The sequence below is a fragment of the Python bivittatus genome, unplaced genomic scaffold (assembly GCF_059951505.1).
Source record: "Python bivittatus isolate LINGU-HERP-01145 unplaced genomic scaffold, Pbiv_v1 ctg000080_np1212, whole genome shotgun sequence".
Classification (NCBI taxonomy): domain Eukaryota; kingdom Metazoa; phylum Chordata; class Lepidosauria; order Squamata; family Pythonidae; genus Python; species Python bivittatus.
This window is the reverse complement of record NW_028277035.1, coordinates 78640028-78784206: the sequence shown is the minus strand read 5'-3', so window position 1 is coordinate 78784206 and position 144179 is coordinate 78640028. Positions and strand designations below refer to the sequence as shown.

Here is a 144179-nt window from a genome sequence, read left to right as displayed (position 1 = left end):
TGATGATTGCTGGTGATGATTGCTGGCGATTGTTTGCTGGTGAGGCGATCTTTTGGTCTTTTGTCTCTTTTGAATAGTATGTACTGTAGATGTTGTTAATCTCTATGTGTCTGTTAACTGCTGCCTTGTCTGAATACCAATCTTCCAAGAATTCTCTTGCATATTTGGATTTGGCTTGGTCTAAAATGCTGACAGTTTCCCAGTTAAAACTGTGGTTGAGTCTGTCCATGTGTTGAGAGATTAAGGAGTTTTCATCCTGTCTTCTGACTGCTAGTTGGTGCTCGTGGATGCACTCTGCTAGTCTTCTCCCTGTCTGTCCTACGTAGTGTTTGTTACAGTCTTGAATTGGACCCGGAAGCAAACTGGCAACCAATGCAGCTCGCGTAACAGCGGTGTTATATGTACCCCCCTGGGGGCATTCAGAACTATCCGTGCCACTGCATATGATATAATATGATATAAAGGAGGTATCTATTCCTCAAGACTAATCTTATCATTGGAATAACAGCTTCCCTATGCCTCCTGAGCTGCTCTTTGGTCATGAGGTACTGTGGAGAGGAAGCTCCTGTCCTGCTGATGTCCACATCCAGAAGGAAAGGGGATATCTCCACCTTTGCCATGGGCAGAAAATAGCTTGGCTGTGCTAAAACCCACTGGGAGCGTGCAATCCTGCTTCACAGAATTAAGCAAGCAAAATAATCTTGGCCTGCAATGTCAGCAGTTTGCCCTCTTGTTTCCCAGAGCAAGATATTAGCTGTGTCTTGCTTTTTTGCTCCTATCAATCCCAGAAATGTATTCTGGCACCTTATCTCAAGGGAAACATCAAGTTATTTGTTATTACTCAAATAACAAAGTAGATTTAGAACTGAAAGTTATAGTGGTGGTAATAATAATGCAGTGTTGCACAAATAGATGAACTCTCTCTTCTTGCTGTAGCAGATTTGGGAGGCCACAAGGGCCTGCAGAGGGAAGAGTGAATCCTTTCCGCCAGTTGTGGCCATTACATTGGTGATTAGATTCCATTAAATTTCATGTTCTGATGATACTTGCCATGCAACAATTGGAAAGGGAATAATCAAGAGATGTGCCTGAGATTAATAAAGCAATGTGAAAATCATGAAAATAATTCTCATACGAGAGAGAGAGAGAGAGAGGGAGATCCCCTTGAACTATCAACAGCATTGTTCTAGAGAGAAAACCATTATTTTGAAAAAGCACACAATTCAAGTTTTGTGAAGATTCTGTTTCAACAGGAAGACCTTTAATCAGGTCATGGTAGCAAACAAAAAAGAAATCAGTAATTTCTCAAAAAAAGAAAGTGTGAGGACAGATTAGGGTGGTTTTTTTCCTCCCTCTGGGACAAAAGACTGATAATGCACATGTGGGATATCTCACCAAGATTTGTTTCTGAGAATCTTGTGCCTATCTTATTACTGAAGTTCATATTTACCCACACTAGTTATCACTTCTTTCCCAGCCCATGGGTAATAGGTATTGTCTAAAACACTTTAAAGTTATCCAGATGTTTCTTGAAAACAACACAGAGAGAGAAGAGAAGAGAAAAAAGAAAAAAGAAAAAAGGGAGAGGGAACTCTTCTCTCAGTTATCTAAAAAAATGTTGGAGAAGATCTTGACTTTTAAAAATCAGATATTTTTAAAATATGCATTCCATCATGATTCATGAAAATGATTACTTCAAAAGTAAAGAAATTATCATAAGTTAGTAATGGAAATCAACTTTTAAAGGAGTGTATGCATGGACATTCTAGATGGGCCCAATTTTTAGAAGACTATTTCCAGAAAATGAAAGTTCAGCAACTAAAGTAAATTTATTCAAATTACCCCATATGTTTATTTATATTTACCAGATATTTTATTTCATCATATAAGCCATTTTCAGTTGTTGATTCATGTAAAATGGACCCATGGCATTGGATTGGGGTCTTGTGGCATGTGACTGCATTTCCTAGCATACATGTTTTTGTTACCTCTGTACAAAATACAAGTAAAAGAAAAACCCTCTATTATTCAATGTAACTTCTTTGTTATTCAGCCCCTAAAATAGATGTAGGTTGCATATCTCTAAAATAGGCCTGAAGGGATCATGCAGGAGAGAAAATTGATGGTGGGTGATCTAGATGCCAAGACATCTGGTGGAAAAGGAAATGGGCACCCTCCAGCTGCAAGAATGAGGAAGTGCTACTTTTAGCTCATAATTCTACCTATATTTTCCTGGGAGTAAATCCCATGGGGCCTTTCTCCTAAGGAGTCCTGCACAAGTCAGAATTATCATTTGGAGATGATCGTTGCCTAACCAGTTCCTGGATCAGGAACCCTCTGTACCTAAAAGGACTGACATTCTGATTTCAGACCGCTGGGATCTCCATGTTTATTTACTTATTTGTATTTGTTATACAAGTGAGATGGGCAGCATATATGTTCATAGTGAGTAGATCCACTGAAACTAGGTTTCTGCCTATATAATCTTGTGTCAAAGTTTTCAGTTCTGAAATTAATAGTCTCAATCCTATCAATCATCTGATTGGTAGATGTGCTGTACAATAAATATTTACAAATAATATGCCTAATCTTAATGCCTTTCAAAATGCCTTTCTCCAAGGAATCTATTCTGCTCTATATATTAAGTATTCTTGATATCAGAAGGGCATTTTGATGTTATTAATTTACTGGATTTGTTTGTTAAAACTGTATTGATTTTTTGATCCCTCATCCAACCCAGTAATTAATTCTGGCACATAGGATTGGGCCTTTGGCTTCTAGATCATGTTTTTAACTGCTGTTGATGTTTATGACATGCTTGTCTCCTCCATATAACATTCAAAGGGCACACCTGAGCAGTAATTTCAATGCATGCTGTACCAGAGTACTTTTAAAAAAATGTTTTCATTATCCATAAAGCTACTGCCAAACCATATTTTTTGTTAACACTTGATAGACCTGGCATGATCTCTGAACTTGACTCCTTAATGTTGAGGTCAGGGAGTTCCTACTTAAGACCCCTTTTAGCCATTTAGGACATTACCCTTAGATTGTGAAAAAGTTGAAACACTACACACTTCTACAGCTAAGCTACCTTGTCATAGTTTATACTTGAAACTAAAGATGAACACCAGCATGGTGTGATGGTTAAGGGGCTGGATAGGGCCACTCTTAGGCTATGGAAACTCACAGGGATTTTGGGCCAGTCCTTCTGAGCCCAATTCAGTTCACAGGATTACTGTTGTGAGGATAAAATGAAGGGAGATCCCATGTAAGGCCTTGTGAGGTCTTGAATGAAATGTGGAAAATATATCAGGGAGGGAGAAAAAGAAAGAAAGAAAGAAAGAAAGAAAGAAAGAAAGAAAGAAAGAAAGAAAGAAAGAAAGAAAGAAAGAAAGAAAGAAAGAAAGAAAGAAAACCAGCCAGCCAGCCAGCCAGCCACCCACCCCTTGAAGGGGGCTGCTTCCAAACTGTGTGGCACCTTTCTCAGCCACGAATCTGTGGGGAAGCAGAAATGTTGTAGAAACCCTCATATTTCAGCTCCTTTTCCCCCAAGCTCCAGACCTTGTTCTGCAATACAGACCACTTTGATTCTGACATCTTGTTAAGAATGCTGGATAATGGAGAGGCTTATCACATATCCTATCTTAACCAGGATTGTCCTGGTTTTGTGCTCCAGTTTGGGTATCCTGGTTGCTTTCCAAACAGCCCCAGAAAGGAGGACTGTAGAGATCCACAAAGGGGTGTGTGTGTGTGTGTGTGTGTGTGTGCAAGGTTAGCAAAGCTCTCCCTGCTGGTTTCTCCTTTGCCTATGCAAATTTAAATGGCTAAGTTCCTGCTCCCCCTTTGGCTGGGATGGTGTCGATTCAGTGATCTGACAAAACCCATTTTCCCTTTGAGGTGAGTTTTGAACAAGAGCTAAAGCCTGTTTTCCCACGCAAGCCTGATGATCATCACCTTTGTCCCTGTTTAATTGCTTGAAAACCTGGAAAACCCAATTATGGACAGTTGGTTTTTTACTGCTGAGCTTTGTTACCAACCCTGTCTATGCTTGCTTGAGGCTTTCTGACAGTGAAATAAATTTGAAGCTCTCTTTGCACTACAAACTGCTTGTTTGGCAACTCTGACCAACCTCACATTGCACTTTTATTTTTAAACCTTTGGCATTAAGGGAGACAGGCTGCCATCCTGTAGCCCAGAATGGCTGCATCAGCTGCGAAGGGCCCATTCCTAATGTAGAAAAATAAACAGAGCAAAATGCCTGGGTTTTGTACTGTAGTTGTAATATGGAGATCTCTGAAATGGTCTCTGTTTAATGACTCTAAGAGACCACTTAAAACAGTCTCCCAATATATTTAGATACTTCCCATTTTTAACTGTACCCATGGTTTACTAAGCCCAAATGGTTCTCTTTGGTGTTGGTATGAAATGCCACCCTTCCATAGGATGGTGGAGATCTAGCACTCAAAAGCTGTTTCAAAACAAGGTCTTTTGCTGGATAACCAGGCTCAAAGTCTTCCATAGCATATGTAATAACCACCCCTGGGGCCTTGAGTCTGGAGCCATTGCATACCAGTAGATGTAATTCCCCATCTCTTCCTCTCCCACTGCATTTGCAGACAAACATTTGAACAGCCCTGTTAAGAAGGAGATGAAATTCATTAAAAATACACTTCCAGCAATGACTGTGGGAATGGATGAGTCGTCTCAGCCCTGTCATATGTGATGGTTAACTATATACTTTGTATGGAGCTCAAACAACAAGATTGACTCAGGATAGGAATGAGAAAAACATTTGTTTGATTTTCATTTTAAGGGGCATTTACCCCATTCTAACCCTATATGAACTAGAAAGAGTTGTGTAGGTATAATATGGGAAAGTATTCACAAAATTGTAGGAAATGTGCACCTCAAAATGTGTACAGTAGAAGAAATGTACATAGACTTTCATTCAAATTTTCATGCAAATTTTGTTTACTTATTTGCAAGACAGAGAATTGAGTAAACTCAGCTAGAAAGCTTTCCCACTGAAGTTCAGCATTTTAGACATAATGTAATAGAAGGATGCTATGCTCATTCACTATGTTTTGGTTTATATTATTCTGCCTTTTTCATATCCCTCGCTGAAAAAATGTGATATGTCCAAGTGAATCACAACTTTCACTTGTGCTTTGCAGAAATTCTTAGAAATGTTCCTATCCACATTCTTACAAATGAAACATCTTCTCCTAACAGTATCTATATCTAGGAACTGGGAGGACAACAAAGTTTCATACTCCTGACTGGAAATAAATTATTTATTGAAACAAGGCTGAGTTTTTGCCTCATTTTAGGGACTCTTTCTTTAGGTATAAATATGACAGCCACCATAAAGGGTGCTTTTATCTCCATTCTGCTAATCTTTTTTTTTTTTTTAATCACTCTGTGGTGCCAAAGAACAAACTAGTTCGCTCTGAGGAAGATTTGATCTATTTAAGCTTCTCTTAAACTTTATTTTAAGCTTTAGCTTTTTTCAGTGGAGTAGAAAAGCTGTTTATTAGTCCTAAATATTACTCTTTATTACTCTTTACTACTTTCTTTATAAAGAAGCATGTGACAACCCTTCACGTTGAAAGTTATGGAACAGTAACTTCCTCTTATTTGAAAATTCTCTTCATGGTTAAAATCACCCATAAAAATCCATGCTATTCATTAGTTTCTTAATGTCTTGGGTTTATAAATTAGTTTTGGAATGTGGTGTTATGGAACTGGCTATCATTCTATTCTAAAGCCATTTTGTAGTTTTGGTTCGGTTTGGCCTCTTAACAACAAATGCCTGCTTAATGGGCATTGATGTTGCTCAGACTTGGAAGAGACTTACTTGCCCACCAGTGTGGGGACTAAAATTTGTATGTCAAGAAGGCAAAGGGAATAAGATTTTTTTTTTTTGACTCTTTGAAAACATTGATGGGATTCCTTAAATATCAGGGGCAAATAGCTCTGTGGAAGGAGAGGTGGAAGAAGGGCATTTCTGGCTCTTTGGCTGTGAGTGAGTTCACACCTGGTGCAAAACCAAAATGACAAAATTGTTCTTTTGTGAACCATGGATGATGACTAGTTAATGCAAACAGAGCCAGTTGTGATTTATTCAATAAACAGTAATGAAACAAATTAAGGTATGAATACAGCCTATGCTTCTACATAAAAATAAATTAGCATTCCTTAGCCAGGTTTATTGTAATTAAGGAGTTGTTTATTGTAATTTACTGTAATGAAGTAGCAGGCTGGTCATGCAGTTTGCTTGCTCGCTTCCTGTGTTGTTCACCTTGCAGAGATAGATAGGGGTGTACAAACCAAACTGGAAATTGGCACAACAGCCAAACCCAGCCTTCTGTTTTTTGTTTTTTGTTTATCAAGTCAGGATCAATAAACTGACAATAGTGTGGTATAATGGACTAGGAATGGGAAGATCTAGGTTAAGCCAGCCTAGCCATGAAAATTAATTTGGTGATGTTCTGCTTAGCCTCATCTACTTTACAGGACAATTGCTGCAGAAGTAAAATGAAGGCTGTAAGCTGTCTTGAACTTTTTGGATAAAATGAGGCATAGAAATCCGACAAACTACAGTAATGCATTAATAGCACTGTTTTATTTCTGGTTTATGAGACTAAATCTTGCAGTTCCCACAATACACTCTTGCTAGGCACCAGGTTCTCCATACAGTTTTATCTCACAACCTTCTAAGGTCCACAACTGGGAGTTCCTTTGAAATGTCAGCCCTGCTCAACATCATCTGCCATGTGAAAAGTCTCTTCCAACTGGCATGGGCAACACTCTGGTAGTGGTGCTGCATTTCTTGTCTTTTTTCTTTCCTTTTGTTCTGTTGACCAATTGAATTTGTACAAATGCCTTGAAATGATGGGGTGACGTAATGACTGTTTGGCTTACTGACCACCAAGGGACAGCAAAGACTTTGAGGTTCTTTGTATCTCTTGGCTCCCATCTAGTAATCCTCTGAGTTTGTGCAGCCGATAAAGCTACTGAAGAACTGAGTTTGAGAAGGGGGGTTAGCTGTGGGGATCAGTGTTGGAGTGGTAAACTACTGTACCTTAGGAATATTACGTGAGGAGAGGAAGTGTGGAACCAGAGTTCCTGGAAACACTGGGAAAGGAGTTCCTTGCCAGGCAGGACAGAGAAGTACAAGAGCCAAGGCCTTTTAATTACTTTTTCAATTAAGCCAGGGAGAGGCTAGTCAATTGCAGAGCTTCACACTCTCTTGGTTGAACAGTTAGTTGGACTAACCATTTTAAAAAAAAAATGGGGGTGGGGGAAGGAGTGGCTACAGAATCCAGATATAGAGAGCAAGGAAGATAATTTTGATGGAAATTTGCAAGAACAGTTACCTAAGCAAAAGGGGCTGAAACATGTTTTAAATCCAGAACAATGAGCATACATTTGGAAGCAGTTCAGGCAGATGCTTCCCTAATTTGCTGAAGTATAAAAAGGAGGAAGAGGTACAGCACAATCAACTCACAAGATTCTGGTATTATAGACAATCTCAATAAAAGTAGTGTTATCCTTCCTGTGGAGTTGATTTCCTGGTCTGGTCTACCTAGTGGGGTTGACATCAGGATTCTGATCTGAACTGGATGGAAAGGAATGGAAGCAATTGAAGCCACAAGTCTGCTGATACAGAACATGTTATTTAGGTTGCCTCCCCCAATGTGCCCTTTATTGCTAGCATTCAGCACCCAGAGATGGGATAGGTGGGAAAACACCACTTTCAAAGTGTTGTCCTTGCATTGCTTTAACTTTGGGTGAACAGTGAGATGCAGGCTGTAGCTTGTGGGCACATCCTCTGGAAGCAGCTAGTGGGCTGTTTGGATTGCCCCAAAACGCCTCAAAATATAGTGGGGTTCTAGTCTTGGTAGACTCCAATTATCCACTTCTTGATGCGGAAAGGCATGCTTTGGAAAGAAATGAAATACTCTTTTCTTAGAGGGCTGTACTCTTTGATTGCTAAGAATTCAGAGAACAATCCTGTAGAGATTTATGGAGGGCGGCTAGTCTCCTCAAGAGAAGCCCATGTTCATTTTGAAAGTACCAATTTTTTCCTTTGTCTGGCTGAGCACAGATGTTTTTGTCTTGGATTGTTAGCTCACTGCTGATTGACAAGACCAGGACGGAAAAACAGGAGGTCAGCAGCTGGAAAAATGAAAGTTGGTGTGGCATGACGTCATAGTGTCATAGTGTCCTGTTTTCTTTTTCCCAAGGAAATTCTTGGGGTTTGTGCATATATATATGGCTTGTGAATGGCCTTGTCTGTGCTCACAATGACTTCCACAAAATAAAAATTAAAATAAAAATAAAAATCCTGCTTATTGTTGATTTTATGTAACGTTTGTTGTAAGATTTCAAAATAAATGAATCAATTAAGGATGTATAATTTCAGCCTCTTCAGAACAAATCTAAACAGTCTGCTTTGTGTGTGTGTGCTTATTTCTTTGTTTACTTATTGCGTATTTAAGTTTATAATACACTTTCCCTTTCAGTTCTCTTTCAATTTAGTTGTGAGGGATTCTTGGTGGATGTATGTATTTTTACATGATTTAAAAAATACACAATGTTTATAGCATTCTTTATGGATAAATCCATTACCTCTTCACTGAGTGCTCTAGAGTTGGAACTTATGAACAATCCCTTACAAGCCTCCTGGCTGTAACCTGAGGCAGAAGAAGAGAAGGGCTACACTAGGAGTAGGGAAGAAGAAATTTAGACCAGTTCTTTAGCTGATGTAAACAGTGCAGATGTTTGTGGGTGTGGCAAAGAATTGGGAGCTTTGAGATTCCAAAAAATCCTTAATTCCATCCTGATCCTGACACACTTCTTTTAGGGCTTTCTGAATGGGGATGTCCTGACTTCCGAAAAAACAAATGGGGGGATCCAAAATAGGTTTACTTTTTCTGAAATTGAAAGTCTTCCTCTAACTTTGGAAAGGAAAATCCTGTCCATTCTATGGCCTCCATGCCACTGTCTTAGTAACTATGGGATTGTTTGTATACAAAGTTCACTATCATCATCATCATCATCATCATCATCATCATCATCATCATCATCATCATCATTTTTTCTAACCCTGAGGGCAATATACATGCAAAAGAACTAAAGGTAATTATAATTATGGTATCACTTTCCCTGGACCAAGACTTGGAAGACATGTCTTTCTGCATTTAGAGGAGCTACATGTACTGGTAATCCCTTTCTTTGGGTTCTTTCTGGAAAGCCCCCACAATGTCTCTACCTAGGGGCTTACCCTTGAAAGAGAATCTGCACAAGTAACAACTGGCTAGAACCCTACACAGGACTGCAACATTTTGTTGCATTTCCTACTTGAAACATTAATAACCTAGAATTCATAGCTTTGGTTGCTCTCATTGACCAAATAGAAATAGTAATCATTTTCTGCATATCTAAGTCACTGCAGTACTTCAGGACTTTGAGTGTATTGAAACTTTTGCCTTCCTTTTAAAATGGAAATAGAGTTCCCTTCTCCAAACTATTTTTCAAGTACCTTATTTATATAAGTGTGAAAGGGAGATAAATGACAAAACAGAGATGTGTGGTAAATGTCATTGGGTTGAAGAAGCAGGCACATCTGAGCAAATCTGCTATGGAATTGCTCTCCTCTGGATATACAGCAGCACTTAAAGTGTAGAATTTGTGATACATTTTCAAATGAAACACAACACAGACACTTGCAGTAGGGATTTCATCCAAGGGACACTGGAGTGGATGTGGTCAAACTGTAAAACAGAATGAAGAAGCAACCATCAGGCACAGAAATGTTCTGACCACCATGCAAGTGACAGTATTATAGAAGTGGAAAGGATACAGGGTGAGCCATAAAATCATCTGAAGAAAAATTTCCCTTCTATTGTTTTATGAGCAGTAATTTTTACTCTGCATCAAGTGGAGAGTTTCCATAGAGTGCAGTGCCAAGGTTAAATCCAAATGTGTATGCAGATCTTGATTAAGAGTATTATTTCTTGTGATGGAAAAAGATCCTCCCTATTAGCTTTCAACTTTGAACCCATCCTTGCTATATAAAGAGTAACACAACGCCTAAAGAGTAACAGAATAATTAAAGAGTAATTAATCTGGGAACTCTAAAACATAAAACACTTGAATTTATGTGTCAAAAAGTTTCCTTTTTCATTTAGACGAGCCGTCTCCAACTTGGGGCCCACCAATTGCATTAAAGTATCGTTCGTATCATCTATAGCTAGCCAATTGTTGGTCCAGCTGTCTATGCATGATGGAAATTGTAGTCTAGTGCAGGTTCTGTTATGCTGCCTAGGCATGGCAAGGGGGTGTTTGTGGGAAGGATGAGCAAAGAACATGGGGAGTGTATGCCAAGAGTATATACCCCCAGCAGGACCTCCCATGGTGTGAAGGCCAATCCAGCTGCCCAGTTAAAGCAAGCAGGCATTCAGGAAGATGCTGGAGGTGAATGATGATGAGTGACAGTAGTAAAGGCATCATTTCATACTGTGCAGGAGAAGGAAATGGTAAACCACTCTGTATTTTTCCAAGAAAAGCAATGGATAGGCAAGAAAGTAACTGATAATATAGTGCTGGATGATGAACTATAGGTCAGATGGCATTCAACATGATATCAAGAAACAGCTGAGGTCTTCTGAAGTATTAATGATATTTATGATGTGGCTAGATTAAAACTTTCGGATCTTCTAGCTGCTGATATTGCCATGCAGGAAAAGAAGATCTAACCAAATGATGGCAGCAAATATGGAGAAGGAGCAGTAGAATCTGGAAGAGTCTACATATCCATACCAAGGAAAGGAGGCTTATCAGAGTGTGCAACTATTGTACAATATCCTTAATTTCAGATGCTAGCAAATTATTGTTTAGGATCATCCAATGCAGATTAGAGCCCTACATGGAAAGGGAGATGCCAGATGTTCAAACTGGCTCTAGAAAAGGCCAAGGAATAAGAGACATTATTGCTGATGCATGCTGGATAATTCAGAAACCAAATAAATAAATAAATAAATCAACATGTGCTTCACTGATTATAGAAAGATCTTTTATTGTGCCGACCATGACAAGCTGTGGAATGTGCTTAGAAAAATGGGAAACTCAGAACATCTCACTCTCCTTATAAGAAACCTATACACAAGACAGGAAGCCACAGTCTGGACAGAACATGATGAAACAGATGGGCTTCAGGTTGGCAAGGGAATGAAACAAGGCTGTATATTTTTTTCCTTAATTATACAGCTATATGCTGAATATATTTATTGAGGTTGGCTGGATTGGAAGATGAGTAGAGTTTTAAAACTTAAGGAAGAAACGTCAATAACTTGTGTAATGTGTCTATACTTACAAAGATCAGAATCATGCAGACAATAATTTTCCCTGTGAGACTCTATGGATGTGAAAGTTGGACTTTGAAGAAGGAGGATAGAAAGATGTTGATGTTTTTGAAGTTCAAAACATCAGTATCGAGTATTGGAGAAGATTCCTCAGAATACCATAACAAGAAAACAAACCAATGAATCACAGAACACTTCAATCTAGAGTTCTTACCTGAGGCACAAATGACCAGGCTCAAATTATCATATTTTGAATACTTTATGCAAAGACCTTATTCTCTGGAGAAGTCATAATCCTGGGAAAAGTGGACTGAAAAAGAAGATGAAAATCAGCAGCAAGGTGGATAGACTAAATTAACATGGGTGTAGGTGCATTTTTGGAAGACTTGAAGGACTAGGTAGATCATCCTTGAGAATATCTGTGCTGGAGGAGGGAAGAAAAGACCTCTAGCAACAGACTGATTTGATGCAAACACAAGTCTTATTGCAATTAATGGGAGTTAAACATGTATAAATGTAATTTTGTTCACACATTGTAATAAGCCAATTGGGGGGGGGGTAACCTGCAGTTCATGACATCCTACTTCTATCTATCCAGGACCCTGAGACTGTGCCACCGAAACTTGTTGGTAATAAAACCAAATGTCAGTGCTACAGTTTGGGTGTGTCTGTATGTGTGTACAAATTAAGGAGCCAATTGGGAGCCATTTTTCTCCTAGAGGTCTCCCATTCCTATCGCTGCTCTAAATTGGAAAAAGGTAGGCTGAAAAATGTCACTCCTCTTGCAGCCCTTTGGAGGACTGGGAGCTTGAACTGCAGCTCCGAACTTCTCACTTGCCTACCCTGCATGAAGCCATGGTTTGTTTAACCCATTTTTAAGTAAGCTACAATCAGTTGAGGTCACAGAATTCACTAAGCCATAAATCAAGGCTTATAAAAATTTCACGAGTTAGGTTTGCAGACTATATGAAGCCAAAGCTAAACAAACGTTATTGCTAGCATGATCTAAATCTGGTCTGCAAGACTGTGGCTTAAGAAACTCATTACAAGGCCTGAAAATGGCTTGTAGCATGAGATTGGAAGGATCATCTGAAATGTGCCGAATTCCCAGTGAAGAGGGCAGCAGACCAGTCACCCTGACTTTGCTCATTGTTTGCAAAGGACTATGGATAAAGGATCCCTTTCTTCCCAGTTACATTACATCTGAAATCCCAATCTGGTCTTGGGTAACAGGATATTAGAAGCTCCCTTGCCTCTGAAATAGAGGAATGCCCTGCAAGAGTAGCTGTGACTGCTAATCCCATGTATGGCGATCAGTTGCAATGCAGGTGTCTGATTTTCATTAAAATTGCAAATGGGGCTGAATGCTTGATCTAATAACAAAGACATCATTGAAGCCATGTGTCATCCTTCAGAAAGGGTGGAGGGACAAGACAAAGAATCCTCTAGTACACATCCACTTGTGCCTGTACATGGCTTAATATTTTGGTCATGGGTGAATAAATAGCTTCTAAGGAATGCAAGGCCCCCTACAAGCCTTGGAAACAGGGCTGGAGAGGAAAAAGACCCTTGCTGTGTTTCCAGGCACAGGGGCCCGAGAAGGCGAAACTGAAAAGAAGAGGAGAACACTCTCGGGGGCAACCCCACTCCACAGCCAAATGCTTAACTATCTATCGGGATACTCCTGGGCCTCTTTGAGACCATGCGATGCAAAGTAGCCCTTAACGCATAGGGCGGTTTGAACCGAGGGCTGCGGCACTTGAAAAGACAAGGGCCCTATTCCCTCTCTGCTGTCTTTCTAATGGAAATTGACACTTTTGGAAAATGGTTACTTGGTCAATAAGGCAAAATGTTCAGCTATGTTGTGGCAGCCTTCCTTTGCCTGCTGCTCTTCAGATGTGCTGGGACTACATAGGTTTATCCATGTGGGTTGGATGGGGCAAGGGACATCATGCGCAGTATGCCATCACCCCGTCTTCTGTCAGATGCCTATGGTTAGCTGGGAATTCCCAGAGTTGCACGTAAGGAAGGTGCAGTATGGCCTGTAGCCTGTCATGCAAATATGATATGCAGAGCATAGTAAGAATAGAGGATAAAAACCAATTTTTATTCCCACCATGCTGTAGTGCCAGCCCAATCTGGGTTTCCTCTTGCTGATTTTGAAGTCTAGTTTTTTTTAAATGACAATGTATTGTGCCTTATTTGTTCAGATTTCACTGTGCAGCATGAGAAGATATTCCCTGCTCAGCTTCATTTCATATTGCCTCCATCAGATAAGCAGCTCTTGGAATTGCACAAGCATTGCCAAGAGTTTGATTCTTTCTCCCAAAATATTACCAAACTTGGGGGAAAGACAATAACTTCAAAATTATAAGATGAATGATTGAACTGGTAATAATACGTAAGGGGTAAGGAGTTTGTTTGGTTTCATGATAATCATAATCATTTCCCAGAATGCTGGAGGCTGCAGTCATCTATCAGTGATAAATTAGGGGAGATTGGGATCAGGTAAAAGAAGATACGTCTTTCTTAAGAGGTAATGGTACCCTCCAACTTAAGCAACACTAAAGGAGAATTAGTTATCAGTGAGTAATAATGTCATTAGATATACATAGCTGCCACTAAAGGAAGGAGTAGTCTTCTTGCTACAAATTGCTGGGAAACATTAGCGGTGCTCATGCACTGCTCATGCACTGCTTATGGGTTTTCCTTAGGTACCCAGTTGGCCACGTGAGAACAGGAGGTTGGACTAGGTGGCCCTTGGACCTGACTTAGAATAGCGGCTCATACTTCATGGGTTTCTGGGCATGGCAGGCTCTTATTCAAACTTAGTGATGGAGCTTCTGGATGTTACATTCGGGCATTGATCCAAAAAAGTGCATTCTTGGATGTAAAGTTTAATCCATATGTTTACGTTTCCTTTTTTCATATTATGTAATTTACGGATTCTGCTAGTACTGTATTGTGTACTATAAAAAGATGCAGCTGAATATTATGGAAACAGTAGGAGAGGATATGGCTGTGCAGCTATGAAAGCACTGTGTTATCACAGTTTTCATCTTTTTTTCCCCTGCTTCTACAGTACACCTAACGTATCCTACACATTATCTCCCACTGCACACATAGATACATACATAAGGCTTACTGTGCTGTGTTCTTATTCTCCAGTACCACAGTAAGGAAGGACTTTGCAATGGGAACTCATTTTCTTGCCACTACCTGAGTGGACCTCTGTAGTTTGATTTACGTGGATTACGAGTGATTCAAAGATCACTCAGAAACTGCAGATTGTATAAAATGCAGCAATCTGCTTATTAACTAGTTCAAATCACCAAGAGCACATTAGACTTCTGTTGCAGCAACACTGTCTGTAGGGAAGGGAATTTAAAAAAAACAACCCAAGATGGCAGCTATGACCATATGATTGAACATGATATGATTGATGCCCACATGCAATGTATGTGAAAAAGGAGCAGGGCCTTGATTATTTGGTTGCAGTGACTATCTTGACTTTTGACATCCCCCTCACCCCTCATGTTCGCCTCTGATGAGTTCCCATTGCAAAGTCCTTCCTTACTGTGGTACTGGAGAATAAGAACACAGCACAGTAAGCCTTATGTATGTATCTATGTGTGCAGTGGGAGATAATGTGTAGGATACGGTAGGTGTACTGTAGAAGCAGGGGGAAAAAAGATGAAAACTGTGATAACCCAGTGCTTTCATAGCTGCACAGCCATATCGCCTCACAGGTGGGCCCTGTGTTGACAGGAGGTATCTAGGTGCACTTCAAAGCATCGGTTGTAAGCTAAAAAGCCCTGTGTGACTTTACACTGAGATATCTTCTGACCAGCTTCTTCCACTGGAATTAATACATGCATCCCAGCAAACCTTGCATGTGGTTCCTCACTTCTGTGAAGTCAGAGAAACTGAGGCCAGGAAGAGAAGTTTTTCTGTCATAAAACTGATACTATGAAGCAACTTTCCTCTGGAAGTTAGATTTGACTATCAGTGATGACCTTCCAGAAGCTGGTTAAGACAGCGTTCTGGAAGTCTTTTAAAGCTTAACTTAATTGTTTAGTTGTTGGGATTTTTTGTGGTATGCCACTCTGTATTTAATTTTGATGTGTTTATATTTTAATTAGTATTAATTTATTATACTGTAGATGTTTTATGGTTTTGTCCTGTGAATGTTTTATGTGTACAGTACTTCTTCATGTACTGCTGAGATTCTTATGACCATGGTGGTACAGAAATAAAATAAAATAAAATAAAATAAAATAAAATAAAATAAAATAAATAAATAAGAATCCCTGAATTGTAGAGTTGAAAGGGGCTATTTGGGACATTGAGCTCCACCCCTTTCTCAGTGCAGGAATCCAGATTAAAGTATCTTAGCTGTCCAACTTCTGCTTGAAGATAACCAGGGAAGGAAGCACCAAACCTCTGGGTAATTAATTCCACAAATGGCTTTTATTGTTAGGAAGTTTTATCTAATGTTCAGTTGTAACACTTTGTAACTTAAAGTCATTATTCTTTGTCCTTCATACCAGAAAGACAGAAATTGAGTCTTGACCTCCTTCTGTATAACATCATGTTAGATATTTAAAGAGAGCTGTCCTACCCTTCACCCTAGTTTTCTCTTCTCAAGATTGAACATGTCCAGCTCTTTCCATCTCTCTTCATCGGTCTAAGGTTCCAATCCCTTTGATCACTGCTATTCTCTGAATTCTTTCCAGTTTCTCTGATGCCTTCATAAGTGTTGAGCCCAGAACTGGACACAATATTTGAAGTAAGTGGAACTGTTAATTCCTAATATCTGAAAACTGTAGTCCTCTTGATGCAGCCTAAGATTCTATTTGCCATTTCTGTGGTCTTATCACACTGCTGACTCATATTCAATTTGCTGTCTGCTACTGTTCCAATTTCTTTTCAGAAGCCAGGTACCCTATACCTGCTCATATGACTTTTGTTCCCTAAGTGAAGATTTTTATATTTGCCTCTCTTAAGTCCCTTATTTTCAACTGTTTCTTTAACTTACCAAGATACCTTTGAATTTTATTTGTCTCTTAGTTCTCCCAACAATGGAAGCAGGTGTGGGTGGTATATTTGTGAATGCACAAATGATATAATATTGACAGTGATACAACACTGATATTCAACTTGTTGACTGGACTACTGGAATTCACTCTACATGGGGCCCTTGGAGACCACTTGGAAGCTACAGCTGGTCTGAAATGCAGCTGCTTGAGTAGTTAAGGGCACCTCCTGGTTTGCCTGAGTCATACCACTACCACAGGAGCTGTGCCAGTTGCCAATTGGCTTCCAGGTGCAATTCAAAGTGCTGGTTTTCATCTTACATGGCTCAGGACCTGGATACCAACAGAACTGCTTCCTCCCAGCAGTTTCTGTCCATCCAATGAGCTCTACTAGTGTCAGTCTTTCAAGGTAGATCAGACTAGGAATCCAATGTCATGTAGGTCAGCACTACTTTTATTATAAAGCTATAGTAACAGAATCTTGCAAGTCTGAATGTGCTTCCCACCCCTCTGCTCTCTTTATCCTCATAAGAATTTGGGAAGGGCTTCTGAGGCATTTATTCATGTTACATTCCTGTCCCGGACTCAGGCCCCTTTTATCTGATGGTTGTCTTCATAGCAGCTCTTTCTTCTGTCCCTCAAGGCCATTCCCTATTTCTTCTACAAGTAGGAGGACACCCTTCTGGTCTTGTCCTGTAGGGACTGTAGTCATCAAAGAGTATGCCTTTCTGTGGCTATTCCTCTGTTCCACCTGAGCTGAAATACTCTGTTGGTATTCAAAAAAGCTGCCAAGACCTCGCTGCTCTGGAAAACCTTTTGGGTTTGATAGTATGGCAGATCCTCTTGTAGCCAGTGATTAATGCTGTAATGACTATTTCCCATGGTGTGAAAATGGACAAATAGGTTTGTTTTTATTACTCGGTTTGGGGTGTTGTAATGGTTCTCCTTCAACCCTGATTGCTCATTGGAAGGATCGATAATGAAGCTCAAGCTCAGATATTTTGGTCACCTAATGCGAAGAGAGATCTCTTTGGAGAAGACCCTGATGCTGGGAAAGATTGAAGGCAAAAGGAGAAGAGGACGGCAGAGGATGAGATGGTTAGATAGCATCACTGAAGCAATGAGCATGAAACTGAGCAAACTCAGGGAGGCAGTGAAGGACAGGAAGGCCTGGCGCAATATGGTTCATGGGGTCACGAAGAGTCGGACACGACTTAACGACTAAACAACAAAATGGTTCTCCTGTATTTTACTTTATTTTTATTTTATTATTTGCAATTACTTTATTTGTTATTTTACTTCACTATTTTATTTCTGTGCTATCTGGAAGCTGCTAGTGCCTGTTTAGAATTGAGTGGCATATAAAGTGCAGGAATGACTGAAAGAATGAATAAATGTTACCTTCAGTATTGATACTCAGATTGCCTGCATTAAATCACAGGCCACTTTATAAAATCAACCAGCTACAAAAGTAATTTGGCAGCCAAGAGCTCCTGTAGCAAAAAGCAGAGTGAAACTTGAACCCCGCCTGCATCTGGCAGACGTTCTCAGTGGAGACGATGGCCATCTTGTGGAAAGAAGGAAAAAAGGTTTCAACTACAATTGTTTCGAAGTAAGAGTAGCCTAGGCTAGACCGGGAGAAGGGTAAAGAAAACATGGGCACTTCTCTACTGTTGTCAAGAAAACTTTGTGGAAATGTGAAGTTACCAGGACTCTGACTTGATCCAAGGGAAACATTTTGTTTTAGTACAATTGGAGAAATAGGGATAATTGGTTACTGAATCAAGAGGGAGAAATATATCATCTGATCTGCATCTTAAGCTGCACTTCATATTCTTCCTTGTCAACCAAATGAAATAAGTTAAATATGTTATAATATTTTTTGAACTCTGTTTTTACTGAATTATAATTTAGTTGGAAAACCAACCCATTCCCCCTTGTCATCCCATATTCTGGTAAGCCATATTTGTTTTAACCATGGTTTGGTTTGAACATGTTACAGTGTTTTGATCTGCACATAATTCTAAACTGTAGATCATAGTTCACAAATTATAAAGGTAATAGGTTAGGATCTGAATAAGCAGATGTTGGTTCATACATCATGCTAAACCATAATACAGTTTAGTTGATTTTGGCTTAGTAAGTTGCATGAATCCAGTTCATTGTGGTTCTTCAGGGAAACATGGTTAAATAAGCCATGTGTAAATTCAGTCAAAATATTTGTACATCGTAACATCCATAAGATTGTCATAAGAAAATGCCATAAATGGTGCTCTTCTCTGCAAAAATCAGTCAAATCAACTTTAATAATACATAAGACCGCCTTATTTTGTTGCAGATCTTATAGGGTCAATGCTGAATTAGTGGAGGCTGAATTTCTATTTTTTAAAATTGTGTTTTATTTACAGGCTTCTGGTTTGCTCACAAAACTGCAGCGGTTGTCCCTGAAGGCCAGATTCCATGTGTTCCATAGACCCCTAGGGTCTGGGAGAACATGATCGAGTTCCATGACAAAGTGCAAACAAAGCAGAACAAAACAATCCAAGAAATTCCTTTGACCACAGTGAATTTTCTGTCATTACAGCTTTGTCTCTTGGTCAGGGATTCCAGGAATTATGTTTTTAAACTAATAGGTTCCATGGCCTGAAAAGGTTTGAAAACTTTGATTTTAAATGATATATTTTGGCTCCATTTGCACATAGCTTTTCAACATTCTGATTCAACTTCCAAGTAAACTTCAGTATTAAGCTACTTTTTTGCATGTATAAAACTTTCATGGAGAAATTGTCAAGGAAGCATTCAATATCCTGATATTATTGAAGTTCAGTGGGTACCGAATGTATTAATACCTGATAAGAACCCAACTCAAGGAAGAGTCAGATAGAGACATGATCAGTTAGTCAGTTGATCTTTATTTATGGTTGGGTCTCTTGTTCATTATGGTTAACCGACAGATCACATGGCTCTCTGAAATAGACAAGAGTCACTTGGAATGATCTTGATGCAGATGGACTAACTCATCGTCTCAAATTCCCTGTTGTGGTTTGATGATATTTTCACTCTGTAGAGCAGTAATCTTCAAATGCTACCTGCTTAAACAAATTTATCTCCAGGCTAGATTGTATACATATAATCTGGAGGAGATCAGGCTCTGTTCTTCGATATCCAATCCAGGTAAACAAATCACACTGCTTTTAAAAAAGAGGTGCTCCATGAGAGGTCAGCAACATCTTCAAGCAGCAGAGACACCATGGTGTCATTTCAATCTCACGGGGATCCAATTTTTTTTTGTTTAAATTCAAACTCTGACTTTAATTCTTCTATTCTTAAATAGAATGGCCAAAATCTGGTAAGATCTCTGACAAGTGCGGCATGAGCACAGAGATCTTTTAAGATTTGATTCCCATGAGTTTGAGGTCATTTCAAACATGATTATTAGTAGTAGTAATAGCAGTAGAAGAGCCAGCCTGGTGTAGTGGTTAAGGCGCCAGGCTAGAAATTGGGAGACCGTGAGTTCTAGTCCCACCTTAGTCATGAAGCCAGCTGGGTGAACCTGGGCCAGTCCCTCTCTCTCAGCCCTAGGAAGAAGGCAAGGGCAAACCACTTCTGAAATCTTACCGAGAAAACTGCAGAGACTAGTCCAGGCAGCTTCCACGAGTCAACACTGACTTGAAAGCACCCAAAAAAAAAAAAAAAGCTGTAGAGTTCACAAGGCATCATCTAGGAACAGTGCAGCTGCTATGGGGCCCAGGGGTGTCATGTTGCTGATCACTAGAATAAACACTGACCCCTTTCTTCTGCCTCAGCTTTTTTTCTTGTAAATGCCCAAGAAGAGCTATGGTGGACCAGGCCCAAAGTATTCTATTCCTGCAGTGACTAAATCAAAGCAGAACTTGATTGCAAGAGCTCCCTTTTGCTTGCATTCCCCAGCTACCTATTGAGAAAGACAGCTATGGATGACTGAACTGCTCATGAATTTGCCTAATCACTTTTAAAACTATACGTCTTGCCACTGTAATTTTCATATGTTCACTGTATGCAGGGTATTTCCAGTAGTCCATCTTGAAGTTCCCCTATTCACTTTTCACACATTTTACATCTCCCCATTATGTTTCTTGTGGTTTTACCTAAAAGTTGAAAATCTTTTAATTTCTGGGAAAGCACTTCCAGCCTCTTGATTGTTCTGGTTGCTGTTTTTTGTATCATCTCTCTTTCAGCAATATCGTTTTTGAACTAGAGTAGCCAGAAATATAACAACATTCCAAATGTGGCTGGAACAGATTTTTTTTTAAAAAAAGGGTTACAGAGTTGGCTATGCAGCTCATCTTTTTTAGCATTTGTCTTGTTTTAAGTATCCTGAGGGAAGTGACAGATCTAGATTTTAGCACTCCATTTGTACACACATACACACACACACACACACACACAGAGTTTATATAACATGCTTTGACTAGATTTGTAGTGAGTCAGATGATCAGGCTGAAGCATGTGCTGAAGGGCTGTTGAATATTCATATTTACTGTAAGGTGCAAAAGAGAGAAGTTAGAAGCTCTAATGCAGTGTTTCTCAACCTTGGGAACTTTAGGATGTGTGGGCTTTAGTTCTCAGAATTCCCCAGCCAGCTGGCTGGGGAATTCTGAGAACTAAAGTCCACACATCTTAAAGTTCCCAAGGTTGAGAAACACTGCTCTAATGTTTGTCTTGCTGAAGGGAGCAGGTGAACCTCTACATTTGCTGGGACTCCATTCCTGAACAAAAGCCATGGTGGTCTACAGGCTATACGGCCTCCCCAGCGTCCTATTTGAAGTCCTAAAATGTTCAGGTCTGATTTTTCTTTCATTTGTGGGTGATTCTGGAATTTAAAGGGGGAATGGATTGTGTAAGCTCAAAAAAGGTTCTTGTAGCACCCTTTAAAAGCAAACAAAAGTTAAGATATCTTTTCTCTCTTGAAAAGCCACTGTATCTTACCCAAAAGATTTGATTATGGAATCACAGCATCACTGGACATACCCTTTATGTATTACAGGCTTACCTGGGACTTTATCTCATAGACTGTTATGAGCTTTAGTATCAATGCGTTACATGCCTACAACATATTCCTTTGCTTTTGCCCATCTCACCCTGAAAGTGATCCTCACATATGGAGATGGGGGTGCAGGCAGTGAAAGAAACAGCTGTGCTTGGCCATTGTGAGTAAAATTTCACACCTGACTGCTTTAAGAAACCAAAACAAAGCAAACAGGGATTGGGGAAGAATTTAAACACAATGCTGGCTGCACTATTTGGAAACACAACAATTGCATAATGCTGAGAAGGGGCAAGGGAAATTCCATAGAACTCTGTACCATTCATGGACATGTTAACAGCAACATCTTGCTTCTACTTCTTACAAAAAGGTATTTTAAACCTTCTTATTTTCTGGAAACAATCTGGCTTTTGAAGTGTCCTTTCTCCAAGTCAAATTCACTAGTTATCTAACCTGCCCGCTCTCACAAGTGCCCTACAAATGCACACTTAACCCTTTTTCTAAGTCATGCCTCCTGATTTATGGGCAGTATTTATTAAATGTAATCTAAAAATTAACCTGCCAGGATCACTCTATCTGCATTGCACATCTCTCTCCCTCCCACTCGTGAGAACCATGCATAGCATGAAAATCTGATTTAGACCGTGATTACAGCAACACCATCTCGTTAACGATGACAAGCACAACGGCCCTTTCTCCTTCTCTAGAGCCATCACTTTTCTGGCTCCGTGGAAGCTGCCTCAAAATCATGGTGGTGATAAACTGCAAATTACAGCCATTCTAGTCTGTAATAACCACCTGCAGCTTTGAGACAGGTTTGGGGATGGTTCCACAAGAGTCCGAGCAGGTGGAAAATTTCAGGAGATTGATGCAAGTGAATTGCTGAAGGAGGCTCTCCAGCTTCTTCCCAAAAAAGAGGAGAGAAGAATGCAAGAAATGATGAAAGCAGCCTGTCTTTGTAATATCCCGGGATGGCTAAGTATAAATACGAGTTTGCTCTTTTCAGATCCTGGATCCTTTCTGAAACTTGGGCCTCATATCTATCTACTCTAGGTACCAGCTTCCATCATGTTAAAGATGTACTTCTTCATTTCATGGCTGCCTTCCTTTCCAGATTTTCAAAACTCAGGTAGAGAACACTGGATATAATCGTAATGTGATTGTACAAATTGGGTTCAGATTGGGTTGATGTGATAATCTCTGAACCAACTGCACAGGTGATGAAGGCTACTGACTCATTTTCATACTCATGTGCTCATCCACATCTAAAGGAGGCCAATCATGTTTCTGAGTTAATTTATATAGCCCAACCTCTCTGTAGCGATAGAAATGAAGTCCAAGGTTGACTTCTGACTTAACACAAGTTAATCTCTATAGTTCATTATAGCATTAGGCAAAACACATCAAAGCAGGAGTCAATAATGCCAGCTCTGTTCCCAGTTTAAAGTTAGCAGAATGCCAGTCAATATTAACATAGTGATAAATGCAGTACTGTGGCCAAATTCATCCCCCCTTTTTTGAAATGGAAAAAAAAAAAAAAACACCTCCATCTCCATCTCCATCTCCATCAATCTATTATCTCCCACTTTAAAATGTGGGGGAATTGTTTAAGGATAGAATTCCTAATGAAATATAAAGTGCAGCTCCCTCCTTCAGATTATAAAATACTTAATTTAAAAACTACAAATCCACAAGTAAGTCCTAATTTTTTGTTCTACTTTAATTTTGTTTCAGGTCCATCAATTTAATTTGTTTGAGTCACTCTGCAAAGGCATCCTTGCAGATTGTAAGGAAAAACTATTGCAACTAAACCTTTTCATTGAATACATTTAAAAATATGCACTTCGGGAAAAGCAAAGTTAGGGGCCCAATCCAGATCAGGACTTGGCAAGGAAAAGTTCACTGTTTCAACAAATTATATTTTTCAAAGCCTACAAAAGCTTCAGTGGGAAAACTATTTTTGCCAGGGGAAAAGGGGCAAGAGAGTTCTAGCTGCTTTCTCCACCAAACACTTTACATGTTTGTAGTCTTCAAATAAGAGAGAAAGAGTGGTGCATTTTGACCTTTAGCAGCCACTGAGTGTATCCAGAATTTTTCCAAGACTGCCAATGTGTTCCAGTGAAAACATTTTAAATATTTCTAAATAAAAACACAAGTCATTTACACCTGACTTCATCAAGCAGGCACTCTTCAGATGTTTCAAGATGGCAAGTCTCAAAATTCCTGGCTGGATTAAAACTAGACCTGTTATGGAACTTCTGGTTGCATGAGACCTGGATTTGGGGAAAGGGATCCATTAGTGGAATGAGACAGGAGATCTTAGCTATGCACTTTGACTTACCATGCCTAGAAGAAATACACTCTTTAAATTATGCAGTGTCAGAGAGCTACGCAGTGCATCAGGTTCAAAAGCAAAAAGATGCTCCAAACCATGCATGGGTATGAACGTAGTACCTGCTTGCAACTCCTTAAAGCAGCTGTGTCTTTTCCCTGAATCACATGATTATCTGCCACAGCTCCAAGTTGATCCTAAGGAAAGACATGTTTGGTTTTAGAGGTTGCAGATAGGCCTGAAGGGTGTCCTCCCCATGTACTTAGAAGTACCTTTTTGCTTTCAAATCTTAGTAACAGCCCAGCCCTACAACATACAGCATGGTAGTATCATACTGTGGCTGTTAGAGTTCTTGTACTGTTGCCTTTATCAGTGGGATCCAGAGATCTTACCTTGTCAACCCCAGGGGTGGCTTGTTAGAGGTCGGCTCTTACACTTCCACCCCACACCTTAGATCATTATCAACTCAGGAGAGATCAGATGACCTCTTACAGTTATCACTGTTCCGATAGAGATGGTTTTGATCTAGTTTCTTTGAACAAGTTGTTATTAGGCATTGCTTGCGTGTTCTTAAGCTATTGCTTCCCCCAGGTTTATTGATATAACCACTTGCCCTGACATCCTGTGTGTATTTAAAGCTGGAACATTGACATTTCTAGGAGCAAAGTAAAAAATGGAGACCTGTCTAACCTCTTGATTTATATATAGAACATTTCTGCCTCTCTGGAACCAGCTGTCATTGTGTGAACATGGCTAACTCATGTGGTCTGCTCTCTATCGCACACACCCACAGACACACACACTGTGGCGAATGAAGCAAATATATGCATGTTATCCCCCCTTCAGACCTACACAGAAAAGCACATATGCAGAAACCAGATTCCAGTTAATACCACCTTGACCATAGTAACTCCTCCATCAAGATTTATTGCCTGATCATCTCCATTCACTTAGCATAGTTCTTGTTTTGGGAGCCCATTCCTAGATGACTTGTTCAGTCCAGTTCAGCACCTGTTTTATATAACATGAGAGGCAGGGCAATCCTTCAAATCTCCCACTGATTGGAATCCATGGAGAAAAGGCAAGTTAAGTAGCAATCTGGGCCTCGGGTTGCTTGGTGATGATTTCAATCCTAGAGATTTTCCAGTACACTTATTCAGTGAGAGGTCCTGGCTGTGAGTTGCATTCTGGAGTACAAGATGCCCATCACAGCAGATCTGGGAGTTATGCTCAGCTTTGTGGACACAGCTCTTTAAAACATGCTCCATTTAAAATGTCTCCTTGTGGTGTGTTGGTCAGATGTATTTGGGTACCCAGATAGAAAGAACGTCCCAAGCCCTCACACAAAAAAGCCCAGCGTGAAGTCCCATTCACATATAGTTCCCTAAACTGTTACTGAAATTAAATAATTGGTTTTTCATTTCCTTTCTGAGAAATGTATCCATTGTACGTTGCACACCCATATGCAGTAGTAATACTTGGGGGGAAGCTGTCTAAAATCTTGCTCAATGTGCTGGTGCCACCTCCTGGAAAGCAGACGCTTTGCCAGAATACTATGCCGCACCTTTCCCAGTTATTAAAGAAGTTATCTGAGTAGTGTGAAGAAATGCTGAAAAATATATAGAGCGCCTTCTTGGGATATATTTTGCAGGAAACACCAAGTACACGCATTGCAACTTAAGAATTACTTTGGCCAAAGAGTATATTTGCTGCAGAGGAGCAATGGAATGGTTGCATGCCTCTCACATTTCCAGGGTTTTATGTGAATTTAGCAGCGGAGCAATGTTTAAAATGGCACACATTTTAGTGATTAATTTTATGAGAAGCATTTATTCATTGTTCTTCAGCCATGACTATCTAAAAAAATGTAAAAGCCAATAATAAAAAGAAAATTACAAATGCTTGGAGCATGCAGATTTAAAATCCAGGATGGAGTTCAATTCCTGCTGACCACACAGGTACATTCATGGTGTTTTCTCTAGAACAATATGGAGATAATTTCCCAGTGCCTTCTTCCAAGGTGGTGGTGGTGTTTTTTTCCCCCCACTTTCCAGTCTAAGCTATAGGCTGAGATTTCCTAGTGCTTTCCCATCCAGTATAACAATCCAATATAAATTATACCTCATCCCATTTCAGATATGCATAATGTTAAAAGCCTTGAGCAAGTGGAAAGTTTTCAGCCGGCACTAAGATGGCATTACCAGTCTTTATAGAAGGAAGACTTCTATAAATGGGGCGCTATAGATGACAACAGACGTGCAAGAAAACTGCTGACCTCAATTTAATAAACAGGTTGATACAGCAGAAAACAATCCTTTAGATGCTTTGGCACCAAATTCTAAAGCTGAGCACCTTCTGTCCAATCACCAAAAAAGACAATTTCCCATAATCTGGGACCCAATGGGCTCCCCTAAAAAGCCATCTCTTTACCAATTTTCATAATGATATCAGGGCAGGGCCATTGTCACCACTGGGGCAAGGTCTTCTAAAGCAGGGTTTCTCTGCTTGGCAACATTAAGGTGTGAGGATTTCAACCCCCAGAAGTCCCCAGCCAGTATCCACAGACTCAAACTCTCAGAATTCTCCAGCCAGCCACATCTTAAAGTCTCCAAGGTTGAGAAAAACTGTTCTAAATGAGGGGAGCCATGATGGAGAAAGCTTCTCTGCCAGATTATAAGAATTCAATGGTGTGTTGCAAAATCCTTATCTTGAAAAGGAAACGGCAGGCAAGGAAGAGTGTAAAGGGATCTGACTATGCAGAACTATTGATCCCACACTAAATCTTCATCATAAGGCAGTTCTCCACCATCTGGAGAATGATCCAGATGTGGAAGTGATGGGAATTGTCCACTAGCACATCTGGAGGGTCCTGCTGGGAAGAGCTGTCACAGAGAAAGCTCAACTGATGAACTGTTCTTTCTTAATTTCTGAATTTCCACAGAGATTGTAAAACTCAGTACTTCTTGCATCTGCAGTTTCCCAAGCCTGAAATTACTGCCTGGTTCCCACCAACCCTTGAGAAAGAAGCAGAAAAACACAATATCCATATGCAACTTGAGGCTATTCACTGTAGGATCAGAAATCTGATAAGGAACCGTGTAAGTTGACTAGCAAACAAACAAATAGATGTTATGGTGTATCCTCAAATGTTAGCTCATGGTGGCATGTTAATTTTGTTCAAGGTTATCCCAGTTAATGCATGTATAAGAACCATTTCAGCCTTTCCATTCCTCAGCTAACAATGGCAATTTAGTTGTCAGAGCAGAACCTGGTTCAGTAAAATCTCTCAAGGAACAATGAACTAATAAGTAAAATGTACAGAAGATTTAAATAATAAACATTAAATCCTTCTTCAATCTGGTTCTTTTCCAAATGAGTTGGGACTACAGTTCCTGTGACTCCCTGCCAGCCTGCTGAGTGGGAATTCCAGGAGTTGCAATCCTATCACATCTGGCATACATGGACTAGGGAAGGCTGCAATAGAAGGCCAAGTTGCTGATTCTACAGACACCACCTATCAAACATTTGGTCTTCTCATGACAGCAGATCCACAGCTCTTAAAGAGTACAGTATATGCTTACTAATATCCTTTTTCCCTACAATGAAAGACAGAGTTGTGGGATTTCCCTTAATTTACTGAGATAATGTAGAAACTCAGCAAGCTTAGTCAACCTTATGTGTAAGCCTCAGAACAGGAAATGGCAACCAGGGGCCCAAACATTTGTATACAACCTCCAATTCCCATTTTCATGGCCATGAGAGCTGCAAACATCACGGTAAGTCAGAGGTGAACAACCAGAGTGCCAGCGGTCAAAGATTTGGGTATGGGCCCTCCTCACTTCTCCATAAGTTGCTGCTAAATTGTAATTTTTTAATAGCTTAAAGTACATCAAATTTGGTTTGGGGAGTGGAATCCCTAGGATGTCACTTAAAAATAATGTAGTTCTCAGACTTCAATTTTTGCAGCCTTGGTGCAAGCCCTAAAATAGACTACATACATTGAAAAAAAGAGCAAAAACAAATACCTGTTTCCTCCACAAAAAAAGCCTGAACCCCACACCTCGCCATTCATATCATCCCTATGAGACAGACCAGGTCAAAAAACCATAGGAAATACTAAAACACTATTTTATTGATATAGGCTATAATAACAGCATCCTGAAAGCCTGACAACATTTCCTTTCCCTTCCTTGGATACCAAAGAGACTCAAGGTGTGACAATCTTGAGCTTCTTTCTCATGCTTTCCTGTTTTCCCAGGGTAAGCTCATGTTTTGTTAATGGTTGCTGCATATTTTTTCCAAGGCCATCTCCATATTCTTTTACATACATCCCAGAATCCTTTATAATGCTGGTGAGTTGATTTGGGAAAGGATACATTTTATAAATATTTGGTAGATAATGTTTTCTTCTGTAGTGATTACATGGTCAGATCCGGGTTATTTTCTTGGCCACAATACAAGAGTGGTTTGCCATTGCCTCCTTCTGAGGGTTAAGGTTTTTTTTGAGGGGGCGGGTGATGTCTCAATCTAGCTAAAGTCCTGAGATTTTCTGGTGGTCTTTCATCCAAGTACTAATAAATCTGACCTGCCCTATTTAGCTTTTCTGACATCAGCCAAATTCAGGTAGGTGCTACCACCTGCTGTAAATACTGGTGTGGATTATTTTAAGAAATAGATTGTTATAAGAAGTGTGCATGCAAATAACCAAGAGAGCTAGGTGAAGATATATTATTTCCTAAAAAGTTGAAAAAAAACTTAGAAGAAAGCAATACAAACCACTTTCTTATTATTGCCAAGAAACTGGCATGGTTGCATCCATAAATCACTGGAGGTGAATGTGAGATGAAGAAAATGTTACCTTTTTTTAAGGCAGAGAAGCAATTTGTACTCCTTCCCCTGCTTTCTAGAAGCAAAGCATCCATGAGTTTAATACCCAAGATTAAACTCTCACAACCCCCTTTCCCCCTCCTAGGTAGTAAAACTAAGAATACATTAAAAAAATAAGAATACATTAAAGCACCATGTGCTACTCATGACATCCCAAATAATTCTCCCTTGAGCCTTTTTTTAAAACTTCAGAACAAACAATTCTGATATCCTTGCCCTTTTAAAATCAGCTGCTATAATTGTACAGACAATTGTACAGACAGTACTTTTGTAGCTGTGCAATGGCACGTTAAACAGCCACAAACAGAGGGCAACCCTCCAGCAGTACAGCCATTCACATTGGCCAAATAGTCGTGGTCATCATCTTCATCATCATCGTAACAAAACATCAGCATGTTTGCTCATCTAGCCAGAAAAAAAAAAAAAAGGTAAATATATTGGCTGGCTAGAGGGGAGGGGAGGATCAATCTGCTTAGCTTGCCTTCTAGGAAATACTTATTTTGTATTTGAGAGTGCTATGACAGGTTTCCAAATTCCCAGTGTGCCTTCTTGCTAGAAAAGGTTGGGAACCCCAGTGTAGTTAAGCTATCCTTTCACCTCAATGTAATAATCTCCTTATCTGAATTCTGTTCTTTCACATCTTAGGACAACACACTGACCTAATAAACAGCCATCTCCCAATGAACTAAAAAGAAAAGTCTGTTCCCCTTGAATGCCAGGAAGAGGCACAAGGCAAGGGATGCTAGTTAAGGGTCGCGCACGCTCACAATCTCTCTCTCTCTCTCTCTCTCTGTCTGCTCGCTTCCTGCCGTACTACAGCTGTAAGTATTCTCAGAGCCAAATGACAACCAGGTCCCAGGGGCTGCGATTCTGAGGCCTCCAGAAAGAAGATAGTTTTAAACAATTTGTTCCTAATTGAAAAAGGTCACATAAGGCAGGCTTTACATAAGTTTACATAACAAAGCACAATTCTGTTCAATAAAATGATTAATTCCCATCATTACACATCAAACAAAACCTCTTACAAAACATTATTGTCTCTGCTCACATTGCATGGCTAGAATGCTTCCCCGGTCCCATTTTTAATCACTGACTCCTCTGACAGAGACTTAATTCTCTGGCATGAATTCAGGCCCAAGGAATTTGTGAATGGGAACCAAGTAGGTTGGCTTCTAAAGTGCGAGATGTGTTGCACTAGTGTTGTGGCAGGAAAAAGACAACAGCTCTTTAGATGGCATTGGGGCTTTATCAGGACTGTTGCTTGACTGAGAAAAATGGCTAGGGTAGACAAAAAGCTCTTGTTCGCCCTTGCAGGAAACACCAGGGCATTGAGAATAATCACCATGTGAAAATAATGGATGGTTGCTTCAGCAGGGTTAAAGCCCTTCTGCGCCCTGCTGCAACTAGAGTAGCACATTGTGTACCTACCCAACAGAACTTCCTGTGTGATCACGGGATAAATCATCCCAACCTTTGCCTAGGTTTGAGACAGCAGAATGGAATGAGCAAGGGGTGGTTTTCCATGCCCTAAGCTGCAACGGGCTGGGTAGCAGGAAATATGAATTAGGAAAGGCAGAAAATCATCCCTTACCATCTTTAAAAGAACTAGCTGGCCCTGCCATCTACACAGCATGTGCAGCTCTTCAACCATGCGTACTACAGAATTTGGACGCGCATATCCAATCTTCTAAATTAGAATGGCCATGGCTGCCCATATATTTTTTTTTCATTAGCAATATTATCATTGGTGAGCAACTTTTTCTTCCTACAAACCCGAATCAGTGCTTGTGGCCACAAAGCAATGAAATTATCAAAAGTCATTGTCACAGCATCGGCTGAAGAAAAACTTCACACACAAACAGCCTCTCTGCCTTTCTCTTTTGGTTTTTTCTGGTGAAAAAAGAATTTGTTCTTCCCGTCAAACCTGGAAAGTCTGCTTCTTCTATTTTTCATAATAACTTATGAATTTTAATTTGTAGTAATTAATTTAAATTGCTAATTTAAATTTAATTCAATTTTAGTAATTAAAAATTAATTACATTTTATAACAGTAAAAACCAAAAGAAACTAAAAAAACAAAAAGAATAAAAAGAAAAAGTAGAAGGTGCAGAAAAGAAAGAAAACAAGGAAGAAATAGAAGGAGAAATAGAAAAGAAAAAAAGATTATAGGAAAGAAAAGGAAAGAAATATATAAAGAAGTGACTTCCCACCTTCATCACAAGTATAAACAATTGTAGTAATTTATTACCTTCTCTTAAAATACAACAAATTATTTCTTCTTCCTATATCTCCAAATCCCTAAAACCTCATCATATTGGTCCTCAAGTCAGCAAAAGTCCATTAAGGGTTACCAGAAATAACAACATATCTATTTTAGCCTTGATCAAATAAACCAACTTTATATTCCTTCTTTTACTTTCAACAATCTTAATCTTTAGTCCATTCAAATAATGTTGTAGAACTTGATTTCTTTTCATTTTTTCTTTGTCCCTTCTTACAAAATTCTTAAAAACTTTAACAAACCTCTTTTGTAATTCAATATAGGAAAATTATCCAGGTCATTCTCTTAATTTGTTGTTTGTATATCCTTTTTAATTATTAAGACCTCAGCTGTTTTTCATGTATATCCTGGGTAACATCTTTTTCCATGTCATTCTTATAGCCTGTCATTTTAAAATCCACTTTCAACTCAGTCTCAATCATGTCAAGTAGAACTTGTTCCTCTTCCATAACTTCTTTTAGACACGGTCCATCTACAGAGGAAGACACTTTTAAAATTAACTTCTGGGTCCATTGTTCAAAAACATCCTTCAGTATGTCCAATGTTAAAATGTTCTGCTTAATTCTGTAATTGTAAGTCAAGTTTCAGTTTTCTTCTCCTTTAGTTGTAATCTTTAGCTCCTTCTAGCTCCCTCTAGTGTCTAATTTCTAAACTCTTTTTTTTTAATTCAAAACAAAAGCATATTCCCACAGGGATTCTTTATAATTAATTCCAAAATCTTATTTCAAATTTATGTGGACCCTTAGTCCATTTGTAAATTTCAAAAATCAAAATTTTAATCACCCTGTTTATTATTAATCTGTTTATTCCAGAATTTTTTTTTTTTTTTTAAAGTTTTTAAACTTGTAGTTAAAACTTCTTTTGCTAAAGAGTGAAGGAAACTCACCTGGTGCTTTAAAACATATTGATCCAAAGATTCCTAATAGCTGAAAAGCAGTTAAAAAGCAATTTCTGAAAGTGATTAGAAAGGAAGTATGTGAACTTAGTGTCCTTTCAAAGGCACTGACCATGGTTTGAACAAGATGGCTATTCCCTCATCTCCCAGAGCTGGTCTCCTCTTGAGGAGCAACTATCTGGAGCACTTGCAGATGATCTCAAGTCTTCTCCTTGTCTGGAGAGGTATTATCAAAGAGCTGGTCTATTCACTGACTCTTCACTCCGCCACGGTCATTGGCTCTGCTTTTCATGGAGCTGCCGTCAGTCTGCCATTTCTTCCCTGGAAACTGAAAGTCTGCTTCTTCTAGTGCAAAGAGAGCAATGCATTTGGTACACTAAGCAAGGTGAAGAAAGGGTGAAGAATCTTTCCTGGCCAATACCACTCAAAATATAGAGATCTATGTCTAGATCTAAAACTAGATCTACATATAGTTAAACATAGTTATATATTATGCTTTCTTTTGAGAAACATTTTTTTTTAGAGAAAGTACTAGATTTGATCATCCTGATATGCCCATTTCATGTATACATGAAATATTTAAAAAGGTGATATTTGCCTGCATGTTAAGATAATACAATTCAGGAAGGACTTTTTTCTAATCCTGGAGCTTGGCTTTCAGTGTCTGTATTTTTAGTTAGTCTCCTGGCACAAAAATTATTTGTATTATTCAACCCTTGCATAAAATTATCACTGGCTTCAAGAATAGCAAAGAATAAATTTGGACTGAAAAAAACTGGTCATTGATTAGAGAGTTGGAAGCAGATTAAACAGCAGGCACATCACAAGCATGTACAAGTCTGCACTCACAAAGGTGAGTCAGGATGCCAGCCTGGTTATTTGTACTGTATTGTGCTTTTAATTTTTCTTTTTGATATTGTGAGCTGCCCAGAGTTGTTTTGGGGTTGGGTGGTGCCTATATTTGATGAAATAAATCTACAGTCATGATCATTGCTTTTATAAAACATTTATCCCTCTCTTTCCACTCAAAAATTGTATTCATTTTCTATTCAGAGTTTTACAGCTATTTATTGCCATTTCTTCCTCGAAGGGATTGGCTGGATCAGACAAAACAACTCATTGAATTGTCAGATTTAATGTCAACATTGCAGCAATGATTGCATCTGAAAGTTGAATAATCCGACTGTTTATATGTCTATGTGTGTGCGCCTGTGTGTGTGTGGTGAGAGAGAGAGAAAAAGATAATAAAAAGTACACAAACCTCTTTTTTCTGAACTCTTCTACTCTCTCAGAACTGGCAACATCACATCTTTTGCTTCATTAACGCAAACTGCCTTGGAAGTCTTCAAAGAGCAGCTGTGATCAGAGTAGACAACTCCTCATTCAGGCAGCTGTTTTGAACACCGGGTGCTCATCTACAAAGGCTAAGAAATCTAACCTTTCACTAAGGCAAAAGTCTCCTAAAGACATGCTGATGACTTTATAGACACATCCATGTAGTTGCTTGGTAGCAGTAATTTATTGCTTATTGCTTCACCTTGCTTAGTGTACCAAATGCATTGCTCTCTTTGCACTAGAAGAAGCAGACTTTCAGTTTCCAGGGAAGAAATGGCAGACTGACGGCAGCTCCATGAAAAGCAGAGCCAATGACCGTGGCGGAGTGAAGAGTCAGTGAATTTATTACTGCTTCCTCCCAAGTTTTTTTTTTTTTAAACTTCCCAATCGTCCTGAAATTCCCTGGAGGTCTTCCATCTAAGGATTAAGCAGGCCCAAACTTGCTTAGCTTTGGAGCCCAATCAAGTACACGCCAACACAGGGTTGAAAAGGGACCTTGGAGGTCTTTTAGTTCAGCCTCCTGCCCAGGGCAGGAATCCTCAGCTCATCCCCAATAGACAGCTGTCCAATCTTCTCTTGAAAACCGCCAGTGATGGAGCACCCATAACTTCAGGAGGCAAGATGTTCCTCTTCTCAAAGTCAGGAAATTTCTCCTTAGTTCAAGTTTGGATCTCTCACTGTCCAGCTTCCACCCATGGATTCTTGTCTTATCTTCAGGTGCTCTGGAAAATAAATCCATACCCTCTTCCCTGTGATATCCCTTCAAATATTGGAAGACAGCTATCGTGTCTCCCCTCAGCTTTCTTTTCTTTAGGCTCAACTCACTCAGTTCCTTTAAATGTTTCTTATAGGACTTAGCCACCATGCCCCTCAATGTCTTGGTTGTTCTTCTCTGCATTCTTTTCAGTTCCTCAGCATCTTTTGTGTGATTTGGCAACCCAAACTGGACACAGTATTCGAGGTGTGGTCTGACCAGTGCAGCTTAAAATAGAACTATCACTTCCTGTGATCTGAACATTGTATCTCTGTTGATGAAGCTCAAGACTGTATTGGCTCTTTTGGCAGCTATAGCACATTTCTGGCTCATGCTTAATCGGTGGCTAGCTGGGTGCTCTGCTTTTCACTAAGGAACTTTAAATCACATACAGACATCAGACTTCCACCTACTTACATGCTTACCTTTCTATTTCATCCAAGGCCAAGAGTCCTTCAGGTGGATAGAAATACTTATGCAATCTGTTAAAGGGGACCATTCTAATCTATCATTATTAAACAGTTTGAGGAAAAATAAAATGTATGTGCCGCTATATATCCTTCTGTGCATGGCAAGAGATGGAAAAATCACACTGAAATGGCTAGAAGTAAATGATCTTGTTTTCCTAACTGCATAGATCAGGTTGTGATACAAGAAAATATAAATGGCGATAAAACCATTTCTTAATAGAGGTGTGGAAGTTGGCAAAGAAATTTTGTGAATATTGGGCAGTTAACAACTCTGCTGAAGAATAACATAGCCAACTTTCATTGCATTGATGACTTTTAATTCTTCACTGTAGTGTTATTCATTTATTTATGTTCTTAAATTTAGATACCTGTGAGGGAGTGAAGTTGGAGGTGCTGCCTATGCTTTGGAAAGGCAAGCTGCAGCTGGGCAGAAACACTTCCCACCCCGTTTCCTTTGCTTCCCTGACGACTCACAAGCATCCAGGCCAGCTTTCCAGCTGCCTGTGATAATGAGCCACACCCTGGTGTTCTCAAGGTCATGCTGACATCCAGAAGCAGCCCCACCCCCCAGGATCTTAGCTTAGAAAAGCAAACATTAAGACAGGGTGGAGGAGGGTGTGTAAGAAACGTGACAAGCAAACAGCTTAGAGATGGGGAAGGGAGGTGACATCTAAAGCAGGCAAGAGGGCTAGGATTCAGCTACCAAGTTCACAGCTTGTGGTGAGCAGCATATCTTGGTGGGAGTCCTGCCTAGAGCTTGAAGCTTTGCTGGGAGAGACAGGGAAGCGGAGACGTCTAAACACTGGCGGCTATTACAAGCAGGCAAGAAGACTAGGATTCAACTACCAAGACCACAGGTTGTGGTGAGCATCTTAGCTTGCTGGGAGCCCTGCTTGGAGTTTTGCTGGGAGCAGGAACAAGCACACTGAAACAGCACCTTATCTCAACTAGTGCAAGAATATTTGGAAAAGGCTTAAAGGTTGTATGCCACTCCACCAACTTTACAAACATCATATATTTATGCAGACTTTGTGCATTTTATCGACTTTTGCTTGAATGAAATATTAAAGGACTGAGTATTAAAAACATATGTGCATGACACCATCACCTTGCAAGTCCTAAATGGGTGAAGAGCAATAGTCTGTTATTGGGAGAAGGTGTGTGCTGCAATAAAGCATTTTATACAGATCATCTACGCTGTGGTGTTATCCCAGGATAACGAACCCTCACAATACCACTGGACTCCAAAGCAACTTTGGGTGGCCTACAATTTAAAGCTAGAGGAAGCAGCTGTATATATATAGAATTTGGACTTAATCCTGGGTGCCTTAGAAAGCTAAAACTGCTCCTCTGAATCCCAGCTGCTCCATACTGGAATTATTTCTTAGGCCTCAACTGCAGTGCCAGGTTGCCTGACACTAGGACAGGCCAGGAACCATTTTTGGAGAGCAGGAACAGAAGTGACAGTACTCATCCCCCCTCCCTGCCCCCCACTGCAAATGCAACCTTCTGCTTCTCAACTCAGTGGAAGCTCTCTGGGTTTCCTTCTGCTCCTTCCAGTCTTCTAGGCCAATCCCTGCATTATGATTGGTCAGTTTGCAGAGGCAGGGAATGCCCGCCTCAACAGAGTTAACAGTTGCCACCCTGAAGGTCTCTAATGTCTTCTGCTGCTACTAAAGACCAAATGAACTAAGTATTTGAATGTTGGGGTGAATCCTTTGCTTCCCGTTGTCTGAAAAAAAATAATGAAACCCTGTACTATCAGATTTATTTGTAAAGACCCTGTGAAAAATATAGTTTACTTAGGGAAATTTTGTTTAATTTTGTTACTGTAGTGTATTTTAATATTCTGCTTAAATTTTATATTCTTCAAAAATAAAAATTAATTAAAAAAAAAGGATACAGAACCAGAAACATTAGTTTCTCAGTGGGGCAGGGCAGTGCTGTGGGTTAAGTTCTGAAAAAGTGCTTTGGAGTGCATGGAAATACACCTGTCCACAACCTTTTAAGGTAGCCATGTCTCTCCCTGGGATGGGTTGCCCTGAATAGCTACCCTGAAATCTGTATTTCAGGGTAGCTGAAAATGCAGATGTTTTATGCCTTGCAGACAGTTTTTGGTTTTGAAGGCTGAAGTTTGTCAGTTAAATGCATTATTAAACTTAAAAAAGGTTAGGGGAAAAAACACCAGCAAGGATTCAAACCAGCCATTTCCTAAATGTTAGGCAAATATTATAAGCTCCGTGCTATTGTAACAGCACAGTTACTGATAGCAGCAGAAAAGATGAGAAACCTACAAGGTGGCAAGAGAAGAATTCTTATTTTAAAACTGTTTGTGGTGTCTGCATACAGTTTCATTTTGAAGTTTTAACTTTGTTTAAATAATAAACAGAGTCAAAAGTCATGCAAAGCTCATGTTGGGAGGATGGATGGATGGATAGATGAGAGAGAGAGAGATGATAGATGATAGATAGATATGTGTGTGTGTGTGAGAGAGAGAGAGAGAGAGAGAGAGATGCACGATTTGTGGTGCTTGAGGAACAACCATGTGATGATGCAGCTTTTGATGTGGTCTTTTCCCTTCAGATACTGGCAACTTCTCTCTGAGGCCATTTTGGCTTCAGCAGCTGAAACGATCAGACACCAAACTTTTGCCCCTGTAATGCCTGAGGGCTTTGCAAAGTGCCAGTCAGACAGTAAGATAGGCTCCTTATTTGCATTTCCAGGAACACACTCTGAACATTACAACTTGGGGTCTTGGAAAGCATTCAGTTAAATTCAAGAGCTCCAAAAATAGCTCATATGGAGTTGAGATATGCAAAGTTCTGGATAACTGAGATGAAAATAAATAACAGGAATGAAACTCCCTATTTTAAGGGAAAGAAGAAGCCACACAATCTTATTTATTCAATTCCAAAAATCCAAATCATTTAACTTGAAATAAATGTATATATGGGTTGTTGCTGGGCTGTAAATGTCATGTCCTATTAGCATCTGCCCAGTGAATAGAAGATTTTAAAGAAATGTGACATAAAGAAAAAATTGTGGGATCCTCTCTCCTTAAGAATTCTCATATTAATTAGAAAAGGGATCACATTTCTGAACACAGTAATTTCACCATGGCTTTACCTAACCAATTTGTCTGAAAAATAGAGCTGCATCACTTATGTGAATTGTTATCAATGTGTCTATATTTATTAACTGTTTAGCCATCTGTGAGAAGTGAAAAATAACAGTTTCCTTAAGATCATTATAAAGAACTGATTCTCCTTCCTAAAAATGGCCCCAAAATGTGCAATAAATGAAAGAATTTGCTAATTGGCATTCAGTAGGCTATCTGCTGTTGTAATCAAAGGAAATCATAGACCACTTCTGAAGGTCTTTTTATTTTGAATTACAATGCATTATCAAAAGTATGGACCCAATGCATATTTGAAATGTGCTATAATATGGAATAATCCTTCAGAGTCTGTTGCTGTAAAAAAAATAGCCCAAAGAAAGACTTTGTGGAAAAATCCCCCACTTCCTGGGAAAGTTGGATGGATTATTTTCAGCACACTTTTTTTTTTTTTTTTTTGGCAAGATTCCCAATTATGTGCAAAAAGTGTTTCTCTTAACTACTTGTATAAGCTCCATATCTATAGCCAAAGTCAATATATAGGAGTGGAACTATGATATAAATTTTTCTGTTCTCTCCACCATACTTGGTTGAAAGACCATTTGAACTGAGGTTCAAACTCATCCATCAGACTTCCATTCACTGACAACATGTTCATGGCAACAATAGCAGTAATAATGTGGTAGGAATGGACAAATATTCCAAATCTGATTTATCTTAGTTCTGCATTTTTGCCAATGTGCTCAGTTTGTTTGTTTTTTTCACTTTCTCTCTCTCTTTTTTTTCCAAAAGAGCCAAGTCTAGTTTGTAAACCCTGAGGACTTTTTTTCAAGTCTCCACAGAAATGTGTAAACATTTTGGTGCACAGTTCTCCAAATATATGCATGTTTGTTTGACATTTTGGCTAACATACACAGTTTTTACAAACAATTTCCCCCAATATTGTGAATTTATGTATAGCTTTCCCCTAATTAAACACACACACACACACAAACACACACACACACACACACACACACACACTAAAGAGCATGTAGTTTGGAAATGAAATACTGCCATATCTTAACTGTCCTCTTTCCTGGTATTCTCCAGAATCACATCCACTCTCATAGTGTTGAACAACTGAGCAGCATCTCAACCTTCCTAATTTATTCAGACTAGCAGTCTGGGAATGATTGAGTTCTATGAAACAATTATACAAGTTCCATAAGTTCCCACAAGTTCCAACAGGGTAGACATGCCCAATAATGAGGCCTAAAAGGGATGCCTTGAATGTCACACCATCTGCCCTCTGGAATAGTGCTTCCCGCTCCCCTCCCACCCCTAAGGTTTGAATGAGCCTTGAAGACCTGGCGTTTCCTTCAAGCTTTGGGTAAGTATCAAACCTTGGATGAGCCAATGTTTGAATGAGCTCTGAATGCGCCTTGAAGACCTGGTGTTTCCTTCAAGCTTTGGGTTAGTATCAACCCTTGGATGAGCCAATGTTTGAATGAGCTCTGAATGAGCCTTGAAGACTCGGTATTTCCTTTAAGCTCTGGATTAAGCTGTGGTATGTGTCCAACTAAATGGGGTTCTGCTTAGTATATTTGTAGTATGTTTGTTCCCCCCTGGTTATGGCCATATTTTATTTCCTTGCTTTGTTTCCTGATTTGGATATTTGGGTTTTGTTTTTAATTTGTATGCTGCTCAAATATGTCTTACATATTTAAATCATAAATAAATATAGATGATGCAGACAATTTGGATGATTCTGTCTGGCTAGAAAGCCATGTCTGTTTTGATCTTCTCAGGACACAGGGAGGCATATATACATAGCAAATCTCCATTAAGTGGATTTGGGAATTAATACTAATTTTTAAAAAGCTTTAAAAATGTACATATTCATTTGAGAAATTATTATTAGCAAGATCCAGATGTCAATTGTATATTGATTTATAATACTAGAAGTTATTCTTTGGTTGGTATATATTTTTAAAAAAATCAGTATGAAATTGAAAACTATGGCATCTAGTACAAGAAGCAAGTAAGTTTAGTTTTGCATATTGCTTTTTTTTTTTTAAATTTGTGCTGCTGCTTATCTGGAAAAAAAGTGCATTTCCAACATGCAACTTGCATAAACATTCATTATAGCAAAGCCCAAGAACTGTGAACTAAATTTTTTGCACAACTGTTTGGGCTCTTCCAGAATTGCAGAAAAAATCCTGGGCTTTTGATTCCAGTGTAAGGGTTAAAAAAGATTGATGGACCATCAAACCAAGAAATGGAGAAAAGGAACTGAAAGCTGCACGAGACATACCAGTTCCAGAGATAAGGAACGTGTAGTTTGGAGACAGGAAGTCAAGGTGGAAAATAAGATGGAGTGGATCTGGAAAGCAATCAGAATGGCCCAAAGTGGCCCTTGGACCAAAAGGTTGCACTGGTAGAGTGCTGAGGAGAAAGTAATTTAAGCTGGGTGACCTTAGGCCAATCACTTTATTCAGGGTTATAAAGAGGATAAAACAGGGAGAGAAGGAACTGTGAACACCACCTTGAGCAGAGGGGAAATACAGGTATCTTAACATAATAATCTGATGTTGAGATAGACTGCCTATAGGGAGAAAAAAGGGCCCTAGATCTTATTGTGAAAAAATAAGGAATGCATCTTTTATTCTACTGGGAAGGTTGGAATTGTCTGGTTTCATGGAACTGGAATATTTTCAAGCCATGTCTTATTTATTCACCTCAGTGGATGCTAGGATTGTGAAGAATGGAGACTAGACCTTGCTGGCTGTATTTTCTTAACATCCAGACAGCTGATTTGTTCACAAGTCTAGATTTACAAAGCACTGCTTCCAAACTGGCATCAGCCTTGAACTGTTTTGTGACTTTCAATTGCCCTTGTTCAGGTTGGTTGGGAGCTGTGACTAAAAAAAAAATGAAATTAAGTTTCTGCAGCAGACTAATCACATTCATTCAATTGTAGGATTATGGCTTAGAAGAAGAATGTGCTCCAGTGCAGTAATGTATTGAAACAGATGAGCAAATCTATTGTAGGCAAACTGTAAGAAGCCTCATAATAGTAGCCTGCAATGTTTGCCTATTTTCCTCTACTGGATCTCTGCAATGGAGTTTCCCTGATTTGCCTGCTTTCAGAAGCAGGCTGTGTGATGGGACTGGATCTTGTTCTCCATCTTTTGCACTTGTCACAATAAAAGAATATAATGCCGAAGCAGCTATTAGCTTTTTTATTGAAACACCAGTGTTTCTGGAAAATGGATAAGTTCTAAGACCAGTGAAACCATCTCATCCAGACCTTGCCCACAATCATTTTGTGAGCCACTCATACAGATCATCCTGAAATATCTCGACCTAACTGTGCCACAAGTGGAGAATAGAGTACTACAGCCATTGAACGTTTTCTAGTTCAAATATATAAGGAGTCTGTGGCCCTCCAGAAGTTGCCAGACTACAGCTCTCAGAATTCCCAAACATCATAAGTCATGGTGAGAGATGTTACAAGTTGAAGTTCAATGACAAGTGGACGACAACAGATTCCCGTGTGTATTAAATTTGAGCTCAGAGCAAAATTGTTTCCAAATTGTTTAAGATGGGGATATCTTCCAGAAGAAGCAGGTGATGATATTGGGACTATCGCAAAAGCACTTTACCCAATAATCTATCTGCACAATACTTGATACTCAGGAAGAAGGAGAAGAAGAGGGAATGAGTTTAAGAGGTGAAAGAGGGATTAAGTTATAGGAAGTCAAATTCCATTTTGAATGTTAAGAAAAATATTCTAACGGTAAGAACAAATTTAAGGTGAAACCAGATACTGAATTAAGAAGATAAATGCCCATCATGGGATGTGTAAAAGAAGAGTCTCGACAACATTCTGTCAGGGTTACTTTAATTTGGATTCCTGTAAGGAGTAGGAGCTGACTTCATGGCCTAAATGGACCTTTCCAGTTTGATGAATCTATAGTTATTCACCATCTACACTGGCTGTCAGTCCATTTCTGGACCCAATTCAAAGCGGTCAGTCCAAAATTTGCATACAAAGTTCACTTTTGATGGAGTATTTTTAACAGAAGGTCAGTATAGGGATTAAGTTGTTGGATTAGGAGCAATGAGACTTGGGTTTTAGTTTACCTTCAGAAGCTGTTTGGTGATTTTCAGCCAATCACTGTTTCTCAGCACTCACTACTACACAGGTTGTTACTGGTGGGTGAGTGGGGAGAATAGATACTGTGCTTGCTTGCTTATGTGCCATCAAGTTGTTTTCAACTCCTAGTGACCACATAGATATTCTCCATGATGATCTATCCCTAACCTGTTCTTTCAAGTCTCCCAACAGTGCACTCATCACCACTGTAACTGAGTCCATCCATCTTGCTGCTGGTTGCCCTCTTCTTCTCTTTCCTTCCACCTTTCCCATCATAAGAACTTTTTCTAGAGAGCTAGGTCTTTGCATAATGTGTCCGAAGTAGGATAATTTGAGCCTGGTCATTAGTGCCTCAGGTGAGAACTCTGGGTTGATTTGTTCAAACATCCATTATTTGTTTTCTTGGCTGTCCACGGTATTCTCAGGAGTCTTCTCCAAATATCAAAGTTCAAAGGTATCAATATGCTTCCTATCTTGCTTCTTTACAGTCCAACTTTTGCTTCCATAGAGTGTCAGAGGGAATACCATAGCTTGCATGATTCAGATCAGAATTGTGCTGTGCTTACATACCTATAAGCAGTCACCATGTTAAAAATAGTAAAAGCATTTGGTTTAGCAGTGTTATTTTCTTTCCTATATTCAGTTTAAATCAAAATGAATCTCATCTTCATACCACATATCTAAACTGAAGTAGCTTTCTCCAGTCTGTTAATTTCCAAATGCAATAGAATCCACTATTTTCATCCACAATGGTGTTTGCCAACAGAAGAAATACCTAAATAACTCTAGAAGAAGTTACTCCTAGACCTTGGTTCTTATAGGATGTCCCTGTCAGATGTTTAACGTTACATGGTTTGGGGGTTTTCTTTGGTTTATTGTTTGTTTTTTTTAATGCTGTACCCTGCCTAGAGTCATACTGTTTGAGTTGGGCAGCCTTATAAATTTAGGCATTTTATTGAAAAATTTAAGGTCACTGATGTTGCTCCAACTGCTGCACAAATTCAGCAAAAGTATTGCCAACTTATGGGACCAGAAAATTCATAATTAAGCGGTGCAGTTGTTAAGTGAGGCATCATGTGACTGCACTCGATTTTATGACCCTTTTTGCCATGGTTATTAAGTGAATCACCATGGTCATTAAGCAAGACCTCACATGACTGCGACTTACAACCTTCCCTGCTGGCTTCCCCATTGACTTTGCTCGTCGGAAGCTGGCAGGGAAGGTCGCAAATAGTGATCGTGTGACTGTGGGACACTGAGACTGTTGTAAATGTGTGACGGTTGCCAAGTGCCTGAATCACAATCCCATGACCGCAGGGATGCTGCGACAGTCGTAAGCATGAGGGCTGGTCATAAGTCACTTTTTTGAGTGCCATTGTAGCTTCAAACAGTCGCTAAACGAATGGTCATAAGTTGAGGACTACCTGTAATGTGCAATCATGTACCTTCCTTGGGAGCCAGTTCCATTGAACTAAGTGGCCCTTCTCTCTAGCTGCGTAAATGATTGTGCAGTTTCTGTTTTATATTTCAGTTGCTAGAAACCCAAAGCCTATCGTCCTCCAGATGTTACAACTCTCAGCAGCCAGAAACAATGTGGACAATGGTGTGGGATGGGTTCATGGGTTATTTCTGTGTTGTAAGAAGTCAGTGCATAAGATTGGAACTAGGATATTTGAAACAGCAGCATTTTTTATGGAGGTAATTAATGGCATTTTCTCTGTTGTTTAGACCAGCTTCTCACGTAAAATCCAGGAAATGATAGGGGCCGTGGATTCTTGTTATGTGTATAAATCATGACAAGAACAAGGATATCTAATGCCTGAGGTACTTTCCTTTCCTGACTGGGCCTAGAGTTATGTAAATAAATGTCCCTGTTTGTCAACTGATGCTACATATAATATCTGGGAATCCAGAAGAACAATATATCCTGTGAGAAAAAAAAAGTATGAAACATCTAATTAAGATGTTGGAAATGAATTAGGAAGAAGCAGGTTCAAGTGTCTTTTGACCATGAAGTTCACTAAGGAACATTGGCCCCATTAGGTTCTTTTAACCTCACCTACTTCACAGGCATTTTATTTGGTGACGATAATATGAGGGGAGGCCTCCTGTGGTATAAATTTGAGTTCCTAGAAAGAAGGCAGGATAAAAATATAATAAATAAATAAACAAACAAAATAAATAAATACATACGTATTTTAAATACATAAGGATAGGTAGTTTTGAAGCTCATAAGCATATGGCATTTCAGGGGAGTAGAGAGATATTTTTGATCTTTCAGGAATATAAATGAACCCAGCAATCCACAATAACTCTGTTTTGAGTAGACCTAGGTTTTGTTAATGGTGGTACATCCGTTTTAGGCCAAATTTATTTAGAGGCAAACGGTGTAAGAAGGCACTAGGAAAGAGTAATACTGTACATTCTGTAGCTATGGATTTATGAAAAATGCAAGATTAATTGAAACAAACAGAGTCTGTTTAATGAAATTGTTGTAATGGAATTATTTGACATTTTCACTGTAATAACTTTCCCCAAATGATTTGATTGGCCACCATTCATTTGTTCAAATGTGGACACCACTGTAGTCAGTAGTCTTTTCCGTTCTGCTCTTTGTTGTCCAACCAAACATATACATCTGACTTTTAAGACATGGTGATCCTTCATTTCTCCCAGTTCTTTTGCATCTTCAAAACTATTCAGATTAAATATTTGCTGTAAATGCACATTTGTGCTTCTTAAAGCCATTTATATTGGTGGACTGCAAGATAGAGCATCTGCTTGTGTATGTAATGTTTTGCAGAGAATTGACAGCTCTAACTTTAACATAAATTTGAGTTTTTATTTCTTCCCTACTAGTTGAACATCTTAATATGGATTACAGGGGAAAATGCAGAAGAGTGTCCAGTGTTTACTTTTTAGCCAAGGCTTTGTAATATATTTATTAATCTTTAGGATGGCAGAAACCTCATGTTTTTACTTAAAATGGTCTTCCCAGCAAATGTCATTTAATAGTGCCTCAAAAAAAAAAAAAAAATCCTCAACTTATTTCTCTGAAATTGGGAAGTTTTTATCAACTTATATATTTTAACGAGCCTACTAATTTCATCCAATTTGGTTGGGAAAAAAGAAATTATAATTATTAGTGCTGTACTTAAGATAGCCTAAGAAAGGACTGGACTGTGCTTCATTAGACCTCAAAGTGAAGCAGGCTGCTGCTGATTAAGTCCAAATGGATTTTTAAGTTCTTAAGCGGGCCCCAAACTAAATCTTGTGATTAGTGTCTACCTAGCTGCCTAATTAACTGACATTCATAGACAACTCTGGATGGGTCAAATGATTTCTTATAATATTGGCATAACCTTATTGCATATAGGATGAAAATACGTGGGATGGCGTCTCACTCTAATTCACTGTCTTTTCTAAATACTGTGATCTTTTTCCTTCCTTTGTAGCAAGTTTTGAGAGAGCACATGGGAATATGTGAAGCAGGAGGTATTATTGTCTCCTGCTTTTGCTAGTAGAATTTCTATCAGTGGAAATCAAACTTAAATTAGTCTAATGGATTTCATACTATCCAATTTACTTGAGAGTAGGTGCTTGAACTCACTGACTCCTTATCATGACTTAGTATACCTCGAATTAACCTGCGTCCACCTGGTGGGTTCAGAGCAGTGTGATTGTAGCCCTGCCACATTGTATATGTGTCCAACACTGTTACACTTACAAAAGGGCTTTGAACACCTTGTTGTGACTGCCATATTACCTTTTTTGACCTCCCCCAAATGCTGCCAGGCATATGTTTGTATGATCTGTTTCTCTTCTCTTACATCTCTGACAAAATGGTCCCTGTTCTCCTAATGTTTATACTAATCAATAGAATTAATAAGAACTTTGTTAGTCTTTAATCTGCCACTGAGTTTCTGGTTGGTTTTGCTGCTGCAAACAGGGTTACCTCTCTGATACTGCCAAGACAGTAAGAACAGTCAGAAACATGTGTTAGGACGTCTCAGATGCCCTACTTGGCATACCTTTAGAGCAGACCATTCCATAATTTTTATTTTATTTTATTTTATTTTATTTTATTTTATTTTATTTTATTTATTTATTTATTTTCAAATTTGTATGCTGCCCATCTCCCCCAATGGGTGACTCTGGGCGGCTCACAATAATAAAAAAGAAAAAAACACAGAACTCTCCAGACATAGACATAATCTATAAATAGTTAAAAACATATATAAAAATGGCCTAAAAACCTCCTATAATTTGGCCCTAAAAAACCTGTAAGATGCTGGGAGGGACAACCCCTCACCCCACCAGCCATCTCCATAGGTGCGGGCCCCCCTCTGGCCCCCAAGCCTTCTGGCAAAGCCAGGATTTGATCTCTTTCCTGAAGGCCTTGAGGGAGGGGGCATACCACACCTCAGGCGGCAAGATGTTCCATAGGGCGCTACAGCAGAAAAGGCTCTCTGCCTAGACCCCACCAATCGAAATTCCTTGACGGGTGGGGTCTGCAACCTGCCCCTTCTGCTGGACTGAGTGGGGCGGGCTGAGATGACCGGGGCGAGGTGGTTCCTCAGATAACCTGGTCCCATGCCATGAAGGGCTTTAAAGGTGATGACCAACACCTTGAATTGGACCCGGAAACAAACTGGCAACCAATGCAGCTCACGCAATAGAGGTGTTATACATGCCCTCCTAGGGGCATTAAGAACTGTCCGTGCCGCTGCATTCTGTACCAGCTGTAGCTTCCGGATACTCTTCAAGGGTAGCCCCATGTAGAGCGCATTACAGTAGTCCAACCCGGAGGTGACCAGGGCATGAGTGACTGTGCGGAGGCCCTCCTGATCCAGGAAGGAGCGTAACTGCCACACAATACGAAGTCGTGCAAAGGCCCTCCTAGCCACGACTGCCACCTGCTCTTTGAGCAGGAGTCGTGAGTCCAGGAGAACCACCAGATTATGCACCGGGTCTGTCTGGGGTAGTGCAACCCCATCAAGAACCAAAGATGACAAACTCCTAGATCCTGAGGCTCCCCGTATCCACAGCCACTCCGTCTTACTAGGGTTCAGCTGAAGCCTGTTGTCCCCCATCCAGCCCCCCACAGCCTCCAGGCACCGCGAGAGGGCAGTCACAGCGTCACTTAAGGCACCTGGGATGGAGATATATATTTGGGTATCATCCACATACTGATGATACCTCACCCCATGGTGCCGGATGATCTCACCCAGCGGTTTCATGTAGATATTAAATAGGAGCGGTGAAAGTACTGACCCCTGTGGCACCCCACAAAGTAGGGGCTGGGGGCTAGACCTCTCGCTCCCTATCAACACCGATTGGGTTTGGCTTTGGAGGAAGGAGCTGAACCAGCACAACATTGTGCCACCCAGCCCCAATTCCTGCAGCCGACCCAAAAGGATACCATGGTCGATGGTATCGAAAGCCGCCGAGAGGTCAAGAAGAGCAAGGATGGATGCACTACCCCCATCCCGCTCTTGCCAGAGATCATCTAAAAGTGTGACCAATGCTGTTTCTGTCCCATAACCGGGCCTGAATCCTGACTGATAGGGGTCCAGATAATCCGTTTCCTCCAGTATCCTCAGAAGCTGCCGCGCGACCACCTTTTCTACCACCTTTCCTAAAAGGGGAAGGTGGGAGACTGGACGAAAATTGTCCAGGAGGTAGGGTCTAGCAATGGTTTCTTGAGGAGTGGGCAGACCAAAGCCTCTTTAAAAGGCTTCGGAAACACCCCCTCCTGCAAGGATGAATTAACCACCACCAGAACCCACCCTAAAGTCACCTCCTTGGTAGCTTTAACTAACCAGGAGGGACAAGGATCTAAACCACAGGTGGTCACACTGACAGCCCCGAGGACACTGTCCACTTCCTCAGGGGCAACAGGATCAAACTGTTCCCAGATAACTGGGCAAGAACGCTCCCCGGGCAACTCCACTGGACCTATTCCACGCTTGGCTTCCAACTGAGAACGGATCTGAGCGATGGTGTTCAGCAAATCAGGTGTTCAGCAAATTCCTCTGCATGACCCTGCAAGTAGTCCTCCACCCCCCCTTTTCCCAGGAGGGGCCAGGTGACCCTAGACAGGGCTGCAGGGCGACACTCTGAGGATGCAATAAGTGTGGAGAAATGCTGATGTTTCGCCGCCCTTACCGCCACTAGGTAGGCCTTAACAGCAGCTCTAACCCATGTTTGGTCTGATTCGTCCTGAGTTTTCCGCCAGCGGCGCTCTAGACGTCTCTTAGCCCTTTTCAACTCCCTCAGCTCCTCCGTGAACCAAGGGGAGTGCCGGGGGTGATGGGGCAAGAGAGGACGCACAGGCGCGATCCTGTCCAAGGCCCCAGCCGCCTCCTTGTTCCAGCCTGCAGTCAGAGCCTCCGCTGGGCCATGCAGCAAGGCCTCAGGAACAACCCCCAGCTCCCTTTGGAACCCCTACGGGTCCATCAGTCACCAGGGGCGGACCGTTCAAATAGGTCCCACCTCCCTGTGGAGGGGGGCAGCATAGGAGAATCCCACCGCCACCAGGGAGTGATCTGACCATGACAGGGGGGATAATATAAAATCCCCCACCAGATCACGCTGCCACTGCTCTGACAAGAAAACCATATCTGGGGTGTGACCACTGTCCCGGGTCGGGCCATCGATGACCTGGAATAGGCCCATGGCTGCCATGGTAGCCATGAACTCCCACACCGCCTCCGAGGCCAACCCCAGGGACGGCAGATTAAAGTCCCCCAAGACCATAAGTCTGGGGAACTCCACTGCCAACCCCGAGATGGCCTCCAGCAGCTCAGGCAGGGAGGCTGCTATGCAGCAGGGAGGTTGGTACACTGGCAGCACTCCCAACTGATCCCGTGTGCCCAACCTCAGGAACAGGGTCTCACATCCAGTAACTTGCGGAGCAGGGCCCCTAAAGGCCAATAGGGATTCCCTGATGACTATTGCCACTCCCCCTCCCCTGCCCTGGGGTCTCAGCTGGTGCCACACCCTAAACCCGGCTGGACATAATTCCGAGAGGGCTACTCCCCCCTCTGGTGCCAGCCAGGTCTCGGTGATACATGCCAGGTCAGCCTGCTCCTCCCCAATAAGATCGTGAATAAGGGGGGCCTTATTATTGACTGACCTGGCGTTCAGTAGCAGCAGTCGAAAGCCCGGGCCTCTTAGGCCTGCTGACTAGGGTCTGGGCTTGAGCTCTGAGGGCCGGAACACGCCACTGGTATAACGCATCGGGGGCGTCTTCCTCTGAAACGGCCTGCCCTCTGGCTCCCGCCATACTGCCCCATGCCCGTCACCACTTGAATGCCCGCCCTAAACCGCCCGAGGTCCCCCTCCCCCCCTCCAGGCCTCTCACTTAAGGGGCCCGCCATACCAGTCACCACCCAAGGGAGAGGAGACAAAGGAGTGGGGGAGCGCGCCCTGTGGCACTTCAGACGGCTGCTCTCAGCGCCAACAGGGGCTCAACACCCCCAATTCCCAACCAAGCACTCACCCTCTCTCCACCAACTTCTCCCACTGGTCGGGGAGAGAAGGGCCCCACTCACTCCTACCCTCTGCCCATCTCCCACCCAGGCAGAGAGCAGCACATTCACCTCTCCCAACCACAACAAACACTCTCACACACCCACTCACTCGAGTCCCCCAATGTCTTCTCTAGGGGGAGGGGGCACCCCTTGCCACCCCTTGCTCATCCCCCAACCCCCAAGGTCTCAATGCCGCCCCCAAGCTCATCCCCCAACCCCCAAGGTCTCAATTACCTTTAGACTTACATCTGGCCCAGGCCATTTTCATTAGCAAAATATAGGATAAGATATAATAATAGAAGCATAGGCTTGAACTCCCCCCATCTACTCAATGAGAAAGTAGGAGTTTACTGGAACTGAGCAGCTCCATGGCCTTAGGAGAGACTTATGCATGAGAGAAACCTACTTTGTGTACTGCATGATAATCTGACATGGATCATGTTGGATGTTGAAATATTGTATGTGTGCATGTGAGCATTCCTGAGAGTGAGAAGCTATCTTGAACAACAATTAATGAAGCATAATTATAGTTTTTATAACCTGGCAGAAGTAAGATTTATTTACATGAAATACATTGTAGAGATAGGCATTGTTTAGCTCCTGGTACAGCCTACCAGGAGAAGAATCAAAGAGCATGTGCTTCGCGATGTGTGTCTGGAAAGAAAGGTAGAAGGAAGTGACTTTGATGAACAATCCCTTAGACAAAGAGCACTCAGGGTGATAGACAAAGAGGGGGCACAGAGTAAAACCTTAATTCTCTATCTCTACCCTTCTGCCCCTTGTGGTCAGTAGGTCGCAAGGTGCTAAAGAGTCAGTGTCATTAAGTTTGGACCTCCAAGAAGCCATTTGTCAGTGGAAGTCACACAGACTTGCTGGTGTCATCCTTCATTCTCTTCTTTTTTGTTCAAGCAATAATTCCTTTCTTGTGTGAGATTGCAATTTGGTATTTGCCAGCTGTAGGGTATTTCTGCAATAAACACTGGTACTGACAGGTACTGTGGCAGATTTCCAATTTCCAACCAAGCTGGCTTGGAGTATAAGATGCCAGATGAAATTAAACTTTTTTTTTAATGATTAGGCTCTGCATCACCTTCACAAGGCACTCTTTGCAAACCCCATCTCTGGAAAGGTAATTTGGGAGGTTGCATATGCTCCAAGGAATTTGCATCAGAGAAAGGAAGCCAAAACATGCCCTGACTGGCAAGGGCAGTTGGGAAAACCTGAACTGGTATATGGAAGCTGGAAGATCACTTGTCAAAAAGCCACGTAGCTCATTATTCAATCCTGCCTGCATAGGGATTAGCAACATGTAATTTATTTAGTGGAGAGGCAAGAATTGTTTTCCAAAGGAAACAACATGAACTTTCTCTGACCATTGCTAATATAATTTCAGTGTATCATTTTTGCTCATTCTTCATTCATCTGAAAGCAACCCACAAAATATGCTTATTGTGGTTGGGTACCGTCCTTTGGGCAAAGAACTCACATTGGCATATGTCAGGTTATTCCTTTCCATCTTTGCAACTGCCTTGTTGTGGTAGATTAAACCAAGTGAGACAGCCTCGCACAAGGTCAACCAATAACCTTCAAGCTGAGCTGGGATTTCACTCCATGGTCCAATATACCAGCCTGAATTTTATGCAAAATCTATTAGCCATTTGTAGATACGGCTTAGTTCAGGAGGTGAGGAACTTGTGGCCCTCCAGATATCACTGAACTACAAATTCCAGCAGCCCCAGCTAGCATCACAGTAAAGAATGTTGATAATGTTAGCAACCTCTGGAGGGCTTACAGATTCCCCATCCCCTACTTGAATCATGTCTTAGTCATATTTTTAAATGTTACTTTATAAAGCAAGTAAGTTCTATGTATAACTTACATTAATATATATAAGTTAAAATATAACTTACAAAGCAAGGTTATTTTAAAATATTAAAATATTATTTACAAACATTTTTCGGACCTATTGCTCCCAAGCGGTCCTTGGGAGATGTATTCACAAACTGGGAATGACCAGGGCAAATCCTAAATTTAATTTAATTTAAGTGTAGTTAATATGATTACCTTCCATGTATCTAATACTTTTTGAATTAAAAATTGCAATTTGGAGACTTTGGGGTGCTGCAACTGAGGATTTAAGGGAACATTTCAGGGGGGATCAGGAGTCTAGGCAATCTACCACATAATCATCATGGAAAATTTGAATTTGATCACATGTTCAAAACAAATTTATCACATAGATGGATGTTTTGAATCAAGCTAATTCGCCTCTGTGATGGAATTTCCTGTAATATTTCAAACTAGTATTTCTGGATAAAAATACTGATTTCAAAATATGTGATTTCAAAACATGAAATTACAGGGTTGCACCTTCTAGGATATTTGAGAATGTTCATGTTGGTCATATTTGAAATATTAAATTACTTTTTAAAAAGCTATACTTAACTACTGAAGAAGCCATAAAACAAAAGGGCCTTTTAGAGACCTGATTTTACAATTTCAGTCAAGACCTGAAAACATGTATAAACCAAAGCAAATTATACAACTTTAAATTTAGAAGTCTTTAATCTTGGGTCGAGTCATTCTGTCAGCATTCACTGAAGAGATATCATCTGTGAATGAAAAATCATGATGCTTTTTTCCACATATATAATAAACTTTTCTTTTCATAGCAGTATCTGAGAGCCCTCTCTAAAGATTACACCTGGTATAAAGGAGATGGGGATGGCCTTGAAGAAGATATTCAACAGCTGTTACAAACAGTACATACACCAGTTTAGCCCTGGAAGAGAAGAGGGAGTGAGAAAAGAACTCAAAATTTCCCTGCCTTGATTCTTTTGGGTATAAGAGGAGGGAGAGAGAATCTCTGTCAAGCTTTCATTAATCTATTATTCTGCAACAATAGAGTATCAGGTCCATTTCCTTGGAAGGCTGACATTGACTTCTGATGGCAATGCAGATGAGCAGAACCTAGTGACTTCCTTAGAAATTTGTGTGGAAATATCCAGTAATGACTGGAAATCCCTTATAGGCTTTTTCCGTGAATCATTAAAAAAATGAACTTATATGATTTCGATGATTAGAAAAAAATAGATTATAGAAAAAAAATGAAGTTATGCTGTAACCATAGAGTAAGAGGCAAATTTATACTTATCACTGCTGTGAAGAAAATTGGAAGCTACTTCGTTATGTTTTCTTTTTTTTTCCCTGCACTTTTGGCTTTATCTTTTCTTTTCTTTCCTTTCTTTTTTCTAAATATTAGTTTATGTTCGTTTTTATATTTCCTTATTAAAATCCTAATAAAGTTATATATTAAAAAATCCAGTAATAAGAACTGTATAATTTCAGATGTGTTCCTAGCAAGGAGTGGGTGTAGTAATGTAGATTGACAATCTTGATATGGTGAACAGTACAACAGGACTTGGGCTATTGTTTTGATGACTGAATCTAAGCATATCCAGTGGCAATTTATATAGGGAATGTTAATTGCACTGCCTCCCTACCAGATTCAAGGGTAGAGTATCTAGCTTATGTAGATGTTTGGGGCACACATATCTTTATAAAATAGTTTTGAATAATAAAGAGGGCGTGACAAAAGTTCCCTGAAGTATAATTTCAAACTTTGGATCAGCTTCCACATCAAAGTCACTGTTTGGACTCACAGTTTCTCCAGATCCATCATTGTTAGCTCTTCAGATGAGAGGCCACAGAATAAAAAAGAACTGGCTATATGTTCCATGAGGAGTTAAACTCACTATTTTTATAGATGAAAATTTGGGCCAATAGGTGGGCCAATGAATCACTTCCATAGTTATTTTCAGCCAGTATCTGAAGGAGCATTTTCTTAGCTAGGTGGCTGTGGAAGGAGATTCTGATTCAAGTCACAGTAGAGCATTGGGGAGAAATCAAGGAGCATGGAGAATGATTTCATAAATTTGGACTGCATTGCTTCTAAAGCTTTGTATTTTTATAAGGGTGGAATTGCATGCCTATGCCAAAATGATGTGGTCCTATTTACAAAAATATGTTCTAATTGCCAATATAAATGGCAAATTAACAAATTCAGACATAGCATATCAAGTGCTTTAAATGTTAAGAATTCACCTTCCACTTGTCCTCTGCTTGGAATCAACAAATCCACAAAGTCATCTCATACACAGAGGGCCACAAATGAGATAATTAGATATGTAAATTGGAAAGGTAACAATTTTGTTCCTGCAGCAGTTACACTATTTGGAGCCAAGGTGATTCTACCTCTAGAAATTGAAATCCACACATTAAAGACACCCAAGCTGGGGAAGCTGTACTGGCCTGAAACCCATTTCTTAAAATGCCATGTACTGAGTTGTAATGCTTGTTGTGTGTCCTTCATTTTCCTTGATACATTATCCTGTATCACTTTGTTTCCTTAGCCATCTTTTTTGAATTTCATTGTATCTTGGAATAACCCAAAATCTTTTTTTTTTTATTTCTTTCTTGCTCCTGATATTTTAGTTTTTTCTACAATCATTGCATTCTTAGCAAACAATAGTGAATGGATGGTTTGTGTAAGGTTTCTAATAAGCTACAATCCTCATGAGTTGCTAGGATTCATTAGTCTGGGCAGGGATTGTAGTAAGGCAATACATTTAAGCTTGCCTCCAGAGTCCTTGACTGAGTTGGTTCACCTTGTTATTCATACAGATGCAGTTTAAATGACATACAATATCAGGAGATTATTGTCTTATCAAGATTGTCCCTTTCAGACCATTGACCAAGTTGCTCAGACCCATTTAACTTTCACAAACTATTAGTGATTGGGATTAGTCTCCATATCAATGGAGGTTAGGCTGTGGACATACCTCCTCCAAGTTGGAGCCCTCCACATTTATTGTACTATTCCCATCACCCCAAGTTAGCATGCTGTTTCTTTGGGGCCAAAACACAGTTTATATAAATTAGCAATGGATCTGCTAATGGGGGCATCTGAGGGACATGCAATACAGTCCTTTTTGTGCAACAGTTTGTATGGCTACACTTTTCTTGGTGGCTGCTAGCCTGCTGCCACATCTAACTTGGTTTTTGTAGAAGATTACAATGATGGGAAGCTGACACACTGAAAAGCAAAGCATCTGTTTCTAGTATCATCTTTACTTAGGAATGTACCCCTCTGACCAGTATAGATCTTGGGGCACTCTTAGAAAATAAAAAAGGGGTTCCCAGCTCTTGTCTAATGCTTTATTTGATCTACATCCAATTGCTTTCCAAGGTGATAGATAAGGTGTGGTGAGAGAAAGCATTCTGGGTGAAGCTAAAGGTGAGGAGCAACTTTAAATTTGACTTGAGTTACCGAAAGTCACCATGCTGGACATGGCAGTCCTTTTGTGAACAGGCAAGCCTTTTTGTAGCAATCACGAGAAGATTCAGAACATGCTTTTGAAATGGCAAATGTGCCTGTCCTTATCTTTGGGGTAATATATCTGCTCTAAATAAACAAAACTAGTTTATACTTAGTTGCTCAATAACACAGTGCACTTTTTACTTCTACAGAAGAATCTCAAATACTTTAAAACAAGTCTTAAATTGTAGGTTTTATTTCCCAGGTTATTAAAAAAAATGACCTCATCTTTTCTTTACATGATGGAATTTAACTTCCATTGTAAGCATCCAGCATAAATTCTCTCTGGATGCAAATCTCCCTGTCAAAAGTACAAGCTGACATCTGATCAAAGGTCACCTCTCTTTTGTGTTTCTATTTGATACTGAAATTTCTATTTCATTTTTAACTGTCATGGTCAGTTAGGGGAACTGCATCTTGATGAGAAATTACTGATGCATTTCATGTCTTCTCCTGAAAGTGGTGTGTGGGTCTCTTTTCATTCTCTCACCTTCTTCCTTTTATCTCCTTTCATATCTTACGGGCGTTTTAATTTGAATGTGTTTTCATTTTTAATGGAATAGTTAAATAGCGTGGTCCAGTGCAACTTCTGAAGATTGCTGCTTATTAACTGAAGCTCAATTTGCTATGAGATGAAACCCCAGGAGCTGATAAAATCATCACCATTCTCTTATTGGTGGCTTTTATTTCATTCCTTGCTGGGTAGTATGTGATAAGGCTGGAATACTGTTTTTTAGCAACAATGGTTGAGCAGGGGGGAAACAGAATTTAAACACAAGGGCACTGGTAGAATTGTTAGGTCTGAGACATAACAAGGACAGTATAGAGAATAACGAAATATTAAACCAAGAATCTCAAGAGCCATTATAATCTAGGGTAGGAGTTGGCAGCCTGCCACATCTGCTAAATTGCTAAATGATCCCTATGTATTGATCATTGATCTATGTGTGTGTGTGTGTGTGTGTGATTGATCTGTATGTGTATGTGTGTGTGTATGTGTATCTCCTGATTCTTGCATACGACCTCATAAGATCCTGGAAGACATTGCCAAAATCATATAAAATGTTGTGGTCTTGTGAATATTCAGGCTCTTGGAGGGACCCCAAGAGCACACTGGTGAAACACATACTTTCAGGCAAAGCACAGGCACTTCAGGAAGATTAAGATGGAATTAGGTCTGACTTCAAAGACCATTTAGAAATGTCAGCTGTTGTACTTGGTAACTACCCAAGTATTTTGGGGAATTAGGTGCATGTTAATTCATGGCACCCATTGTGTCAGCTGCATTGATTTCCAGAACATTTCTAAATAAATCAGGAGAGCTATTCTTCATCTTTTAAGCTTTAAAGATTGGAATCAAGATGTTCGAAAGGTGATCTCCATCCATACCATTCTCCCCAATCCATAAGATCTATCACAGAGATTCTTGTTTGCCCACGTCTGAGATACTTCAGACTGGCAGAGGCAATGAAGATGACTATTTCTTCTCTGGAATATTACTAACTAATTTGTTAAGTTCAATCACTTGGAGGCCCTAAAGATGCATTCATTCCCTATGGTGGTCTTCTGAGATTTTTTATGGGACTGCAACAGCAATGGGTTCTGTTATTAAGGATGGGATCACTGGATTTTATTAATTCTAATATTTATTTTTGTATTATTTTGTAAGCATTTCTGAAAGGTGGAGTAAAATAATCATCATCATTCAAAGGTACTCAACCTAGGATACATCCAGAGGGCTAAAACAATTTTAGATAAACAAACTGTTGTTGCTATTACTGTGTTAAACATTTCTTCTGCACTTTTTATCGCTCACATTCATTTTGGTGGAAAAGAAAGTGCACGTCCTCATCTACCTTCATTTTCATAGTTCTGTAACACTTGAAGAGGATTCTTCACTACAATGGAAGTACCTGTTGTAAAATTCATGGATAAAAGTTGAAATCCATATTACAGTTAGCTCTTTTATGGCTAAGAGAGCTGCAATGGCATTACAAGACAGACACAACTCATTTGTCTGATGATAGGTTTTATATATTAGAGTTTTGGAGGAGTCACTTCCATTATGCTGAAAAATCCTGCTGTACTCTCACGCAATTTACTCCTGTCAGGATGGCTTCCAGACAAGCAAGTGTTTGAGCAGTATTGTCATTGTCTCCTGTGAAGTGATATGCAATCCTGTGAATATGTGATATGCAATTTTAAGATACCTACCAATTTAGATATGCAATAGAAGATACGTACAAAAAGAATATAAAATCCTCTTTATTGGCAGAAGATAGGTTGCAACGGATGGGATTATAAAGCTAGTCTTGGAAGAAGGTACACCAGAACCAGGCTTTAATCTGCTGAGGAAAAAAAAAATAGAAATGTTTAATAAATGTCATTTATTCCTTGTCTACTTTAAAAAATAATAATAAAACTTTGGAAAAACATTTTACTCAAATGTCCCAAAGATGGCAGCAGAGTACTTTCAATTCCCACTCATTTCTGAACAGAGTTTGCAAATCTGGAAAGGTTTTATTATAAAGGCAATTAGGTTCAGAGTCAATCCCCAATAGACACATCTCTGATTGTTCACTTTGAAAATGTAATTATGCTAAGTCATCATGACACCTGAGAAAAAGTATTGCTAGAACCAGAACATTTTGAGGTGAAAATATTCTTGGTGTTTGCAATATTTCCAAAAGCAAACATTCCTTTAGGATTTGTTCGTATTCAGTATTTTGAAGGGAAAGGTTAACGATTCCAGTCTTCAAATGTAGATTCTGTTGGGCCTGGGGAGATTCTGTGACTAATAAAAATGCACAATGCTTTTGAAGAAAGTATCCAAATGTGAAAAAACAAACCTCAGACAACCAGTTGGAAATTCTTTTCAGGATGGAACAAAAGCATTTCAACATATTCAGATTGTGTTATGAAGACTCTTCTTCCATGTAAAGTTCTATTAATAGACCTCCTGGGTTCTTTTCTCTCTTCAAGGAGGTGGTGGGGGAGGCTATTAAACATTCACAGTAACTATAAACACAGTTAAAGTACAAAGGTGAATAAAAATAATTGAGTTTACTTGCCCCCCAAATAAATAAGCTAATATCCAAAGCAGACAGATAATTTAGTTTTCCTTCAAGGTGGAGGAAGGTAGAGCTAAATTCTCTGAGGGAAACCTGATTTTAAAGTCCAAAGCTTATTCTTTGTTGTGGACTGTTCTGTAGTCACTGTTGGGCATTTAAAAGTCACTTGCTGTTTCCTATCTCTCTGTCCTCTTATTACTTTTCCTTTCCTTTCCTTTCCTTTCCTTTCCTTTCCTTTCCTTTCCTCTCCTCCCTTCTTTCTTATTTTTTTAACATCTTTTTCTTAATCCTCCCTTCAGGGTGGCCATTGTCTCTAACTGCTAGAAAGAGGTTACTTCTCTTGGCTGTTCTCTTCAGCCTTCTTTGTGTTTTTTACTAGATTTGTGCAAACCATTTGAAAGGGACACCTGGCAAGCCATTTCGGTGTGACGTACTGCAAATAGCCCCTTCTTCTATTCAGCTACATGTAGGTGTGATGAAAAAGCCCATGAATTGTTCTCAAGAAGACAAGAAAATCTAGTTCCTTTATCTCTATAAAAAGTGGTCATATGTGTAACAGAATATAAAGCCAAATTAGGGGAAATGCTTTTTTCTCTTTGAGGGAAAATAACAACCTGGTTGATTACCAGAGTCTTCTTGAAGGACCACAATTCACTCCAAATGTAACAGAAATTTTCAATATGGAGCTTTGTCTTTCTTTGCCTGTTGGGATAAAATTGATTTTGCCTTTGTAGCCCATGGAAAGGCATCTTCGGGTATTAAATTTAACATAATTTAATCTCAGGAAATGGGTTAGGCAACATCTGACCTTTTCTTTCCTTCTGAGACAATCCTAGCCTTTATCCTAAATACTAATGCTGCTGCACATTGTAGGAGGTCAAAAGCCAAGTATTAGTTTTAAAAAACTGATACAGCTGCCTTGGTTTTAGGGTTGTTGTTTTTTCTCCTTCCCTATGGAGGGCTATATTCTCTCATGGGTAACCTGTGGAGGGACTTGACAAGATAGAGCCAAAAATAGGCATTTAATTGTTCATCCCCTTCTGTTCTGTCAAAGGTATGAATTTCTTTGCTTTCAAAAAAGAGTTTCTGTTCTTTGTTGTGGAGGACATTGGTAATCTTTTGGTGATTTAAGAAAAAGAACTAGGATGGTGTTCTTTAAAATATACTACTTTTTTACAGTTCATCTTTAAACAGAAACAAAGATCATGTCTTTGGAATGTTATCCCTGCTCCCTATCTTAGTTTCCATTACTGATATTTCAAACAACCCCAACATTAACTCTTGTTTTCTAAGAGTGATATCTCTTTCAACCTCAAGGCAGCCTTTCCTTTAGTAAAAGGTTTTTCTGCACTGCTCCCATCATTTTTGTATCATTCGTCCTGAGAACTAATTTGAGCTAGTTGCAAACTGTAAGCCTTCTGAGATGGATATCATGTCTCTACACCAACTCCCTGTTGTAACAAATAAATATTGCAAAACTACCAGTGGTAATGGGAAAATCTCTGCTTTTTCTCACCAGATTGGTTTCAAAGAGGATCCAATTAAAAATAATATAAAAGCTAGAGTATTCCCATAAAACAGGGTAAGTTTGGCCAGAGATCTTCAATCCAGATTTTATTTTCTGGAAACATACTCACGTGCTTGTGGTTGAAATATTGCTTCATCCTTTTTCTTTAAAAGTGAACCAGCTGGAGAAACCTACTTAAAGGCTCTAGTCAGCAGTTCATTCACTCACTACTCTTACGATTACATGCATAAGTTGTGCTTATGACAGTCTCCAAATATTTATTAGTTTTCAGATTGATTACAGAAGACTTCCCATTAGCTTCTTTCTCTCTGGGTCAAGTGAAAAAATGATTAACTTAGAAGGTGTGAGAAAAATGCAAAAAGTAAAAAAAAAAAAATTGATTGCAAAAAGAGTGGACTGAAAAACCTAACCCTATTAAAAATAAAACAAATTAAAAGGAAGGGCAATTTGTTGGCTGCAGTATATGCTAGAGGTATAAATTTAGGAACAAGCAAATTCTTATTTTACAAAAAATGTAAGAGTTACTCCTATTTGTTCCGTGTCAGAAAAGTAGGAATGTGGGTCACCTGTGAGTAGAAGACAAAGGAAGGATGCAGTAAATAAGAACTTTAGAAGACCTCTTATGAAACGACCAAATGCACATCACTGATTTCCAAATATTTTTGGAAGCTTTCAAGCAGAATATGAATGACAAACATGTGAAGCCCTCAAATAGCAGGCTACATAGATATCAGTGAACAAAGAAGGAAAAGAGAACTCATTTAGACTTATGCATCTCAAAAAGGTATTGGTTGAAGGTAATCCACTTCTCACTGTGTTACTGCCCACAAATTGGTGTTGGGTAGCTTATTGCCTGCATAGCTCCAGGTGCCCTATAGCCATTACATCCACTAGAACTGATAGGCTGAACTTTGTGAATTGGTTCAAACTTCAAAACTACCTTTAGAAGATCACTAAAGTGGTTATCATCACATCTATTAAAAACTATTTCCATAGATCTTTGGAAGTGTTCCAAAGGACAGACCTAGGAAAGGAGAGGAGAGACAGTGGCTCTGTTAAATCCTATGCTGCTGCTGTTTGTGCACAGCAATAGATTGTCTCCCAGGATTTATACTAATTTTGTTGTACTTATTTATATTTATTTATATTTCGAATTTAGATACCACCCATCTCACAAAAAGTGACTCTGGGCTGTTCACAATAAAACAACAATAAATATAAAATACAATAAAACAATATAAAATATAGTAAAAATAGAATAAAACCAAACACATACACAAGTAATATCTTCCAAGATGTTGATGGTCAGTAAGATGTTAACATATGGGAGCATCTTCAAGGTGCTAGCCACCCCCAGGGTTGGTTGCCCTTTTTTGCGCCCATGCTGTTTGACAGAGCCAGGTCTTGACTGCTTTCCAGAAGGACAAGAGGGTTGGGGCCTGCCTCACCTCTGGCAGAGGACAGGGGCCATGGCAGAGAAGGGTCTCTTTCTGGACCCCGCCAGTCAACATTCTATCATCGACGGGATCCGCAGCATACCCTCCCTGCCTGACCGGGTGGGACGGGTGGATATAATGGGGGTGAGATGGTCCCTCAGGTAACCCGGTCCCATGCCATGAACAGCTTTAAAGGTGATAACCAACACCTTGAATTGGACCCGGAAGCAGACTGGGACCCAATGCAAACTTAATATTGATTCAAGCATCTCTACCATCAATAATTAATTAATAACTTATTTGATTTGATTAACAGAGTGATTGATTACTATGCTTACTTACACATTTCAGAAAATCAGGAACGACCAGAATAACATCAAATGGCACAATAACAATCATATGAAAATCTCCAGATGATTTTTTTTTTTCTCCCTCAACAAGCATGGAAATACTGTACTTTTCATTAAAAAATGAGAAATGTTTTGTACTAACTTCCAAAAAGAAAAACGATTAGACAGAAGTGAATTTGCTTTAGGGACAAAGCAATAACCAAAGTCCAAATTTCCTGCACTTGGCTTCCACGGGAGCAGAAACACTACTGGGAATTCTACTTGGAGGTCTACGTATATCAGCTTCCACTTTGTAGACTCATCTGTGTTTGAGCAGTGGTCACTGACAGTAAGGGTATTTTAGATGTGTGAAGGGACTAAAGTTTACATAAGTAGGAGTCCTACTCTTTTCTAACACAGATCTTATCTTTTCTGCATAAAAGAAAAATACCATAATATGTTTTGGGTCTGTGTGTGTGTGTATATGCGCGCGCTATGAATGAATAATCAGCTTTTCTTCCTTTGTACAGTATGCAAGGCCAGGGCATAAATTCTGTTCTGGGTACCAGCAAAGAAATGTCTGTATTGTGCATAAAATCTGTGTAGCATATGAGGTTCTGAGTTTACTTTTTTCAATCCAACTGGGAATAAAGAATGAGGGCTGGAGAGCCAAGGAGACATACTATTTTGCTTTCAGAGTTACTCTATTTGTTATGAATGTCCTACAGGCAGAGCAGTTATGCACAAAAAACTTCTCATGCTCTGCATGTTTATCCCAAAAGATAAACTTGCACAAGTCCACATTGCTATGTTTCTGTAGGACTAGAGCTTCATATATACATGACCAAATAGACGCACTTTTGTTGTGAAGACTTTTTTTTATAATTCATCACAATATAACTATCACAATATGAACAAAGAAAAACTGTGGGGGTATGTATAAAATACAAATAAAATGCAGAATAATGTGCAGCTATTTAGGCTTAAAATAGTATGGACATTAACGTTTATCATGCATGATTATACTTATGGGCTATACACCATTTTTTATATGGAAACAATACTATAGAAATTTAGGACATAAAATAATTTTCTATCTTGTATATCAGCATAGCCAGATGTCTGTGTTAAAATGCTATTGGTCAGTACTTGAGCTGACAGAAACATATGCTGGCTTAAAATTTGGAGTCCTAATTGTAAAGTCCTATTCTGCCACAGAAAGGATGGTGACTGGGGTTGTCCTTAATGTGGACAGCTCTTAATGCGGTCAACTGTTCTGAAACAGCATTAAACCTGTGTACTAAAATAACCTGGGTGACAAGTAACAGACATGGAGGAATGGCACGTGGTAAAGCAAGAGAGAGCCATCAGTAACAAATAAGTTCCATCCTCAACTGGTGCTACAAGTGAATGATAGTACTGGTGGTGAGTAGGCCAGCAGCACCTAAAGGTAGCCCATGGATGGGCATGAAGACAGAACATAAGCAAAATGCTGTTTCCCCCAAATAATAAAAACTTTACAAAGTATGGCCATGTGAAACACCCTGTTGGCAAAAGCAGTGGAAAACCTGTAATGCCCCCAGTGGTGACAGAACCAAAAACACACATTGGGAAGCCATCTCCCTCTCCTGGTTTAAACCAACTTTCTGTAAAGCACTCTTTCAAGAGAGTTGGTTATTTTTACAAGCAGCTCTAGCTCAAAAGAGCACTAAACCCATATTTATATGAAAAGGCCTGATAAGCACTTTGGAAAAAACACCAGTCAGGGTTTACATAGATCAGTGTCTGCAGAAGTCAGATGTCTGGTCCTTCCTGCAGCTCAAGGCAAAATGACTATGAAGGACAATATCTTACAAGCAGGTGGGAGTGGACACATCCATAGCAGCTTAATGTGGCCAATAGGAGTTGGGTAGATCCCCTCTGACTGCATCAGCAATCGCATCAATGATAAAGCATGTTAGATCATATCCATGGCAAAAATCGTTCTGAAGAAGAGAAAGAATGCTGCTTAAAAACAATAACAGCTAAAAGTGATTTTGAATTCCTTCAGCTATAAGCTGGGGATGAAATGAAAACAATGTCCCAAAGATATCACATAGAAAATAATTACTGGGACATGCTTGTGTTGCAGTTTGGGTGATATGAGGATGAGCTTTATCTATTGTCCAATGGATACCTTCCAGTTGTGTCCTTTGATTACCCAAACCTCAGCAACATGGTCAAATTACTGGGAACTCTAGGAGTTGTGATCCCAATTTACTGTAGTATCTCATCTCTCTCCCTACAATCTGAGGTATACAGTTGTATAGAGTTTATTGGAGTGAGCAGTCATAACAAATTTAAATAACAACATATATGTGAATAAAACATGCTGTTAATATTGTGGTTTTTAATAATGTGCATTAATCTGATATAAATGCTTGGAAGCCAATCCCAGCAGCTGAGGGGGAAAAGGATTGCAAGAACAGAGACGTATCTCAATCTCAATGAATAGGTGAAAATGTTTAAGAATGAAATACTACGGCTACCTCCCATGGTAGAAGTGATGGAAGTATGGCATTTTGTCATGAAGTCTCATGCAGCCAAAAGCTTGGCAAGAATTTCTGCAAAGCCAATGATATTAATTAAGTGTTTATAAACTAACTGGGTTACCCATAAAATGTTTATTAAAACATGAACTGTTAAATTTATTTCCTTGCTTTGTTGTAGTTTTCTTTAGTCAGTAGTGATAATTACGACGTTAGAGATTAAATGAACCTCATATACTACTCCTTGTGTGCCTCCTTGGAGACCTGAGAAAATGATTTAGGGAAGCGCATTTGCTATTGTACCTAATTGAGTTACAGTAATTGTCACCAATAATTTTGACTTGACTGCTTTGTATTTAATCGGAAGCTTTATCTAGGGATATTTTGTTGCAAAGTGTTCTCTCTCCTCCTTCTCCCATATGCACTTCCTTTAGCATGACGTTCTGAATGAGCACAGTTCAAAACAAGTGGTCTTCTTTTGATGTCCTCCTCAGCATAATCTTTCTCTTTGCCCACTTTAAGGGCACAGCAATAGATGTAGACAGTCCGATCTCTGTTAGCTGTCTTGAGCAGAAATGATCATTAAGAGTGTCAGTAGAGGATTTAATATTATCTTATAGCTCTGAGACTAAATGTGTAAAGACATCACGTTATCTGCACTTGCAGTAAAATAAGCACACTTGCATATTCTATTCAAGAGACAGAAGCTTAATTCAAGAGATTCTTAACTAGCCCTCTTTTTACATTCAAAGACCAAATGCATGGAGGGCAAAAGAGTCATGCCCTGTGACTTCCTTCAGCTTCAGTTGGGAAGGTCTGTAGGGAGGTAAGTACAGTCACAATGTATTTGGTGACTGTGCTGTAGATAGAAACTGATGTACAGCATAGAATGGGAATGGGGTGAGAAAGAAGAAAAGATAAATGTGAGCCTTGCATTAGCCAACCTTCATCAAAGGCGCTGATCCATTTTGAGCACTGCACTTCAAGAAAAATGCAAACAAATTGGAAGGGCTTTAGATAAGGGCAATAAAGGGTCAGAAGTGGTGAAAACTGAGGAAAGCTAATTGTATGTTTCTCAGCTAAAGTAACTGGGAGGGTAGTAAGACTTTTAAATCCAGGGTCTGAAATTCTCTAGAAGTATCACTGCTAGTGCTTGTACAAGATACTAGCTTTTGAAATTTACTCTGTAACTGAGTTCACACTTTAGTAAATTAATTTTACTGACCACATGGCCATGACAGTCAGGTCTGTTTTGATTCAAGAAGCTGTGAGATTTACAAGATCTCTCTCTCCTGGAAATAGAGGCATTGAAGGAGGAGAGCTGTGTTAGTCTGTGGTGGTAAAACATCAGGAGGAGTCTGGTAGGGCTTTTTCCGACTAACAAATTTTGTTAAAAGGCATAAGCTTTCGTGAGCTGCAACTCACTTCATCAGATACATAGATAAAGATGGCTAGATTGATGTAGGATTCAAACTGGGGTGGGGAGAGGTGAGGTGAAGGGGAAGTGGGGGGAAGACAGGTTGGTTATGCAAATGCAGATTACAAGTGAGACAGATTACATGTACACAGATTACCCTTGGAAATGTTGTCTATCTCTGAAAGGGCTCATGGAGAGTAACAGGAGAAGGAAGCTTCACCTCAGTTATTGCAAGGAATCACCAAGAGTGTAAGAACAACAGTGCTACTTTAGCACACATTCTCCAGGCTAAAATGCTGGTACAGTACATCTATCTACCTTAACTTGTCTTCTGGGCTTCTTCATGACAGCTGAGGTGGAAATCAGCCAGGTCACACTGCTGCTAAATGCTCTGTGGAATGTCATGATTCTCTGGTTCTGATATCCAGCTGCTTTGACAGGACATGGCTATCCACCAGGCTGATGTAAAGGGGGAGATTCTGTCATAACCAAGGAGGACCTAGAGAGCTAAATGCCAAAAATAGTGAAACGACAGATTCCAAAAGAAAGAGATTAGAAAAGATAAAAACATCTCCACATGTTCTCAATACAAACAGCTCAATCTGAGAAGCCACCTTGACTGTGAGGATTTTGTAAAACCAGGGGTATGCCTTTGGGGTCAGATGTTTGTGGATTCATCATTGATTAGAACATCAGCCTGGAGATAATCCTGGATCCATCATACCTAATTTTTTTACTAACCAGAATGGTGGTGGCATAGAAGATTGAGCATGAAAGCTGAACTTCACAATCTGGCCTCCATCAGATATGTTGGAAGAACTCTCAGAAATTTTAACATGATGGTTGGAAGTTCTCCTCTTCCTCTGCCTTTTGGATAATGGTGATGCAAGGCCCATGTAGGCCCTGATATTGCTACCTACAGAAAGAACCTGTACAGTCACAATAAATCACACTTTCCAAGATATTCCACATTCCAAAAAAATCCACAAAAGCTGCAAGGCTTTTTGCATTGCTCTGTTATACCTTCTTAAAGAAAGAACTCAAATACCCAAGTTAAATTATCTCTGCCCCAGTAGTATGAGATGCACAAAGACCCTGATGTGACAACTGTTAATAAAACATGAGCTTAGCCCAGGAAAACAAAGTTTGAGAAAGAAACTTAATGTTGCCCCACCTTGAGGGAAGGAAAAGTGTAGTCAGGCTTTCAAGATTCTGTTATTCTGGCCATAAAATAAAATAGAGTTCTAGTATTTCTTGTTTCCTGACATGGCCTACCTCGAAGGGTTGACCTCTGTTATTACTGTACTTCAAACTGTCCTGAAAGACATAATTGGCTGTTTCTTCCATTCCACAAACATTGCACAGTCCTGTGGCGTCCCTTCCAGTTCGAGAGATGCCTCCTTCATGCACAATGACCCAACAGGGTTTTGAAAACACTCACTTATTTCACCTGGGCTGGGAATTTTGGAAGTTGTAGTCTCAATGTCTCCGATAGGGAAAGGCTGCACTAAATCTGGCTTGTCCTCAGCTTCATTTGGAATCTGGTGGTGGAGAATGATTTGAGAAAGTTAATATGATTCTGTCTCTCATTATTGCTTTTCCCTGATGCTAGATTAATTCACCCTAAATACAAAAAGAGATTCTGCTTTGAACTTAGGTTACAGCTGCATAAATCAAAGCAAGCACCAATTAGAGTGGAAGTGGAGCTTCTCATAGAAGGTCAAACTATCGTAGTTTATTGGGACTAAAGAGAATTGAAAATCCACGCTGGAGACTGTTACATGTCTCTCTTCCCACTTCAGCGCTGAGCTGAATTTGTGCATTTGCACCAGGTTTGAAGCTTCAATCATATGCAAAATAACAGACGAAAAATAATAACCTGCCTCTGAATAATTCATGCTATTTGTGAGCTACTTTAGAAGCTTTCCTCTTCAATTGCAGATTAGCATTTTTGTTGCTATTCTAATCAAAGGGTATTTTTTAAACAATTCCCAGTGCTTCCAAGTATTTTCCATGATTCTGACATTAGCTTCTGTCCTTTGCTCTCCCCTTTTTCCTCTGTGGGTTTCACTGGGCTTTCGGAAAGCCTCCTCGTTTATTCTGAAGCCGAAAAATTCAAGAGCTTTCTGCTCAATGGGGAAGACGTAAAACTAGAAAACCATTTCCCAATCTATGAAGTGTCCTTCCTAAACAGCGTGACTGTATTTCCATTATAGGATTTGTCATTCCCAGCTGCATTCCTTTAAAAAATCAGAAGACTCATTCCACGGGTCTTATGTATGAGTAATCCTAACTCTTCTAAATGACAGTTGCTCATGATATATAGTGGCAGAACATACACTGTACTACACACAAGCTGCTACTAAAACCTTGACATTCCCCTTTCCCCCTATAATAAAGCTAATAGCATGTTCCTTTTCATGTGTGTTGTGACAGAAATCCTTTTACGGTTAGTTAGTGAATAGTTATCTGAAGGCTGTCACGCAGAAGACATTGTTCTTGACTCATTCTCTGTCAACCAAGAGGCAAGACGCTCTGGTTAGTAGAAATTGTGGCTTAATGTTACCAAAACATTTGTATTCGCAGGAGCAGTTCAGTAACTGAACCAATTATCTCGGGTGGTGGTGGATGCTTCTTTGCTGGACGTATTCAAGAACAGGCAGGACATCCATTTGGTGGGGAGGCTTTAAAATGATGCTCTAAGTTGAGTAGGGGATTGGACTCTAAATAGCCCCTTCCAACTCTGTGATTTTAGTGGGACATATTTTCAGGTTCCTAAATATAGCATTGCAACCTAAGACAATGAAAACATGGACCACGCTGAGGAGGTTAGATTGATGTTCATCATATCCTACAGCAATAGGGGAAAAGATTTTATTTGTTTGTTTGTTTGTTTGCTTGCTAGCCCAACAGTTTCTGTAGGTCAAAGTATTAGAAACAGATGAAGAGCTTCCTCACTCCCTGCAATCAAAACATGAGTTCTAATGTCTGGGATCTGTACCACACATCTGTCACATCTGTGCTGTAGATGTTTAGCCAACCAAAGATAGGCTAGAGCAGGGTTCCTCAACCTCAGCAACTTTTAGATGGGTGGACTTCAACTCCCAGAATTCCCCAGCCAACATGGGGAATGGACTAGAGGACTTCAAAGACTTCATCAAGGCTGTTACAAAACTGATAGGAAATAAGTGTGTAGGAATGTGACTTACAGCATAGCCCTCCATGTGGTTGCTTGAAAATAAGTATAATGCAGGTTTGCTAGAGACCCTTCTGGGTGGCATGTGAACTTGGCAGGAGTTTTTAACTGAAGTTATTTCCAAATCTGACTTAGGGTTTATTGATTTTGCTGCCATGGAGATGAGGAATGCTTCATGATTGGGATATTTATCTTCATTTTGGACTGGAAAATTTGCATACAGTGAAACCTGCACTGAACTCTTCTTAGAGGAAAGAGAAGGTTATCCATGAGATAAATAAATATATAATTAAAGACACATACAGACAACATTAACTAAATCTTTGGTTTCTGAGAGCTCTGTCAACTTTCCCCAGCTGGGATATCTTGTCCAAAACAAAATTCAAACAAATGCAAATATTTTGCAAATCCAATATTTACCAAAAAAAACAAAAACCCCACCCTCCAATTTTTACATTGTTTGAAACTCCTTTGCTAGAACTGTGGCTCGTTCTATCACTTCAGCTTGCCAGAAGCCAGTTTGTTACTCACATACTGACATGCTGCTGAAATGACAGCTCAGGATTTCACACCTGGGTGCACCGTAGTCACAAGGGAGTTCCTTTTATTCCTGCTTCACTATTGGGTTGCAGACTTCCCCACTGAGTGGATATCCTCAAGACATCAGAGGTATGTTTAGTTATGCATTGAACTTCTTGAGTGGAACTAATCCAGCAATTCATCTTCAGACAGAGAACAAAGAGAAATAAGCCTCACACCAGGCAGATGTTTTAGACTTTGCAAAGCACAATAATTCTAACTGGATGTGTTTTTTTTCCTCTCTACCCATCAGCTTAGCTTGATTGTGCAGAAATTGGGCTGTGTGCCTAATCTCTGTCCGTTCCAAAACAAGAGGTTCTTCCCACACTCCCTTTGTCAACCATAGAATCGAGTTGCCTAAAACATAAGACCATTTATTTTTTTTCTCTAGAAAGTCAATCCCACTTTTTCACCATTCAAAACAACTCCAAACCAGGGAATAAGTCATTCAAAACAAACCATCTATGGAAAACTAAAATCTATGGAAACAGAAATAATAGCTAAGCATTTTTAAAAAACATCTTAACATCTTAAATAATTTGACAGGAAAAAAAAAAAGCCTTCAAAATCATGAAACAAAAATGCCAGGCCAGATCAGAAAAGTACAGCAGAAACAGTTTATTAAATACCAGAGGGAGAGGGAGAATGAAAATATATATGCAAATTTGGCATAGTGGTTAGGGAGCTGAGCTAGAAAGCAGGAGGCCGTGAGGTCTACTTCTCCCTTAGGCATGAAAGCCAGCTCAGCCCAACCATTCTCCCACAGGGTTGATGTTGTGAGGAAAATAGGAAGTGGGAGCATTATGCATATAAGCTGCCTTGAGTTGACCAAAGATAAAGGTGGCACAAAAATCTAATAATTAAAAACCCTGATCAAAAGGATGTCTGGGGCATCTGGCTTTTGAAAGGGACACATACTGAATATGCTCTTCAACATGTTGTGGCTAGTAGCAAAACTGCATGGACATTCAGGTGGTGCTGGGATGAACTAGCCCCACCCACCTCAGGCTGCTTGCTGTCCATGGGCAGAGGAACAATTTCATGTATCCATGGAGGCCCTCCACATGATTAAGGAGTCAAATTGCTCTGGTTAGGCTAGCTGTTGGCATCTTCAGAGCAATAAGGAGTATGAGGTCTTCCTAGACTCTGATGTGTCTTATGTTTTCTCCTTATCTCTGGTTATGCTGCAGGACTTACTTTTTGATTAACCCTTTCTTTTAGTTCTGCCTCCTGAATTACTTGAGAGATTGGTCTGTGCCCAATTTCTGGCTCAGGGCTTATCAGCACTGCTTAGCTGCCTCTTTGACACTATGGGCAGCAACTATTTCTTGAGGGCAGAAATGGATGTCAGCACTTGCTCATCTCCCACCCATTAGAAATTCAATCTCCAGATGTTTTCCTTCTGTGGTTTAAAAATAGAGCTTGTCTCTTATGTTGCATTAAGTGCTGTTGCCCATTTGGCTGGCATGCTTTACTTCCTTACCATCTAGCATGATGATGAAGATGCTGATAATGATGATGATGATTTTATTCTGCCTTTTTTATATATAACACAAGGCGGCAAACATTCGTAATACTCCTGTAAAGGAAGGAATGCCCTTTCAGCTGAGCCACGGTGTCTCATTAGCTCCAATACCTTTTAGATCACCCTTTTATCATAAGCACCGTAACTCTTGCCTTGTAAATAGAAGCCTGCTGGTTGGAAACCCAGTTAGAAGCTGATTTTTTAACATTTTTTATTCTGAGTTTCCTACTTCTCCCACTGCTTTATTATTATTTTCAGTAAGTGCAGTTGTGCACTATTTTACCATTCACTCAAGGCAGAAGGGCTTCACCCTAGCACATATACATGTACAGTATGTATGTATGTCCAGGAGACCCATATACAGGCAGTTGCTTTCCTGGAGCAAGAAAGGTGGGAGGGCACAGCAGAAGGGGAATTGTTCAATGGGAGGACAAGATAGCCTGCAGTTTGGACTGAATAACTTGCGAACTGTTACCAAAGAGTAAGAGGATTGTGTCAAATTGACTGAAAGTCAAGCCAATATGAACCCAGGACAGGAACAGCTTAAACAGTGTGTACATACTGCTGATCTAGCTTCCTTTCCAAAAGGCAGACGGCTCATTCAGAGAGGGTGTGCTCTTCAGAGGGCAGGCATTCTAACACATGGCAAAAGAAGGTCCTCTTTGGAGTGAGAATAGAATGAAGTACAGAGAAAGGCCACAAAGATGGGGTGGGGGTGGGGATTGGTGACCAAATCCTATGAAGAATGCTCAGAGGAACTGGGTAGCTTCAAGAAGAGAAGGTTGAGGGGAGACATGAAAGCTGTCTTCCAATACTTGAAGTACTGCCACAGGGAAGAGGGTGTGGATTGATTCTCCATAGTGCGAAGACAGCACAAGAACCAATGGGTGGAAGTTTTATAGAGGGAGATCCAAACTCAGAAGAAGGAGGAATCTCCTGACCATGAATGCTATAAAGCAGTGGAACAACCTGCCTCCTGGAACTGTGGACCTCCCATCACTGGAGCTTTTCAAGCAAAAGTTGGACAGCCATTTGTCAGGGATGGTCTGAGGAAATCTGCTATAGCCAGAGGTTTGGGCTAAAAGACCTCCCTTACAATCCTATGACAATTTGATTGTTTAAAGTATGCATCAAGAAGGCGAGAGAGCTGGTGAGAATGGCAGTACCAGGGAGAAAAAAAACTATGAATGTGAACACTATAACGTACTCTAGTACAGCTGATAAGCAAAATTCAAAACTTAGCATATGTACTTCAGCTGAGGAAAGCCATGTTATATATATAGAAATGATCCACGTAAACAGTCAAAGATGGAATACAAAAAGGGCCATCCTGAAATCTTTGTGACAGTTAGGTGTACAATAGCACCGACCGAACTAACAGAGATAACATGGCTTCCACACTGCCAAGGCTTTAATAGCTTGCAGGGAGGGAGGGTTTGAGTCCTGAGAGACAAAAGGATCAATCACCAAGCTCACAACCATGGCAGAGCCTTTTGAAGGATACTAAATTCACTTCTAATCACTTTAGGAAATTGCCTATTTAACTATCTTAAGGCTGTTAGAAATTTTGGAATGACAAGTTTGAAAAGCCACTTGGTAAGTCTATCTTCATCTCTGAACAAAAGAAGATATAACTATAAGTTTAAGAACTGAAAGAATTTGAAATAAATGGCAAAAAGCTAAGTAAGATTTTGAACCAAGAAAGTTATAAATGAATTAAGGGTCCAGACAAATTTGGAATATTGAAACTTTTACTATAAGATTTTGGAACTAACTATATAAAATAAACAGCTTTTTGTGGGAACTAAAATTATTTTGTCTACTGTAAGTCATAACAGAGATTAGAGACCTTATTATTTAAATTGGACACTAGAGGAGACTAAAGATTCCAGGTCAAAAAAACCCAAAACCTTGCCTTTGGTTTTGATTTGGATTTATGAATGACATAAAACACTATAACATTTGAAATATTAAAAGAGATCTTTGAAGAATGGGGGCAGAAATTAGTAGCCACAATATCAATACTATCAGTAACAATGTCTGCTTCTACAGATAGACTGTGTTTAAAGGATGTTAATGAAGGAATGATGGATGTGAAATATATCTTGCTTGATGCAGAAATAGTGGAATCAGAAATATTGGATTAAAAAAAGTGTGGCTTACAAGATAGAGAAGGTATTTAAAGTGGAAATGCAAGTGGCAGGCCAAGAGAATGACCCAGATAAGGATCCTTTACTGGATATACAAAAGAAGGTAGCTGAAGTTTTAAAAATTAAAGGGGAAGTGCAAATGATAAACTACGAGAATGACCTGGACAATGTCTTTTTATTGGATTTACAAAAAGAGGCTTGTTAAAGGCTTGAAGAAGCCTATGTGATGGGACAAAGAAGAATTGAAGAGAGATCAGATCCTACGATGATATATGAATGTTTTGTTTTGTTTTTTCCCTGTCTGTCCTACATAATGGTTGTTACAGTCCTTACAGTGTATGTTGTAGATGACTCCTGTTTTTTCTTCTTGGGCTACTGGGTCTTTTGGTTTGCTTAAGATGTTTTGGAGGGCTTTAGTTGGTTTGTGTGCTAGGTTGAGTGGTCAGGCACTTTTTGATAAAGTTGCATGGATATTCATTTTGTTGGAAGATGTTGTATAGGTGGTCTGTTTCCTTTTTCTGCTGTTCTGGGTTGCTGCAATGCATTTGTGCTCGTTTGAATAATTTTCTTACACAGCTCCTCTTGTGGGAGGTTGGGTTGTTACTTTGGTAATGGAGTATTTGATTAGTATGGGTTGTCTTCTGATAGACTTGGGTATCAAAAAGTGCCTGACCACTCAACCTACTACAACACAACCAACACAAGCTATGAAAAGGATAACACTGCCATACATCAGAAACGTCTCAGAAACTACCAACGGACTGTTACAACCACATGGCATCTCCATAGCACACAAACCAACTAAAGCCCTCCAAAACATCTTGAGCAAACCAAAAGACCCTGTAGCCCAAGAAGAAAAAACAGAAGGACAGACAGGCAGAAGGCTTGCAGAGTGCATCCATGAACACCAACTAGCAATCAGAAGACATAATGAAAACTCCTTAATCTCACAACACATGGACAGACTTAGCCAGAGTTTCACCTGGGAAACTGTCAGCATCTTAGACCAAGCTAAATCCAAAAATGTGAGGGATTTCTTGGAAGCTTGGTATTCAGACAAGGCAGCCATCAACAGGCACATAGGGATAAACAACATCTACACACTATTCAAAAGAGACAATAGAAAGGAAAACAAATGACCAGAACATCTCCTCACCAGCAGTCATCACCCATATAAGCAGAGATTAACACCAAGATTACCACCAGACATACAATCAAGCAGTAAACAATACCCTAATCAAGGGGAAAACATAAAAAACCCCAAAAACCCCACCCCCACCAACACTGGCAGGGCAAGCCACTGTATATAAACAGAGAGCAAACCCCATCCCATTGTAGCACTGAAGATGTTACCTAGCCAGGTAACGGAACGTTTGCAAGAAAACAGCCAAGCTCAGAGAACCCCAAGGACTCCACAGTTCAACCCTGAGCTGCACATATTCGCTTCTGTTGATAATCCAGGCTGTTTGTATGCATCTTAATGTTTTATTTGGCGATGTTTCTTGTTTACTTGCAGTTCTAACACAAGAGGCATTCACTGAAACATTTGAGACACCTGGCACTTTAAAAGGAAACATTTTCAAAAATAAAAAGCAGTTGCCTTCAAATGTGAAAGAATACTTGAAACCATAAGCAAACAAAGATTAAACAGATTCATGATTGGATTTCTGTTTATTTAGCCAACTTTAGAATGGACGGAGCCTGAAATGTTTCCACGGAAGCCTGGAACGGGGTGCCAAGGAAGAGCTGAGTGCAACATTCCCAGCATGGAAGTATAGAAAGCATTTGTCTCTGAATTCCTCCCCAGATTCATTTATCCTTCATTTATAGATGTTTTAATAATCTACATTGATTATTTTCTTGATTTTTTAAAGAAAGTTCATTTGCTTTGCATTATTGAATCTTGTCCCAAACTGCACATACATAATTATAATTTTTAATTCATGGCTTCCTCCTGTCCATTACCAAAGGATATATCTGCCTATGTGCATTGACTAAAACCCTGTGAACCCATTAGTCTTAAAGCAAATGAGCCACTGCAACCTTTCATTTTTGCATTGAAATACAATCTACACACATATGGGGGTCCTTACATTGTTGCATTTTTTATGATCAGAGGGTAAAAGAGATCTTGAGGTGATGGGGCAATCCATTCAAGGTACTGGGATGTCTAAATATGTGTATGTGTTAGTGCTCACCAGTAAAGAACAGAACACACACAAGATGGAAATGGTGGCAAATTTTAGGAATTGTTTGACAGTATATCTATAATGGGGCAGGCAGCCTTTTTGAGTTGGTGGGCACATTTGGAATTTAGGTGGGTAGCATTCTCACTGCAATGAGAGAGGCTTGCTTGCCCACAAAATGGCTGCAGGTGGACATGGCCAGTCACAAAATGCCCATTTAATGGCAGGTAAACTGGTGAGATTGCTTCCAACCATCCCATTTAGCTCCCCCTCCCCAGGATGCTCTTTATTGACTCTCAGATTATTCTTCATTTTTTGTCTGGGCAGGTGAGCATTTCAAAATATTTAGGGAGATGGTGAATTCCTCTTCTTGAAGCAGAAACATTTATGCATGCTTTAAAATAGCTACCTGCACTGGGGGCAGGGAAGGATTTGATGGCCTAAGTGGCCAATTTCAACATTGGGGTTCTACAATGCTATAAAAACATTGCCTACAAAAGTCTGGCATTTTTATTTTCCAGGAACTCCTGTCAGGCCAATGGAACTGCTACCATTCTTGGAAAGAAATATATATGATGCTAGGTATAAGTGCTTTGATTTTCAGCATGCCAGATTTCTGTTGTTCATAATTAAAATAATTTTTAAAAAATAGGTGAGATGGGGAGCAGGGTTTAGCAGATATTCCCTCTCCCCAGGAAATCTTATGGATTGGAATTTGAGGCAGAGGCAGTCAGTCTTCTCTAACAAAGGCTTCAGAGCACTTTCACAAACCTCCCATTCTTTGAGGAAATTAATGACTTCTAAGTTGCACTTTCACATATCAAACTTAGGAAACATTAAACAACCAGGTTAAATCAAGGACTCCTATCTCTGAATTTAAGATTGTTTTCTTGGCTACTCCAAGCTCAGATAATATTTGTACAGCAGAGATAAATGGCAGAACCAGGAGCAGGTTCTTCTGCCATTTGCTTTCCTGAAACAGCTAGAACTAAATGCTGGGCATCTGCAACAATTATAAACTACAGGCAGCCCAAGGTTATCAAGTAGCAATACGAGATCACTGGCATGCTTTAATCCAGTGTTTTTCAAACTTGTCAACTTTAAGATGTGTGGACTTCAACTCCCAGTATTCCCCAGCCAGGGGGAATTCTGGGAGTTGAAGTCCACACATCTTAAAGTTGACAAGTTTGAAAAACACTGCTTTAATCAGGGATAAAAAAAACCTCTATACACTACAGTTTGGATGCTAGGTCCTGATTTCAGGCTTCTAATGAAAGAGGGGGAGTTATAATTACAAACAGTTGATGCTAGAAGGTACTAAACTAAAGAAAGCAAAATCTTATGGTGGCCTTCTCTAACCTGGGACACCTTAGATGTGGTCTTCAGCTCCTGGAATTCTGCAGACAGCATGCCCATTGCTGAGAATTGAGTGAGTTCAAGTTTACACATATGTAAGACACTCAGGTGGTAAGGCTGGGTTTCATGGCCTGAGAAAGCTTGCCCCATCTTCATCTCCATCACCCCTTTGTGGTTGCCTCCTCCTCCTGTTGCTCATTTCTTTTTTATGGAGGAGATGCAACCATAACCAACATTTCTAACCAGGTTAGAAAAAGGTTCTTTCTTTTATCTTAGCTACTTTTATCACATGGGCTCATATAAGAGTGATAATCTGAGGTTGTCCCTCTTTTGAACTTCTGAACACAGAAGATGAGCCTCTATCGCTGATAATTTTAGTAGGAATTAGTCTTAGATCATAAAATACATATCCTTGTTTGAGAATCTATAGTTAAACAATCTCTGCCCTTTCCCACCTGATAAAGGTAGATAACTATGTATTTAACACATAACCACAGTACCTTTAAGGCACAAGAACCAGTTTAGCTGCACACGTAAGCCAGGGAGGGTTTTTATAGGTGAAAGTGCTCACTTATCCATTTTCATTTCAGATCAAATGATCTGAAACACATTCTTAATGCAATCCCTTCTGATTACACAAATCCCAGGCTTTGTTTTAAGTATTAACTCTTTACTTTAGGGCTGAAAGTTTATAATTCTGTGATTGCCTTATTTCATGAGGTTTGTTTTTTTTTTAAACTAGTGAAAGAAAGGCATGAAACCACTTCCAAACTGGCAACATCTGGGAAGAGGAAATGTGCTTCTTATGAATGGCTTCTCTTCTTCATTTTCAACATGTCCAGCATTGCCTGAAGACTATTTCCAGGTGTTGAAAGATTACCTCATGGCTATAATTCCTGTGACTTAATCAATAATCTCATACAATGCATTATTTGACTATTTCCCTAACTTTTCACCAGGCGGGTTTTTGAATGCCTGACAGATCCAGATTTCACTCCTGTGGAAACTGAGCCAGGCATGAATTTGGCCTGTGGCATTGAATGAAAATAGAGTGAGCTAATACAGAAATTTAATTGGTCTGTCTTTCTGCTTCAGGAGAACTATATTTAAGCTTCACCCGTCACTTTTTTCTTCTCTCTTTGGAATCCCACTACGAATGCACAAGGCTGCAGTGTTTGAATGTTCATATTCCTATATTACTACTAAAACTACTGTTATTAAAAATTACTAATGATACAACCCATCCTCAAAGAGCTCAGTCATTTGCACTGTTCACAGCACATATTCAAGCTGTGGCTTGATCTTCATTCTTTACCAGCATGTTCTCTGATCTGCCTCTTCCATAATGGTAAATTTGCTAAAATCAGATGGGTTGTGATGCCTGCAAATGTTCAATCTATATGGAAAACTATCTAGTGCCAACCCGGTTTCACATAACGTAGAAACATTTCTCTGTACAGTTAATTTTTTTACTTTATTCATGTATTTATTTACTGGGATGTCTTGTCATGTTTGGCTTTCCTGTTGTCTTTATGTGGTTATACCTTTATAGGCCCCAAACAACTTTTCAAAATTAATAACATGATCTTTGGAAAAAGTCCTGAATGGCCTGTCTTGAAACAGTGACAAAGAAAATTGGACCTTCTGTCACAAAACAAGGAACATCTGTTTGTAAATATTTCTAATATAATTTCAGGGAATATTCTGATCCTCAGCATCTGTATAGAGTTAATTTTAAAAAAAATGGAGGCTTAGCCACATCATGTACCTCTGATACAGTATGAAATGAGGCACTACAGGTTTTATAATTCATTACTGCTATACTACAATTTATGCTATAATTAACTGAACTGGGTGGGTTGAAACCAAACTTTTTGTGTTTTTGATTAATAGCTAAACTATGAAATGAAATAAACATATTTTATTCCTACTATCAGATCCTTATCTTAGTATTTTGTTTTAATTTATTATATTAAACTTCTTAAATTATTCTGAGCAATCTTGCCTTATTCCTTACTAATGACTGTAAGATCTTCTAGAGTTGTCCAACTATCATTAGGCCAAAATAATTTTAATGTAATGTAATAACTGTAATGTAATATAATAACTGTCTGTAAGCAGATGTCATTACAATGATAGGTGGGCAACATTATGAAGATGCTATGAGTTACTAGTGGAGACATGGCCTTGGTTATATCCTGGGTTAGTATTAAGTCATTGGGAGTATTCTCAAGATTGAATGCTGATCCAGAGTATCATTGCTTCATGTAAGAAAAGGGGTAATGTCTGGCTGAGAGACAGTTTGGTGTTGTAATTAACGCACCAGGCTAGAAATTGGGAGGCCATGAGTTATAGTTCTGCCTTAGGCACAGAGCCAGCTGGGTGACCTTGGGTCCCTCTTTCTTAGCCCTAGGAAGGAGGCAATGGCAAACCACTTCTGAAATCTTGCCAAGAAAACGGCAGGAACTTCTTCAGGTAGTCAGCAGGAATAAAAAAACTGGCTCAAAGGTACAAACAGACAATAAAAGTCTGGCTGGTTATTAAATATTCCTTATCTATGTGACTAGGTCTTTCAGTTTAACAACCGGCAGATACTGACAATAACATTGGTGCCAAGGGTTAAAATTGGTGACTGAAATCTGCTTTTGATTCGTAAGCATAATCCCAGAACAAGTTCAATACATTCAAGTAGAATATATTTAATGTCAAAGAATCCCAGGACTCTCTTCGTATGTACTAAGACAGTCCTGGGATTCTTTGACATTAGGTATTTGTTTGTTTCAAGAGATTATTTTTTCCCACAAACCTTGCTAATTATTAGCATGCTCAAAATTAACACACTTGAATTACCCATAAGAAAAGACATAGAATTGAATCCACACTAAGCTGAGTTCAAATGTTGCCCTGAGCTATAGCGTGATTTGTTCTGATTTAGCATGTTGTATAAATACACCAATTGTGGTTTGGTTTATGGCTTAGCAGGTTGTTTAAACCCAGCCAGTTGTAGTTGATCAAGAGAACTATGGTTGAATAAATCAGCCTTAGCATAATGAGTGAACCAGTCTAAGTTATTGGACCTTTGGTTCCAATATCAACCATGGTGAAAATCAGCCATGGTTGTCCTACTGATTTTAGTGGGAACTACATGCTTCTTATGTAGTCTGCTAATTATGTTATTTACAGGACATAGAAGAAGGATACTCATAAAATGGGCAGTAGAGAAACCTCTATGCATTAATGCTTTCTCTACTGCATTTGGTTTAGGATTTTATATTTTAGTTAGTTTCTCCTGGGATGTGTTTTATTCTTTTTTTCCCCTTCTCTTTCGGTTTCTATTATTTGTACCTGTCCAGAGTCTTTTGGAGTTGGATGGCCTTCTAAATTTAATAAGTAAAATTAAATTAAATTCATTTCAGTAGACAGAATTATATTAATTACTTTCCTCCATTAGGTACACTCGGATTTCTGGATCAAAACAAAGGTCTGGGAAGCCTCAAAAACATTTAGATCATCACTTGTCTCAATGAGAATTATATTTTGACACAATTGAATTTGATGGGGATGTAGATTTGGTTAAAGAAAACATTCCAGTGACTATAGCTAAGACCAGAGCTTTATTGTAAAGTTTATAGAGTAGAATGATGTTCCTGTCTACCAGTTTTATAATAATTTCTATATGCTTTTCCCCTTTTATCTGTACTGAAAATAGGAATTTTCATATATGATTTAGATTCTTTTTTTTAAAAAAAGATGATACTGTGCTCTTAGTATTTAAAAAAGGAGATGCACTATAGACTCCAAATGTCACTGGCTTATGGCTATTTTATTTTGCTGTTTCAAATTTGGAAAGCTACTCTTTTGAGTAGAAAATGAGTAGTGCTGAGTCCTATTGCTTATTACCATAAAAATGTATGAGCTGAGCAAATTTGAAAGTACTCTTCCAAAAAGGATATGAAATTATTTTTCCCAGAATAAAATCAAGGGCTTTGGTATAAAATGTTCAGGGTTTAAGTTAATGGGATATGCCAGGATTTTGACTGGGGCTGGGGCAGGGGGTGGATTAGGAAAAAGTGAGTCTATTTTTTCAAGTTGCTTATTACAATGCATATATCCAGATAGCGGTTTGCAGTCCAGGTTAAATTTTTACAAAGCTGTTTTGCGGTACTGTTTTTGATGGGGAAAAACTTGGCACTAAAAGCACCCTATTACAATATGCATGATGTTTGAAATTACAGATGTTTGCGATGTTCTTTTATATCACCGTAATTTTAAAATATAATATTCTATTTCAGGGCCACTGGCATTGGCATGCAGTGTTTACAGGTAGATGCCAGGTTCTGCTTGCTTTAGGCACTATGCCTTGAACAGCCCAGGACAATTGGATTTAGCCACTACATTAAATTTCCCACAATGCTCTTGGAGCAATATTATGTGGTGGGATTGTGACGTAATAAAAGGTTCTAGACTCAGTGCTGCAACTTTGCTTAGAACTGTAGTCACCAGAGAAGCAACACCAAGGGACCTACTCACACCTGGAGATACCCATGTCCATCTTTGGTGCAACTACACAATTATATATTTTTAAAATGGTAATTACAGTTGTTCCACAGAAACTTTGAGAGTGCTAAGGCTCTTTCTGTGTCTTATCATACAAAGCACAGTGTCAGAGTTTGGGGCCCACAGGGTCGTAGGATCTAAATTACATAATCCTTTCCTCCGAAAATTTGCCAGTATTGACTAGTTTTTTTTCCTCTATCAGTAGGGATTTAAACTTTGATAAGTTTTGCATGGCAGTGCTTGAGATTCAAAAGAGAAGTCCTTCAGAGTGCACATGAGCACTCATGTAGCACCACCTGGGGACTTTTTGAAGCGGCCATGCCTTTTCCCTGGATCACATGGCTGCCCTCTGCAGCTGCTGCATGATCCCAGGAAAAGGCTCCTTTGGTTTAAGGTGTTGCTGACAGGTGCTAGGTGAGTATCAGTGCATGCTCCAAAGCACCTTTTCCCCTTCAAATCTGAAATGCTTCAAAGTTTATCCCCTTGTTACAGTATTGTATTGTAATTATAAATTCAGTACTGAATTTTGGTGCTGAACCTCCTATTGTTTTAACAGATCTTCTCCAACGCTGTTGACTTCAGACATGTTAAACTGAGTCCTAAAATTCCTAGCTAGCACAGCCAAAGCAGGCACTGGGAATGAAACACCCAGGATTCCTACCATGCTTGCTGGACATTGGAAGAATTGCAGTTTGAACATATCTACAGGATGATAGGTTTTAGGGGGCAATTTTAAACTTACTGTTCAACAGAATATATAAGAGTGCCTAATATAAAAATCATGACATAGGACATATAAAACAATGAATATTCAGGCAACTTCAGTTAATTGGGTTATACCACTTCTCTTACAATATAAAAGTGGGAAAGTAGCCAGGGCATTAAAATAATCAAAAACAAACTAATTTCAGTACTTGGTTTTCTAAGATCTTGTTCTATGCAAGGTTACTAGATGACTTTGTCAAAATCTTTATTACCATTGTTAAAACAGCCTGTAACTCTAATGCATCAGAATGTGGACTAAGATGAGTCATCTGTCTGGAGATCAGAAGTGGCAACACGGAATTAGGAGATCAGTTTCAGTTTACAAGCATCAGATCTTCTCCACAGCGGTCATAGCAATAAATTAACTTTATTAGCCTGGACTTTTGATGAATAATGATGTCTTTTGCTATTCCTAACTACTCTGTTTGAATTGCAATTTTGTGGCATTTTCCTAAAGATATTTGACTAAAGAATCTTTAGTAAAAGCTGGATTGAATGATTGGATATAAATGTTACAAGGATATGCAGGGCACTTCCACATGGCCATCATCACCACCTTCCACATCCTCAGACCTGTTATTACAACAGCTAACAACAGTATCACTGTTTGGTTACCCAGGTTAGCACCTCTTGAGCCCTGAGGTATGGCATCAATCTGGGAGTGGTCCCAAAACCACATAGAGAAGGGCCTATAAAGGAAAGTCCTGAGAAGATATTTTCCATTCAAATGTGTTAGCCTGGACTTCAAACCAAAATGAAACATTTTGAGGACGTTAAGGGTTTCTGTTGTTCCTAAAATAAAATGGACCACACCGCTGAGGTGAGACCTTCATGAAATTAACAGGAGATGTGACCATCAGGGGTCCTGGTTCCACCAGCCTGTCTAAACAACACTGAATCCATGGGGTGACATGGGGTACTCAGAAATATCAATCTAGTATCTATCCCATTAATTACCCCCCTGCCATTCTGTGGTTGAATCTGATGTAACATACTCTGCAGGCAACATAAGATTAATCTGCTTTCAAGGACAAGCTCCCTTTGTGATCTCCCTTCTCTTCCTTCCCCTGATCAAGTTAATGCCTAGTAATGCTCAGCATCAATTCAAAGATGCTTCCTGAAAAAATAAAAATTAAAAAAAAAATCCACTCAAAATGCTGGATTCAATACTTAACTATCAAGCCGGTTAGCTAAATCTACAAACAGATGTACATATTGTAATGTTCTTAAGAAATGCGTGTCCTGGAAACAACATCACAATAGTAAACAAGATACACATTTGTTTTTGAAAGATTACCACAAAGTTCTGTGTGTCCCCCAACTTTTTCCACAGTAATTGAAAGGTTATGCAATATTGCCTGTTTCCATTAAAGAGATTGGGACAGAGCATCAAATAGAAAGACTGCAGCTAAAATTCTTCACTGTGAGAGGAGACAGGCAGCCTCCAATTCCACACTGAAGCTCATCAACTTCCCTGTAGCCTCCTTTTCTTCTTCCAAGCTGCTCCGTTGTCTTGCCAACTACTCCTCTTTTCACTCTGCTAAATAATATGTGCACTACTGAGACTACATACCCATCAGAAAGTGGGATGGCTATTGATATCTTCTGGTTTCTCCTGAGAGTGAAATTGGAAATGTCACATCTTTCCTGCATGGTGAGGTAAAGAGATGCTTGCTTTTACAAGGTAGCCGAATAACCTTTTGTTATATTAAAAAAATAAAAATAAAAAACCTACTAAAAAGCCCAACCTGGGCTCTTTGAAAACTAGAGGATTCTAGTTTTATTTAATATTGTTGGTATAAATGCTAGGGTTTTTAAGAGTTAAAAAAAAGGAAGAAGAGCACTCATGACCTGCTTGTGAAGGTAGTACAACCCCTATTTGCCTCCCAGTCCAATTTGGAGAATTCTCCAATAGATTTTTAAATTAAAATTTGATGAGAAATTTTATCTGTCCTAAAAATGGATAGTCAAATGGAAAAGTTCTCCCCTTGTCTACTATGGATTACAAGGTATAATTTCAGGTGCTCTAGAAACATGGAAACTATGTATGATGATATCCAAAATATAACAGGAAATGTATTTATTGCTTGCTGCACAATCAGTATCATTGAGACACATGCTCTTTCAGAAAAATGTGATCTAACAAGAAACATAGTCTGTGATGTGCATCCTGCACCACTGAACTAGACTTATATCGTTGCTGCAGGAGGTGGAGATCCTCACTGTTTGGTTTACTAAAATTGGAGTTAGTAAGTTTAAGAAGTACTTTATTGTTCATTTCTTTTTTTGGTTTCTTAACAAAGCTGATAGTCTTTAAAGTATTCTAGAAATAAAGATTTCCAGACTGTTGATAAATCAGACACAGAGTCCAGGTCCAGTGAGCAATCAGGAGTCCAAATGCTCTGAACCATGTGCTTCATATGGAGAAAACATGGACTTCTCTGACTCCAGGGCAGAGTGCTGGAACTACCCCAATTCAACTTCTGTTTACTCTGTAGCTTGTCCTTGGTCTTTGCAGGTGCAAGAAAGTAAGGTGTTAGTAAATGTTACCATTTCACACATCATGCCTATAGTTTCCAGGGCATTGTTTTGGATGAATAAACATTTGACTTCCATCAGCAGGAAAGACATCCTGAGGCTGACGAACTAGTAGCCAAAGAGTTTCACTTTGTTATTGTAATTCACTGAGGCAGTAACACAAAGCCGCTGCCAAGGTTAGATTTTTTGGCCTGTCATCAAATGAACATTTCAAAATAGAGATGAAAGACTAACAGTACTGTGGAAAGGCATTGTTTCAGTAAAAGGATATCATGTACATGTCCTCTTCTTTTGCAACTTGAGGGCAAATTTATTGGTAAACCTCAGGTGGCTTACAAATATTTTTTTCCAAACCACCTAGTTAATCTTACAATTTTTCAGTCTGGTTCAGCAGTTAGCCTAACATCACCCAGCTACCTTTACAGGGGAATACGGATTTGAATCTGGTCCCCTTGACCAAATCTAACTAACATCCTTAAGACCTTATCACATGATCTCTACATTTCTATTGTGTTTTCAAAAAAACACCATAGTGGAAGAATTACAACAAAGTTCTCCAAATATATCAAAACAGAAGGAAGCATATTTTGTGTAACAATACAACATGGCTTTTGTGGGAAGAAGGTCACAGAGTCAAAAAGAGAAGTCATTTGCTGATGAAACTAGGTACAAGACAGCAGGTAGATCAGAGTGCCAAACTATATTTTAGACATAATGGGAAGACCTAGCTCTCTGAAGAAGATGATGCTGGGAAAGGTGGAAGGAAAAAGACAACAACAATCAATAGCAAGATGGGTTGTTTTGATCACAGCTGTGATGGGTGCATTGTTGGAAGACCTGAAAGACCAGGTTAGGCACAGATTGTCATGTATAAACCTATCTATGTGGTTGCTAAGAGTCAATGCCAACTAGATAGTTCATAATCAGTCACCTAAGTGTGCTATTTCTCTTTTAGAGGAACAAAAAAAAGGCCTACTCAGAACATATAAACATCAAAAATATGCTGAACAAAAAGGATGGAAAGAAGCTTTCTCTCTTTCATACAACCCCACCCCCACCCCACAAACACACAAACAGATAACATTACTAGAACAGCTCTTGATAGCCTTCCTTGTACCTCAAACTTACAATGCACCATTCTCTACCTCCAACTTTTTATTTAAAGGCAATTGGCATGAGTACAAGGAAGCAAAGCACCATGCTCCAGACTTTCTTTTTCTTTTCTTACTTTCCAAGGAATTTGCTGGGAAATTCCCTCCAAGAAGGAAGGTGGTGGTGCACTTGCAGGACTTCATTTACTTTCCCATTACCCCGGTTAACATCCAAGTAAGGTATTTATATTTTGAAACAAATCAGGAGGCCAAGAGTCCTCTAGAGCAATGTTTCCCAACCTTGGGAACTTTAAAATGTGTGGACTTCAACTCCCAGAATTACCCAGTCAGTGATCACCCTGAGCTGAAGGAAGTGAGCTAAGCTTGTAAATAAACAGTAAACTGACAGATTGAACTTCTTGCTCAGAGACCATATGCTGCAGACCATGCTCCGTGTTCCCCAATTCATACTGTGGGATGCTTTGTGATGGCTGTAGGAAGGGACAGTACGTTTTAGCCTTTAGACTAACTGAGGTTGGTCATGCTGGCTAAAGGTAATGGAGATTGTACTCCAGTGCATTCAGACCTAGTTGGTGCTGAAGCAGGCTCTGATGTTTTGATTTTCTTCTCCTGTTCCTTCCCATGGGCAAGTTGATGGTCCCTGCCCCGTCTGTGAGTGAAGGGGGGGTGGGGTGGGGGGAGGGAGGGAGAGACAAAATCTCAGCTTTTGTTGTAATCTCCCTCTTATGCCTATAGGAAAGTTTACAGAAGAAAGCAGCAGTATTGGGAAAAAGTTCCCTTTCTGAAATAGAAGATTACAATAGCTGTATCTTTAGTAGATACCATTAGCCATTCCACTGCCTCATTTTATCCCCTAATCCAGCCGGCCTCTGCATCTGGAGCTTTGACCCCATGAAAGCTTTTAGGGAAGAAGGGTCCACTGGCTGAAGAGGACAAGCAGTCAAGAATGTCATTTCTTACTAGGTGGGAGCCCCACCATTCTTCCTCCACTTTCATTTTTATACAGCTCTGGTCAATTTCACAGCCCATAGCAATACTGAATGGGGAAATTGGAAACCTGCGGAATCGATTTGCAGAAGTGAGGGTCTATTTTCTTTTACAGCTCTCTCATCAGAGTTGCTATCATTCCCGTGTTAGGGGGTATTATAATCGAAAGCAGCCTGGTTGCTACTGGTAATTGGTAAGAGAGGCTGAAGCTGTTCTCAGAGAGGAAATAGAGCCCTGTTGTGATGCTCAAAAGAGCTGGGCTTGAATGTTTCATGCGGCTGTTGATCATACTGGGAAGGCTCAGTGCTTAATTTCTAAAATTGGGTAACTACCCAGAATGGCACAAACCAAGAAGCTTTCTCTCTTCCACCAGACTGTGTGCTATAGTTAACCAATAATGAATGGACAAAGTGTGTTAGAGATGCTTAATAGGTCTACAAGAATCAGCCCTGATTCAGTTTGAATTGGAGATTCAAAGAGGGCATAATTCATTCTGACTTTCTGGTTCGAGGGCAAAGCAATTCAATCTGGGCTCTTTTGCAATTCGAGATTCAGTTTGAAAAAAAAAAGATACATGCATAGGCTCCAATGGGCAAGCATCAAATGCCTTCAGCAGTTTCATTGTTTGATAGAATGGAAAGAAAGAACCAAGGATGGAACTTTTCAAAGGACATTAATTCTGCCTGGTTTCATCAGGATACCTAAAAGGTTTTGCCTTAATTTTTAAAAAGCACCCTCCCCCTTCCATCTTTTTAAAGGTACAGGTAACAGGGATGAGGAAAAGTCAACAAAGCAGCCTCCAGATTCTAGAGTAAAGAGCACATTTTTTTCTGAATTCATGAAGGTGGCCTACCCCAATGTAAAAATAAACATTTGTAAAATGGTTTATAATTCTGGGAGTTGAAGTCCACACATCTTGAAGTTGCCAAACTTGAGAAACACTGGTTTAGAGGGTAGATTTTATCCTCTCTCCCCACCCACCTCCACTTCTTTCTAAGATATCAGGCTTGGGGTGCCACTGAAAAAAAGTCACCACTGACTTGCTTTTGTGGGTCGGTGCATCTTTTCTGCCTCTAATCACAGGGTGTTCTGGGTTTCCTGGAGAGTTAACTTAGTTAGCGGTAAATTTATCTCATTGTAGGAATGATCTCAGTGGATTTGACTGGGTGCCAGGCTGGACAGGGCATGTTGACAAAACTTAGTTCCAAAGCAAGATTGTCCACCCAAAAGAACCTTATAATCAGGGTTTGTTTGGAGAATAAAACTCATTGGCTCGTAACTTATATCTGCATCAGACAGCTCATCACCTCCAGCATTCTTCATATCTAGAAGTAAAGTTGCAATTCTGTATGTTGTTTGTAACAATCCCAGAATCAAATAATCCACTGAATGTGTGAAGTGCTTTGCAACCACCTGATTCAGTTCACTATGTTGAACTTTGATCCGTAAATCTTTTTGATGCAGTCATTCAAAGAAATTTTTGTCAAACTGACGCATCCCTTCAAAGCTTTCCTCTGTCCTTATACTTAGTGGTCACATCTTTTTATTGGGTGACATGTGCTGTGATTTATGTTTTGAATATACTGATTGGATTTCTGTTACAAGAAGTGGGAGTGATATGTCATTGGTTTAACCACTGTTCTTCATACACAAAGAGACATCAAACAGATAAAATAGCTTTCTCAACCTGGTGCCCTTCAGATGTGTAAGATTTCAACTCCCACTGGCTGTGCTGAGTAGAAATTCTAGCATCTGAAGTTCAAGATATCTGACTGGAGAAGACTAAAGAAGTGTCTGGGAGACTCCTCTGTTGTTAAGCCAGGTATTTATGAGAAACCCATCACTGGCAATGTATGGCCATTCAGCCATTGATATCAGTTATCTTTGCTAATTGTGATTGATGGGGTTATTTTTTAATTTCATTTAAAAAGGTATATGCTCAAACTCAAAATTAAAATTATGAAAACCAGTACCTAAAAAGTTTTAGTGTAGAATCATAGCATAAAATTAACCCTACTGTAGACTTGTAAATGGATAATACATATGAAAATTGTAAAGCTACAAGTTAGCCAATGAAGCTAACTAGGCTGGATTTAAAAAAAAAAAAAACATCCTGGAAAAGGGAACGGTGACCACATCTGGATTGTTGCTAATAAAGCTGCCTGGCTGTATCCTGAGAAGAGCTCATCTTTAGCATGAAAAGTTTTTACAGCAATTTCAAATTCTGAAGCAAATAATGAAGGAAATGAAGAAAACCCCTTTCCATCAGCAGAATACAAAACAGCTTCTTTAAAATATGTAGATTTATTTTTATGCATTCTGAAATGTGAACCAACTATTTCGGGGCAACAATGGACAAAGTAATGGAGTGAATCAGGGCTCTTCTGCACATTGTCCTGAAATTGCTTGTCTCTCATGCGGAAACCAGCTAGAAATGAAATCGCTTAAGAAACTGTGGTCTGGCTTTCAATCCATTCTTCTGCTTTGGCAATGATGCTGGCAAGCAATTTTGCCCGGATGGCAGTTACCACAACCCCAGCGGTTGGATTCCCCTGCTTCTTTCACTCTCCCGCCAATGCCCAGAAACCAGATGGGATCAGTGCTGGGCACCCTACATGCTGGCTCACACCTACCTGTGCAGGCAGAACTCCTTGCATGCATCCCTGGGGCATCAGAGGCCTGGGCTGAGCCACCTACAAGTGTCAGACCCACAGCCTCAACCTGGCATGACCCATTTCCTTCTGAGGCAGGGGGAGACATCATCAACGGGCAATCTCTGATCTTGGCCAACTCCCCTTCCTGTGCCCAAGACCCTGCCTATTGATGGTGGTGCATGCCTGTGGATGTGGAGAAAGTCATCATGTAGATGTTCCTAAAGCAAGTGCTATGTGAATGGAGAACCACATAAAATTATTAATGCATGAACTGGGCAGAATGTCATGCAGAATAGAGTAGGTGCAGCTTGACAAGCAGAAGGACTCTGCTGTGGGAAATGCTATGTGGAGGGAAACATGATTCACAAGGCAGAAGCAAAGAGAGGAAAAGGAGTCCCTGTAGCCCACAGCCATGGATGGTCTGGGTTATGTGTGACCATGGGTTGTTGGGAGTTTCTGCAGAACATCCTCAAGAGTTACCTCATGAGAGAGAAGTATCAGTGTCCTTTAACGGCAGATATGGAAAGCCAAGAGAAGCACCTGAGATAAAGTGCAGGACGTGAAAGTCCTGTTAATTGGGAAGAACCTTTGTGTAAGCACAGCAAATGGCTTCTTCCCCCCCCCCCCCAAAAAAAAAACCCCTGTAAGGCTGACAGAGAGCAAGTGACACCAAACTACACAGTGATTTCCCATGGTTGAAGGTAGAGTGGAGATACACACTCTGAGGCAAATATCTCAATGAAGGCCAAAGCCCATGAAACCTGGTACAGAGTGACATGACCTATTTCTGCTTAGGCAGTGGCTGCCACCCTGAGCCTCCAAGTGGGCCCTTGCAGATCGGGTGGCACACTGCTGGGGGATAGGGTGAGACAGGAAATCCATGGGGGTATGTGTGCAGGGAGCTGTGAAAGAGCTCATGTGCTCTTGTAGGTGAAAGCTGACCAGCACCCCTGAAGCAGAGGACACAGGTTGGAACGGGCTTTGCGGACACTTATCCAGCCAACCTAGCTGCCCCCAGTACCCCACAACCCTGAGGGCCATGGAGCGCATTGTGCAACCATTGGCTAGCCCGCATGCTCGTCTAAAAGAATCCTCCCTTCGCTTCACTTTACCTGGCTCTGGTCCACGCGCAGGCTGAGCCCTCCTCACCCAGCCCGCGTGCCAACCTCCGTTATTGTGGGGGCTCCTCATGACGCAAGCCCGGCCAGAGGCCCTGGACCTCTTCCTCCTCCTCCGCATGAGCAGACATTTCTCCCTCCACGTCCCAAGAAGCCCAAATGGGGATTTCAGCAGCAGACAGAAGTCAGAGCCCGTTCGGGGACGGGACGGGCAGAGGCTGGCCCTGAACGGACCACAACTCCCAGGGTGTAGTTCGCGGGACTGTGACATCTGGCGCTCGGAAGGGGGAGGGTGGGGCTAAAAGGAAACTACAATTCCCAGCAACCTCACACGAGCCGCTCGCCAATCCCGGCTCGCGAGCGCGGCGGGGCGTTCCTTGCCCAGCCGACGGAGAGGCTCGGCGGCGGCGGCGGCGTTTTCTGCGGTCGACGGAGGTGGACGGGGGGGAGCCGTGGCGGTCTCCTCCGGTAGCGGCAGACTCTCTGGGGCCCGCCTTCCCCTTCCCTTCCCTTCCCTGCAGTATGGCTGCCACAGGAGGTGGGCACGGCGGGGCTGGGGCCTCCAGGCGGTTGGGGAAGGGGGCGGTGAGGGGCTTCCGAGGCCTTGCTGGATGGCCCCCGGGAGGCGAGGGCCGGGCGGAAGCCCGTTGGTGGGAGACTGAGCGAGGCTTTTTGTGGGGTGTCCCGAAGCTGGGGTGTGGGGGGGGAGGCCGGCGAGAGAGAGGCAGAACGGGCGCTTTGCGCTCCCCTTCCAAACTCTTGCTAAAGATACTTAACCCCCCCATAAAACTCTTTCCCCCCCCTCCCCTCCCCAATATAGAGGCATGAAAGGTTGTCGCAGTTGGCTTTTATCGTAATACTTCCGTGGGTGGCTGGGGTGTGTGGGTGTGTGTGTGTGTGTGTGTGTGTGTTAGGTGTTCATAACCATTACTGTTGTCCAGGGAAAGAAATCCTGCAGATCGGGGGTTTCTTCAGAAATAACACGACGTTTCTTACCGACTTCATAGGGAGCGATTCCCCAGTGAGGACTAGAAACCCTGTCTCCGAGGAAGTCTGCTGGAAGTCTGTTTTGCGTGGCACTTGGTCTTGGGTGGGCGCGCAGGAAGGAGGGTAGCTTCCGTTGTTAATCCAATTCGTGTCAAGGTCTTAAATTGGGGTAGAGGACAAAAACTGCAGTTGGGAACCTGTTGCCCAGATGTTGCACTAACGCTAACAGCCAGCATGGCTGATGGTGAAGGATGCTGGGAGTTGTAGTTCAGTAACAGGGCAGGCCCCAGGTTCCTCTCCCTAGACGAAAATAATTTCGAAAGAGAAAGCCTTTATTTTGGGGTGGAATGTCATCAGAGATACAAAGATATGCTGAAGTTAAGTGCTAACCTAGGAGAGGCATTCTCTGTTGGGAGTTTAAGGCGGATTAGGATGTCCTGAAATAAAGTTAATGAGAGATCATGCTCCTTTTTATCTCACAACTTCCAAAATAGTGTCTGTCAGGGGAGTTAAGAGTTGGGGGTTGTGTTCTGGAGGAATGTGGGAGGGTAAAAAGAGTGGAGATAGGTGGGACTGTGCCTCCTGTCCTACCCCCATCCTGCCCCCTCAGTCCCAGACCTCCCTGTACTGAACAAACCTGCATGTGCAGAGTATAGCTCCCTTTCAGATTCCCCTGCTCAGCCAAGAGAAGTCTGGAACTGAGAGAGTGAGTCCCTGCCTTTCTAGTGTCTTTCTAGTTATGCATTCTCCTGAACATTGAGAAGAAGATACGTTTATAGCTAACATATATAGAGATTTCTCATCTATGTTCATTCGTATATGAAACTTCCATAACATTAAATTGCCACAAAAATTACAGTCACCAGGAGTTGAGCTTCACTTGAGAGTATGTTGTCTTTATGTTTATTATTACCAGCATGTATGTTCTAGCTTAAAAAGTAGCAGAACCTGATTTATAAAGTCCTCAAGCACCTCATCTGTCCTCTCTTGGAATCCTGGCTTCTTTCATTTCTTTACCATCAAAACAGATTTTATATTGAAATATTGCTCAATTGTTATTTTGCCAGATGCTCTGAAAGATTTTTAGGCTTGGTGTTCTTTCTAGTTATGTGCTAACAGTTGATGTGTTATTTTATTATTATTTTATCATCTATGTTGCACATTCAAGGCTGCTAACAAATAAAACAAAATAAAAAGCCAAAGTCGTAAAATTCACACTAAATGCCAACCATTTATCGATTGGCAAAAAATATTTTATAAATGCTGAGAAGGGGGTGCCAGACACAACTCACAAATGAAAGCACTTCATATTTTCAGAGCAGTGCAAGATAAAGCCTTCTCCTATGTGACAGAAAGATGGGCCTTTGACTCTGGATGTATTTTCAAAAGAGGTCTCTTCTATAGACCTTAAGTATGGCCTTAGCCCATGTAGGGCCTTAAAGGTTAGTACCAATTGTTTTAAATGATGCCTGAGAAACATTTAATTGCCTGTACAGTTCTTTCAGTATTGGTATATGATCTCTTGCATGTTCCAGCCTAGCTGCTGCATTTTTTAACCAGTTATAACTTTGGGACATTTTCCCAGAATAGGTCTTCACAGAGCACACTGTAATAGTCAAGACAAAATGTGACCAAAACATGAATAATGATTTCCATATCTGACCAGTTCACGTCAGGCATAATAATCATACATGATTCTTGTCAAAACTACCCCTGTAAATTGAATGATAGCTGAAGATCAACAGCATACCCAGAATGATAGCTTACTTCTTTCAGGAGTACAGATCTGTTCTTATTTTAGAAAACTGGATATTTGGATCCAGTTGGATATGTGGATTTGAGAATTCTTTTGGCACACAGAGAGCATTGACTTGGTTTTTAAGATGGGAAAAAAGTTTTTAGTCCTGCTTCAGACATAATTGAATTCCTCTGTCCATCTCCAGTAAAGGAATGATAATCACTGATGTATACGACATCCTGGTATTTTGCAAAGAACTTGTGCTTCAAGAACAGGCTCTCCTTCACACCTCTGTATCAGCCACTTCTGAGATGTCCTTTAGGGTTAACAGTACACTGTCAAAGAATATAGAAAATATATGGTTTGTAATTTATTATGTACCATCAAGTTGATGTTGACTTTTAGCAACCACATAGATAGGCTTTCTCCAGGATAATCTATTCCAAACCTGACTCTTCAGGTCTGCCAACAGTGCACACATTACCACTGTAATTGAATCCATCCACCGTGCTGCTAGTATCCTTATTGTCTCCTCTTCTACCTTTCTCAGCATTATAGACTTCTCAAGAGAGCTACGTCTTTGTATAAAGTGTCCTAAATAAGGTGATTTAAGCCTAGTCATTTATTGATTTATTTTTCAAATTTATATATGCCGCTCATCTCATACAAGTGACTATAGGCGGCGTATTTGTGTCTCAAGTGAGAACTCTGGATTGATTTGTTCTGTGATCCATTTATTTGTTTGGATTGGGGGGGGGGCACAGGCTTCCATGTATTCTTGGGAATCTTCTCAAACGCTAAAGTTCAACACTCTTTCTATCCCGCTTCTTCAGACTCCAACTTTCACTTCCATAAAGTGACACACAAAAAAATTGTTGTCTGCATGATTCTGATTTTTGTAGGTATAGACATCATGGCATCTGAATGCCTTTTACAAGGCCTTCATTGCTACCTTGTAGCATATTTCTGGTCTGCTGGTTCTTTTACTGTTGATAATCCATCCTAAAAGGCGGAAGCTACCTACCACTTCAGTATCTTCATAGGGATTGATAAAAAAAGATTGGGATTGAAATATTTATTTGGAAAAGTATTAAAAGCTGAAGTTGCTTAGAGCATTACAGAAACCCTGCTGGATTAGACCAAGTGGCTACCTAATTTGCATGTAATTTCCAGCAAGTGTTTCTGGGAAATCTAATGAGCAGGGCAGGAAAGCATCAGTAAATCAATATATAAGGACATTTTGAGAGTGAAATTAAGGAGTCTGGGGGTTAGTGATGCACATTCTCTGTGGTTGCCTCCAAACTCTGGAACACATTGTGTCCTGAGGCATAGAATGTCCCTAACCTCTTGGCCTTTAGGAAGGCAGATAAGAACCTGTTATTTCCCAGAGCTTTTGTATGCTAATGGTGACAAGATTACTGTTCATTAGCTCTGCATTTTTATTTGGACTTTCATGTTATTTTACTTGTTATATACCTTGTATTTTCTAGGTTATTTTGATTGTTATTTACCACCTCTTTCCTAAGAGTGCCTTGTGTCTTAAGAAATAGGTGGTATATAAAATGTATTATAAATGAATATAGATTAAATAATTGCTAGCCCCTAATACTAATATGTTATCCATCAGAATCAATTTTTTTGTTTTTAATTGTTTCTAGGCATCGCAATGCGGAGCTGGAGTGTATTGTTGATTTAAAAGGGCTCAAGTCACTTGGAAATACTTTTACACTGAACAGTAGATGAGTGAATAGGGAAAGATCACAATATCCTGATGGAATCTCAGTAAAGCTAGCACATCCAATAAAATTACAATATTATGACATCCTTATCAAATTCTAGTTTCTAGGTACTTTTTGAATGTGCTTACATTAAGTCATAAGAGATTTATTTATTTATCTCCCAATATCAGTATGCTACCTCCTCTTCCAATTCTGCTACTAAAAATTAGTACTTTGATTTCTGGGGTTCCATGTGGTCTGCTGATTATCTATTTCAGTAAAAAAATAAATACTGTAAATATAGAAACATGGGACCCCTTATAAGTTTATGGTAATAAATCTGGGTATCACCATCCCCACCTTCTTTTACTTTCTGAGAGCAATCAGCCAAATAATGACTGTAGAATTAGGCCCTAAGTAACATTCCAGTGAGATAACATCATCAGGTACATAAAATGCTCTTTCCTTTGGCTAATTCCTAGAGTAAGCCCTTCACTAAGGCAAGTTCTGTTATCAAACCAGGTGCAAGCCCAACTTGGAGTGATTCCAGCAATCTGCTTCACCCAAGAAGATCTGGAGTTAAGCTGTTATCGTAAGCTCTGAAACTCTATTTAAAAAAGAAAATCTGGAACAGTTCACTAGTTATATGTGATGGTGGGATTTAATGAAGATTTCTTTAGCAAGTTTTTTACAGCACTATTCTAGAAAATAATATAACCATCTTTCAGTTACTGTAAGTATTGACAATATTCCTCACCTGATTGGTTGGACTTCCTCTGGTAGCTTTTATCAGCCAGGAAGAACATGAACCAAGCAAACAGTGTTTTCTTACTCTTCCATGGAGGCAAAAGAAAATCAAACCTCCTCCCCAAAATTAGAGAAATGGTTGCTTTAAAGACATCTTCAGAATCTATTCTCAAGGCTGAAGTCGAAGCAGATTCAGATGTTTTATCAACAAAATGTTTTGAAATTTACTATATCTGGTTTTTCACTAGTTTTCTGATATGCAACTTACTTTCAATCGAAATGTGTATTTGGGAATAATTTTCTTTATTTCTAATTATACATTTGTGTAAAAAATAATTTTCACTGTAAATATATTTAAGAATAAAATCTGTCGCTTCAGAGAGTTAATCATAATGGTAATTGTTTATCATTTAATAGGGACATGTAAAATTTTAAACATTGGAAAGCTTTATGAAATCAAAACAATTTAAGGGAGTACCTCTTAGTCTGGAGGAGATTCCAAATTATTTCAAACTGGATGTTTTTAAAAGTTACAATATCAGTAAGGTGCTCTTCTGATAAAATAGGTGAACTGTTGAAAAGAGTTGCAAGTCAGAACTTAATAAACACGTAAGAGCAAGAGCATATAAAGTATAGAAAAGGATATGATCTAAAATGATTGGAAATTAAAAAGAATGAATGCAGCTTCCCCATAATATCTTGCTTTTTTCTTGTTCCCAGAACGATAAAAATAAGATTTTCCATGTACAGTGGTACCTCTACTTACGAAATTTTTGAGATACGATCAGCTCCGGCCCCCAAAATTTACCTCTACTTACGAATTCGCCTCGACTTACGAGCCATTTTCCGCCCGTGCCACATGGTCCGCAGCCATTTTTCCGCCCGTGCCACGTGGTCCGCGGCCATTTTTCCACCCGTGCCACGTAGTCTGCGGCCATTTTTCCGCCCGTGCCACGTGGTCCGCGGCCATTTCCCCACCCATTCCACGTGGTCCGCGGCCATTTTTCCGCCCGTTCCACATGGTCCGCGGCCATTTTCCGCCCGTGCCACGTGGTCCGCAGCCATTTTCTGCCCGTACCATGTGGTCCGCGGCCGTTTTTCCGCCCCTGACACATGGTCCGCAGCCATTTTTTCCGCCCTGCCGCGTGGTCAGCGGCGGTTTTTCCACCCCTGACGCGTGGTCTGCGGACGCCGGAACAGATTAACGGTAATTACATTGAACCTTATGGGGAAATTTACTTCGACTTGCGACCAACTCGACTTGCGATCAGAGTCACGGAACGGATTAAGTTCGTAAGTAGAGGTACCACTGTATAATCTTGAAGAGATGTCCTAGCCTTGTACTGAGTCTTTTTTTTTTTTTTTTGCAACATTCAGAAGTTGTGAGATTCTTTTAAAACAAAGAAGGGTGTTCTTTCACACGCTTAGGGTGTGATGCGTTATTTGGCAAACTTTGGGAAGATGTCTTTTTTGTTGGTGTGTCCTTCCTCTGGGTGCAGAATATTGTCCAGCATTCACATCTAATGAATTATGGTTCACTTCTTGATCCATGGGAATCTATCATGATATGTACTGCTCTTTTCTAAGTTCATTTATTTCAATTTTTCACCAGAACAAAGCAAATTTTCCCAAACATTGAATGGAACTCCTGCTTCAAGCACAGCCATTGGTGGGATGGATCCCTTTCATGCTTGTAGTATTCTCCAACAGCTCAAAATGATGTACGATGAAGGACAGCTGACAGATATTGTGGTGCAAGTGGATCATGGGAAAACATTTTCCTGTCATCGGAATGTCCTTGCTGCAATCAGTCCTTACTTTAGGTATATAATGTTCTGTTTGTATTGTAAATAACGTATTTTTGTACTGGTATTTATATGTGTGTCTGTGTGTAAAAGAGAGAGAGAATGGGCAACAAATTCATATTCATTTGAACATGTTGTTTTCTTCTAACATACGTACTAGCATTCTTTTACTTAAAAAGTTAATATAGGAATTAAAGCTGTTAAGGTAGCTTGGCTACTATTGGCTGCTCCATTTCTAGACTTCTGAAGTGATTATTTGCAGGGTCTATAATTATTTTTCCAAACATATTCTCAAGGCATCTTCAATACTTCTAAGAACTGTGAGTACTTGCAGAAGGTGGATCAAATGTATTGTAAATATGAGTATTGTTATTTCATGTGCTTTATAGTTTTAGAGACATGGCAGCACTTTGTATAATGAGTAAAATCACTGTTCCCCTTTCCTAGCTTAGAAAGTTGTTAGAAATTACAACTGAATTTTTAAATCTGAAGTATGATAACAGAATAGATAAGCAAAGAGTAGCATTTAATGTGTTTAGGTTACTTAATGCAGCCACAGGAAAGAGTTTCTCAGATTAATATGATCCTAGTGCCATGTAGTTGGTTGCTGAGTTGCAGAAGTCAGTGTGGAATATGGGTTGAAAATGTCCTTTCTTACTAATCAGGCCTGTGGGACTTCAAGTTATGCCTTCTCCATCCCCATTACTGGTGCCAAAATCTGGCGCTTGCAGGCACTTCCTCTGGAAAAAGCCAGGAATAGCTGAAGCCAATGAGAGTTATGCCTCTTCTGCCAAAGAGAAAAGAAAGGGGTCAGCCAAAGCAAAGCTCATGCTGGCAGGCACTTGGAGCTGGGAGTGTACAAATGCAAGCTTCTGTTCTAAAAGAGTTGTTGGGCCCCTATCAATATATTTGCAAAGGGTTATTTGCACTATTTTCGGTGGGATAGAAATTTTTCTCTCTATCCACAATGCAGTGTATACTGTAATTGATGGAAAGGACATCTGTGTAAGATCTCTGGCAGACGATTTCCTGAGCCTGTGGTTCCACATGGGTCTCCACATTTCATGGGGTTTCTAATTGAGATTTATGATAAGATGCATTAATTTAAATGGATAAGAAAAATGTTTATTTCAGATTTTTCATTAATACTACTTTATATTCTTTTGATCAGTGGAAGAATGGAGCAGAGAGTTAATTAATCTTATAATGGGGCCAATTCCCCGCATGTTATGCAGATGCCTTTTCTGACCTGTATGTCAGTGCTGTGGCTCCCAGAAATTGTGCTTTTACTACATGGAGAAACTCTCCTCTTTTAAATGAATATCTTTTCTTTTTTGCAATCTGCTTTGGTAGAACACTTCATAGTATATCCATTCCTAAGCAGTAGTACATATCTTACCTCTATTTACAAAGAATTAGAGCAGTATTTTAGGTCAATAAAAGGTTTAAGCCAACAAAAATTAATGCACTATTTACTGTCGTCCTGGTGCTGGCAGGGGAGAGATGAAGAGCTACATTTCTATACTGGGTGCAGATGTGCATTAGATACAGTGTAAGAATAATAAAACCCGTAAAATAATCTAACCAGTTGCCACAAGTAATGCCATAGCACATACTGGTGTGTCAAATGCCTGGGTGATTTTCTTGTGGATGGATACCCTCTTTTTGGTTGATGCCAAATAAATTTTACTAAAACAAGATAAACTATTTCAAATAATGTGGTGGTGGGAATTTTTAAAAACTGAATTATCTACACTAGCACCTCCTGCAAGCATGTATCTTTACAGGGAATATTAATACAAACATCTGTTTCCATAATTTAATCCCACATACTTGAGTTCAAAGCAGTTGGGAGTCTATACTGGTGTAGGCTTTCATGCCAGTATCTTATTGGGCAGTGTTGAGCGGGGTCTAGACAGCAGATTTCTTCTGAAGATGCCAGTCACAGTAGTGGGCAAAACATCAGGAAATAAACTCAGAAGCCTAAAACTGCCCAATTGGGAGTCTCCTCAGAGAAAGGAAAATAGCCAAATAGGTTGCTTTCAGGTATTGTGAATTACTCTATATTGCACATCAAAACTCATCCAACCTGTTACAGAATAATTAGCTATGATGTTTGTTTGCTTAAACACCTGTATTATAATCCTATACATATCTCATTAGAAGTCTCTTTGAGCTCAGAGGGACTTAATGTTGGTAAATCTTTCTAGGATTGTGGCTTAATTCTTCAAGGTTACAAAGTTATTTTCTTGTTCAGGTATTCTGCATGACTTCTACCAAGCTAAATCTGTGCTATGTGGTATAGATAAGTCAGTTGCTAATAACAACTCCTCTGGTTATGTATGCATTCATGATGTAGCTGTTCTGAAGTTTTGTTTCCATGCAAAATGCAAGAGAACACTGAATTTTTTCTGCAGGAGCCACAAACATTTTACTCTGGATTGCTGGGAACAGGTACACGGACCACACACAGAGTGTAGGCAGTTCTCTCTCGGTGGTTGCAAAAGGCATTTTGATTACCAGTGTTGCAATCCTTATTTTCAGCAGTAGCATGCATATAAGCAAGTGTTCCGTAACTCTCAGCTAGTAGATATGGTGTTAAAAATGTAATGGTAAGGTCTTAACAAGCTCAGACTTCTGCTGACTGATTTTAAACTCTAATGTGTTTCACAAACAAAAATAGTGCTGAGTATTAATAATGAAATTGACGTGACTGTTGATATGTTAATTGTAGTTTTATTAATTGTATGCATATTTTCATTTTGTAGATCTATGTTCACTAGTGGCCTTACTGAGAGTACCCAGAAAGAGGTTCGAATTGTTGGTGTTGAAGCAGAGTCGATGCATTTAGTACTGAACTATGCATATACCTCCAGAGTAACATTGACAGAGGCTAATGTCCAAGCTTTGTTCACTGCAGCTAGTATCTTCCAGATCCCTTCTATTCAGGATCAGTGTGCTAAATATATGATCAGTCATTTGGACCCACAGAACTCTATTGGAGTGTTTATTTTTGCTGATCACTATGGACATCAGGAATTGAAAATCAGATCGCAAGATTACATTCGTAAAAAGTTCCTGAGTGTCACCAAAGAACAAGAGTTTCTCCAATTGAGGAAAGACCAACTTGTAAGCATACTGGACAGCAATGATTTAAATGTTGACAAAGAAGAACATGTCTATGAAAGCATTATAAGATGGTTTGAGCATGAGCCCAGTAAAAGAGAAGGCCATTTGCCAGAAATTTTTGCCAAATGCATCCGTATGCCTCTACTGGATGAAGCATTCATAGAGAAAATTCCTCCCATGTTTGCACAGGCTATAGCCCAAAACTGTGTACAGAAAGGACAAAGTAGTGCCAATGGCTATACCCAGAGGCTTGGAATGACTGCTTCAGAAATGATCATCTGCTTTGATGCTGCCCACAAACACTCAGGAAAGAAACAAACAGTGCCTTGTTTAGACTCCATTACAGGGAGAGTGTTCAAACTATGCAAACCACCTAATGATTTGAGGGAAGTGGGGATTCTCGTCTCACCTGACAATGACATTTATATTGCTGGAGGGTACAGGCCAAGCAGCAGTGAGGTTTCCATAGACCACAGAGCAGAAAGCGATTTTTGGATGTACGATCATTCCGGCAATAGATGGATCCCTAAAGCTCCGCTGCTTCGTGCCAGGATAGGCTGCAAACTGGTTCATTGTTGTGGTAAACTGTACGCAATAGGTGGTCGGGTTTATGAAGGAGATGGGCGCAACTCCCTGAAATCTGTGGAATGTTATGACGGTCGAGAGAACTGCTGGACGGCTGTCTGTCCAATGCCTGTAGCAATGGAGTTTCATAATGCTGTGGAATATAAAGAAAATATCTATGTTTTACAGGGTAAGAAGCTTTGTTTGGGGATATGATGAGAATTGAAGTTAGCTCTGACAGTTGAAATATTGGAAGGGGAGAGTGATTTCATTAGACCTTGATTGCTGCTAGTAGTTTCCCTCTAATTATACCATACAGAATGGAGGATCCTTCTTCATAGCCTACAGTATAGGTAGAGCTAAATTATGCCATGGCTCATATCACTTGTTATTATACATGATAATACTTTGGCTTGCTGTTGAGGTATTGTTCTGATATAGCCTACAGTAGGAATCGCTTATAATCTGTAGGCCAGTGTTTTCAGTCTTGACAATTTTAAAATGTGTGGACTTCAATTCCCAGAATTCCCCAGCCAGCAAGAATTCTGGGAGTTGAAGTCCACAAATCTTAAAGTCGCCAAGGTTGAGAAGCACTGCTGTAGACAATATGGAAGTTTATAGGGAGAGCCACTGACAGAACTATAGCTGAATGCATTAAAATTGCTCTTTATTTTCAAGGTGTTATGCATAGTGCTGCCTCTGAAAGTGGTATTTCATTAGTCATCGTACTTTTTCCTTCCAACTTTCCTAATGTTTAGACTAGCGAGGGTCATGTATACATTGTAATTAAGGATAAAAAGAGGGGTTTGTTAATTGCAGTCAGATTAGTAGGGAAGAAGACATTATTTTTACCTGTTATCCATCTTTCTGATACCAACAAATCCCAGTACTACTGGCATTTCCACAAGAGGAACTCCACCACAGTCACCACTAATCAAAAACAAAACAAAACAAAATCCCTTTTGAATTTGGTTTGTGGTTATACCAGAAGGAGTGAAGTATGAGCTCTTATAGAAGTTACTGTGTTCTCTTAAAACTAAATCATGGCTTTTCATTACAGCTCTCTAAACTGTGCAGAATTTTTGAATCATTAACTGAATAAAGCTGTAGAACTGAATTTATTTAACAAAAATGAAAAAAGCAACTCAGTCCTATTTGCTATAAGAAGCTACTGTATCATAAAAAGTCTGTTTTGTGTGAACCTGAATAATTTTTAATGAGTGTTGAATTAAGGTGTTATTGCTGCTCACTAGTCAGTTCTAAGAAATTTACTGTCAAATGGTTCAAAACCTGCTTTTAGAGTTGAAGTTGTAGTACGGAAGAGGGAAACTCAGGCCTGGAAACTTTCAATTGTTAAAAAGAAGCTCTTCAAGTTGAGCTAGCTCCTAGTGACTAGATTCATAAAGTTTTCTGAGCGGTGTTGTGGAAGTGGCTTGGTCTCCCCTCCCCTCCCCTCCCCTCCCCTAGTCAAACCGGCAGCTCTGGGATCTCCAGGCAGTTGCCTACTCAGCTCCTCACCAGGGCTGCTCTGCTTAGCCTCCAAGAACAGCCTAGGTTGAGGCATTTTCAGTGTGACCAGCAGCCTTTTGCCTGCCAACTGTGCCTATGCACTGCCTTTGATTTCTACCACAATTCATTCAACTTGCTCCCATGCTCAGTTAACAAACAATTTCTGAAAGAGATTAGAAAAGGAAGTATGAGAACTCAATGTCTTATGGTCCCCTCGTGAGGAGTAACTGTCTGGAGCACTTGTGGGCAATCTCAAATCCTCTCCTTGTCTGGAGAGGAATTACGAAGACCTGGTCTACTTGCCGGCTGTTCATTCCTCCATTTCTTCTTCAGAAGTGCCCTGCAAGCAGGGTTTATAAAACTTATCAGGGGAGTGGAAAAGGAACTCACACTACTTCAGGATTCTGATACATAGAGTTTTAACCCTGTACCCTCACCACAATCCTAATCTGAATTACCACCATCACCCCATCTCCACACACCGACACACACCTGCCATTTGCATGGAAAGAAAACTCCCATTTGGCACCAGTTAACATTTCCTTCAATTGTGAATACCAGCCAGAACTGATTTCAGATGGAAACATAATGAAGATAGGAGTTAAACTTCCCCATTCTCATATCATATTCCCAGTTGAGCTTGCCCAACACTGTATAAATGGGGTTTTTTTTGGTTTGTTTTTTGTTTTAAAAAATGTGCTTGAAAACTTGCATGTTTAGTTTGCAAACATCTTCACACCAACATCTGAATCTCTGAAGAGAGAGGAAAGACCATCTTAGAAGCCTGCTTCTAGTGGACTCTTTTTCTCCTCACGTGGTCATTACCACTAATTAAGGTGTGGGAAACATTCTAAAGTGTTGCTTGTAAACCACTTGATTTGTATCTTAAAAGATGGGATATAAAAATTGCAGTAATTGTGATAATAACAGTACTCAGTGAGCTTTGATGAAGTCAGTAAACCAAAAGAGATAAAGGCTTACTTCTACAGCTGAACTATTATTTTGTTCTCTGTTATTGGTACAAAACATTTAAATGCAGTTTGCACTATAAATGGAAAGGTTTCTGGTGAATGCCTTCTGATTCAGCCTTCCTCAAATTATTAACCTCCTGATGTGTTGAATTAGAGACATCTGGCCAGGGTGCATGTGCTCACTGTTTTCTATAGAGGTACAGAAAGGGTAGACTTAAAGCTAGGGTCTGCTGAATAACATAGGCTCTGAATTGGCATCTGCATGTCTGGAACCAATATATTCTTCCTAGGGAAGTGAATATTTATTATGCATTGTTAAATCTTTAGTGGAATAGGCTATAAGAGATTTAATGTGGTGATGCAAGATAAATGTAGAAGAGAATAAAGTTGAATATTCCTGTGAATATGTATAAGTATTTTAATTGTTTTTTTAATGTGGCCTGATACAGATGTGAAATGCATTGATGTTATCTTAGAGTAGATTTTAATTAAAGATTGGGATTGTTCAGAACTTTTAGGTATACAGCTCATACTTTTTTCATAACAGTTTTAGAACAATTAATAGACAGAATTAAGTAAGGACTCTGCACTCAATTACTATATGTTTGCAGTGGGCAGCTACTTGTTTTTGATAAAACTTGTGGATGTTTCCAGTGGCCTGGGATTTTAAAAGCTTATGGATATAATATTGAGTTTTGTCAGCATTTTTAATGAATAAGGCAAACATATTTGTTATGTTTTATTAACTTATATTTAGATGATTTATAGGCCAAAAGTTATGAAACTTCTGCTGCTACTCCTCACTTTACTAATCAATTTTGGGTGTTAAAGCATAGATCTTATAGCGAATTCAATAGAGTGCAGGTCACCATGTACACTTGCCCCTAGTGTGTAGTGGTGAAGAGTTCTTGCTTCTCCATCATCATTGCATTAGCATTGCCCAGCAGGGTTTTCTCATTATTTGTGATGCATTTTGGAGAATAAAGTTGAACACATCTGCTTTAAATTTGATGCCACAATTATTGCTTATCCTGTGAATTCTTAGGGCCCCACCTGCTAAGGGATTATAAGATCAGTTTCTTTACTGCAGCCAGATGCTTGTAGGGATAGTCTAATTAATTGTGCCCTTATCCAGTGTGGTTGTTAAGTTCCAGGAGGAAGGCTATGATTAGGTGCCTCCAGGGAATGGTCACTGCCTTTTTATCTAAGGTTTGCATAACTGCCTTGAAGAGGCTGTCCCTGAACCTTGGGAGTTTGAAATATTTGCAAACCCAGTTGCAAATATTCCTTTCTTAGGCAAGTTACTGAAGAGGATACTGGCTATTTTACTTTACTTATCTGGTCCATTTCATGTCATATTCAGGCCTGAATAACATAACAATAGCCTTGGTTGCCCTGATTTCAGAAGAGTGACATGGGGAATGTTGCTGTGTTGACTCTCCGGAATCTTTCAATAGCTGGGTATAGCATATCATTGGAGTGGCTCAGTGGGTTGGAAATTGAAGGCACTGTGTTACCATTCCTACTTGTAGGACTATCACCAGAGAGTAGCTGTGGGAGATTCTGTTTGGCTCCTGTTTAATGTGTACAACTGCTGGAGGTGGTCATCCACACATTACTCTGGTCATCCAGAGATTTGGAGTGTGGCTATCACTGCGCTGATGACATTCAGCTCTAGCTTTTCTTTCCACATGAATCAGGAGAGGTTGTATTGGTGCATGAGTGTTGCCTAAAGCTATGATGAAGAATAACAAACTGAAGCTGAATCTAGATAAAATGGAAATACTGAAGTGATCCTCAGGCCCAGAGATGGGAAGATGGTCTGTATTGGATGAGATAGTGCAACCTCAAATAACTGGTACATAGGTTGTCCTTGATTCCAGTTTGCCGTTAGAGAAGGGCTAATGCCCACCTTCAGCTGGTATATCAGCTACAATATTTCCTGAACAGAGATAGCCTACTCTCAGTGATCCATGTCTTAATAACTACTTAATTGGTTATTATTGCAACGCACTGCCATGTGGAGATACCTTGAAGATGATCAGGAAGGTTGCAACTGGTACAGAGAACAGCTGTCTCATGGTTAAGTGATGCAGCTAAAGAAGGGTTCCATATCACAAGTTCTGAGTGCACTGCACTGGTTTCCTGTGAGCTACAGTCCCAGTTTTGGCTGGGGCAGCTAGGACCCAGATAATTAAAATATTATCTCCCCCTGTACCATCAAACTAATGCATAAAAATCAACTCGGACCTCCCTGCTTGTGGACCCACTGGTGAGTTTGGCTCACATTTGGTAGCCAGAAGTAAGGCCTTCCTAGTGACAATGGTCCAGTTATGGAACCTTCTCTTAAGAGATGTTAAACTGCCCATACACATACAATTCTTCAGAAAACAACTGAAGACATGCCATGGCTGTTCACCCAGTCATTTATGTAGTAACAACTACCCTGGGACCAGGTTGCCTAAGGTTGCCTTTATTTGGGTTTTCTAATTAGAAAGAACTTTAATTTTAATGTTTAAAATGTAAACTTTAAATTTTATTAATTTAACATTAATAAAAAATTAATGTTTTAATTTTTGTATTTTTAAAATTGTTTTTAGGCATTGTTGACTTATCATGGGTTTAGTTGAGACCTTTTCCTTTGTTTGAAAATGGCTCTAGGTTGCTGTCAGAGAAGACTGGTATTAAAATAAAATAGTTTATCTTCTGGTAAATGAATGTTTTATAATTGGCTATGCCCACAATTGCAGCCATTTTGTCAGGGTTGTCAATAATATTTTCAAAATTACAGATGTGTTTTACAACCCAGTAAGATTAGAGACTCCTGAGTCACAAGATTTGGTAGTATACAAAGTTAATAAATAAATATTTTTGGTATCGTATATTGCCTTGCAGAAACATTTTAGGAAAACTATCCTAATTTTCTGTATGATGCACAAATATCTGATAGCTTGTCAGAAATTATTCATATTATTATTGGTCAGTTACTTTGAGGAAACTAGAAGTCTTATTCCATTGCTTTGCAGGTTACTTAATAGAATCTTAAGGCAAACTGTTAAGTTCTTTACATTTTAGTTTCCCTTCCTTTCTGTCCCTTAGGAGAATTCTTCCTTTGCTACGATCCTCGAAAAGATTATTGGGGTTTCTTAACTCCTATGACTGTGCCTAGGATCCAGGGTTTGGCAGCTGTCTACAATAATTCAATCTACTACATTGCTGGAACCTGTGGAAACCATCAACGTATGTTTACTGTAGAGGCTTATGATATTGAATTGAACAAGTGGACTCGAAAGAAAGACTTCCCATGTGATCAGTCCATTAATCCATATATTAAACTTGTTGTCCTGAAAAATAAACTTCATTTGTTTGTTCGAGCTACTCAAGTCACAGTTGAAGAACATGTCTTCAGAACCAGCAGGAAAAATTCTCTTTATCAGTATGATGAAGCTAATGACCAGTGGCAGAAAGTGTATGAAACTCCAGATAAGCTTTGGGATCTTGGACGTCATTTTGAATGTGTTGTTGCTAAATTGTATCCACAGTGTCTTCAGAAAGTTATTTGACTTCTCTCCCCTCTCCCTTTCATTGGTAAAAGGCCTTAGTGACTTTGGTGTTCCATGCTACCAGAAACATCTGTTTTTAAGAAAAATCAATTCAATTCTGTCAGTATTTAATGTGAGCTGAAATGGGTGGCTTTTGGTTTTTTTATATGTACATGGGAATGGGTGCTCTTTAAAGGTTGCAGTGGGGAGAGGGAATTAGTCATTTAGGTTCTTAATGGATATTTTCCTGCAGAGTATGGAATGGGTTACAAAGTGCAATTATCAACATTTTCTCATCCGATCATATTCTAGAATGACAGTTTGACTAAAAGCAAGAGTAGGTGGATTAGGTAACTATGCACTTCAGAGAGAACAAATTGAACATGAATAGGTAAGGTGAAGAGAGCAAGCTTGAAGTGACTTCTTATTTAAAATACGGGTAAAATCTGAGGCAATATCAATGGTTTGCTATTTTTGATTCAGTGATAGTAAATAAATAAATACCCAGCCCTCTTCCATTTGTTGAAATGGTACCGAAATATTTTAAGTTTATATATTGTAGTAAGTTGCATGTGAAAGTTTAGGCACTCCTGGTCAAATTATATATTTCAGTGAATCCCTAAGTGAACAAAAGATGACACAATCTCTACATAGTACAAAGCCTACAACATCTTTCTGCAAATTTGAATGTATAATTACTATTTATGTGCAGTTGTTTACATATTCACAATAAGATTATTGTGAATATGGCAGATGCAAAAGTTTGGATGCTTCTTTCAAGTACCTTGTAACATCTCCTTTGGTAGAAATAGCAGCTTGAAAATATTTCCTTTTGTCAGCTAGGAGTGTTTCTATTCTTGCTTTTGGATTTTTGCCCACTTTTCATTGCAGAACTCTTCTAGCTAGCTATTTTTTAAAAGAATTCTGAATCTGTAAACAATTGCACTTAAATAGTAAGTGTGCATTCAAATTTGCAGAAAGAAGTTGTGGGTTTTGTATCATGTAGAGGTTGTGTCACCTTCTCTTCACATAGGGCTTCATTGAAACCTACAGTTTGATCAGGGGTGTCTACAGTTTTGCATGCAGCTTAAAAGAAATACATTTAAAATTGCAGCAAAATACAAGTTCCCATTTAAGAAAGAGCTGCCCTACTTCAGGAGACTACATTGCTTCTCTTCTGTATATTTAATTTATGTTTAGTGTGGTTCCTTAATCTTCCAGTAGTATTAGGAGAGCTATTTCCTGCCAATTAAATGTAGAGGTTCAAAAGCAGCTGAATATGTTAGTCACTTCATAAAGGGCTCAAACCCAATGGTGCTAGTACAATTTTCACATTTGTAAGTCTGAAATGGGTCAGATGGGGCTGCTATTGCAAGGCAGTCAGTAGTATTAATGTCTCTGTCTTAAACACACTTCTTGCTGCTTTGTGTGTGGACACCTATTTTATTTAAATATCTCGTGTGTTGCTGGTTCATATATAACATAAGCATAGTCTTAATGGCCTTTTGGAAATAGTTGTTCCATCTTTGAAATTTAAGCGCTAAAGGCACTTTGTTTTGTCCATTCTCCAATAATTCTGACAGTGTGGCTTAAAACACTCCTAAATAGTTGCCCATAAACCCCACAATATGATTTGCTTCTGTACAAATGCATTGGCATGCAATGGCATAGGCAGCTGTTGGCCTCCTTATAACAGTACAGCAAACTAATGTATTTATTGTTTCCACTATTGCCATTTTGCCAAGTGTATGAGTTGGAGCCGGTGAATTTTACTCAGAAATATGTCCCCGACACTCCAATTCAGCAGACTGTAAAAGCAATTCTGGCTTCTGCCAGTATCCTGGGATCCTTTTTCACTCCTCGCTTCCTGCCCTCCATTTGTTTCTGGAGTAATGTGAAAGTTTGCACTTTCTTTGTGGTCCTAGGATAGTTGTGTTTGGAAATCCCCCATAAAAACTTGTGGAATTGAGAAAAAAAACGAGTACCTTTTTATATTATATTTCTAATTCCATATTTGAAGCAACTTAGTCAGAATTCTTGCTTTTATTTTGTTTTGCATCTCTAGGTAATATTGATGCATCTGAGAATGCATTTCCTAATTGGCAGTTCTTGGAGTAGCATTGATCCTCAAAAAAGAAATACACTTGGCTTTCATCTTGGTTCAGTTTAAGGCTTGTTTTAACTGATAAATTGTCCTTTATCCAAGGTGGGTCACTACTTTTGACTGAGTCAAATCAATCAACCTTTAGTTAAGAGAGCAAATTTAAAACCATGACTTAATAAATATGGGCTCACAATCCCCAGTAAATATTATCCCACTTGACTTTGTATGTTTTAAATCTTGCACAATACTGTATATAGAAAACATGACTGTGAAGCTAAATGGATAATAAAGCCTCATTCTGTTACATACCTCATCTTCCAGAGATTCAGCAAGCAGCTTTTTCTTTGGGCTTTTTCATACACCATGCTGGAGGTACAGTAGTCTAGACAGCAATGTATGTGTGTGTGTTTCTTTCTTGCATTATTGTTGCTTGAGCACATTAAAATACCAAGAATACATGCTAGATAGTTGCAGTTGGTACATTGTTTAGTAGTATGAAAGACGGTAACTTTATTTTCAACTCTTGCCTCAATAGTGCTCAGGTTGGGAAGCTCCAGTAATGCAAAACTGCATAGGCTACGGTATCTAATCCTGCTCCTGGCCTTCTTTGTAGCCAACTAGAGATGGGAATTGGTGCTACATTATGGCTGGCTCAGCATAGTTTCCATTCAGCACTATAATGCTGTATAGCGTCCCCTTACCATTTGCAAAGTAACTGGAAAAGGATTGAAGATAGCAAATGCTCTTTGGATACTGTAGGATTACTCTCCAAGCTGACATAAGTGTGTTCAGACTACAGATCAATATGGTAGGGCACTAGCCTGCTACTTTAGAAGTGAGTTTAGGTTTTCTCTACATGAATGGCTAAGGCTTTGATGTCTTAAGTGTAATTGCCAAGACTGAATTTGAAGTTATGGTTTCTTTGGCATTTGTATAAAACTGGTTAGTTGTTTTCATACATTTAATTGTTTTTTATTATTTAGTTGGCTCTATTTGCGCTGTTGTAAGCCTCTTAGCTGCAAACTTTCTGAAGCACCCTCCCCTTAATGTTGCATTATTTTTTGCAAAAAAAAAAAAAAAGTGTTAGTCTTTTTCAAAAACCTTACAAAACACATTGCTGCTTGTTGACAATCTTCTGTATTTATTTAGAAGTGTCACTCTGACTTGAAATTTAAGAACTTAGCTTGTTAGCAAATGAACTTGTCATGTGATGAATAGAAATAGAATATGCTGTGGTTAATTCTGCAGTAGGTTTGCTCTTAATTTTCGTTTTTATCTGCACTAAATAAAAATCTTTGTCTAACCATTCAGATGGGGAAGGGGGGAGGGGAGAGTCTGTTGACTACAGTGCTTGAGAGTTAAATCTTGAAATTTTTGCCATGGGGGTGAAATACCTTGAGTCTTACGCATGAATAATTATTTAAGCAGTAATATTAACTGAGGAACTTTAGTTGTTTACATGCTTCTAAATTAATAAGAATTTCCCTGTATAAACTTGCTTTTGAGTAATCTAATTCTGAAAGAACCCTGCACAGTGTGAGACCAGATGAACATAAATCCCCATAATTGTGCTAAGTGGTTCAGGGTTGCATTTGATATTTCTACCTATATTCTTTTCTGCTTTTTTTAAAATTTAGCTTACTCTTCCGGTGTATCACTCTTCCATTTTAACATACGTTTCAGAAACAGCCATGGAAAACATTCTCAGTTTTTAATTCCACAATTTGTTGTTTTGAAGGCAGAATCCACCAAGCACATTTGTTGCATATTAATCACAACTTTGCACATGCCCCATGGAAGTGGAGCAAGGCTGTGCAGCTGGAACACCACCTGGTGGGCTGTTTTCTAACCTGCCACAGCTGGCTCTCCTCTGCATGCAGTATATGTGGTTTGTATAATATCAAAAAGCTCCCAAATCTGTTTAGAAATGGTGTCAGATGTTCAGTGCTCAGGTATGTTAGTAAGAAGTACTGTAGTCCTCTGAGGGCAAATGCGTGGATTTTTAAACATTTTGCCATAATTGCACAATTTTGCAATTTTATGTAATGTCATGTTAATTTTCTTACAATAAACCTGTTGTTCAAATGCAGTGGTTTTATTGCTCTTGCTTGCTTTTGTCTTAAGTTTATAGAATATTTCTACAGGCTGAGGTCTGAGGATGATGTCTGTGATCAAGTACTCATCTGTGTCTCTTTTCTCCAGTTTCCAGACTCTGAAGAACAGGATTCCTCAACCTCAGCGACTTTAAGATGGGTGGACTTCAACTCCCAGAATTCCCCAGCCAGCATGGCTGGCTGGGGAATTCTGGGAGTTGAAGTCCATCCATCTTAAAGTCGCTGAGGTTGAGGAACCCTGCTGAAGAACATTTTGAATCTTTTCAAAGCCGCTCCTCAGTTCAGTTATGGATAGTTTAATGTGATGTTCTGAGAGGGAATGATAGGAACTAAGCAGAGCTGAATTCATATGAGCTGGCCCATGTCATCCAACGTCAAATGACACTCTTGTGAATGCTTTTCGAGATCTTCTCTTTCCCACCTCGGAAAGTTATAACATGCAAATAAAAAGTACCAATCGCTTTTCAGCAGGGGAACGTTTGGTTTCATTGTTCCCCCTGTTGACAATCTTCTCTGCTGTAAATCACTCAGTTGCAAAGTGCTCTTCCTCAACCCTCAGGATTGACTTCTGAGGAAAAGCAGTGAGAATTGCAGCAAAAAAAGCTTGCTCCCCTCTTCTGTCAGAAGAGCTACTGCCTAAGATGGCCTTTGCATTGTCCATGGGATCAAGGGGTTCAGAGATTACCTCATCTTGAGCTTGTTTGGAAGAAAAATGTTAAAGCTATTATAAATTGTAATACTGACATACCATTTATATGTATAATTTTACCAACTACTGAACTCTTTCCACAAGTGTTTCCAAGATAGTACTATATACAGGAAATCATACCGAAGCCATTTCAAAGGCAAAGTAAATACCATTCTGGTCTCATTTTTTGATAAAAAAAGAAGCAGTTGCTTTCTTCCCTGCAAGAAAGAACTTTGCTCCAACTTTCTTTTGATTCTGTAGCCTAAAGGCAACTAAACTGTACATAACACTTTTGACTCCCAGTCAGTGGGATGGAGCTGAAGTCTGCTTGGCTGTCTGTGCGGGTTTTATTTAGTATTTCAACTTCCTGTAAGTTACCTTTAGAACCAGTTGATAGGTTGGGTGTGAATTCTTTTATACCTATTCTCTTCAAGGGAATAGCTGAAGAAAGGAAAGAGTGTAACTAGACAAAATCAGGCGTGATGCTGATCTTCATAGGATCAGCAGTGCACCCAACTTCAGTGCACCCAACACCAAAGACTGCTTGGTAACAACTTTGCATTGTCGTCATTGAAAATTGGAGTACATAATTTTCACCATCTTCAATGGCGTTTGCTATTTCTTGCTTCTTCAGCCAATAGCAGTGAGAATGTATATTCATTTATGAAGCATTAGGGCTGGGCATGTCTTCTTACTTTAAAAATTGCTGCAGATTTGCCTTATTGCTTTATAATACTGTAGATTGGAATTATTAAAAATCATACGAGTTTTAGGATAAAGATTGGCTATGCTTGTCTAACTTCACCATTTGACCAAGTTGGTAATAGCTTGCCCTCTTTTAGATGTTCACATTTTATGATTTTTCATCTGTTGATTAAATAAACCAGGTCTGTTATCTTGGCTTTGATGAAATTAACGGGGTGGGGTAGGGCATTGTTTTGAGAAAATTCTGTACATTGATAGACTTTTAGCTGTCAAGTCAACTGAGTCATAGTAATTTCTCCATTTTGCAATAAATCCATTATTGCAACATTGGTCTGCAAAGTAGACTTTTGTTCCAGTCATTTTCAAATATCCCTTAATGGGCGAGGCTTAAAGATAGCAGTGAATGTTTTCTGAATTGGATGTAACTTTTGAAAAATAAAGTGTACTGTTTTCATGCTCCATACCATGTCCATTTGATCTTGGGAAAAGTAGCTGTTTCCGTTCACCTATTTATTGCCTCTTTCTATAGATTCATTGCTGGTTATTATAGAGATAGTACACTTACTGTTTTTACGGCTGTAAGAACAGGAGGAATTCATCTACCTGAATGAAGAGGGGAAAATACAAATAACCGGGGCACAAAGAAAAGAGTAAAGTTAAGGACAAGCCGAAGAAGCACTGCATGAAGAGCTCTGAGCTGCAGACAACTTCCAGATGCTCTTAACCGTTCAAAATAGAGGAACTATCTCATCAAGAACCAGCAAGTGAGTTAAATACTTTTCTATCATCTAATATATACTGTGATAGATTGGGATACTGAAAAGCTATCTCACTTAAAGGAGGGTTATAACTAGAGAGTAAGGAAGATTTGCATGGACACATTTATGACGCGTTCTGGTCAAACAAAGTACCCAATAAGGAAGGAGATTCCACCTCCTGTTTGGATTCTGATTTGGATTTATTGATAAAAACTGCCTGCTAACGGCCTAAACACTAATTTCAATGTATGATCAGTTAGTAACTGCTAATAATGAAACAGGTTAAATTCATATTCTTAGAAGTTAAGATTACAAGAAGGAAGATAAAGGAACACGAGAAGAAAAAATTGTGCAACAATGGTCAAAATGGGGGGGGGGGGCATTAAAGCAGGTTTGGAAGAAGGAAGAAATAGCAGTAACAAAATGAGAACTCTTTCTCTTCAGTTCACACCTTCTTTGAAGCAGCACTCTGAACTTGTAAACCAATATCTGTATATTATAATGAAATTTTATTTATTTATTTATATTTCAAATTGTTGCAAGTGAACTTAATAAGGGCAGAGGCCGTACGGCAAGCAATAATTTACTCCCTTAGTCAACCTTTCTGCTGCCCATCATGTAAGAGAATTGTATTAAGTTTTAAACATGCTATTTTGGTAATGATAATTATTGGGATAAAAAAGTTCTTAGTGAGATTCTGAATCACCTTTTTTGAGGTTTTAAAGATGGTTGCATTTACCCGTTACTGAGTTTTGAAAACCTTTGGCCATGGGAGTGAATTGTGGAAGAGGTAGGATTTGTAACTCTATTAATCAGTCAGAGATAGCATGTTGTCCGCAGACATTTCCAAGGCTAAAAGATACCAAACACAATTTGTTTGTGCAGAGAAGGGAGAGGTAGAAGGAATGGGAGGGGGGAGAAGATATAGAAGAAAAAAAATGGTGCTTTTTTGTAAACTCTTCCCCAAACAGACCAAAATGAAATTGCCCACATATGAGAGGCATTAAAAAGCAGGCTGACCACAGCTGTATCTGCAATACAACCACTTCAGGTGATCGTACCAAACAAAAGACAAGCAAGTGAAGTCTGATACTGTAATTAATAAACACTGAACAGCTCAGTGCACCAGCAAATTAAAAAAAGAAAGGGAAGGGAAGGGAAGGAAAATGGGATGGGAAGGAAAATGGGATGGGAAGGGAAGGGAAGGGAAGGGAAGGGAAGGGAAGGAAAGGAAAGGAAAGGAAAGGAAAGGAAAGGAAAGGAAAGGAAAGGAAAGGAAAGGAAAGGAAAGGAAAGGAAAGGAAAGGAAAGGAAAGGAAAGGAAAGGAAAGGGGATCGGATATGGAACAGTTTGATATGGCTCAGGAAGCAGAGCAGAATTTACGGACAACCTAGAATTATCCAGAGGAGGACCAATATTTAGTGTTTATTGATTTATCAGTAGAATTAACTGATGGTTACAAATACCCACAAATTAACCAAACTGATCTGCAGCGAGTACAAATGGACTGAACAGTTCCATGGGGGCGGGGGAAGGATGTATCCTATCCTGCCAATCAGCAATTTCAGATTATAATGAATAATTGGTGGAACAGTGATAAGATAACAGAACCTTGGAGAAGATAAAGATACAGTGTGAACCTGTATGGGATTTGAAAGCTTTAACAGAAGTACATAAGCGAGTAGCTGCTGAAGTTGCCAACACTTTAGACCAGCATGCTGGCTGAAGAATTCTGGGAGTTGAAGTCCACACATCTTAAAGTTGCCACATTTGAAAAACACTGCTTTGGACTGTAACTTCATAGCCCTTCCAGCTGCCCTTCCTAGCTGCCCATCATAAATGTAATGAATAATGAATAATCTCTCATGGAGCAGGTTCTTATAAATCCACTGACTTCCAGAGAGACAGCAAATGTAACACTGTAAAATGAAAGATCTCCCAACTTCACACTGCCCATTCACAATGATCTTCTGAAATATTTCAGGATGTAAAACAAAATACAGGGATGCTAATTTTATCAGCTATCCAAGTCTGATGTGGTGTTTGGGCAGCAGACCAGAATATGGGAGGAGATCAATTAAGATGAGATCAATCAGTTTCCTTATCAGCATCTGTGAATCCAGGTGTGGGTAACCTAGTGAAGGGCTAGAAATATATCTCCATAAAGTTTCAAACCTTATGTATCGAATTATGCCCTGGAAGTGTATGCCTTAGCAGTATTAATTAAATTTAACTATTACAGCTTCTTACTAGTTAATGTGTATTATCTCCCCACTAATAACCATGTTATGGCGCTGCCTAACAAAATATTTGGATGAACTGATAATAACTAATCCAATTGTGTATATGATAACAGGTGGTGATTTCAGTGCCAGCATGGATCCAATATTTATATATCTATGGCTATATAAATATGATAGATAGATAGATAGATAGATAGATAGATAGATAGATAGATAGATAGATAGATAGATAGATAGATAGATAGATGCATTGTACTGGTCTATGACTGTAATAAAGTAAAGAAAGTAAAGTAGGTAGGTAGGTAGGTAGGTAGATAGATAGATAGATAGATAGATAGATAGATAGATAGATAGATAGATAGATAGATAGATAGATAGATAGATGATGCAATCCTCTGTTCTAGATTCCATCAGTATTCTCCTAATTCAGGGGAGATACCTCTCTTAATACCCCATCTTTCTAAAAACTTGAAAAGCACTAATGCTGACCTAAATTTGGCTTAGGCATTTAGTGGTTTTCAGTGTATCTGTTAAATAAGGCTGTAAAAGGAGATTATCCTAGGGAACATAATATTGAGCAGGACCTATTATGAGTATTTTGGACTGGAGTTTGCTGAAATTCCTAGGCAGATTTAAATGTGATAACTGTTGGAATAGTGATTACTTACCACTATCTTGGAGCTATGGAAGAATGTTTCCTAATTTGAAATTAAAGCAAGTTTGACCCTCATGTTTAAGGTAAACTGGGAAAATTAAGATCAGTTAAGATGAATATATGAACATTTTACTGATATTAAATATTAAATAATATTTTACTGATTGTATTGCTTTAATACAATGCACACAAAGTAAATAAAACTAGAAGAGAAAAACACACACACTGATAAAAATAAAGAAAAATACAATACAGCAAACAGTTGTATATAACTGAAAAACATTTTGCATCTTAACTTTTAATAAACGGATGGAATCTTGACCAGACTTGAATTATACCATCTCTCCATTACATCCATAAAGAGTCAATTCAAAGGCTGAGAGTACACACAATTCTTCTGTTCAGCTTCGGACATCTGCTGTACTAGTGTATTTCCAAGAACACATTACAATTTTTTTTGCAATGATCCAGGCGGTGTAGATCCAACGTTCTTCATAAACAGATACATTCTAAATTCTGTGAATATAGCTCAACAACACATTGATGTCTTTAAATCTTAACACCCTTGTTAAAATCTTATTAACAATATGCCAAATATTTAATCAATATTGAAACTAGGGACATGTCCAAATCATGTGTTAGTGTCTTCAAATTTACTGCATCTCCAGTATAGCAAGGTAGATAACCAACCCTTTATGAACACTTCTGAGGTATCTAGTAAATCAAAGAAAGATTTGTTCGACAAATTAGTCTCATCTTATGATGATACAGATATATTTACTGTTCTTTAAAATGAGACCATTGACTAAGAGAGCCTGAATACGGAACCTTTGGATACAATAATGAATGGGTTCCCTCAGTGTGGGAACAAAGACTTGGTATGCATCAGCTATGTATAAGTCTGCAAGAGGTATCATCTTTGCTTCCTTAGAAAACATCTACTATCATCAAACATTCTCTGCCAATATTCAAATTCCCTCCCTCCTTTTTTGAGAGAAGAAAGAAAGGTTTCCAGGCAATTTTATTACAATTCTTTGTGTTTTTTAGTATGATTTTTTTCTCTCTCTCCCTCTGTTATTGCTATCATGCTCCTCTTCTATGAAGGCGTCCTGGTACAATTACTCTTCTTCTTTCTTGACTGATGGCAGGAAAAGGGTCTCATTTTGAACCTCTGAGATGCAAGGGTTCAATCTGAGGCTTTGGGGATTCTTTCTGAGATTCAAAGTTTCAATTTGGGACTCTTGGTAAGAGTTATGTGATCCTTGCTTAACTTGGAAGAAAGGAAGGATCTAAAGGAGAGGCCTCCTCTTTCTTAAGGGGTGTTGGAAAAGCCCCCAAAGCTTTCCATATGTGATTTGGCATTTGAGCTGTGTATCAAGAAGGAAAGAAACAGGGATAGAATTTTGTAGCATTAGACAGGTATTGAAACCAATATTTGTGTTTTTTAAAAAGAAATTTACTAAAGAGTCAAAAGGATTTCTTGCCAATAATAAATTAGCAAATCAGGGAAAGAAATGCTATAGTAGCGTGCTTCTTGCTTTATTGAGTTTCTATCATGGGAGAGTTGATAGATTTATGTACAGAATACTATAATTTTAACCTAATACATAGTATTATACAAACACACACGCAGGAGGAGAGAGAGAAAGCACACCAACCAATAGCCCAGAAGCATCCTCTTCTCTTTTACACTGGCAAAACCCCAGCACTCTGCCTGCCACATCTACTTTCAAAAGTCAAGGACCATCTTTTGATTGAATTGGTTGAGCGGTATATGTTAATTCTAAATTGCATGAGAGTGAAATTTTCCCTTTACAAGGTTTTTAAAATTGCATCAATTAATCCAACGTATATATGAAGTATTTCCACCAAAATCTGCTGTGGCTGTTGCTTAAGTGCTCCTTGACTGACTTTATATGAACTTTCATTAAACTGCCTAGATTTATTTAACCATAGTCCCTGTTTCCAGGACAGCAAGCCTTCCCTGCAGAGACGAATTGGAAACCCTGCAGGGAATTGTTTTAAATCCCTCTTGCTGGCTTTCATTTGTAATGCAAGCATTGTGAAAACAGCCCTATTAAAAGAAATAGTTTTTAAAAAACTATTATCACAGATGTCTTGGTTACCTGCTACTCCTAAGAAAAGAACCAAAACTTGATGTATGCTTGAATCTTGTTTTATATGACTCATAAGTGTTTAGTCATCTAAGTTTAGTATTCTAGGCAAAGAGTTCATGCATCTATTTGTATCAGTGTTGACTTCAGGTTTAAGGGAGCCCTGGTTAAAGGATCCTCTGTAGACACATTTCTACCAAGAAACTTTAGGCTTATAGTCACGGCCAGCAAAATGCCTTTTGCTGCTGGAAACAGAGAAATAGGATGATTTCTTCTATCACCACAGGCCCCAGAAAAAATAGCTGTGAACTCTGGCATGTGCCTAAGATGCAAAATATTGACATTGGCTTAATTTCAGTAACACGTTCAGTACATAGTATTATATCCTGTTATCAATACCTCTTGGGTTAAGTACCCAGTTACCCTTTTGTAGTATTAATTTTTGGTGGGCAAGAACAGACACTAAAATTATTTCTTTAAGTTCCTAATTATAATCTGCATCAGACCAGAAAAAAATTCCTTTAACATTCTAATAAACTCAGGATAAATCAAGAAAGGCTGGCCATTCCAAATAATACTGTCTCCAATTTCTGGGTTTTCCTCCATTGCAAGAGAATCTTCTGCTTTTATTCTCCTGCTCAGGTGTTTTAGTATTTCCCAACCATTTCTCTTGAGCTTCCTTTATTGGTGCAAGATGGAAGAGAGTGCTGCTACTGCTACTGGTGGTGGTGGTGGTGGTTTCTGCTATACTTCTCTCCCACACATGGCAGCTTCCCAGAGACCCTCCCCATCTGTTCTTATTCTGAAGGCACTAGAAGGAGATTCAGAATGTTCTTACTTGGCTGGTGGGAAGGCAATGCAAGTGAGTTCTCAGAGGAGAGAGGCAAGTGACCAATTCCCAATAAGGTAATGGCAAGGATGATGGATGTCACTGCTGTGGAGTGGAGTCACTTCACCTGCGTCAACACAGACTTCTGCTTGTCCCAAGCCTTGTTCCTTACTCTGTCCATTGGCTCCTGACATGGAGTAAGTACTTGAGATGGAAAACTTGCCCATGGGGAAAAAACAAAGCAAAACAAAACTAACATCTCCTTTTTTGTCATCTCCTGGAAAATTTTACATTTAAAGAATCTCAGACATGTTAAGATATCTTTGGAACTCTGCAGAGATAGAGCTTCAGGATCTAAAAGTAGGAGCTACTTATAGAAATCTGGATGTATGACAGTCCTAATTTTGTTGCAGAGCAAAGATGGGCCAAGAAATTTCAGTGCCTAACAATACAGCTGGTTTGGTCTGTAAGCTCAATGTAAGTGCAGTTATGAAGATTATATGTAGTAATGCCATGGACCATGGTCTGCAATTTTCATAGAATTGTGCTGGTGCAATCAGCTAAATATCCTTTCAGGGTATGTAAGTTAAAAATGGTATTCACAGTGGCTAAGCTTATTGAACTGGTAATTTTCATAATGTGATGCGTTTTTGTGAATGATTCCAGTTCTGGAGAGATGTTATTAAAGTAAGGATTATGAACGCACATTCATTTGTAAAACAGAAAACAATATGTTTATTAAGTGGTCTGCCAAGACTCTTGGCAATTTTCAAATAGTCTGGAAAAAATAAAGCTTGAGAACCATTTGTCTGTGAGAGTACCACCTTAGCACTCTGAACAATATCAGCGTGATTATTAAAGGTGAATATATTGTATAGGCTATCATACTGAAAGGTGAATCAAGTAACTGCAAAAATACTCAATTCATGTGCAACAACTGAAATGATATAAAGCAAATCTCTGAATACATACATACATGCACAACATGCATACTCTGGAAAAGTCCTATTTGATCAGTTTTTAGCTTGGAAAATATGAAATAAAGTTGATTGATTATGTGCCATTAAGTTGGTATCAACTCTTAGCAATCACATAGATAGATTTTGTCCATGATGATCTGTCCCTATCTTGGTCCTTCAGGTCTTCCAGTGGTGCATTCATCACCACTGTAACCTTGCTGCTGGTTGTCCTCTTCTTCTCTTTCCTTCCACCTTTCCCAGCATTAGGGTCTTCTCCAGAGAGTTGGGTCTTTGCATAATGTGTCTGAAGAAGGATAATTCCTGGGGGGAAGCACATTCAGACTTGGAAGATTGCTGTCAGCCCTCTAAGGCAGACTAAACTTGGAAACCAAAGACAGGCAAGCTACTACTTTTATTATAAGGTTATAGTAACAGAGAGAGCCAGTTTGGTGTAGTGGTTAAGGCATGAGGCAAAAACCAAGAGATCAAGAGTTCTAGTCCTGCCTTAGGCCTGAAGCCAGCTGGGTGACCTTGGGCCAATCACTCACTCTCAGCCCTAGCAAACAGGCAATGGCAAAACATTTCTGAAATCTTGCCAAGAAAACTGCAGGGACTTGTCCAGGCAATCGCCAGAAGTCAACACTGACTCGAAGAAACCAAAAAAAAAAAAAGTAACAGAATCTTACAAGTCTGAATATACTTCTCCACTCCCTCCATTTTTCTTCGAGAACTAGGAAGGGTCATGTCTGAGATGCTTTCTCAAATTACATTTCTGCCCCAGACTCAGATTTCTTTTATCTGACTGTTTTCTTGATTGCTGCTCTTTATCCTTCTGCCCATTACAGCTGTCCATAGTATTCTCAGGCGTCTTCTCCAACACCAATGTTCAAAAGCATCAATACTCTTTCTATCCTGTTTCTTCAAAGTCCAACTTTTACTTCCACAGAATGTCACAGGGAATATCATTAATTGCACTATTCTGACCTTTGTAGGTCCAGACACATCACAGCATCTGAATACCTTTTCCAAGGCCTTCATGGCTGCTCTACCAAGCACTAGTCTATGGTATATTTCTTGACTGCTTGTTCCTTGTTGGTTGATCATAAAAAGCAGAAGCTATCCACCACTTTGATAACTTTGTAGTGGAGAAAATAAATCTTAACAGACAAAATAGAGACTGCACCCTTTTCCTCCCCAGTTTTTTGGATATGACCAGGGTCTAACCCAGTTCCTCTCTTTGCCTAATCCCATCAGAGCCAAATTGACCCAGACAAAGGCCCCTGCAATCCCATCTAGACCAAAGAACAGAAGCCTCCTCACCAGCTCACAGTACAGCCCAAGAGCAGCCCTTACAAAGGGGTTGCAACCTAGAGAAACCCCAACCTTCCATCCTCTTATCAGCGGATGACCTCAGCATTCCATCTCCTTCACAATGGACTTTCCCAACTCTGCTGCCCTCCTGAAAGGCCCACTTTGCCTAACAATAGAAACAACCCCAAGTACACTGACAAGGACCTGTCTGGTTTCCCCAAACTGGCCAGCAAATCAGATCCCTAGGATTTTGTGCCTTGTAGCCCTCAATTTCTGTAAAAGTCTTTGCTTTTCCATTGTTCTGGGTCCCTCTTTCTTGTGAGGCAGGCACCCAACAATCATTGCAATAAACATGGTTCTTCTTAGTGTTGTGCTCCTTCTTCAGACTAAATCCACAACAATCTTCATTGTCAGTTCTAAGGCTAGTTGGTGTACTGGCTGTCATTAGTTTGGTCTTCTTTAATTGTAATCCTATTTTTTCACTGTGCTTCTTGACTTTTATTATGAGAACTTTCAGATCATTTACATTTGTGGCTATCAGAGTAGAAATAAAGCTAGTAGTAATTACAAAAAATCTATAGTTACAGCTCTAACTGTAATTGGAAAGGAGTAATATTCAATGATTCCAGCAGAAAACAGAGTGTTATCTTAAAACATATACATGTCACCATGTGGGAGTGGATGGGGGATTATAGTGAAAAATCTCCGCCACTTTCAAAGCCTCTTGGTTTATATTGTCCGGGACAGGTGTGCTTATAATGTGTCTCTGTGTGCATGAGTTTGGACATGCCTATTTCCTTTCCTTGGGTTATCTTTCTCTCTGAACCATCCTATGCAGATGTCCTGATTTTGTAGCCCAACAGATGAAAGGACTTGGATCTAGTGGATCTTCTATATCATTGTTGTCAGTGGTTGATCTATGCCATTGGAAACTTCTATGAAAGAGAGTTCCCACCCCTTCCAAGTGGAATTCCTCTCTGTCTCATCTTAAATACAGCTAAACAGTGGACCCAAGTCTAGTATTGCTCTGTTATGTGTTTATTGTGCTTGAATGTCTATATGATTGTGCTACAGATTAATTTGTGTTATATTTAAACTGTGTATGATGGAAATGTCAGACAAATGCATTTCAAGCCTTGGTTTATTATAACCCCATCCCAACCAAAGCAAAATTAATCATATACTGAATGGAGGAATTAGTGTTTGATGAATAAAAAATGGAAGGTAATGCTTTAGAAATGTCAAGGTTGGGTCTGACGCACTATGTGCCAAGAAAGTTTGAATGATAGTGGATAATAGTAGATTAATCAAGTAGATTAAAAAAGGAAAGAAACACAGCAGTGTTTATAACTGCTTTTTTCCACAGTAAAGGAGCACAAAATAATTCCCACTTATTATAGATGTTTGGAAAAACACAGGAGCAGCAGGTTAGACTTTGGCCTCCCAGCTTTTGGTCACAAATTCGGAGTGGGGCAAACACTCAAAGTTCTCAGACATTCTTTACAACCATCTTGCTCATAAATAGCTAGTTAGATTGTTAGATTCTGGATTTTTGGTATATATCATGAGGATTTCTCAACTGGGGAAATGAAATAATTTTCTCTCTATGTATTGTCGAAGGCTTTCACGGCCGGCATACGATGGCTGGTGTGGGTCTTCCGGGCTGTGTGGCCGTGTTCTGGAAGTTTTGTTTCCTAATGTTTCGCCAGCACCTGTGACCGGCATCTTCAGAGTGCAGGAGCACAGACAGGAGCAGTTTTCTCTGTGTCACATCACCCTGGGCACAGAGAGAACTGCTCCTGTCTGTGCTCCTGCACTCTGAAGATGCCAGTCACAGGTGCTGGCGAAACGTTAGGAAACAAAACTTCAAGAACACGGCCACACAGCCCGGAAGACCCACACCAGCCAATTTTCTCTCTAATCTGAAAGAGAATGGTTTCGAAAATTCAGAAAAACATCTTCCAGACTGGGCAGTTATAGATGAAGAATGTTAAAAACAAGAAAATAAAATAAAATGGTAGACAAAAATGAGGAGTAAAGATGAGAAGAGTGACAAAGAACTGGATGAGAATGGAAAGAAAGAAATCCAAATATTGTAGTCCAAAGGGGGCTTCAGTTACCCTTGCCAAAGGCCTGGGGGAAGAGCCAGGCCTTCAAGGCCATGTACCATTCAGCTTTTCACAGAGTTTCTTCTGTTGTGGATCAGTGGTTTGTCACCATTTTCTGCTGCATTTAACTCCACAAATATTACAGATTTAAACTTTGCAAAGGGAGGGTTTCTGTAATGGATTTTTTTGCTTTTCTGTTTTTTTTCTGTGCTTTTATTATTTTTTGTTATTTGTTGTTATATTGATGTTTTTACTGTGCTAGCTGTCCAGAGTCCAGAGTTTTGCAAGATGAGTAGCCATGTAAATTCTTTATTCAGATTTGTTATAGCTGGTCAACTCCAATGGACTCTAAATCTAAATAATAATAATAATAATAATAATAATAATAATAATAATAATAATAGAATGAAAAAATTCAAAGCTTAAAAGACAGTATATAAGAACATTTGGGGCTGAGGGAGACATTAAAGTACAACTCAATTTATTTGTGCCACAGTATTTTTGTTGTAAATTGATCATTACTACCTGTTGTCCACATTGTAGGAGAGCCATGCTAGCCTATGGTGGTAAAAAAAATCAGAAGAAGTCTGGTGGCACCTTTTCCAACAATTAATTTTTGTTAAAAAAAAAAAAAAAAAAGCTTTTAATAAAATTTGTTAGTTGGAAAAGGTGCCACCAGACTCCTGATTTTTTGTACCTATTGTCTGTTTTTGGTTTCGGTGCCTTCAAGTCAGCCTTGACTGCTGGTGACTGCCTGGACTAGTCCCTGCAGTTATCTTGGCAAGGTTTTTCGGAAGTGGTTTGCTATTGCCTCCTTCTTAGGGCTGAGAGAGAGTGACTGGCCCAAGGTCTCCCAGTTTCTGGCCTGATGCCTTAACCACTACACCAAACTGACTCTCATTGTCTGTTTAAATCTACATTTATAAGCGTAGCATGCATGCTATTTGTAATGTGTTACCTTGTTCTGTCCTCTGAGTTCTCTATATACATCTCTGTACACTTTTCTTCCTACCCATCTATCCCCCAGTTTCAACTGCTAAAGCGACTGTCCTGCAGTCTTGTTCAGCTCCTTCATGTGGTCTGAATCCTATCTGTTCCTGACCTTTTGCTTTCATGTCTTCAGGACTTACAATTGTCTTATAGCTAAATCCAAATATTTTCTTGCTTGGCCTCTGTAGACCCTATGATAGTTAGATGCTGTTTCTTCTTTATGCCTTTCATGGTCTTCAGTTGGTATTGTTCCTAATCTAATCATTCTTTGTATATGTCCATAGAGTGAAGCTCCTTCCTTCCTTTTCTCTGTTGGGATCTTTCAAAAGCATGCTATTTTCTGTGGTTCTTTCTAAACAGTCTTTCTGAGTGACCTTCTAAAATCCATGGCTTTCAGTACCATTTATAATCTGAAATCCATGCTGGGGCATTATCTTTATTAAGCCCATTGTACTTTAAAAAAAGTTATCTTTTGCAGTTCCAAGAACTCTTCATGAGGCAAAATCATTAAAATTTAGGCAACAGGATTTGGGGATGAAAAAAATGTTACCAATGTTCAAGTCTTGTCTCAAGTACAAGGTTAAGCAATATGATGCCTCCAGACACTAGTGTGTGCCCACAGATTTTTCTTTAATTCTGTGGGAGTTCATGTCTTTTTTTAAAAAAAAAAAATCTGTTGTCTGTCTGTCTCTATCATCTATCTATCTATCTATCTATCTATCTATCTATCTATCTATCTATCTATCTATCTATCTATCTATGTTAGAATGTTGAAAATGGAAGCACCAAACTCTAGCATTATATTTAAGATAGATTCTTCTCAGTGGAAGAAAGCATCCTGCAAAATTTGTTCACTTTCTGGGACATGATGGTATTGTAATTTTTCTATGCCCAGCTTGACATCAATAGATGTATAAAGTATAAAGTATAATGTCTAAAGAATAATGTCAAGATCAAGAAAAATCCTCATTCTTCTATATTACGCATTGGTTAGGCCACTCCTAGAATATTACTGCAATTTAGGAAGGGCATTATCACACTGGGACATTTCCAGAGGAGAGCAGTCAAGATGATGAGGGGCCTGGAAGAGAAAAACTACAAGGGACCATTGGAGGCACTTCAGCCTGGAAAAGAGAAGACTATGGAAAGACAGCTATCATAGGAAGGGGTGTCGTATAGGAAACAAACCAGAATTGTTCAGAGTTGTTCCAGAAGATGCAATAAAAATGAGAAGGAAATAGATTTTGGTTAGATACCAGGAAAAATATCAGAAGAGTAATAGCTGCCCAAGAATAGAACAGACTACCTTAGGAGGTGCTGAAGTAAAGGAGAGTCTCCAGACATGCATAGTATATCTTTTCCGAACAAGGAACTCTATCAAAGCTTGTTGTGAAGAATTTTCAAAAAATGGTTGGAGCTCATTTTTGGAAACATAATATATAACACCCATTTCTACAAATCAAAACAGGATAGAAACAGCACATCTAAATGTTCCAATAGAAGAGAACATATGTAGCTCAGGGTTGAACTGCGCTCTCTGAAGTTGGTTGTTTGCTTCCAGATGTTTCATTGCCCAACTAGGTAACATCATCAGTGCTAGTGAGGGTGGGGTTTGCTCCCTGTTTATGTACAGTAGCTTGCCCTGCCAGTGTTGGTGGGGGTGTGATTTTCTCCTTGGTAGTTCCTTGATTTTACATCTAAATGTAAAAGTAATTTTAGAACACATGGCAGGAATCTGGAACAAAACTCTAGGATCCTGCCTAGTAGAAATAAGTATATTGTTGTATTAAAAGATAATCTCCAAACTCCAGAATATAATCATCAAGAGTCTGTATTACTGTTTAGACTGGATCATAGATCTCATGTGATGCACTTGTTTTGGGATGATAAACCTTTGTAGGCCTGTATCTCTGAGTAATGCCAAACATCCCATTATTTTATATAAGCAGCCTGGGGGATGCAGCAAACAAGTGAAGCATTTTCTTTTGTTTATTCTTGTTGGCCGGAAAACCGGTGTTGGGTAGCTCCAGGGCTCCAGCATGAGGGTCTCCAAATAACACGCCAGATGAGAGAAATCCAACCCAACTCGTTTATTACTGCAGCAATAAAGGAGGACACATCCAAGTGTCACTACACAGGGAGTGTGCTCCGTGCTTGTCACATTAGGCCTTTTATACAATATTCAAACAGGGAGGAAGAATATGATTGGTCAAAATTTGATACAAATCACACATGCTATAACACCTTGCCTATCCCATAATATACAAGTGGGGGTGCAATTGTAATATAATTATAATAACCTAGGAGGTGTGGTTGTATTGTTTTATTTTTTATTTTATTATTAAATGTATATGCTGCCCATCTCCCCCAGAGGGTGACTCTTTTTTTAGGGCCCTTTCGTCATAAGGTCAGAATAGTTCACCAGTCTAACTGCAGAACCGGTTTTATCTGGTTCTGACCGCTAGTCCTGGGCTTCCCTACTTGCCCCTCAGTTTCATAACCCCCTTCTCTGCCAAACAACAGACAATATAGGCCATTTCCCCCCTTTGATGCAAAGAGAACCCTTCTTAGGTTGGTTGAACATCACCTTTTATAGGCTGTTGTAATGAGGCTCTATATTCTTTGTCATAAGTTGAGGCATAGGACCTAAGTGCCATAAGCTTAGCATTATAAGGTCATTTGATGGCTTGGGTATTAAGGCCTTACTCAATTTTTGGAAAAGTAATATTATTGGATTTCAATTAGAGGGACCCCTTCCGTAGGATGGGCAGGCAGGTGGGTACATACCCAGCGATTTTTCATCTGCAAACTCACAGCGAGATGAGAGACATATTCATCTGGAAAACTATAGGAGAATTATTGGCCTTTGACAGTGGGACAAAGACAAGAGAGACCATTCACACGGTTGTGAATCAAGTTATCAAAGTTGCCCAGGGTGCACCTTGTTTAATCCTAAACAGAAGTAGGCCACTTCCAGAAAAAACCAGATGAAGGACTCCTGGCTGGTTTGACAAAACTGTTGGCTGGAAAACCGGTGTTGGGTAGGTATGGGGATCCGGCGTGAGGGTCCCCAAATAACATGCAGAATGAGAGAAACCCAACCCAATTCATTTATTGCTACAGCAATAAAGAAGGACACATACAGGGAGTGTGCTCCGTGCTTGTCACGTTAGGCCTTTTAGACAATATTCAAACAGGGAGGAAGAATATGATTGGTCAAAATTTGATTCAAATCACACATGCGTGTAACACCTTGCCGATCCCATAATATACAAGTGGAGGTGCAATTATGATATAATTATAACACAGGAGGTATGGTTTTAGGGTCCATTTGTCATAAGGTCACAATAGTTCACCAGTCTAACCACAAAACCGGTCTTATCTGGTTCTAGCTGTGAGTCCTGGGTTTCCCTACTTGTCCTTTGGTTTCATAACCCCCATTTCTGCCCAGCAATAGCCATTCTGAGGAAAAGTTCACTTGTTTTCAATGTTGTAAAGTTGTTAAATTGCTACTGTACACATACAACAGCGCAATAAAAAGGCTGGCAAAGATGTGAGACAAAGCCTTGATCCTTAGTCTCTTTTGCTCTTTCACCGATATGTCATCTTTACAAAAGGAGTTCTATTACTGAATCTTCCAAGCTGTGCAAATACCACAAACTTTTTACAATATAGAAATTAATAATGAACCCATGCATGCCTTATTCAGGTGTGTGGGTTTTTTTTTTTTTTTTACTTTATAGTTGAAGCAAATGTTGCCATCCCTTTCAGTTTGCTATCCTTTCAACTTGAGAGGAGGAACCTGTTCTTGATCCTAAGAATTTGTATTGGCCTTGGTTTCCATTTTAATACTTCAACAAAATAAGAAGAATGTTAGTTTTGTAATAACATCCACAGCTTCAGGATCCAACTGAAGATCTTGGCACAAGGACATGAAGAACATCTCTCAAAACTTGTATGAACTGCTAAATTACTTTCTCAAGAACTTTTTAGGAACTTTCTGCTGTTGTTTCTGGAGAGTGTTCTGTACCCTCCCCACTGCCCTGCAATTTTAATAGTGCTCAGTCCTACGATCAGGATGTTGTAGGGCTGATCACCTGCTGCTTATGCAATGGGCTTATCCTTTTAAGCTAGGATCATAGGACCCAGAAGACTTTTTTTTTTTTTTTACTGCTGTCTGGAAACTCTACACAGGCATTTGCTCTTAAAAAGGGATTCACGTTAGATCTGAAGACAGAAAAAGATCACCAGGACGTTTCAGTGGAACAGCATTTTAAGGTAGGAGACATGATGGTGTTCCCATTAGGTATGTGAATGATGTGGAAACTCCATGTCCTTATTATTTTTGTTTTGAGTTTTACTTTTCATAGCATTAAACATGTGCAAGTATAACTTCTGCAGCAGATTGGGAATGAGAAACCTATGAGGAAATACTTTTTTGGGTGGGGGATTAGCAGAAAGATAATAAAATCCCTAACCAGGTATGATATAGATAAGTCTGTGTGATTCTTTCTCACACACTTATAGTTTTGGTTTCTACGGTTCGGATAAGTTTGGTTTCCTATAAGCTAAAGCAGTTATTTTCACAAAAGAGGGACAAAATTATCCAGCTTAATACTGTACTGCCAAGAATATATTGAGGTGAGTGGCAGAGATGTGTATCTTGTAGCTCCAGGACTTTTAGGCCTGTAAAAGCCTTGGGTGCAATCCCAGGATACTTCCATAAATTGTCCATTCAGTTGCCCAGCTTATCCCTTCAGCCATGAAGTTTATGTTATGTTATGAAGTTAAGATAACTCCTCTACATTCTTTTAGCTTTTTTTTTTTTAAGGTATGTATATATAAATGTGATATGTAAAATATAACAAAAGGGAGAAAAATCACTGATCTAATATTTTTTGGTTATTATAATAATCTAACAGTTGTGTCTGCTCCACTGTAGAATCTACTAGAGTCTGTTAACATAACAAAAATAGAAGTAAACTCTCAAGTATGTTGCCCGTTTCGGTATTTATCTGTAGAAGAAGCGATTGGATATTTCTGAGCTGCAAAATAACCTCTTTATGCAGTTTACTTAAACGTTTTATAAAAAGTGGGATGAAGTCCAAGAGAAAACAATTCATTTTGTTCGCTTCTCTTCCTAGTTGGCTTCAGCTGTCAAGTATAATTTGGCAATGTCTCCTCCAGTTAGCACGGACTTGGGCTGTACCGTTCCTGATGGTGGATATGGATGGGTCATTGTCTTTGGAGCGTTCCTTTCAGTTGGATTTGCTTACGCTTTCCCTAAGGCTTTGACAATCTACTACAAAGAACTCCAGGCTGTTTTTAATATATCCTACAGTCAGATCGCATGGGTGTCTTCTATTATGTGCTCCACAACTTATGGAGGAGGTGAGTGAGATGGAAGCCCTTTCTTCTTTCTTTGTTTTTTCAGAGTCAAAGAGCAAATCTCATTTTGCAAATGACAGTTGAAGAACACCCATTTCTTCCAGTGAATTCTTGACATTATAAATTAAAACTGTACATATTATTCAACTAATTACAACTCAACAAACTGGATAAAATTTCTTTATCTTTTTTAAATTTTAAAATTATACACGACAAGTACATCGTATTATTGGGATACAGTGGTACTAACAAAGTGTTGACTGGAGATGATTAATGTTTAGATAATTCGAATCTTTAATGATAAAGAAAAAGAACAGCTTTGTATCAATATTAGTTATGATTTAAATGTTAAAGTTGAAATGCTAATGTTGATAAGCATAAAGTTGCTTAAATTTTGTATCTAATGCTAAAGATGGCATTAATAATATTTTAAAATCTTTTTTTAAAATCTTTTTAAAATTTTCTGATGTTTTTATTCTAATAACTTCTTATCTTTTTATACCCGTTTTTATTCACTTGTTATTTTATTTTACTTGTTGTACACCGCCCAGAGTCACTTTGTGAGATGGGCAGCTATATAAAGGTGACGTGCAAATAAATAAATAAATAAATAAATAAATAAATAAATAAATAAATAAAACACCTGCAAAATATTTTAAATTATTTGTTATATAGTAAAGGTTTCTGTCTGAAACCTAATACTATATATTAACGTCTCCACTGCATTGTTACTTATTATTGTTTGTGCATAATAAAAAAGAAAACAACAAAAAATAAACAAAAAAGAGAAAGTGTTTTTTTTTAAAAAAACACTATTTGGTTTCTAACTTCCCCTTTTTGTGCCTCTACCAATTTGCAGTGTTTATAAGCATTTAGGCTCCCTTAGAAGCCAAAATGTAAATGTTTATATTTGCCATGCTGCACAATATATTGCCATTCTTGTTGAATTTGGTTAAATTTCTGTTGTGAATATATACTGTTAATTTTGCCATTGCTGCATATACTCTAGGTTTTCCCAATAAAATATCATTGGAACTGAATCTTTGTTCTAGTATTGGACAAAATTTATTCTCACTGCTGTACTCAGTAAATTATGATATTTCTTGTTGATATATTCAGTGATTATACAAATTGTGATTTCATTTCAAATTTAATTTCCAAAATGTTCTGCACTGTCCTATGTATATCTTTCTAGTATTTTTGAGGTTTTTTTTGCATGTCCACCACATGTGGTAAGATATTCCTTCTGTTTCATGGCATTGCCAACATTTATTACTGTATGATTTATCTATCTTGGAGATTATTGATGGAGTTGTGTACCATCTATAAAATATTTTGTACCAATTTTCTTTTAGACTGTAGTTTGGAGTAAATTTTTGTAGATTTGGTCCATAACTCTTTCATAGTTGTGTTGTCACTGTTTCTTTAAATTTTTGCATCCATTTTATCATATAGTTTTTAATTTGTTCTGCCCCTGGGGTGTATCTAAGTAACAGTTTATGTATGTGCCCTAATAGATGATTTTGGTTTTGTATAAGTGTTCCAAATTCTGTCTTTTTTCTTAATGTCCCTTCCTCATTCTTAAGATCAGATTTTATCCTTCCAGCAATTTCCAAATACATCAACCATGGTATGTTTTGACAATTTCTTGCCATTCTTTTAAAGCTCTCTTGGAGATTGTAATTGGCACCATTTGGAAAAAAAATAATTTATCTTAGGTAATGCAGTACATTTATTTTAATAATTGCAAATTAAATTGGGGCAAAACAAAAAAGAACATACAACAAATGAAAAGCACAATTAGGGCCTTTAATAAGAAAAATTGGAAAAATAAATAAGAAAATTAGAAAAATAAGAGAATTGGGGGAAAAGTATAAAAGTAACCCAAACAAACAACTAATGAAAGAATTGCAAGAAACTAAACAAGAATTAAACATATTAGAAACAGAAGTATTACAGAAGAAGATAAAATTTGCCAAACAGAAGAATTTTGAACATGCAAATTAACGAGGAAAAATTTTAGCTTATCAACTTAGGAAAAAGAAACAAACACAGACAAAATCAACAATAAAGAAAAGATCCAAGTTGTTACATTCAAGATCAGAAAGAACTTGCAGAGTTTTTTTTTTTAAAGAATTATATTATAAGATCATCATTGATGAAGCCACAGTGAACAAATATATTGAAAAGTCGGCTATCAAATAATTCAGTGATCAACATAGGCAAATATTAGGTATACTTAATTGTCCAAGAAACAAACAAGCCAACAAACAAACAAAAATCAAAAGCACCAGCTCCAAATGGGTTGACAACTCAATGTTACAAAGAACTTAAGGAGGATCTACTAGAACCATTGACAAATACAATGAATGACATTAAAGAAAGAAAGGCAATATCACCAACAAGGGAACAGGCATACATAACCCTGATTTATAAAGAAGGAAGTGACCCAAAGAAACCATTCGAATAGACCAATTTCTCCGCTGAATGTAGATTACAAAACTTTTACAATACTACTAATCAATTGAAGAAATGTGTTTCAGATATCATACATACTGATCAAACAGGCTTGTAGTCCAAAGAGAAATATGAAGGACAACAGAAAACATAAGCAAAAAAAGAAGAAGAAGAAGAAGAAGGAAGAAAGCTGCGCTAACTTTTTGGACATAGAAAAAGCCTTTGTCAATTTGCAGTGTCAATTCCTGCTGGCTGTACTGAATAAAATGAATCCCAGAGAAGATTCCAAGCCTGGGTCAAAAGCATGTATCAATGGCAAAAAGCGAAGATCATGGCCAATGGAGCTCTCTCCACAGATTTTCAAATCAGTAAAGGTACAAGGCAAGGATGTCCACTCTGTCCCTTACTAGCCATCATTACTCTAGTAATATTGGCAGAAAAAGCTTGAGGCGATAAACAAATAGTGGAGAAGAATATACGCTCAAATGCTATGCAGATGATGTAGCATTAGCTATCACAGAGCCGCAGAAGGCATTAAAACAGTTTATGAAAACAATTCATGGTTTTGGAGAATTCTGCAGATACAAAATCAGTGTCCAAAACCCAGAAACAATTGCAAGATATTTAAGGCAAGCAGAAGTTAATCTTTTGCAGGAGGAATCTGGCTGTCAGATAGCCCACTCAGTGAAATAACTCGATCTGCATTTGACAGGTAACAGTCAAGAAATATATCAAAATAGCTATGTTAAATTATGACAAGAAATCAAAAGAGATCTTGAAAGATGGCAGAATCTGAAGCTATCTTGGTTAGAATCAACTGAACAAAATTTCTTGTTTCACATCAGTTTAGTAACATTTGAATTATTTTGCTCACAACAGTCTTCTGGAGAGCAATGCTACTATCTCTTTTTGAATACTAGATACATTCTATATTGGTACCTTAGCAACCTATACATTTTATACTTCAAAAATGTATATAAAATGTTTAAAAGTCTGACTTTGATAGAGAACATTATATTCTGTGAGCTGGTTGCTGAGAAACACCATATGAGACAATGAATATGTATTGATGTTGATATTCATACAATTCAAATGTTTTCAAGAATGACTGTAAAGATTTGTGGAAATCAGATAAATCATAGATAAGAAATAGTTATCCTTCTGGTTACTCCAAACTGAATCCTTTTGTAACCTGAACTTGCAACATTTTAAGTTTTTAGGGCAGTTTTAACACTTGGAGAAAATAAACTTGTGGTATAGTTTTACAAGCAATATGCTTGCAACTTCAAACAGAAACCCATAAAAAGATGTGGATTTGATAACTTGAAGTTGATAGTTTCTCTCAAAAGTTTCCTCTTAAAATAAAAGACGTTGGATAGCCTTGGTGATCAAGGCCTGTTTTGGTGCACTGACAGATTCTCCATATTTGTACCTTCATGTACACATAGTACTGGATTGATGATGATGATAATGGAATCTCAAAAAAATCTTTTAAAAGAAAGAGATCATCAGGATTTTAAAAATGACAAATTTTAGAAACCATGGAGAACTCTGGAACAGGACTGAAAGTGACTTATTTTATTTTGCTGAAATGCTTTGGGCTGTAGAAATGACCTGATTTGCTTCACTAAAGCAAAGCCACACAGTTCAGTTCAATGAACAATTTGGGTGGCTTTGAATCCCTTCACGACAGGGCAATCGCGAGATGCTCCTCATCCTTATTCTCCAATGCTTGCCCAAATGCTTCTAAGCTGGTTGGTCCCAGCGCAAGCCAGAGCTGTTCAGCCTTGAAAAACTTCCTCATGTACCCAAGAAGGCTGCAGGCTGGGCACCTTTGATGCAAACTGTAAGCCATACAGGAACATATCCCGAAGCCATCTAGCCTGGAAGCATTTTGCCCAGCACTCTAGGAGAAAGTTCTTCCGGTCTCCTCTCGCTGGTAAAATTTTGCAGGAGAAGGCTGAGAGAGGCAAAGCAATTTGGTCGCTTCACTCTTAGAAGCAAAGGGACTGCATTATTTTATGAAGGTGCTTCATTCAAACCTTTCAAAGCTTTGCACAGGCACACTCTGGAATATTCAGTCAAACTTTGTATTGCTGATGTACCTGGCCCAGTTGACCTTAAAAGCTGCTATTAGCCCCAGTGGCTTAAAAATCCCGACATCCTATTGGCCGTTCATTTTTTTTCCAGATGGTCAGACAGGAGATTTTATTTAAATTTTTATATCTATCTATCTATCTATCTATCTATCTATCTATCTATCTATCTATCTATCTATCTATCTATCTATCTTTCTAGAGATAAGTAACCAAGATACTGAGTTTTTCATAAACTTATGCCAAGTATAAGAAGTGTAAAATGACACTAAATTCGAAACTTTGGCCAGTAGAGTTAACACAGCATTCCAAAGCAACAGCTGAATCAACACATACTTGTCCCAAAGGGGTTGAAAGCAATATCAAGCTCCGTATTTTTCCAGAATAATTTATCAGTATGAAATAAGAAGTTCCTTCTGAAAGGGTAACCAATATGATTTCTATAGATACCGCTTTTTGTTATATTATTTTGGAATTATGTGTAACCATTATGGATTAGTTGTGTCATATTTTTATTGTGCTTTAATAACCTTATTCCACATTAAGTACTTTGACATCATGGTGTAGGAATACACTGATGGCCAATAATGGCCACATAAATTAAACTCTCAAGTTAATATTCAGTATAGTCAAGGAACTATATTGGAAGTCTTCTGTGGGTTTTGTTCTGATTTGTCTGTGAGCTCAAATGTACATGTTGGAGGTGGGTGTCCCCCCAGGGCTCTAGTCCCCCACACCTATATACCTCATTGCCCCAGTGGGACTGCTGACTCAAAATCTCCCCACCCCAGCCTTGGCTAGCAGCCAGGGTGTCTCATCAGGCCTCGTGATAGAGCAGCTGCCCTTCAAGGCCAAAAGTGAGCTGTGTTTTTCTCTTTTTCTTCACTTCAATGACTGGCTCACACCAGCAGAACAGCAGCCATGCCAGGCTACTAAAATTCTTACTTCCTTGAATGGGGCTCAGATGGTTTCAGGCTACAATTCCTAGAATTCTCAGCCAGTATGCTGGGTATTTGGATGTAGGGCAGGTCTGCAACTTGGAAGTCTTCCTGGACTCACAACTACTAATAGAAGAGAATATATGTAGCTCAGGGTTGAACTGTAGAATCCTTGGGGTTCTCTAAGTGTGGTTGTTTTCTTGTAGACATTTCGTTACCCAATTAGGTAACATTTTTAGTGCTAGAAGGGAGTGGGGGTTTGCTTTCTGTTTATATACAGGCTCATGCTGTAAACAACAGTAAACAAAGCAGTAAACAGCAGCCTAATCTAGGAACTACCACCCCCACCAACACTGACAGGCAAGCTACTGTCAGTGATGCTACCTACTCAGGTAATGGAACATCTGCAAGAAAGCAACCAAGCTCAGAGAACCCCAAGGACTCTCCTCACAACTATTGTTGGAAGGGCAGGTGGAGCCATGACCAAGAGAGCTTTTGCCCAACTCTGGCTGGTATACCAGTTGTGACCCTTCCTGGAGTGGTAGGATCTGGCTCATGCTCGTATCTCCATGTAATTAGACCACTGCAAAGAGGATTAACTTTTACACCTAAAACTACTTTACGTGAATGTCATTCACTATCCTTCTCCCTATATTTCTATCCTTGCAAACCACAAACATATACTGCTTCATATATTACCTTTTGCTCTTTAAACTTCTTAACTCTTTCTTTTTGAAGATTACATCATCTCTATCCGACCACAACTTTCTTAGTTTCCCCTTTCTCTCAACTCATTCATTCTTTCATCATGTTTGTTGTATAATCTGATCCTCATTCATTCTCTTTATATGACCAACCCATCTCAATATATTTATTTTTAATCCATTTCTCATCTTTAGCAACATTTACCACCTTATTTCTGACAAATATTCCATAATTCAAGCTCATTTAGTTTTTCATATTTCAAGCTTATTCAGTTTTTCAAATGTTCTCTCTAAATAAGCAACTTCCTTTCATACTTTCATACATTTCTATACATTTGGCAGAAATGCAATCTTCACAAAAACATAAATAAGTCACACAGCCAGTACACAAGCCAACTCAAACTCATATTTTAACATCTCTCCAGTTATACCACCTATATCTACTGCGTACCATTTTTCAAACTTTTCAGAGCATTTATATCTTTCTTTCCATCCATTTTTTTCTTGGACATTTTGACATTAATTTCAGGCCTATTGTTCAGCATATCACTATTATTACCACATAAACTCTAAAATATTTCTTCTACTTCATTCCCCAGCTTCAGTTTCCTCCCAAATAATTTCATCCCTTTTATTTTTAATTCCATTATTCTGTTGGAAGCTATTTGTTTATCCTCTTTACTTACTTCCAAAACAATTATTATTTCTATTGCATTCACTCTGTATTTTCTCTGCCTTTTTGAAATCTTATCTCTTTGATCACATCCTTTGCAACTATCTTTTTCTCTCTATATACATTATATTGTATCTCCGTCTCTCCCTCATCCTCATATTTAGCAGCAATCATGACTTTATATGCATTTTTCATCCACAGTACCTTTTAATTCACTATGCCACCAAGCATCTTTTTCATACTTCCCAGTAGTGTAACTCCATAACCATCTGTGGCACTCTATATTTTCATTTTTTTTCACACTGAGAAAAGATTTCAAAACATTATAATGTTAGCTTTGACTGTCTTTTAAGACCATTGCAATACACACACACACACACACACACACACAAGCAGCTGGATAGTGTAGTGAGTGGCTGGATAGCATAGTGGTTAGAACACTGCCTTTGACACAGGAGAGCGGAATTTAAATCCTGGTTGATACCTACCTTATCAGTAGGGGTCCTTGGGCAAAGGCTCCCTAACACTTCACCTGCCTACCTCAATATGAGAGTGACATGAACTAAGAGAGTCATGCCAGCTTGGACGTCGCCTGGATTAACAAGGTCGGTGTCAGATGTTGGGGAACCAGGATAATCTGACGATAAGTGAGCTACTGGACAAACCATACATGGACGAGACAAGAGAACTAGGAATTGATGGAATGCTACTACAACAGTAGGCCTAATGAGAGGGGATATATGAAATGTATGAGTGTGATGGAATGGTGTTATAAAGGCCATGCTCAGGGAGATAAGAGTTTCCTTAGCCCTCAACAGGAGCGTGGGAAGTTTAAGAAGATGAGACTGGCACCACCCTAAGGAATTCACGGTGTTGTGGCTTGCTGGCTTGGGAACTTAGGTTCAGTCTGGAGAGATTTCTGTCTTGAGGTGGAAGCTAATAAATGCAACAGAACTGTATTGCACTGTCTCATGGAGTTCTTTGGGCTGAACCTGGGATCAATCACAGAAATCTCTCCAGACTGAACCTAAGTTTCCAAGCCAGCAAGCCACAACACCGTGAATTCCTTAGGGTGGTGCCAGTCTCATCTTCTTAAACTTCCCACGCTCCTGTTGAGGGCTAAGGAAACTCTTATCTCCCTGAGCATGGCCTTCATAACACCATTCCATCACAATGAGGGAACTATGGATGGACAGAAGACCTATATCCACACTAACTGAGAAACAACTAGTTATCCAGCACTTCAACATAGTGAAGAGGAAGCTGGTCTCACACCTTGAGATAGGCCAACTCTGCATTATAACCCAGACTCAAGCAGACTTGGAAGAACAACTGGATGTGCAGCAAACAACTGAAGCTGGAATGTCACTGCCAACTGCTCCATTACAGAGCACAGTAGCTGATATGAGGCATAAGATCATGGATAAACTAGCTACAATCCACACTTGAGACTGATTATCAAGTCTCAGTGGAGAAGTACCATCAGATAGTATGCTACAAAATGCCAACACAGCCCTCCAATCAATCCCTACTACCACCATAACTGAAACCAATGAATTGGTATACACTACAGCTGCTGTAATCCTGGAAATGCTTGCCTAAACAATCAAGAAGAACAGCAGTATATCCCCACCCCACCCCCGCCCCGGAAAATGAGGTTGGAGGCTAAAATCAAGGCAACTCGGAGAGAAGTTAGTCAGCTGGTGGAACTACAGAAGGTTGTGGAGATTAGGGATAACACTTGGCTACTGAAAAAATACATGGGCCTGACTCCATCTGAAGCCCTAGAGATCACTAAACAAAGGCTCACAGCATTGGCTACCAGGCTAAGGAGATACGCTAGAGAAGCAGAGGCCAAGAATATAAATGCCCTGTTCTCCAAAGAACCATCCAAGGTGTACTCCCAGTGCAGTGCAACAACACAGAAACGACAGAGCCACCAACAGCAGAAACTGAACAGTACTGGGAGAACATATGGAAGAAAGAGAAGACACATAACACCAATGCAAAGTGGCTGCAGGACCTGAAAGCAGATCACAGCAATCTCCCAGAATAGAAACCAGTCACCATCACAGTAGCAGACATCCAACAGCAGGTCAAGAACATGAAGAGCTGGACAGCACCTGGCCCAGACATGATCCACACCTACTGGCTAAAGAAACTAACAGCAATGCATGAACACCTAGCAGCACAGATGAACCAACTGCTAGCAGCAGGCTCCCACCCAGACTGGCTAACACAAGGAAGGACAGTGCTGATCATGAAAGACCCTCACAAGGGAACAGCACCATCCAACTACCAGCCAATAACCTGCCTCCCCACAACATGGGAAGTCCTATCAGGCATCCTAGCTGCCAAGCTACAAGACCATATGGGCCAGTACACAAGCACAGCTCAGAACAGCATTGGGAACAATACCAGAGGCTCAAAATACCAGTTGGTCATAGATAGAGCAGTCGCCTGAGACTCAAGTTCTAGGCAGACCAATCTGAGCACAGCCTGGATTGACTACAGGAAAGCCTATGACTCAATGCCACACACATGGATCTGTGAATGCCTGGCACTATACAAAGTCAACAGGACACTAAAGACTTTCTTCAAGAACTCAATGGGACTGTGGAAGACAACATTGGAAGTCAACTCAAGACAGCTTGCACGAGTGGCTATCAAGTGCAGGGAACTGTCTCTGCTGCTGTTCTGCATAGGCTTAAACCCCCTCAGCCAGATAATCACAAGGACTGGATATAGATACAAGTTCAAGAGTGGAATCACCATCAGCCACCTCCTCTACATGGATGACATTAAGCTGTACGCTAAGAGTGAACGAGACATCGACTCACTGATCCACCTGACATGGATCTACAGCAAGGAGATTGGGAAGTCATTTGGACTGGAGAAGTGTGGCAGGATGATAGTAAAGAGAGGGAAGGTAGTTAAGAACAATGGAGTGGAACTATCAGTGGGCCACATAGCAGACATAGAGACCAGCTATAAATACCTTGGTGTCCCACAGTCACATGGGAACCACGATGAGGAGGCAAGGAAGACAGCAACATCCAAGTTCCACCAAAGGATAAGACAGGTCCTGAAGAGCCAGCTCAATGGGAAGAACAAGATCCATGCCATCAACATGTACACCCTACCAGCCATCAGATACCCTGCCAGTATAGTGAGCTGGCCAAAGGAAGACATGGAGGCTGCCGATGTGAAGACACAGAAGCTCCTCCAATGTATGGAGGTTTCCACCCCAAGTCCAACACCCAGAGATTGTACACCAGCCGCAAAGAGGGCGGGCGGGGTCTGATGAGTGTCAAAGCCACTGTCCTGGATGAAATCCAGAGCATCCAGGAGTACATCAGTAAGATGGCACCCAAAGATGAGCTGCTGAGAGAATGCCTCAGGCAGCAGCAGACATGGGAGGAAGTTCAAGTGGAGGAAGTGCCATGGCAAGACAAGACCCTGCATGGGATGTACCATTGACAGATAGCTGAGGTGGCTGACATTAGGAAATCCTATCAGTGGCTGGAAAGGGCTACACTAAAAGACAGAGCTGAGGCACTAATCATAGCAGCACAAGAACAGGCACTAAGCACCAGATCCATAGAAGCAGGTGTCTACCACACTAGACAGGGCTCAAGGTGCAGGTTGTACAAAGAGGCCACAGAGACAGTCCAACACATAGTGGCAGGGTGTAAGATGCAGGCAGGAACAGCATATACTGAATGGCACAACCAAGTAGCTGGAATTGTGTACAGGAACATCTGCACAGTGTATGAGCTAGAGCCCCCCAAGTCCAGATGGGAGATTCCACAGAAGGTCGTGGAGAATAACAGGGCTAAGATCCTGTGGGACTTCCAGATCCAGATGGATAGGCAGGTACTGGCCAATCAGCAAGACATCATGGTAGTAGACAAAGACCAGAAGATAGCACTGATGATAGATATAGCAGCAAGTGACAGCAACATCAGGAAGAAGGAGTATGAGAAGCTGGAGAAGTACCAGGGCCTGAACGAATAACTAGAGAGGATGTGGAAAGTAAAGGCCAAAGTGGTACCAGTGGTGGTAGGAGCACTTGCAGCTGTGACTCCTAAGATGGGAGAGTGGCTCCAACAGATCCCAGGAACAACATCAGTGGTAGAACAGCTAAGATGCTACACAGTATCCTCAGTCTGGTAGAACACCTGAGATTGAGGAAGACACATACCACCCATAGGGGTTAGAGGGGATTTTTTTTTTTTTTATGATAGACATTTTGAGTTCTCCCATACATAGTTGTCAGGCTTTCTTTACCGACCTTATTACCAAATAAGGGGACACTAAAGTCTGCCTACTGCCTGTATTTATAAGTCCAATTACTCTTCCCCCATTTACTATTGCTGGAATCTTTCAGTTCTTGGCAGAAGAAGTAAAACTTGATCTCCCTCTTTTAGAATTTTTGTCCTGGCTCTTTTATCATACCAAGTTTTCTGGATTGTCTGTGCTAAAGCTAGATGGTCTTGAGCTAGGTGAGATAGTTTCTGCAATTTTCCAGAACATATTCCACTATGTTTTTTGGGGCCTTTTACTTCTTTAATCCAGCCTTCCTTAATTATATCCAGTATCCCTCTAATAGGTTGCCTGCCATATACCAACTCAAATGGGCTAAACTCTGTTGATGCTTGAGGTATCTCCCTATAGGCAAATATCAGATAGGGCAACCATGTAACCCAATGCCTTGGATCTTGGCTAGCATACTTTTAAAACTTTTTAAAGGTTTTTAAAATATGTTTTTTAATATTTAATACAAAGACTGTATTTGTTTCTCCCACACAAAACTGTTTTACTGTACAAATGTAAACTCTTATTCTACTATCATAGAAACATAGGGTTGGAAGGGACTTTGGAGGTCTTCTAGTCCAACCCCCTGTCCAAGGCAGGAGTCCTTATACCATCTCGGACAAATGGTTGTCCAATCTTTTCTTGAATACCTGCAACAATGGAGCACCCACAGCTCCGGGAGGCAAGTTGTTCCATTATCTTCCTAGCTTGACTCCTTTCTTGACACACCCCATACATGCTTGCTTTCAGTTCCCTTTTGATAAAACAAATTCTCCAATTAAGGAGTGGGTGGGGCTGTTTTAACCATCCTTACCAGGTAGCACCAAAACTCTGGATCCCAGGAAGGAAAAAAAATGCCTGCTCACTCCAGGTGGTGAATTGACTCTTCCACAAGCGGATAAAACAGATAAGTACTTTGAGTTACTGACTTGCCTAGAATAAATTTCATGCCAACTAATCCAAATATTCCTGGATGGATCAGGATGCTACTTTTCTTGGCTTGTTAACAATAATTGCAAGGAACAAAGGAACACATTACAGCAACACCATTTTTGAATGTGAAGGCTTGTGAATGCATTATACATTGTGCTACCCTAGGAGGATTTCCATTATAATGGGAGGCTACAGGCTGTTAATGACAGGCTTTAGAGAACAGTGATCCATAAGGGGACCTCTCCACTTTTATCCTGATTGCCAAATCTGATTCTGTCAAAAGCTTTTTGGAAAACTAAATCAATAATGTCAACAATAAATCATAATTGTTGACATGCCTGGTACTCTAAAAAGTTAATGAGACAGGATTTATCTTTGGTGATGCTTCTTTATAAAGCCTTCTAAGTGATTAATAATTTTATCTATAATAACTTTTTTGACCTTGCTATATGATCATTCATCTAACTAGTCAGAATGCTAAACCTGACTGAACCTGACTATGAACCAAAGCTGCAATTCTTTCAACAGTCTTTGTTAATTCTTAAAGTCAACAAGATAGAACTGGAGCAAAGGTGGAGAAAGAAAAGGAAACACAGCAGACAGTTCAGATTAAGGCATTTTCATGAACTGAACACTTATAACAGCCACTTCTGCTTGAAAGAAACAGAACAATAGTATTTTGCATCAATTTACCTGGAACAAATATTATGCTAAGTGATCTGTAATTTACTAGATCTTCCTGCCACCCAATCATTGTTTAAAAATTATCATTATAAAGTAACAAGTCTTGTACTGAGGCCTACAATTACATTTTTTTGGGGGTAGGAGCAATTTTCACATGTTAAATTCTTTAAAAGTTTGACAGATATAAGTTGAATGCAGTGATTTGTTTTCAGTTTGCCAGTAAAATCAAAGAATCGGAGGACTGGAAAGGAAATGGAAATGGAAAATGGAAACTGTCTGATCCAACCGCTTGCCCAATGCAGGAACTGCATGGCAGCTTCATTTGTTGATACAACTGTATTTATCTAAGTTCACCAGCATATATAGAGTGAGGCAAGCGAGATCCGACTGATGAAAGCAGTGTTGCAATGCAAGACTCACCTCTTTTCTATGTGCATGGTGACATTACACGCATGACCCAAAGAGACAGAGCTTGCCCTGTGATGCAGTGAGATCCTAAAGATACCATTAACAAAGTTCTTCAGAGTCACTTGCTGAAATAGTGTTGTAATGTTTGCCTTGCTGACATTCTTCTTAGAGTCCTGTTTTGCATCCTTCAGAGAACCATAGAATGAGAAGGGACCATTTGCCACTGAATCCATTCCCTGGTTCAGCATTTCCTTCCATTTCTATTATGCACATTTATGTTCCTTTTTGTAGCCTTCATTTGGGCAACATTTCCATTTTCTGAAGGATCTTTTCTCTGAAGATTTTCTTTGATATTTTTTATTAACCATGCCATGAGTTCTTACCCTAACAATAAATTTCCTAACTTGTGTATACATTCTTCATTTAACCACTGTGGTTTTAAATAATTCCAAGATATTTTGAAACAATTTGAGAACTGAATTTTCCTTTCAACCTCCCTTTCTCACTTTTTTCATTTGTTAAAACACAATAGTCTTCTATATTTGACTGTGTCAGTATTAGACTTCTATGGAAATTTTCACTTATATAATTTACATTTTTATAGTTGTTTCTAGACAGTTCAACAATCACCTTTTCATAAAGTTCTGGGTGCAGAGTCTTAAGGTTTAAGTCCAAGATCAGTTCAAAAGATCAGGTTCCATGACCACTAGTTCTAGGGTACCTACAGATTTTAAGGTATTTAGAAATGTTACCTCTTCTCTGTCACCCAAATATGTATGTATCTTGGTCCTGTAATGGTAACTATTATCTCTCTGTAGTGCAAATTTATCTCTTTGTTTCCTTAATTTCATTCTGCACCTCAAAAATCATCCTTAGAATTTGGGCAGGAGTATGATACACATTCATTTCAGGACTTGGACTGTGGAGCCTGCTCCTTCTAACCTTTCCAGTTTGTTGGCTCTAATATTACATACAGATAAAAAGCAGAGTTATTAATTGTATTCAAGAGCCAGTTTGGTACAGTGGTAAAGGCATCAGGCTAGAAACTGGGAGACCATGAGTTCTAGTCCCACCTTAGGCATGAAACTAGCTGGGTGACCTTGGGCCAGTCCCTCTCTCTCAGCCCTAGGATGGAGGCAAGGGCAAGCCACTTCCAAAACCTTGCCAAGAAAACTGCAGGGACTTGTCCAGGCAGTCACCAGGAATCAAAAACTGACTTGAAGACACAAAAACAAAAAACAAAAACACCCCAATAACAACAACAACAAAAGCTTCACATCACCCCCCAGAAAGCCAGAATTGGTCATAACTCCCTGCTTAGTGTAAAGAAGGTAACCTTGAAATGTAATGTTATCTTTTACTTTACTTCTCAAAAAAAAAAAAAAAATTCCTGGATATTTTGATTATGTGCAATTAAGTCGGTGTTGACTCTTAGCAACCACCCCGGATACTTTAGAAGATATTTAATTCAAAGATTCAGAGTGTGCTACAGAACCTGCTGAATGTTTGCTTTCTGCATTTTATTCCAAACTTTAGATTTTGGGGGGTGGGGTGGAGGGGGTGCTTGTTGACAGTGCTTCTGCTTTTACTATTTTTCTTCTTATCTTGTGAAAATACTCCGTCCCAGGATCCAACCAGGAACCGAGATCTATCCCTTTGAGTTTGGGCCACTGAGAAGACATTTCTCTTCCTCAAAAACAAGTT

The 144179-nt window shown here is 39.4% G+C and overlaps 1 protein-coding gene and 1 long non-coding RNA gene across 9 annotated transcripts; one reads left to right on the top strand and one right to left on the bottom strand.

Annotated features, from left to right (window-relative positions):
• Nucleotides 1-49725: 49725 nt before the first annotated feature.
• On the bottom strand, nt 49726-89902 carry LOC112540957 (uncharacterized). Of its 8 annotated transcripts, none has more exons than XR_015794958.1 (6): nt 89583-89873; nt 65607-66406; nt 65184-65372; nt 57406-64012; nt 56771-56901; nt 49726-51791 (listed from the first exon to the last, which is right to left on the bottom strand). It is a non-coding gene; the product is annotated as an uncharacterized LOC112540957 (long non-coding RNA). The 8 variants fall into 8 exon arrangements; XR_015794955.1 differs by having other exon boundaries at nt 56771-56904; nt 89583-89872; XR_015794956.1 differs by having other exon boundaries at nt 56771-64012; nt 65607-65781; nt 66141-66406; nt 89583-89871.
• A 67-nt stretch (nt 89903-89969) lies between these two features.
• KBTBD8 (kelch repeat and BTB domain containing 8) lies at nt 89970-110484 on the top strand. The gene is made up of 4 exons (XM_088134366.1): nt 89970-90126; nt 96391-96601; nt 99352-100466; nt 105856-110484. The coding sequence occupies exons 1-4, from the start codon at nt 90111-90113 to the stop codon at nt 106317-106319; spliced, it is 1806 nt and encodes a 601-aa protein (XP_087990492.1). The 5' UTR covers nt 89970-90110; the 3' UTR covers nt 106320-110484.
• The last annotated feature ends 33695 nt before the right edge of the window (nt 110485-144179 follow it).

Coding starts and splice junctions, on each gene's coding strand:
- KBTBD8 (XM_088134366.1), top strand. Junction 96,602..99,351: donor GCAATCAGTCCTTACTTTAG/GTATATAATGTT, acceptor TTCATTTTGTAG/ATCTATGTTCACTAGTGGCC. Junction 100,467..105,855: donor AAATATCTATGTTTTACAGG/GTAAGAAGCTTT, acceptor TCTGTCCCTTAG/GAGAATTCTTCCTTTGCTAC.